The sequence below is a fragment of the Schistocerca nitens genome, chromosome 2, assembly GCF_023898315.1.
Source record: "Schistocerca nitens isolate TAMUIC-IGC-003100 chromosome 2, iqSchNite1.1, whole genome shotgun sequence".
Lineage (NCBI taxonomy): Eukaryota > Metazoa > Arthropoda > Insecta > Orthoptera > Acrididae > Schistocerca > Schistocerca nitens.
This window is the reverse complement of record NC_064615.1, coordinates 319,994,964-320,139,142: the sequence shown is the minus strand read 5'-3', so window position 1 is coordinate 320,139,142 and position 144,179 is coordinate 319,994,964. Positions and strand designations below refer to the sequence as shown.

Sequence of the window (144,179 nt, the reverse complement as noted above, 5' to 3'; positions counted from 1 at the left end):
TTTAACTAGCTGCTGAGAGAGAATTCAAGCAAGGGTAGCAGAATAACGAGGCCACATGCGGTCATCGCTAGTGCTCCGCACGTCACAGAACTACGGAGAGCTCTTTAAATACCGGAGCCCTAGCTGGATGATTGACTGATCTGGCCTTGTAACACTAACCAAAACTGCCTTGCCGTGCTGGTACTGCGAACGGCTGAAAGCAAGGGGAAACTACGGCCGTAATTTTTCCCGAGGGCGTGCAGCTTTACTGTATGGTTAAATGATGGTGGCGTCCTCTTGGGTAAAACATTCCGGAGGTAAAATAGTCCCCCATTCGGATCTCCGGGCGGGGAAACTCAAGACGACGTCGTTATCAGGAGAAAGAAAACTGGCGTTCTACGGATCCGAGAGTGGAATGTCAGATCCCTTAATCGGGCAGGTTGGTTAGAAAATTTAAAAAGGGAAATGGATAGGTTGAAGTTAGATATAGTGGGAATTAGTGAAGTTCGGTGGCAGGAGGAACAAGACTTCTGGTCAGGTGACTACAGGGTTATAAACACAAAATCAAATAGGGGTAATGCAGGAGTAGGTTTAATAATGAACAGGAAAATAGGAATGCGGGTAAGCTACTACAAACAGCATAGTGAACGCATTATTGTGGCCAAGATAGACACGAAGCCCACGCCTAACACAGTAGTACAAGTTTATATGCCTACTAGCTCAGCAGATGACGAAGAAATTGAAGAAATGTATGATGAAATAAAAGAAATTATTCAGATAGTGAAGGGAGACGAAAATTTAATAGTCATGGGTGACTGGAATTCGTCACTAGGAAAAGGGAGAGAAGGAAACGTATTAGGTGAATATGGATTGGGGGTAAGAAACGAAAGAGGAAGCCGCCTGGTAGAATTTTGCACAGAGAACAACCTAATCACAGCTAACACTTGGTTCAAGAAACATAAAACAAGATTGTATACATGGAAGAACCCTGGAGATACTAAAAAGTTTCAGTTAGATTATATAATGGTAAGACAGAGACTCAGGAACCAGATTTTAAATTGCAAGACATTTCCAGGGGCATATGTGGACTCTGACCACAATCTATTGGTTACGTACTGTAGATTAAAACTGAAGAAACTGCAAAAAAGGTGAGAATTTAAGGAGATGGGACCTGGATAAATTGACTACACCAGAGGTTGTACAGAGTTTCAGGGAGAGCATAAGGGAACAATTGACAGGAATGGGGGAAAGAAATACAGTAGAAGAAGAATGGGTAGCTTTGAGGGATGAAGTAGTGAAGGCAGCAGAGGATAAAGTAGGTAAAAAGACGAGGGCTAGTAGAAATCCTTGGGTAACGGAAGAAATATAGAACTTAATTGATCAAAGGAGAAAATATAAAAATGCAGTAAATGAAGCAGGCAAAAAGGAATACAAACGTCTCAAAAACGACATCGACAGGAAGGGCAAAATGGCTAAGCAGGGATGGCTAGAGGACAAATGTAAGGATGTAGAGGCTTGTCTCACTAAGGGTAAGATACAGTAGATACTGCCTACAGGAAAATTAAAGAGACCTTTGGAGAAAAGAGAACCACTTGTATGAATATCAAGAGCTCAGATGAAAACCCAGTTCTAAGCAAAGAAGGGAAAGCAGAAAGGTGGAAGGAGTATATAGAGGATCTATACAAGGGCGATGTACTTGAGGACAATATTATGGAAATGGAAGAGGATGTAGATGAAGATGAAATGGGAGATATGATACTGTGTGAAGAGTTTGACAGAGCACTGAGAGACCTGAGTCGAAACAAGGCCACGGGAGTAGACAACATCCCATTAGAACTACTGACAGTCTTGGGAGAGCCAGTCCTGACAAAACTCAGCTCTACCATTTGGTGAGCAAGATATATGAGACAGGCGAAATACCCTCAGACTTCAAGAAGAATATAATAATTCCAATCCCAAAGAAAGCAGGCGTTGACAGATGTGAAATTACCGAACTTTCAGTTTAATAAGTCACGGCTGCAAAATACTTACGCGAATTCTTTACAGACGAAGTAGAAGCCGACCTCGGGGAAGATCAGTTTGGATTCCGTAGAAATATCGGAACACGTGAGGCAATACTGACCTTACGACTTATCTTAGAAGCTAGATTAAGGAAAGGCAAACCTACGTTCCTAGCATTTGTAGACTTAGAGAAAGCTTTTGACAACGTTAACTGGAATACTCTCTTTCAAATTCTGAAGGTGGCAGGGTTAAAATACAGGGAGCGAAAAGGTATTTACAATTTGTACAGAAACCAGATGGCAGTTATAAGACTCGAGGGACATGAAAGGAAGCAGTGGTTGGGAAGGGAGTGAGACAGGGTTGTAGCCTCTCCCCCATGTTATTCAATCTGTATATTGAGCAAGCAGCGAAGGAAACAAAAGAAAAATTTGGAGTAGGTATTAAAATTCATGGAGAAGAAATAAAAACTTTGAGGTTTGCCGATGACATTGTAATTCTGTCAGAGACAGCAAAGGACTTGGAAGGGCAGTTGAACGGAATGGACAGTGTCTTGAAAGGAGGGTATAAGATGAACATCAACAAAAGCAAAAGAAGGATAATGGAATGTAGTCGAATTAAATCGGATGATGCTGACGGAATTAGATTAGGAAATGAGACACTTAAAGTAGTAAAGGAGTTTTGCTATTTGGGGAGCAAAATAACTGACGATGGGCGAAGTAGAGAGGATATAAAATGTAGACTGGCAATGGCAAGGAAAGCGTTTCTAAAGAAGAGAAATTTGTTAACATCGAGTATAGATTTAAGTGTCAGGAAGTCAGTTCTGAAAGTATTTACATGGAGTGTAGCCATGTATGGAAGTGAAACATGGACGATAAATAGTTTGGACAAGAACAGAATAGAAGCTTTCGAAATGTGATGCTACAGAAGAATGCTGAAGATAAGATGGGTAGATCACACAACTAATGAGGAAGTATTGAATAGGATTGGGGAGAAGAGAAGTTTATGGCACAACTTAACTAGAAGAAGGGATCGGTTGGCAGGACATGTTCTGAGGCATCAAGGGATCACCAGTTTAGTATTGGAGGGCAGGGTGGAGGGTAAAAATCGTAGAGGGAAACCAAGAGATGAATACACTAAGCAGATTCAGAAGGATGTAGGTTTCAGTAGGTACTTGGAGATGAAGAAGCTTGCACAAGATAGAGTAGCATGGAGAGCTGCATCAAACCAGTCTCAGGACTGAAGACCACAACAACAACAAGCTCCAGGTAGAAGAGAAGGTTCAGGACACTGGGAACGATGGAGTACGTGTTGACGACATTCCGTTCCACGAGCATATTGTTTCAGTAAGTCTTTTCTCAGATCAACAAGCGCAGTACCAGCTAGCCATGGAGTGCCGCAGAGCTGAGCTCCACTGACGAACTTGATGCTGTGTCACACCAACCACTACTGATGGGAGAGCTGATGAACTACCAGCAGCAGTACAGTACCAGTACCAGGTGCTGTACTCTCTGAGTGCGGGACGGAAGACGACGAACAGGGTTCCTGGTGGATACCGTCCGGTACGCCTAAGCGCATCAGGGTGCGGGGCCTAGCAGGCGGGCAGCACTGGGTTCAACGCCTGCCGCCTACACCACACCGCCGATGGGGTGCTCCTGGGAAGAAGAGCCACGGAGTGGGATCGAGTACACTCCTTCAGTCGGTAGCAGCTCTCCATGCCGTACCAGGTTGGGCTAAGCATCCGTATCGGCGCAAGAGGAACGACGTTTCGCTAGGACACAGGCGCAGGGACTGGCGCAGCGTCCGACACCTAGAGTCTTTCCGTGACCAGGGCAGGAGGCAATTACGGCCAACAGTGCACCACGCTTCGTTAAGTTGTCACAATAAACGATTCACTGAATAATCATGTTTTCTTAGCGCCACGAGCGCTTGCAGACGATTCCTGACATCGTGCACAGACGTCATCCGCTCGGCCCCTCTGTAGTGCATTTTGCATTAGGTCAGCGGCAGCTGAGTGGCCTGTGTTTCCGTGCGATATCGTGCACTCATATGTGGTTTCAGTCTGCCGTGGAACGGTGTTTGGCAGCGGGAAATGGATGAGCAAGGGCCCACGTATAATGCTACGCTGGTCGGTGTGCGGTGTGCGCAAAGGGTGAAAATAATTCACGAAAGTTGCACTTGATGCTCTGGATAAAGATGAGTGTGTCACAGGCATATTTTTGGATCTTTCTCAGGCGTTTGATACAGTTGACCATAAGATTCTATTAAATAAATTAGAAGCATTAGGAATAAGAGGGGTAACTAATGAGTGGTTTCGATCATACCTAACAGGTAGGGTACAAAGAGTAGAGATAACAAATACTTCAAATAGATTGAAACATTTAGTAAAACACTTATCAGAACCAAAATACATTAATATAGGGGTTCCGCAAGGTAGCATATTAGGACCAATGCTGTTCCTGATATACATCAATGACTTTCCGAGTAGTGTGAAAAAATCCTCTTCACTGATAACAGCAATATTATAGTCACTGAGAAAACAAGAGAACTCCATGCCGAGAAAGTCAATTAAACTCTCAAGGAAGTTTATGATTGTCAATTAGTAATAAAGTGACATTGGACTTAAAGAAAACTAATGCCATGAATTTCAGTTTGAAGAGAAAAAATGACGATGTTAAATTAAATGTAGATGGCACCTCTATAGGCTGTGTAACAAATGCAAAATTTCTAGGAATGAATATTGATTCTCAGTTAAAGTGGTGTGAACACACAAAGGTACTTGCAAACAGAGTGTCATCAGCATGTTATGCTCTTAGAATCCTATCATCAGTGTGTAACATGCAGTGTCTTTTAGTTACATATTCTTCATATGTACACTCAGTTTTCAGCTATGGCATTTTTTGGGGGGGGGGGGGGGGGGGAACAAATGCACAATAATATGAACACAATTTTCTAACTCCAGAAAAGAGCCATAAGAATAATAACCAAAAATACTAGTCGAGCACATTGTAAAGATCTGTTCAGAACACTGGGGATTTTAACTGCTCCATGTGAATACATTTACCAGTCAGTTGTACACATCAAAAATAACATTGGTAATTACTGCACAAACAGCTCTGTCCATGACCATGCAACAAGAGATAGACTCAACTTACATTTACGAAGAAAAAATAAACATAAAACTCAAAATAGCATTTTCTACCAAGGAATAAAACTGTACAATAAATTACCAAAAGATATTAAAGAAATTGCAAAAATACATTTATTTAAAAAGGCAGCTAAAAAGTACCTGTCATGCAATACATTTTATACATTGAAGAATTACTTAGCTAAAACAGAGTAGGGGTTTGGTAAAAAATGTTATACAAATAAATAAATAATAATAATAATAATGATTATAAAATATCCAACATTCCACATAACACCTGCAATTTATGTTTTTTCCTTCTTTTATTCCTTTCTAGAAATTCTTACCCCCAAGCTGTGCATAACACAACACTCACACCTCTTCCTCTTTCTGAGCTCGACATCTCACTCATTATGCTGACTCAGCTTTTCAGGATAGCAAATGGGAAGTTACGATTCAGAAAATGGCCCAGAGATCACCAGTGTGTGTGTGTGTGTGTGTGTGTGTGTGTGTGTGTGTGTGTGTGTGTGTCTGTGTGTGTGTAGTGAGTGAAGTATTATGAAACAATGTGTGTATAGTGTGTGCAATGATTGATAGTGAGATATGAGTGAACAATGTGGCATTACATTATTCAATAAGTTATTTGTAAAAAAAAGTATTGTATACCAGGAGTAAATCTAATGATTATCCCTAACTAGAACTCTATAAATATATGTGTATACGAATTAGCTTATTTTAAATTAATCTAAATTTGTAAATACTTTGACATTGTCATATATCCTTGTAAAAAGAGATCTACGGATGAATAAAGCTACTACTACTACTACTACTATTACTACTACTACTACTACTACATTCCAAAACGGTCTAAAATTATCGTATAGAACGTACAGAATTTTTTTACTTATGTGGCCAACAGTAAAGAAACCAGGAATAAGTATACATTTTGCACACGTTCATAAAATGACAACAAAACCTTGTGGCATTTCCGAATCGACTGCATTCCGTGTGAACAGTGTAGTAGCATCACAGAATCTCTAAATATGAGTATGTGTTTAGATTATCCAAGGAAGGAATAGAAATAAAACGGAAATTATGGAATTTGGCGATTTTGACAAAAAGTTTGTGCGTAGAACAGTACTTCGATCTACGTCAGAGGAGAGTATCCGACGACTAAAAAAATATAGAGTGATTAACGAGAAAAAATTAATTATTCTGTCTCAGAGACCTCCGTTCTTTGTCTTCTCCGCTGACTTGGTTTTTCATTCAGAAAGTATGATGATGGACAAAACTTTTTAATGGAATGCAGACACATCGCAGCAGCAAGAAGGAAGTTTTGTGTAAAATGCACTTACTGCGTGATGAGGACAATAGTCTTGAGTATACTTCGTTAAAAGTTGGTTTTCATAAAACCGCAATCAAAAATATGTTTTACTCGACTTGAACGCAAATATTGGCCTGAAAGTACCAACAGATACTTTTGTATAGCGTACATTAACTAACTGGGTGATGGGTGCAGTGACGAAGGGTCAGTAAAAGCTGCAAATAAATTTTCGGGAGGTAGGGAACATTCTCAGTCCTACCAAGGTGAGCTGTCGGAACTAAAATCCTGGCGGCGTCACATAAGAACTCGCGCGTTGTCGGGCACGGAGTCTCTCATAAATAAAATGCATTCTCACAGGACTCGAAACGATGATGATGTCCCAGATGTAACCAAAATTAATTTCATAGCTTTCTTAACAACTTTCTCGCTGCAAGTTTCTGCGGTGTCCAACTGAACGCATATTCATCAGCGTAGTAGTTTCACACTTCTTAACGGTATTTTTTTTTATCTCGGGATACTTTTTGTGTTTTCATGATAAAATACGTATGACGTGCATCTAAGAACTTCGAGACTGTTCATACATTATTTTCAGTCCAAGTATGTTTGTGGTTCTGTTTTTTCCACAGACAGAAGAAAAAAATACTTTTCTTCAAAATTTCTGGTAATGTTAGTTTTTTTCCTTAGCAGCTGGCAAGAATTTTCTTTTGGAAAGTACTCCCTCATATTCTAGACTAAAAAAAAAGAGATGTATAATATTTTTTTCGGAATTTACACTAACATTTGAAACTATCAGTAACTGGCAGTGCTGTAGGACGGTGGTATGACCTTCACGTGCCTATTTTAGTGACGGTCACAATAGTAATAGCCGCTTGGTGCGCCAAGCTGAAAGGAGCGCCAAATGCAGGATTGCAGGATTTGTATACAGTGCGTACCACAGCTAGTAGCGAAATGTGACACGGGTGAAAGTGCACGAGGGAAATGCGAGGGTCGAGGAGGGGGGGGGGGGGGGGGGTGAGGCCAGGGGGCGTAAAATGAAATGTTGCTTGTGTAGAAAAATTTTGTCGAACCTGCCCTAATTATTACATTCTTCTTAAAGTCTGACGGTGTGTCTCATGTATCCTGCACCCTAAGCGGAATAGTAATGTCATCGCTGGCTCTCCGAATAATCTCAGTTCTTATGAAGGAACGTCGTCTACACAAGAGCCCATTTTTCCACTTATGTGTTTCAGTGCTTTGTCTAACTGTTCTCCTAGTATCGTATCTCCCATTTCATCTTCAGCTACTGCCTCTATTCATCCTACAATACTGTCTGTAAGATTGTTTCCCTTAGATTGACTGTGTACATATTCATTCCACCTCTCATTCGTCCGATGTCTTCTTTACTTAGAACTGCCTTATAGCTGCAGTCTGGTTTCTGTACAAGCTGTAGATATTTTTTCGCTCCATGTATTTTTCTCCCGGAGAGTTTCAGACTTTCAAAGAAAATAACTCAGTTAATATATTTAACCAATTTTCTAAGATAGGTCGTATAGCCAGAATATCTTCGAGTGATTCTACATTTTTCCGTGACCCAACTGATCTTCCCCGGGATAGGCTTCTGCTAAGATTAAGCTGTCCATTTTTCTGTAAATAACTGGTGTCAGCGTTTTGCAACGATTACCGATGGTTCGATGATATTTACATCAATCACCAACTGTCTTGTTTGGAACAGGAATTATTATACTCTTCTTGAAGTCGAAACATACTTCGCCTCTCTTGTGTATCTTGTCAGGTGGAATAGTTTTGTTATGCCTCGCTCTCCCAAATATCGCAGTAATTACGAAGGATTGGCATCTACTCCAAGGAACTTGTTTCGATCTGCGTCTGTCACCACTCTGTCAAATTTTTCTCTCAGTAGTGTCTCCCATCGCATCGTCGTCTGCTACATGTTGTATTCGTTTCGCTCGTATAGCCCTTCTTTATATTCCTTCCACTTTCAGCGTTCCCTCCTATGTTTGAAAGTGGCTTGACGTCTGAGTTCTTAATATTCATACAGTTGCTTCTTTTTTCCCGAAAGATCTCTTTAATTTCGCTGTAGGTAGCATCTATCTTTTCCTTAGTCATACTTGCTCCCTCACTCTTACGTTTCTTGTCCAGCTATTTCTGCTTTGTCATTTTACTCTTTCTGTCAATCTCATTTTCTAGACGCCTGTATTCCCTTTTGCCTGCTCCGTTTTCTGCATTTTTATATTTTCTCCGATCGTCAATTACGATTCAGTATGTCGTGTGTTATAGAAGAATTTTTCCTGGGCTCAGCCTTTTTAACTATATGCTTCTACGCTGTCTTCACTATTTCATCTATCTAAGCTACCTACTCATATATTATTGCATTCCTTTCCCCTGTTTCTGTCAACCGTTACTAGTGCTACCTTTGAAACTCCAAACAGCCTTTGGTTCTTTCAATTTATCAAAGTCACGTCTGCATAATTTCCTAGCTTTCTGCAGTTTCTTTCCTTTTAATCTACAAATCATAACCAACAAATTGTGGTCAGAGGCCATGACTGCTTCTGGAAATGTTTTGCAATTTAATATCTGATTTTGAAATTTTGTCTTATAATTATGTAATCCATCCGAAAACGTCCGATGTCTCCAGGTCTCATCCCCGTATACAGCCTTCTTTCATGTTTCTTAAACCAGCAATGATTAAAGTACGCTCTGCTCAGAATTCTATCAGATGGTTTCGCCTCTCATTCTTTTCAAACAGTCCACATTCCATTATTTTTCCTATTTGTTTGTTACTTTTCCTTCTACGGAATTCCAGTCGCGAATCAAAATTAAATTCTCGTCTCCCTTTCAATGGTTTGATCATCTGCGGAGCAAAGGTGCCATAGGAGACTTTAGTGGCAACTGTAGACTCTTTTAAGGTGTCATAATTATCTTTTGCAGAGGACGACAGTGCGTGGCGTCATTAAGCTAAGCGTTGTTTAAACCATTGCGGAACCTGTTAAAGACACTAAAGAGAATTTCGATATCAAATGAAGTTTCGACGTAGAAAGCTGACGAGAAAGACCGAGAACGAGGATAAAACGATCTGGCAGAGGCAGCTGACTGCCAGGCGGAGTTTTTAGTTGGCATTTCGTTCACTTTCGCCTGTTCCGGTCTGGTGACTACAGGCGGGCAGTTTCCCTTCCCAGTATCGGCCACTGCTGTGTCGCCGTGGTTTATTAGACGTCGGGATTTCTAATTCCTTTGCTTCGCAGCGCAGCATACATGGCTCATACAACCGCAGAAAATTCTGGTTCTACGTAAAATCACCAAGCGGCTCGAATGCCTCTATTCAGTCACTCGTCGATCAGTCTGTTGCGGCTATATAAGACAGCAAAAGGAAAGCTGAAGTTTTAAATTTCCCGTTTAAAAAATCATTCACGCAGGAGGATCGTACAATCACGAAGTGCTGAATTGTCCTTCGGAGCCGGCCGGTGTGGCCGTGCGGTTCTAGGCGCTGGAGTCTGGAACCGCGAGACCGCTACGGTCGCAGGTTCGAATCCTGCCTCGGGCATGGATGTGTGTGATGTCCTTAGGTTAGTTAGGTTTAAGTAGTTCTAAGTTCTAGGGGACTGATGACCTCAGAAGTTGAGTCCCATAGTGCTCAGAGCCATTTGTCCTTCGGAAGCACACATAAGCGCGACATCGTGCGACGCACGATGTTTCGAAGCGGACGCGATCAGTTGGTTTGACACTATCGTGCAAAGTGGACGCGGATTGCGGTTTGTGTCTGAAATTTTGATCATCGCTGTTCAAAAACATTTTGTACATCTCCATCTACGCTGTGAAGCGCATGGCAGAGAGTACGTCCCATTGTACCAGTTCCACTCATGTATTTTGTGCAGGGGAGCTTTCTCTGCTGACTCCAAGTACACTACTGACCATTAAAATTGCTACACCACGAAGATGACGTGCTACAGACGCGAAATTTAACCGACAGGAAGAACATGCTGTGATATGCAAATGATTAGCTTTTCAGAGCATTCACACAAGGTTGGCGCCGGTGGCCACACCTACAACGTGCTGACATGAGGAAAGTTTCCAACCGATTTCTCATAGACAAACAGCAGTTGACCGGCGTTGCCTGGTGAAACGTTGTTGTGATGCCTCGTGTAAGGAGGAGAAATGCGTATCATCACTTTGATAAAGGTCGGATTGTAGCCTATCGCGATTGCGGTTTATCGTATCGCGATATTGCTGCTCGCGTTGGTCGACATCCAATGACTGATAGCAGAATATGGAACCGGTGGGTTCCGGAGGGTAATGCGGATTGCCGTGCTGGATCCCAACGGCCTCGTATCACTAGCAGTCGAGATGACAGGCATCTTATCCGCATGACTGTAACGAATCGTGCAGCCACGTCTCGAACCCTGAGTAAACAGATGGGGACGTTTGCAAGACAACAACCATCTGCACGAACAGTTCGACGACGTTTGCAGCATCATGGACTATCAGCTCGGAGACCATGGCTGCAGTTACCCTTGACGCTGCATCACAGACAGGAGCGCCTGCGATGGTGTACTCAACGACGAATCTGGGTGCACGAATGGCAAAACGTTATTTTTTCGGATGAATCCAGGTTCTGTTTACAGCATCATGATGGTTGCATCCGTGTTTGGCGACATCGCGGTGAACGCACATTGGAAGCGTGTATTCGTCATCGCCATACTGTCGTATCACCCGGCATGATGGTATGGGGAGCCATTGGTTACACGTCTCGGTCACTTCTTGTTCGCATTGACGGCACTTTGAATAGTGGACGTTACATTTCAGATGTATTACGACCCGCGGCTCGATCCTTCATTCGATCTTTGAGAAACCCTACATTTCAGCAGGATAATGCACTACTGCATGTTGCAGGTCCTGTGTGGGCCTTTCTGGACACACAAAATGTTCGACTGCTGCCCTGGCCAACACATTCTCCAGATCTCTCATCAACTGAAAACGTCTGGTCAATGGTGGCCGAGCAACTGGCTCGTCACAATACGCCAGTCACTACTCTTGATGAACTGTGGTATCGTGTTGAAGCTGCATGGGCAGCTGTACCTGTACACGCCATCCAAGCTCTGTTTGACTCAATGCCCAGGCGTATCAACACCGTTATTACGGTCAGAGGTGATGTTCTGGGTACTGATTTCTCAGGATCTATGCACCCAAATTGCGTGAAAATGTAATCACATGTAAGTTCTAGTATAATATATCTGTCCAATGAATACCCATTCATCATCTGCATTTCTTCTTGATGTAGCAATTTTAGTGGTCAGTAGTGTATCATTCAACCATACACAGGCACTAATTTCATATGAAACTTTTTTTAGTTCAAAAATGGTTCAAATGGCTCTGAGCACTATGGGACTTAACATATATGGTCATCAGTCCCCTAGAACTTAGAAGTACTTAAACCTAACTAACCTAAGGACATCACACACATCCATGCCCGAGGCAGGATTCGAACCTGCGACCGTAGCAGTCGCGCGGTTCCGGACTGAGCGCCTTAACCGCGAGACCACCGCGGCCGGCCTTTTTTTAATTACTATGTCTTCGGTAGGCAAGTTAATCTTTGCATATTCAGTACTTTGGCAATCAAGTAGCGGATCTAGCGTCATTATCATTGCACCTGATGAAGACACGGTAACGATAATTATGGCCCAGTACAACTACTAATTCAGTCTTTGATCAGTGGGAACGCTCGTGTAGTACGCTTCAGGACGTGTGAACTCTGGAGATAACAGGCAATTTTACCTGGTACTGGCATCACTGGATGAAAGACGCGAATGTAGAGTATCAGATGCCTCTGTATACAGACCATTTCAATAGCTATAAAGCATTCTAAATGTTGTAAAGAAACTAAAGGTCACGATGGAAAGTAAAACATTTCAGACATGTAATTTCTTAGTCACTACATTGTGACATAACAACAAACAAGTTTCGTTTAGCCCACACAGAATGTCGTGAATATTAACGTGTGCAACTAAACAGTATTCTTCATTGAGGAGGTTCTATCGAAAAAAACTGTAGTTATTTCCATACCTTGATAGATAAAAAAAATTCCAAGTATTAATGGTACAGAAAAACACACACCTCTTTGTGTGCTATCACCTGCAAAAACCTCGTTTCGTATCTTGAACCGATTATGAAGTGGGCGGGTATTTATGACCACATGATTTACAATACTTTGTGCCTGGAGAGAAGAGGGCACACAAGAACAGAGATAGATATCGTTCTGTTCTCAACTTTATTTACAATTTCAGTATGTTGGCTACATTTTGTACACAATAATGTATGACCTAAGGTGAACTGTTCGCATTGTCTGCGGAATGCATTTTTATCTCTGCAAACTGTTAAAATTTCGTGCATTGATTACTTGATGACTATGATGAACAATAAAAAGAAATTTAGTAATTTATTGAGCCAAGTTTTCGGGCATAAGACACAAAAGAATAAAAATTTCTCACTAAATATCTTACTTGAAATCGGGTGATAAGTATTTGATAGCAGCTGGCATATTCGTTCAAGTCGAAAATTCGTGTTAAGCAGCTGCGCTGCTTTGCACTACTTAGCGATGGATTGCTCGAATATTTGTATGGTCTCGTGATGCACCACGTCGCATCAGATTGCTCACGTAGTATGAGGTGTCAGAGACAAACGTATGGCTGGAGTGCCCCACAGGAGTGGGACAGGACGGCTCTTGTTCTGAATATACAAAAAGGATCGGATGGATAAGATGAGCAGCAATCTGCGACCGTTTGCTGGACGCCGTCGTGTACTAAAACAGTGTCATCGTTGAGTGACCATAGAAGGACAGAATTTCCAGTTGGTGTGACGAATGGCAATTTGCTCCAAATGTGGAAAAACAGGAAGTTAATGTAGACAAGAAGGAAAAACAATCCTGTAATGGTCTTATACTAGAAAGACGAATGGTCGACGTCTGTTTATTCGAAGAATGCTGGGAAAGTGTAGCTCATTTATAAAGGAAACAGCATTTAAAACGCTAACAAGATCCATTCTTGAGTGCTGTTCGAGTGATTGGTATTCCCACTTGGTTGTATTAAAGGAAGACATCCAAACAATTCTGAAGCGTGCTGTTAGATTTATTACTGATAGGCTCGATCAACACGAGTATTACGCAAATGCTCCTTGGACTCAAATGACAATTCCTGGAGGAAAGAAGTAGTTAGTCGTTGTAAGGTGGCAGAATAAATGAAGGTCAGATACGCACCTTACATGAGAGCTTTACATGGGAACGTGAATATGGCACCTAACTTAATTCAGTGGTAATGAGCAAATTTGCCTAGAAGTATGTAATGCAAAAAGGGATGACATTCAATCGATGGTAATTAACACACCGTTCCTATAATGCATGTTTGAGTGGAAGGTGAAACAAGCAGGGAGAGGCGTTTTAGTTTGGAATTCAGAAGGAAGATGCAGAGGCAAGGCCGTGTTACAGGGGGTACCACGGAAACCACTTAAGGGGCTCCGGAAAGGCTCAAAATCATGAAAAGTTAAATTTTTACTTTTTTGCGTTTTCTGAATCTGCAGACTATTACCTTTTAATAGATATATAATTTATTCAATTCCGAAGACTACAACTATTTTTAAATTTTTTTTGAAATGTGTTCTACATGGGCGTGACCCACTGTGGCGCTGTTAAACTGCTGTCAAATGCTGTTATTATTAACGTCCGTGTTCATCAGGTACATTTTAGTGATGTGAGATAAAGTATGTGTTGTGGCTAACCTGTGATGGTTCAATATATATCGCTGGTGTGATTGTCGATTGTTTCATGTTTATTTACTCTGTCGTTATCTCGAAAATATTCGTAATTAATTCTGTTTCTTGAGTCTCTGTTTTGTTGAAGTATAATAATGAGTAAAAGTAAAGTTATTAGAAATCCTCTGAAGGCTTTTAAGAAAAGGATAAATGTTGGAAAGCCAAAGGTATTTAGAAATATGGGAATGAAGATAGGTTCTAACATGGTACGAGCGATGCTTGCTTTAGACAAGGAACGCCTTCGGGCTGCAGACAGGGCTGTAAAGAGTCTAGAAATACAAGCATGAGTAAACAGGAGGAGGAACAAGAGGAAGCTGGAGGAGGAGTTTGCAGAGGATGAAGATAATCCATCCTATGGACCTGCAATGCACTAAAAAGTTAATCCAATCTTTGTCGCTCGATTGCCAAAACTTTTATTTTCTCATACTAATTACATGTTTTCTAAGGATCTTCCAAACATATTTGTTTCAAACTTTCAGTAAATGTTACACAGTACCTTCTTCATAATTTAACACAGCCTTTTTCCAAAAAACTGTATATTTTTGAATATATAAATAAAAAATTGCAAAAAAATGTTGTGAATTTTCATTACAATTGAAAAAAAAAATCGTCTTTAATAACTGAACTAAAATTTTGTAAAATCCCTGTGTTAAGTTGTAGCCCATATTCCAATAAATAATCTGTAATAAGTTCAACTTCCTACCTCAAATACTTTGTGAGGAAAGATGTAATTTATAAGCGTTATTTTAACATTGCAAGTATAGAGCGTTCCGGAGCCCCTTAAAAGGGTTTCCCAGGCGGAAAGTCAACGACCGACCAGGTGACTCAGACAGGTAGAGCGAGTATAACGGCCCATCTGAGGGAGGACAGGAAAGAAAGCTTTTAGAAAATTGTGTTTCGGAATTCCAAATGGATACGGAACAAGACCATTGACGCATTTTCGATCACATTTCCAGTGAGTGGTACACACGTAATAGAGTGAATGTACACATTTAGGCGTCTGGAATGGGCACAAAACGTCCGATTGGCGGAAACGCGCTAGGAAGAAGAAAAGAGCCAAAGTTTCGACGAAATATAATGGCAGGGATCTTGCGATATGTAGAGAGAGTTTCTACAAAATAAGAGGAATGCTCCTATTGGTCGAAAAAAGCCGTGATGTGAAGAACGAAAGAACCCAGGTGGGGAGACAATTCGACTACGAGTAAGACAAGACGGAAATTTTCGGGGACTCTGCTCTGAACTGGCGTCAAGTGCAAAATGGAGTACATAACGCTCTGTACGACGCAATGTGTGAACACTGCGTTCACAGCGGCTGATATCCAGCTGGAAATTAGCTGTAGCATCTTTTAGCTCCGACTGTGGAGAAACGAACCACCCAATTAGTTAATTGTTCTTGCAAGAACTGCTCCAACCGTGTTCGTGTATATCGACACATTCTAAGACTAAGGATGGGTACATGTTCTCCCGCATAACAAGAAACATTGGGCAAGTTTCTGCTGGAAATTCAACAAAGGTGTAATTAGTTTATAGGAATTTCAGCGGAAGAGAGCGGCCTAGCAGATGACAGCTCATCACAGCTTAAGGTAAATTCCGCGAGCAGAGGCGTAAACTTGTTGGTTCACCAGCTTCAGTCCACTGTAAACTCGAGCGACCTTGGGTAATCTTTTGCTCAATTTGTCACATAGCTAACCATCTACCGAAGACTTGATTGTCATCCTAAAAATAGTACCGATCTTTGAACCGGAATCAGATGATTTTCGTAGTACTGACCAACATCGTAATGTAAGTGTAGGAACAATTTTGTAAAGAAACTTCTAGTTAAACTTTAATATTGTCGTGTTTAGGAAAATTTAACCTTCTGAGAGTTAATATTTAATATTGTGTTTAGGATTATTTCACTTTTTGATGTTGACGAGATGCGTTATCCTGTCAACTGTTTTTTGTTGTCACATTGAAAACTGTGTAAAAGCGTGTATTTTTGTGCTAATATTGCGACATTAAACATGTCATTTCAACTTACACAGTTTTCTTCAATCCTAGAATAAGTAAAACCAAAAATATTGCCCCTTGCGTCGTTTTTCCCTTGGTCCGTTTGCTGGTGGAGCACGAAAGGGAACCACTGCAAATGGCAGAAAGTACCCTCCGCCAGGCATCATATGATGGCTTGCGGAGTGTCTGTGTAGATACTAAACGTGTTTTTAGAAAACTGATTGACTGAGGAAGACCGCACAGTAATTCCTCCTTTAAATCGTCGAACAGATGTCAAAATGTGACTGTGGAATAGAAAAACAACTGAAGTTGCTCAACAGAGAAAACGTGGTACCAATATGATCCTGCACAGAGTGTGCGAAATAACTTGCTCCTCTTCTGGAAGTAGTGTACTTAGGTCGCTGGATGAGAGAAGCGTTCCTGGTAATTGCAAAAAAGTTCAGATTATTCCCCTTTTCAAGAAATGTCGTCGAACAAACGAAGAAAACTATAGGCTGATATCTCTGACGTTGGTTTTTTGTAGAATTTTGGAACATGTTTTATGACCGCGTATTATGACATTCCTGAAGACCGAAAATCTCCTCTGTAGGATTTAGCAATGGTTCCGAAAACAATGATGCTATGAAGGCTGCTCTGTTCGTCCACGAGACCCAGAAAGCGGCCAGGTTAATGTCCTGTTCCTTTACTTCTGGAAAGCGTTCGACACAGTTTCACATTGCCTCCTAATGAACAACATACGGGCATAAGGAGTATCAGACCAGCTATGTGACTGGATTGAGGAGTTTTTAGTAAACAGAACACTGCACGTCATTCTCAACAGAGGTCTTCAGACGTAAAAGTATCTTCATGTGTGACCCAAGGGAGTGTTAGAGGACCATGACTTTTCAGAATGTATCTAACTGACCTATAGTGTGTTCAAAATTAGTTGCGACTTGTGACAGTTCAGTACGGCGCGAGTAGAGGGAAGCGCAGCTGGCAGTACGTGCTGAACTCGTCTGCGGCTGACGACATGCCAGGCCCACTCCGCGCGGAACCTGGCAGGCTCGCTTGCCTGCGTGAACTGCAAGCCTCACAAGCCGGCCAGTGTTCTATCTTTGTATTTCAAACAATTTTAAAGAAACTACTTGATCATAAACTCTGATTCTCGCACATCATCCTGTCTGCTCCCCATGTACTGTGGCTAAGACATTTCGAAATACTTAAAGCCTTAAGTGACCGTCGTTTCAGGTCTTTAAGATGAGGTAACCACGTAAGCTTCGAATCAAAAATGAGCCCCAGAAATCTCACTGTGTCTTTAAAACCGAGGATAGTGTCCCTTATCCTCAACTCAGGAAAGGTTAAAATGGAACGAGAACGGCGAAAAAGAACACACACGGACTTCTCGGTGGAAAACTTAAAACCACTCTTCTGCGTCCAGTCATCCAAACGTCTAAGAATAAGTTGCAACTGACGCATTGTCGTTGCAAGGCTTGAAGAAGAGCAAAACAAAGAGAAATCATCCACAAACAAGGAACACTGGACAGGACTTTTCACTATGGAGGTAATGCTATTAATAGCAATGGCAAAGACAGTCACACTTAAAACGCTACCCTGAGGGGCACCGTTATCCTGCTCAAAGCGGTCAGGCACGAATTCACCAATTTGGTATCTAAAATATCGTGGCGAGAGGCAAGACTGAATAAAAAGAGGAAGACAACCACGAAAACACCATTCGTGAAGCTGCTCCAGGATGAGACGCCTCCAAGTGGTATCGTAGGCCTTCTCGATGTCAAAAAATACACGTAGAAGGTGATGACGGCGTAGGAAAGCTTGTTGTATGGCCGCCTCCAGGAGGGCAAGGTTATCGAAGGTGGAGCGAAACCCATTGAACTCACACTGAAAGCGACTAAGGGGTTGCCGGGATTCTAACATCCAGACAAGGCGGCGGTTGACCATCCGCTCCAAGGTCTTTCCCATGCAACTAGTGAGGGCAACACTACGGTAGCTACTCGGGCTTGTGCGGTCTTTGCCAGGTTTTAAAAAAGGAATTAAAATTGCCTCACGCCACGAGTCAGGAAAGTGACCTGACGCCCAAATGGCATTAAAAAGTGCGAGGAGGATTTCTTTGTTGGGCCTTGTGAGGTGCCGTAGCATACTGTAATGGATCCTGTCGTGACTAGGGGATGTGTCACGAGCTGCAGACAATGCAGAATCCAGCTCCCACATAGAAAATGGGCATTTGTAAACTTCATGAGAGGTGGACTGGAAGTCCGGACTACACCTCTCAACAACCGCTCTATGGCGCTGGAAACCCGGATCCTGACTGGTTGTTGCAGTAACGATGGCAAAATACGCTGCCATAGTCTGGGCAATGTCTCGCGGATCTGTGTGGAGAGTGCCGTTAACCATTACAGAAGCCATGGGGCACCTCCCTCCTCTCCCAGAAATTCTCCTGATGGTCTCCCACACAATGGAACTTTTGGTGGAACGATTAATGGTGTTCAGGAACTGTTGCCACGACCTATTCTTGCTCTCTCAAATAATGCGGTGACATTTCGCCCTCGCCACCCTAAAGGCTGCAAGATTCTCAGCAGTCAGCTGACACTGGAACTGACGCAGAGCCGTACGCCTGGTCCTGATGGCAGAGTGGCATTCGGCACTCCACCAAGGGACAGGTTGCTTCTTCCGATGGCCTGTGGACTGTGGAATGGAAGCTTCAGCGGCGTGGTGGACCGTTTTGGTAATATGATCCACCCATGCCTCAACATTCGCACAGTGTTCAAACTGGGCCAACTGGCTATAAAGTGTCCAGTCGGCCCCACTGGTGAATCCAGATTGGGAAGTGATCACTGCCATGCAAGTCAGCGACCACTTCCCATTGAGCACTGGCGGCAATGGTTGGAGAGCAAAGTGAGAGATCAATGGCAGAGAACGACCCAGTCGCTGTGCAGAAGTGAGTGCTCTGTCCTTCATTGAGTAAGTAGGCACAGGATGACAGGAGAAGCCTCTCAATTGCTCTACTCCTGGGACAGGTAACTGCAGAGCCCCAAACCACATTGAGGGCATTAAAATCACCGCAAATAATGAACGGCTGGGGGAGCTGTGTAAGAAGATTGGTGAGGGTCGCTTCATCAAGTGCGTCATGTGGGGGCAAGTAAAGTGAACATACAGTCAATGGATGACGGACGTGCACAGACACAGCGACGGTCTGTAAAGTCGTCATAAGCGAGAGAGGCCAGGAGTTGTAGTCCGTCCTGACGAAAATACCTACGCCTCCTCTAGCTCTCTCTCCACACAGGTAGTGCTTTTTGTGGAGTGTATAGCCTCGTAGCTCAGGGGAGTATGATGGATGGAAATAAGTCTCCTGGAGACACAGACACAATAGTCTACCCTGAGAGAGTAGACGAAGTTCCTCCACATGCGTCCTGAACCCCTGCAAGTTCCACTGAAGTATGGCAGCCATCTATGATGGGGGTAGCACCTTAATCCTGTCTCTCCGACTGGGTGGGGAGACTGCAGCAGGTGGAGGGGCAGGCGTGGGGCTAGATGATTGCCCCACACATACGTCGTATTCCATCAGCTCTGGGGAAGAGTCAGATGAAGCCTCACATAAAACGACATCTGCGTGGTCAGACAGTTTACCACGTGATTTTATCCGCTGTTGCTGCTGTATAGAAGCTTTCTGCGGTTTGGTAGGCTTTGGGGAAGCTGACGTGGGAGGGGTAATGGCCGTACTGGGCTTCGGAACAGCCTCAGCTGTTGGAGGCGCCAGGGGCTGGCCCAGGTTCGCCACTGTACCTTTGTCTGCCGTTCGAGTAGTGGCTACAGGCTCTGAAACACTGGCTGCATTGCAAGTGCACTGAATCTGCAGGTGTTAGTGTAAACACTCACCACCTCTGTCTGCGTAGAGGCATTGGCTTTTGAAGTAGGCTTCTGAACCATGGATGCAAAAGACGCAGCAAATGTGGGAGGGTGCATCGACTTGTAGATCTTTTTGGCCTCACCATAGGGGATACGCTTGGTTGTTTTTATTTCCTGGACTTTGCGTTCCTCCAAAAATATTCTGCAATCCCTACTCCATACAGGATGGTTCCCAGAGCAATTGATACATTTGGCTGGAGACGAGCAACCAACTCCTTCATGAGCAGCCTTACCGCAGTTGCCACAAGTCGCTTCGCCTTTACACCCTAAGGTGGTATGTCCAAAACTCTGGCATTTAAAGCAGCGCATTGGGATCGGGAAATAAGGCCTCACACTAAGGTGAAGGAAGCCAACTTTAACATGTTCAGGAAGCTTCGTGCTACTGAAGGTCAGAATAAAGGAGTCAGATTTGACAAGATTGCCATCAACCCTCTTCATGATATGTTGTACATCAACGATACCTTCCTGCGCCCACTCACGTTTCAGTTCTTCCCTGGGAATGTCGACTAGATCCCGGCATGTCACAACGCCTTTGCTATAATTCAAGGTGCTGTGCATTTCAGTGTCTATGGCATACTCCCCAAGGCATTTAGCAGACTGGAGGTTAGTTGCTTGCTGGGAAGTAGAAGTTTCCACTAGCAAGGTCCCATTACGCGAGCACTTCACTGATTTTAAGGAGCCACAGATTCCCTCCAAACCCTTTTGTATAAAGAAGGTCGAAACCTTCTCGAAACTACCCTCCTTCTGTTTCACAATGAGAAACACGTTCTGCTTACGAGAATGCATTCTGTTACCAAAGACTCTACTTGTCAAAGAAGTGCCAGAGTCAGTGGGACTGACTGCACGAGCCCTCTTGAGAGACAGAACCTTCCAGTGGCCCACCCTTTCCGCTGGGAGGAAGAAAAGAGATTTTCGAAGGATCCATCTCGGTCCCACGAGCAGCTAGGGAACTAGAAGTCCACCTAGACAGAGCCCCGCGTGCCTAGGTAAGCCTTATACAACTGAGGTGCGGCAGGTACCCCAGAGGTTGCCCGCTAACGACTGTTCCACCTCAACAGCCATGCATCTCATCAGCGCGCAGCACACCTTGAGATTGAGGGGTTGTTTATAGAAGTTTATTCCATCCTCGCCATCCGGGCGGTCATGCCAAGATCCCCATTCCCTGAGACACACAACGTTCAACCGCCGCGCCGCACGGTGGTCGCTGAAATATGCCCACGGGTTACGGTGACAGGGGACTGGCTGCGCTTACCAGTCCCCAGCTCAGGAACCCCGGGGTGGCCAAGCCTGTACCCGGCACCTGAATGCCGAGCCCCTGGGGGCAATAGTCAGCAAGGCATGTGTGGGGAGACCAGTAGTGGGGGGGGGGGGGGTTAATAGGCATGCAGTGTAGGGGAAATGCCGAGCACTGGAGGGGAAGTGCCGCTCTAAACTGAAGCCTAAGCTCACATTTTTTGTAAATATTAAATAGAGACCCTCCACGCCCACATTTGCATGGTGACCATTCAGAGACATCTGTCACCTCTGCTTTCATTAGTAACTAAAAAGAATGCCAAAGAAAATGCAGCGATTTATTTTCGCTTGGTCTGTTAACCACTTGTAGCCTCCAATGAAGCGTCATGAGTGACGAATTTTGAGCAAAACCTATACATTTAACTTGTTGCCTTGTTAAAATTTGCTTGTTTTTTCAAAACACAGCGGTATTTACACAGTGTCATCTCTCTAACAGATTGTGCAGACTAAGTTGCGAGAGAATTCTGAAACAATGTTTTATTAAGTTTGTTAAGTGAGGAGGCCCCCCCATGAACCATGGACCTTGCCATTGGTGGGGAGGCTTGCGTGCCTCAGCGATACAGATAGCCGTACCGTAGGTGCAACCACAACGGAGAAGTATCTGTTGAGAGGCCATACAAATGTGTGGTTCCTGAAGAGGGGCAGCAGCCTTTTCAGTAGTTGAAGGGGCAACAGTCTGGATGATTGACTGGTCTGGCCTTGTAACACTAACCAAAACGGCCTTGCTGTGCTGGTACTGCGAACTGCTGAAAGCAAGGGGAAACTACAGCCGTAATTTTTCCCGAGGGTATGCACCTTTACTGTATGGTTAAATGATGTTGGCGTCCTCTTGCGTAAAATATTCCGGAGGTAAAATAGTCCCCCATTCGGATCTCCGGGCAGGGACTACTCAAGAGGACGTCGTTATCAGGAGAAAGAAAACTGGCGTTCTACGGATCGGAGCGTGGAATGTCAGATCCCTTAATCGGGCAGGTAGGTTAGAAAATTTAAAAAGGGAAATGGATAGGTTGAAGTTAGATATAGTGGGAATTAGTGAAGTTCGGTGGCAGGAGGAACAAGACTTTTGGTCAGGTGAATACAGGGTTATAAATACAAAATCAAATAGGGGTAATGCAGGAGTAGGTTTAATAATGAATAAAAAAATAGGAGTGCGGATAAGCTCCTACAAACAGCATAGTGAACGCATTATTGTGGCCAAGATAGACACGAAGCCCACGCCTACTACAGTAGTACAAGTTTATATGCCAACTAGCTCTGCGGATGACGAAGAAATTGAAGAAATGTATGATGAAATAAAAGAAATTATTCAGATAGTGAAGGAAGACGAAAATTAAATAGTCATGGGTGACCGGATTCGGTAGCAGGAAAGGGAAGAGAAGGAAACGTATTAGGTGAATATGGATTGGGGGGAGAGAAATGAAAGAGGAAGCCGTCTGGTAGAATTTTGCACAGAGCATAATATCATAGCTAACACTTGGTTCAAGAATCATAAAATAGATTGTGTACATGGAAGAACCCTGGAGATACTAAACGGTATCAGATAGATTATATAATGGTAAGACAGAGATTTAGGAACCAGGTTTTAAATTGTAAGACATTTCCAGGGGCAGATGTGGACTCTGATCACAATCTATTGGTTATGAACTGTAGATTAAAACTGAAGAAACTGCAAAAAGGTGGGAATTTAAGGAGATGGGACCTGGATAAACTGACTAAACCAGAGGTTGTACAGAGTTTCAGGGAGAGCATAAGGGAACAATTGACAGGAATGGGGGAAAGAAATACAGTAGAAGAAGAATGTGTAGCTCTGAGGGATGAAGTAGTGAAGGCAGCAGAGGATAAAGTAGGTAAAAAGACGAGGGCTAGTAGAAATCCTTGGGTAACAGAAGAAATATTGAATTTAATTGATGAAGGGAGAATATATAAAAATGCAGTAAAAGAAGCAGGCAAAAAGGAATACAAACGTCTCAAAAATGTGATCGACAGGAAGGGCAAAATGGCTAAGCAGGGATGGCTAGAGGACAAATGTAAGGATGTAGACGCTTATCTCACTAGGGGTAAGATAGATACTGCCTACAGGAAAATTAAAGAGACCTTTGGAGAAAAGAGAGCCACTTGTATGAATATCAAGAGCTCAGATGGAAACCCAGTTCTAAGCAAAGAAGGGAAAGCAGAAAGGTGGAAGGAGTATATAGAGGGTCTATATAAGGGCGATGTACTTGAGAACAATATTATGAAAATGGAAGAGGTTGTAGATGAAGATGAAATGGGAGATAAGATACTACGTGAAGAGTTTGACAGGGTACTGAAAGACGTGAGTCGAAACAAGGCCCCAGGAGTAGACAACATTCCATTAGAACCACTGACGGCCTTGGGAGAGCCAGTCCTGACAAAACTCAACTCTACCATCTGGTGAGCAAGATGTATGAGACAGGCTAAATACCCTCAGACTTCAAGAAGAATATAATAATTCCAATCCCAAAGAAAGCAGGCGTTGACAGATGTGAAATTACCGAACTTTCAGTTTAATAAGTCACGGCTGCAAAATACTTACGCGAATTCTTTACAGACGAAGTAGAAGCCGACCTCGGGGAAGATCAGTTTGGATTCCGTAGAAATATCGGAACACCTGAGGCAATACTGACCCTACGACTTATCCTAGAAGCTAGATTAAGGAACGGCAAACCTACGTTCCTAGCATTTTTAGACTTAGAGAAAGCTTTTGGCAATGTTGACTGGAATACTCTCTTTCAAATTCTGAAGGTGGCAGGGGTAAAATACAGGGAGCGAAAGGCTATTTACAACTTGTACAGAAACCAGATGGCAGTCGTAAGAGTCGAGGGACATGAAAGGGAAGCAGTGATTCGGAAGGGAGTGAGACAGGGTTGTAGCCTGTCCCCGATGTTATTCAATCTGTATATTGAGCAAGCAGGGAAGGAAACAAAAGAAAAATTCGGAGTAGGTATTAAAATCCATGGAGAAGAAATAAAAACTTTGAGGTTTGCCGATGACATTGTAATTCTGTCAGAGACAGCAAAGGACTTGGAAGAGCAGTTGAACGGAATGGATAGTATCTTGAAAGGAGGATATAAGATGAACATTAACAAAAGTAAAACGAGGATAATGGAATGTAGTCGAATTAAGTAGGGTGATGCTGAGGGAATTAGATTAGGAAATTAGACACTTAAAGTAGTAAAAGAGTTTTGCTATTTGGGGAGCAAAATAACTGATGATGGTCGAAGTAGAGAGGATATAAAATGTAGACTGGCAATGGCAAGGAAAGCGTTTCTGAAGAAGAGAAATTTGTTAATATCGTGTATAGATTTAAATATCAGGAAGTCGTTTCTGAAAGTATTTGTATGGAGTGTAGCCATGTATGGAAGTGAAACATGGACGATAAATAGTTTGGACAAGAAGAGAATAGAAGCTTTTGAAATGTGGTGCTACAGAAGAATGCTGAAGATTAGATGGGTAGATTACATAACTAACGGGGACGGCAAAGACTATAACTTCAAAACAAGATCCTGTGTGCCGTGCTTCGTCAGCAAGAGCGTCGCTAATCGCCGCGCTGGAAGCCACCGCCGCCTCCCCCCACCACCACCGTAGCGGCTTCCCCAGCACCAATGGCGTAAATGGACTGCCCTTCCTCAGGCTAGTGGGTTTCCGCAACATCTCCTCCACCTCCTCCGCTGTCACGTCCTCGCCAATATCGGATGGAACAGCACTTACTGCTCAGCATATCACTGCAAGCAACTTCATCGACTAGTTGTAGTTATAGTATTAGTAATAGCAACGATCTTGTGGCCAGTGGCAGTTCCCTCTCCCATCCTTTTAGTGAAGGACATCAGGTCAGTGACACCATACCACATTTAGAATACACGGAGACTGCAGACGCGTTTGAGGAGCGAATATCCTTCACGAGTATAGAGAATCCTACAGAAGAGTACGTGTTCATTTTTTAAGAGTGTGCCTTCCTGTCGGGGAAAAGGGGTCCTCAAGGTAGTCGACGATCTGCGGTATCCCGCCATTAAATGCAGTGCGTTGATCTGCATCAAACTGTCGCACCCCGCCCCCCCTCTCCCCAAGTTGATTCTGTGGTTGAAGTCTTCATTATATTTGGGGGGAAAATACTATGATAACGCGGAGCACGTCAATCGCCGAGTGGTTTCGTAAATCCACCTTGAGTGCTATTCTGGCCCGAGATGGAAGTGAGAGGGTTAGCTAAAGCACTCAGCTGAATACTACAGCTGGACGTCCATATACATGTCAATGTTCCGGTAAATGGAGGGTCTAGCTATATCAAGCTACCTAAAAATATAGCCGATAAGCATCCGTGTATTAATGTCCAAAATAAAATCGATGAGGCTTGTTTTTCATGGTCAGTCCTGGCTTCCAAGAGAAAATACGCAAAAGATCCGCAGCGCACATATAGATATGGTAGATACCTTGACATTCATAAGTGTTATAACTTTGGTGGTATCGAGTTCCCTCTGAAGATCCTGGACATACCTAAATTTGTAGCGCAAAATACCGGAATATCGGTTCATATTTATGGCCTGGAGAAGAAAAGCAAGTCAGATGAGCAGGAAAAACAAATTGTCGTCGGCCCCCTCCATTTCTCAAAATTTGCCGGTGAGCGTAAGATGCTTGTAAACAAGCTCTTATTCTCCACTGAGAAAAATCAGGAGAAAGGCAATTATCATTGCGTTTGGAACAAAGACGTGTCCAGACTCCTTTCCTCCGAACTATCATATTATTGTCATGTACAGCATATTTGTTGAAGATGCCTGAATTATTTTTCGTCAGACAAGTTATTAGCGGCGCAACTAGAAGATCTCGCCTCCAAGGACCCGGTACGTGTTATTACGCCTACTGAGGAAAATACGTGCATTCAGTTTAAAAATGCTCACCACCAGAAGCGACGCCCATTTGTGGCATACACCGACTTTGAATGCCTCCAGATTCCTGTGACCTGTTAAGATGATCCTATAGCCTCACAACTATCTTTACAGAAAAACACTTACCATATGGGGTTGTTGTTGTTGCTGTTGTCTTCAGTCCTGAGACTGGTTTGATGCAGCTCTCCATGCTACTCTATGCTGTCCAAGCTTCTTCATCTCCCAGTACTTACTGCAACCTACATTCTTCTGAATCTGCTTAGTGTATTCATCTCTTGGTCTCCCTCTACGATTTTTACCCTCCACGCTACCCTCCAATACTAAATTTGTGATCCCTTGATGCCTCAGAACAAGTCCTACCAACCGGTCCCTTCTTCTTGTCAAGTTGTGCCACAAACTCCTCTTCTCCCCAATTCTATTCAATACCTCCTCATTAGTTACGTGATCTACCCATCTAATCTTCAGCATTATTCTGTAGCAACACATTTTGAAAGCTTCGATTCTCTTCTTGTCCAAACTATTAATCGTCCATGTTTCATTTCCATACAAATACTTTCAGAACTGACTTCCTGACACTTAAATCTATACTCGATGTTAACAAATTTCTCTTCTTTAGAAACGCTTTCCTTGCCATTGCCAGTCTACATTTTATATCCTCTCTACTTCGACCATCGTCAGTTATTTTGCTCCCCAAATAGCAAAACTCCTTTACTACTTTAAGTGTCTCATTTCCTAATCTAATTCCCTCAGCATCACCCTACTTAATTCGACTACATTCCATTATCCTCGTTTTGCTTTTGTTGATGTTCATCTTATATCCTCCTTTCAAGACACTGTCCATTCCGTTCAACAGCTCTTCCAAGTCCTTTGCTGTCTGACAGAATTACAATGTCGTCGGCGAACCTCAAAGTTTTTATTTCTTCTCCGTGGACTTTAATACCTACTTCGAATTTTTCTTTTGTTTCCTTTACTGCTTGCTCAATATACAGATTGAATAACATCGGGGACAGGCTACAACCCTGTCTCACTCCCTTCCCAACCGCTGCTTCCCTTTCATGCCCCTCGACTCTTATAACTGCCATCTGGTTTCTGTACAAATTGTAAATAGCCTTTCGCTCCCTGTATTTTACCCCTACCACCTTTAGAATTTGAAAGAGAGTATTCCAGTCAACATTGTCAAAAGCTTTCTCTAAGTCTACAAATGCTAGAAATGTAGGTTTGCCTTTCCTTAATCTATATTCTAAGATAAGTCGTAGGGTCAGTATTGTCTCATGTGTTCCGATATTTCTACGGAATCCAAACTGATCTTCGCCGAGGTCGGCTTCTACCAGTTTTTCCATTCGTCTGTAAAGAATTCGCGTTAGTATTTTGCAGCTGTCACTTATTAAACTGATAGTTCGGTAATTTTCACATCTGTCAACACCTGCTTTCTTTGGGATTGGAATTATTATATTCTTCTTGAAGTCTGAGGGTATTTCGCCTGTCTCATATATCTTGCTCACCAGATGGTAGAGTTGAGTTTTGTCAGGACTGGCTCTCCCAAGACTGTCAGTAGTTCTAATGGGATGTTGTCTACTCCCGGGGCCTTGTTTCGACTCAGGTCTCTCAGTGCTCTGTCAAACTCTTCACGCAGTATCATATCTCCCATTTCATCTTCATCTACATCCTCTTCCATTTCCATAATATTGTTCTCAAGTACATCGCCCTTATATAGACCCTCTATATACTCCTTCCACCTTTCTGCTTTTCCTTCTTTGCTTAGAACTGGGTTTCCATCTGAGCTCTTGATATTCATACAAGTGGCTCTCTTTTCTCCAAAGGTCTCTTTAATTTCCCTGTAGGCAGTATCTATCTTACCCCTAGTGAGACAAGCCTCTACATCCTTACATGTGTCCTCTAGCCATCCCTGCTTAGCCATTTTGCCCTTCCTGTCGATCTCATTTTTGAGACGTTTGTATTCCTTTTTGCCTGCTTCATTTACTGCATTTTTATATTTTCTCCTTTCATCAATTAAATTCAATATTTCTTCTGTTACCCAAGGATTTCTACTAGCCCTCGTCTTTTTACCTGCTTGATCCTCTGCTGCATTCACTACTTCATCCCTCAGAGCTACACATTCTTCTTCTACTGTATTTCTTTCCCCCATTCCTGTCAATTGTTCCCTTATGCTCTCCCTGAAACTCTGTACAACCTCTGGTTTAGTCAGTTTATCCAGGTCCCATCTCCTTAAATTCCCACCTTTTTGCAGTTTCTACAGTTTTAATCTACAGTTCATAACCAATAGATTGTGGTCAGAGTCCACATCTGCCCCTTGAAATGTCTTACAATTTAAAACCTGGTTCCTAAATCTCTGTCTTACCATTATATAATCTATCTGATACCTTCTAGTATCTCCAGGATTCTTCCATGCATACAACCTTCTTTTATGATTCTTGAACCAAGTGTTAGCTATGATATTATGCTCTGTGCAAAATTCTACCAGACGGCTTCCTCTTTCATTTCTCTCCCCCAATCCATATTCACTCACTATGTTTCCTTCTCTCCCTTTTCCCACTCGCGAATTCCAGTCACCCATGACTATTAAATTTTCGTCTCCCTTCACTACCTGAATAATTTCTTTTATCTCGTCATACATTTCATCAATTTCTTCATCATCTGCAGAGCTAGTTGGCATATAAACTTGTACTACTGTAGTAGGCATGGGCTTCGTGTCTATCTTGGCCACAATAATGCGTTCACTATGCTGTTGGTAGTAGCTTACCCGCACTCCTATTTTTTTATTCATTATTAAACCTACTCCTGCATTACCCCTATTTGATTTTGTATTTATAACCCTGTATTCACCTGACCAAAAGTCTTGTTCCTCCTGCCACCGAACTTCACTAATTCCCACTATATCTAACTTCAACCTATCCATTTCCCTTTTTAAATTTTCTAACCTACCTGCCCAATTAAGGGATCTGACATTCCACTCTCCGATCCGTAGAACGCCAGTTTTCTTTCTCCTGATAACGACGTCCTCTTGAGTAGTCCCCGCCTGGACATCCGTATGGGGGACTATTTTACTTCCGGAATATTTTACCCATGAGGACGCCATCATCATTTAACCATACAGTAAAGGTGCATGCCCTCGGGAAAAATTACGGCTGTAGTTTCCCCTTGCTTTCAGCCGTTCGCAGTACCAGCACAGCATGTCCGTTTTGGTTAGTGTTGCAAGGCCAGATCAGTCAATCATCCAGACTGTTGCCCCTGCAACTACTGAAAAGGCTGCTGCCCCTCTTCAGGAACCACACGTTTGTCTGGCCTCTCAATAGATACCCCCCCGTTGTGGTTGCACCTACGGTACGACCATCTGTATCGCTGAGGCACGCAAGCCTCCCCACCAACGGTAAGGTCCATGGTTCATGGGAGGGGGACCATATGGGGTAGCGTACCAAATTGTACCGTCTTAGGATTCGAGTCTTAATCACTACAAATCTTATGTCGGGTATAATCCTGTGGTTTGGCTGCTCACTGAGCTCGAAAACTTTCATGGGATGTTGATAAGCTTTACAGCGACAAAGTTCCCATGACCAAGTTGAAGGAGAATGAAGAGATCTATAATAACGCGGTTGCCATCATATTTGTGGGCTGCTGTTAGATAGAAAAGCGGAAACTCCTCTTAGGGACCACTGTCATCTTACGGAGACGTTCTGTGGTGAAGCTCGCAATACCTGCAATTTGATATACCAGCTACCAAGGCCCATACCCGTTTTCTTCCATAATTTAAATGGGTATGACACTCATTTTCTAGCATAGCACATGGCTGATTTCGGTTGGGAGAAAAATCAGGTCAGTGTCCTATCTGAGAGTGTCGAGAAATACATTTCATTCTCCAAATGAATGACTCCAAGAATTAGCTCTGCTTCCTTGATACGCATCATTTTATGCATGCCACTCCAGAAACTTGTTGAAACTCTACCTCAGGAGAACATGCATATAACTCGAGCTGCATATCCTGACGAGGAAATATTTCAACTTGTGACTAGGAATGGGTTTTTCCCATATGAGTATGTGGATTGTATGGCGAAACTTAATGAAACCAGACTACCCGACATAACTGCATTCTCGAGCATAATGGATGTAGAGTATGAGCATGCCATGAATGTCCGGTGGAAATTCAACATATCCACTTTAGGAGAGTATGCACGGCTTTACATGGACACAGACATGTGCTTGCCTGTGGACATTTTCGAGAAATTCCGGAGTCTATGCATGACCACATATTCTATGAATCCCTCCTTTTATTACACGGCACCTAGGTTGTCTTGGGACGTAATTCTCAAGAAAACTAAGTGCAGCATTGAATTATTGACCGATGTTGATGCGCTTCTTTTCTTTGGGCGAGCGATCCATGGGGTACTTTGCCAATGTATCCACAGGCACAAAAAGGCAAATAACCAACAGATGGGTGACAGGTTCAACGCATCCCTTGATTCAAGTTACATAATTAATGTGGAGGTAAATAACGTATACAGATACGCCATGCAGCAATCACTGCCGATTGGTGAGTTTCAATGGGTGACCGGAAGACGAATGCAAGAGATTAGGTGGAAAAATCTTAGGGGATATGGCGGCAGATTCTGATGTAGGGTATATGGTAGAGGTGGAACGCACATTCCCTATTAGTTTTCATGATGCGCATGCTGATTTGGCGCTATGTCCAGAGCAACTAATTCCGCGAGGAGGCTTCATTCCAAAACTGACGACAACGATGGAAAATAAGCAGAGATACGTTATTCATTATCGTAATCTCCAGTAGTATCTTAGCTTGGGGATGGAGCTGATCAGAATTACCCGGGCTATCTCCTCCGAGCAGTCCCCCTAGTTGAAGGAGTTTATTGATTTGAATATGAGACAGAGAGCTTCAGCGACGTGTGAATTTGAGATTTTTAGAAATTAATGAACAATTCAATTTTCTGAAAAACAATGGAGAATTTGAGGGAACAACGTGAAATTTTGATTAAAACCGAATGGGATGGGCGTTATGGCGTAAGAAAATGCATTGGCAGACCAAATCTTAAGTGGGTCACCACATTCAATAAAAACTTTGTTGCTGTGGAGATGGCGGAGACTGCAGTAGAGTTTACGAAACCTATTTATGTGGGAATGTGCATACTAGACCTATTCAAATTCCACATGTACTGGTTTCGTTATGAGTTTGAGAAAACTCATTTTCAGATCCTAAATTACTTTATATGGATACAGATAGCTTCATCTATTGCGTAAAGAACTATGATCCATATGAAATAATGAGGTACCATGGTAATGATTTCGACACATCCTCATACACGGCCGTTAATTCTTACTGTATTGTTCCACAGAACAAGAAGGTTATCGGTCTTATGAAGGACGAGGCGAATCGATTGCCGATTGTGGAGTTTGTAGGTCTGCGATCAAAAATGTTGCGTATCACACATTGTAAGGTGCCACCTAGAGGCAGGTTAAGGCTGTGCAGCGTATGGTATCGAGAGCCCTCTCTGTCGTAGAATATTTGCGGTGCCTGTTCAGCGATGTTCACGGTGCTCCACTGCAGCCGCACTTGTATTTGATCGAGGGGAGACAAGGCGTACATTGTGCTGCAGTCTAAAATCGGCCTGTCACATCATGACGATAAAAGGGTCATTTGCGATGATGGGATTAAAACTCTCCTGTATTCACGCTATTCACTTGTAGTGAGAGAAGAGAGAGTATTGACGACCAGTGTTACTGTTGTAGCCTGTAAGTTAAAAGTATCTATGCGCTGGAATAGCAGAGTCAAATTGTACCTCAGGAATGCTATATTGTAATCTCAAGAACTGAATTGTAATCTCAAGAACTGAACTGTAATCTCAAGAACTGACTTGTATTTGTGTGAACTGAATAACCGAAAAAATTCCTTACCATATGTCTTTGTTGTTATTATTTACAAAAAGAAACCTATCCCTTATTGGATTATATGACATTAGTTTTTCTGAAGATGAGTTCTGTTAAGGAGGTGAAGTTTAAAATAGAAGATAACAAAATATATAGAATGGCTGCATGGAATTACGCCTATCGCGCAGAATGAATTGGGTTATAGGAGCAGGAGGCACATGACCACGTCTGCTTACAAAGACATATAGGAAACATATCTAAAACTATATCTCCTGTGCTTGAAGAAAACCACAGACGTAGCAGCTGGGTAAAACTGTACACTGTCAAAGCAGGAACTGGGTGAAGAGAAATCATACACATATTATGCGGTAAAAATTCCTTTATTTCTCATTCAACTTAAAAGTAATTTTATATTTTCATAAGCAGACACAGCAGCACTGTTCTCACACCTCTTGTTCTTCCTGAGTCGTTGCAGAGCAGGACACACGTAGAATTCCAGCTCTTGAATAGCAGCGAACTTCAAGATTAGATGCATCCACAATAGCTTCTCCTTCCCCTTCATGTAGATGATAGTATCCGTGTGGTCGAATAATCAAAGCGACGCCATTATATCTGTATAGGATACGTCAGGATGATTCTATTAAATTCCATGGTAGAAATATGTTAACCACTTTGCACTCTTCCGTGCATTAGCGCACTTCACATCCCTGAAAGATCTAGCTGATGCAATGTTTGCTGAAAATTTCTTTATTATTCCAGCAACTTCTGTATATGCTACAAATGCAACATCTTTAAATATGAACTGCCTACACTCATCATCGAAGAAACCCTGAGCATCTGCAATGATCTTCATATCTTGAGATGATGGCCGGCCGGAGTGGCCGAGCGGTTAAAGGCGCTACAGTCTGGAACCGCACGACCGCTACGGTCGCAGGTTCGAATCCTGCCTCGGGCATGGATGTGTGTGATGTCCCTAGGTTAGTTAGGTTTAAGTAGTTCTAAGTTCTAGGGGACTTATGACCACAGCAGTTGAGTCCCATAGTGCTCAGAGCCATATCTTGAGATGCCATCGTGGAATACTCTCGGTATGGCACAGCACCTATTCATTTATACAGCTCGTTGCTATATAAGCAACGAGCCCATTCCTGTATGGTTTCCAGAGTAGTCCTTTTCCGATGGGTTGCTTTTCCATCATGCGGTTATGTCTTTTTGCCTCTTCTAACTACACTTGGGAGTTTTGTGCGTTCTTGACTGTTAGAGCAATAGCCGCAGCACCACCAGCTAGTGAACCAAAGGCTGAGAGAGCGGAGAGGGCTGGGATGAGGAACAGAAGAAAACCACCTGATGCCTTGGATATTGGTAGAACTCGAGGTGCTTTAACCTATCCTCTTCTTCTTCTTCCCGCGCCTTTCTGCTTCAGAGCACTTTTAGATGCGTACATCGCTATCAAGATACAGTTTTTTAAACAACACTTCTTCTTCTTCATCATTGTCTTCTTCTTCTTCTTCAGTGCATGACGTGTAGCATTCATAAATCGCTTGAAATTCATCGCTCCTAAACCCAACTAAATTTTCCCACGCGTGGTTTTATCAGCTACAAATGCTGCATTGTGTTGACCTATACCAATATCCTTTCTTCTGCATATCGCCTTAGCCTTATCAGCTAAAATCCTGTCTGCATTGTGACGACTTGGGGAGATATTTATTGACACCGTATGCCATGTCGTTCCATACAAGCTTCGTTGAACAAATTAACCCCCTTGTCACCTCGTACCAAGCGTTTCTGAAACTTTGTTCCAGGTCCACAGTAGTTATATCCCGGAATGCGTAATTCCATTGGGAGTTTGTCTAGAATACCACCACCTCCTCCAATGCGCCTCCTAGCACCCATGTTACGCTACTGTGCCGGTTGTGCACTATGCATCCCATTATATAGCAAATCATCAGCGTCAATCCGGCTGTTTTGTGCTGTAGAAAACCAAGCCATTTAACTACGTCTTATGACTCTCTCCAAGAGAAACACATCTGGTTCACAGCTCTTCTGCATTTCCTCAGTGTAGAAGCAACCTGTAATTTCTTCACCTTTACCATCCCTCAAGATGTTAAGTTCTAGGATTTGTTCTTTGCACTTTGAAAGCTGTAAATATCTCCGTTGACCAGTTCGGTAGGTATGATTTCTCAAATGCCGTCTTTTGTTTTGAGATACGTACCAAATCACCTACATTAAATTTCTGTTTACGTGGATCGAGCATTTTAATGCGATAGTATGCCGAATCCATGAGTCCATTATCACGAACATCGATTAGCCTCATGTTTATTGTGCTATGTTTGGGTTCGATTATACTGAGAATTATTTCTGGGAGGGTATCTGTTCATTTGCGTGAGCCGTGAAGATTAAAACGCATCCACATTTGACATTGTATTGTTCTGTTCAGATGTTCCACGACACTCGCCTTCAGGTGGGTGAATATTGAGTAGTAAAGTATTCCATACCGCAGCATCACGGTCTTGAAATACCTATTGTAAAACTCTCCACCGTGATCGGTTTGGAGGTTGTCCAGCCATCGATTCATTCCTGCCTGCGGCAAACGCTCAAACACATCCGCGAGATTTCTTCCCGTTTTGGTTTTAACAGGTAATGCCCAGACAAATTTCGAGTATATATCAATAACCATTAAAAATTATTTGAATCCATTACTCTCATGTGAATATTCCCTCATATCTACAAGATCAGCCTGCCACAAGTCATCCAAACCTTTAACCATAAAAAGCTTACGAGGGTATGTTTTGTGTGCTGGTTTGTGAAATTCTCGAATCACTGTCTCCATACTTATTTGATGATACCTCTCTCTCTAAGCTCAGAGATTAATAAACAACCTCACTCGAATGAGCTGTATCACCCGCAGCAGTTGATGCCATGAGCAGACATAGTCGATCTCTTAGCTCGTTTGGGTCGTCATATACACTGCGGAATTCGATTGTTCACTGCTTTATACTCAATGTCAATACCATAGCCACTGCTGCTGCTGCTGTTGTTGTTTTCACCATCAAGTATTGGTTTTATGATGGTTTTATATTTCTTGTTGCTCGGGCTTTTTGCGATCTTATGTACATCAGTATTTCACCGTTCATTTCCCGATTATTAACTGAATAATTTATGGGTTTTGTCGTGGCTCTTGGAAAAATAAGACGCATTAAGCCAGGTGTTCTCTCAAACCGCTTATCCCCAACCTGTATTGTGTCATCAGTTACATTTATAGGCTACGTATCCATCATGTACAGCCTTCCTCTGCTGACGCCGAATGTCCTGTCTATCTGGCCTGGGACGTGACACTGTACACTAATCAGGCGTCCCTGCAGCGTGAGGCTTTATATATCCGCTCGTCCTCCTTCTCAACAACAAGTGCCTCTGCTTCTATTTTCCCCGCGATAGTCTCGACCTTTTCAGTTAAGTTGGATACTTTCTTACCGATTTCATTAAGTAACTCATTGATCATTCTGAGAAGAGGCCGGTATACGTCTATAGCTCCCTGTGCATACCCCAGCTTTATACACGATAGCCTGAATTTTCGCATCCATGTACAAGCGAATGTTCTGTCTATGTACACCCATTCTCTTGGGTTGAAAACTAGACATGAGCGCGAATTTGATGTACTCACCTCTCTTACCGCACTATAAACACAGAAACTCCTGAAAGTTTCGCCTGTACCTACCATCATTCAGTTCTCTTGTTTTATCAGTAACGAGAAACCCGTACTATGAATGATTCCAGCAATCGGTATATATCTTTACAAAATCATTGAACGACATGTCAATTCCTACATGTGCTTGGTAAATGTGTTTCAAATTCAGATTGTCTTGTTTGAAGGCTATAATGAGGTTTGCATTATCCCTAACCAACTGTTTCGCTATTCTAGAATATGTTTGGCTTAGATAAAATACATCAACACCCATATAACGACCGAAACAGAAATATTTTCCACAGCAACATCGTCAAACATAAACACAGTCTTTGGTTTTACTTTTTCAGGTGGGGGGATATCACCGATTTCACTGAATGTCGTGTATGTAACGCCTTTTACACTGTGCAATATCTCCTGTAATAGCTTATTTTTGGTCTGAAACATTGTTTTTGACAATACACATACATGTTCAAATCGGACTCCATCTACGTGTGTTAGCAGCGTCATGAGGACATTAGTCTTACCACAATTGAACGGACCTACAATAATTGCTCATATATTACCAGGAAGAAGTATTCCATTCTTCTTCTTCTTCAGGTCTTGGTTTTCGTCTTCACATGACCAGTCATTGATAACGAAGTCATGATGCTTCACCCACTCAGCCATGATACTGACTACGTCAGGTTTTGACGTGCAATGGGCTTTTATAGAAAAATGAACGCTTGTAATAATAATAATAATAATGTAGCCGCTATAGCGTAATCATCTTACAGAGTGAGCTACAGTGGCTACATCTTGCATTATATAATGACAGGGTAGTTAAATAAGAAAAACAACAATGATTTGCGATTACATCTATTTTATTTACATTTCAGCAATGATACACAGGCTGCATATCATCAGCAACAACATCAAAAACAACTGATTCATTTTTTACGGTATTTCCCGAATAACTGTTTCTTGTATGCAATAAATTCAGCATGTATTTCTCTCAAGCTGATGGGAGTTTCTTTAGCTTCTTCTTTTGACACCGCATTGATGTACTGTTCTATATCATCTGCATGCACACTATATGTATGGAGATAGTTCATAATGCCTTTATACACAGTTTGAACACAAGACAGTCCACAGTTCAGTCTTTTCAGCGCAAGGGATAGCACCACCTGTAGACCAAACAAGTTTGTAACGATGGAGTGCTGCAGATAAATGGATCGATCTCCAGATCTCACCATGACTATCACGCCGTCGTACAATGATGTTATATAAAGTGACAGACCCACACAGTAAGTATCCAGCGATGGAGAATACTCAGAGGTCATCTGTTCGTTGATGTATTGTTCTGCACGACACAGTTCGTCCCATTCCCGCTCCGTAATCTGCACTTTAACACTTCTCGCCGCATTTTCAATCTCTAACACAACATGCCAGTCAATGTCCGCTGATGCTTCTATAATAATACTGTATTTAGGGGCTTTGAACCACTAGTTGTTAAATTACAAATTGAAGTAAAAAGCAGAAGAGCATGGATGGAATCGGCAGCTTCTCATCCACCACATCAACACACTGGCCTTGCAGTAGCACCGGAATGTTCTGGGATGGTGCATACGTCGGAGACTAGTACTAATCTGCATCGTGTGGTGTAGGGCGCCCCACACAGTTCTTCTGAGAGTTGGGGAATTGATGGGTATCTAAATCAATGAGCAGGACAGACAATACCAGCTCGTTGTCTTGCTCCAGCAGGTGGGCTATGTGTGCTACAGGATACCACAGTGCTGCTACCACTGGTGATCCTGACAGACCACAGTTTGCTGCAAGTCACGACGAGGCGATGGTGGTTGCTGGTGGCCCAGGTACCCCAGATGTTGCTGAACAAAGAAGAAGAAGAAACAAGAAGAATCCACGGACAATGACATAGGGTTTAACAAAGAAAGGTGCGATGGAGAGGCAGAAGACGATCTCGACTGCTGAAATAGCATCTAACCTTCGTCTTGCACAGTAAATCCTCTCTTTTATCATGGAGAAGATAAATTAATGGAGTTTCTACATCACCTCAACTCCATTCATAGCAACATCCGGTTCTGCATGGAAATAGAGAAAGATGGTTGTTTGCCTTTCTTGGATGTCCTGGTACGAAGGAAGAATGATGGTTCTCTAGGGCATTCAGTTTACCGGAAGCCCACTCATACAAATTTGTACCTGCAAGCATCGAGTTGCCATCACCCATCGCAAACCATGAGTTTACTTAAAACACTTGTTCATAGAGTTCATACTGTCTCAGATCTAGATAGCTTACCTCAAGAAGTCCCCCATCTAAAGACAGTATTCAGCGAAAATGGGCATTCCATCCGGCAGATTAACAGGGCACTAACAGTTAAAACTAAGAAGCAGGAAGTGAATAAAGAGGAGAACATGCCGGAACAATCTTTAGCTCTTCTTCCTTTCGTTGGCATCACTTCGTTTAAAATAGCAAGAATCCTCCGAAAATTTCAGGTAAAAGTGGTTTTACGCCCACCATCGAAGATTGCGGACCTTGTGGGATCAGTTTAGGACAATCTGTTACTACGAAAGACCGGAATTTACAAGATACCGTGCCAATGTGGTATGGCTTACATAGGTCAAACCACACGCACTGTGAAATAACGCTGCACTGTACATCAACGTTACACCCGCCTTTTGCAGCCAAGCAAGTCCGCTTCTGCTGAACTTAGTACTTCTACTGGACGTTCAATGGAGTAGAGAAAACAATGATTTTGTCCACAGCAACGTCTTTCTGGGACTCCATTATTAAGGAATCCGTAGAAATACGACTGGCGGAAAATCTGTTAACCGTGACAGCGGCTACCAGCTGAAAAGTGCATGGAATCCCGTCATCTCCACGATTTGCTCTAATCGAAGACGACAGAGTGCGTCGACGGCCGCGGCAAACAGCAACGCAGAGGGCGACTGAGTTCTGCTATTCCACCAGCGAGGGCGCTGCCAGCGAGCAGTGTGGTTCATCTATCAAGTTTTCGACGCATGCGCAGAATAATTACAGTACGCTATATATTGCGGAACAGAGGACGTTTTCTCAATCACATCTCTGGCGGTACCTCGCTACGACTACCGCCCTTCGATTTGTGTTTTCGTGCACCAATCGAAGCGTTAGGGTTGCATGTGCCAGCCAGCCAGCCAGCCAGCCAACAGCGGTCCAGCCGAGCAGCAGGTGTCCAGCCGAGCAGCAGCAGCAGCAGCAGCGGTCCAGCCAGCCAGCCAGCCAACCAGCCAACCATCAGCGGTCCAGCCGAGCAGCAGCAGCAGCGGTCCAGCCAGCCAGCCAGCCAGCCAGCAGCGGTCCAGCCGAGCAGCAGCAGCAGCGGTCCAGCCAGCCAGCCAGCCAGGCAGCCAGCCAGCAGCGGTCCAGCCAAGCAGCAGCAGCAGCGGTCCAGCCAGCCAGCCAGCCAGCCAGCCAGCCAGCAGCGGTCCAGCCGAGCAGCAGCAGTCCAGCCGAGCAGCAGCAGCAGCAGCGGTCCAGCCAGCCAGCCAGCCAGACAGACAGACAGCCAGCCAGCAGCTGTCCAGCCGAGCAGCAGTGGTCCAGCCAAGCAGCAGCAGCAGCAGCAGTGGTCCAGCCAGCCAGCAGCGGTCCAGCCGAGCAGCAGCAGCAGCAGCAGCGGTCCAGCCAGCCAGCCAGCCAGCCAGCCAGCAGCGGTCCAGCCGAGCAGCAGCGGTCCAGGTGAACAGCAGCAGCAGCAGCAGCAGCAGCGGTCCAGCCAGCCTGCCAGCCAGCCAGCCAGCAGCTGTGCAGCTGAACAGCAGCGGTCCAGCCGAGCAGCAGCAGCAGCGGTCCAGCCAGCCAACCAGCAGCGGTCCAGTCGAGCAGCAGCAGTCCAGCTGAGCAGCTGCAGCAGCAGCAGCAGCGGTCCAGCCAGCCAGCCAGCAGCGGTCCAGCCGAGCAGCAGCAGTAGCAGCGGTCCAGCCAGCCAGCCAGCCAGCAGCGGTCCAGCCGAGCAGCAGCAGCAGTAGTGGCCCCGGCCGCGTCCGCAGCAGCAGCAGTTGTGGCGTTCCTGCCAGCCGTCGCCAGCGCCAGCAGCATGGGACTCTGGTCCTTGTCTTCGTCCGTCTTCATCTGTCCCCGGTTTTTTCCTCTCTTTTTCGTCCTGTACTGTTTTAGTTCTTCCCTCTCGTCATGTCAGCCCCCACCACCACTGCCACTACTACCACCACTGCCATAGTGTATACTTCGCCCTCTGCCGCCACCACCACCATTACATGGTGTGCCCAGTCGCCCCCCCCCCTCTTTCCATCCCTCCTCTTCTAACTCTCCCTTCTCCCTCGCTCTTTGTCGCCCCCTCCCCAGCTTCTTCCTCCCGCTCCTCTACCTTTGCCCCCACTCCCCCAGCCTGTCACTGCCGCTCCAGCTAGGGTGGTGGCCCGACGGGCCATTGCCCATGCCCAGCTCTCCCCATCTCCTTCGCCATCACCATCATCGCTGTCGCCGTCACCTTCACCATCGCTGTCTCTGGCACCGACTACTGCGTCCACACCGGGACCTGCCACTTCCTGCCATCTCCCTGTAGCTCCCTTCCCTCATGTCACCACTCACCCTTCCGCCACCCTTAAATGCTCTAGTGGCACCACCACCTCCTCCGCTCCCAAAAAGGCCCCGCCCCGTCCTCCTTCCCCCCCCCCAGGATGCCATGGATATCTCCCCATCTGGCCCTGCTGCCTCCGCCTCCTCCTCCTCTTCCTCCTCCTCCTCCTCCTCCCCTCCCTCTTCCTACAAATACCTCCTCTCTCGTCCCGATCCTTCCCAACCTCTCCCTCCTTCTCTGCCAACACTTTCCTGTAGCCCCCATCTCCCTCCTCACTCCCAGAAGAGATTCAGTTCTCATCTCCTCCCCCAGCCCCACCCTCCATACTGACATCCTCTCCCGCATCCCCATCATCCAGTTTGGCCCCAACACCTCACTCACGCCAGCTCCTTCCCCGTCTCCTTCCCGCCAACCCCAACCCCCGTGTCACCTGCCGACCCTCACCGCCGTGATCACTCGGCTTACTCCGACGATCAAGGAGGAGGAGGTGTTGGCGGAGCTCAAGGCGCATCCCTCGCTGTCGGTGCAGGCGGTCCGCCACATTTTCAACTACACCGGCCCCACCCGCCTTATGCGGGTTTTCTCAGAGGATGCCCGTTCCATTGACCGCCTCCTGAAGGAGGGTGCCCTCCTCTTCAACCAGCACTACAAGGTCGACCCCTCCTATTCCCCTCCTCAATCCCTCTGCTGCCAGAGGTGTCTGCACTACAACGAACACACAACAGCTGAGTGCTGAGAGGCCCCCACCTGCCCGCATTGTAAGCAAGCGCACTTCCTCTGGCAGTGCCCTAACCTTCAGTCCCCTCCCTCCTGTTATACCTGCAATCTCCCGCATCCCACCTACTCCCAAAAATTTAAAGCCCGACCCTCTCCAACCACTCCTAAACTCACCGTCCCTGTCCGCCCTCTGGACGCCCCCAACCCTCCTGGCAATTCCCTTCGTCCCCTCCCCCCCCCCCCGCTGAGCACATCATCAGGTTCTTCACCATTTTTCTGCAAAACGTCCACCATTTCCAGCGCCCTCACACCATCCAACAGATCTCCCTTGCCGCCCATTCCGTCTTCCACCTAAAAATGTATGCCACCTACTCCCACAACCAGGCCCATTTCACCTTCTCCCGTCTCGACACCCTCGTCTAAATCCCTGTCATGGCGCAACAGCACCATATCCTGTTCAACAACATCCGTTCCCTTCACACCAACAAGAACCTCTTCATGCACACCCTCGCCACCCACCGCATGGATGCCTTCCTCCTTAATGAAACCTTTCTTCAGCCCCACCACACCGTTCACACGTCGACCTACCTCCTTCGCCGCTCCGACAATCCCTTCCCGATAGCGCGTGGTGGAGTTGCCATTGGTCACCACCGCCAAACCCCAGTTCGCCTCCAACCACTACTCCCCGACCCCACCGAACACCTGATCCTTAGTCTCTTCTTCCCTGGCCTTACCACCACCTGCGCCACCATCTATGTCCGCCCTAACACCCCTATTCCTTTTGACTTCCTCTCCCACACTGACCATACGTACTCCTCCTACGTGATCATTGCCGACCTCAATATCCATAGTCGTTCTGCCACCCAGTTATGGCGGTGGCATCGGTTCCTCTCCTCTCTCCAAGGCGACCTCGTCCACATTCCCCAGCACACCCGCCCTGAATCCAACTCCACTCCTGATGTCGTCCTCTCCTCCCCTAACCTCCTTGGCCGCATAACAGTGGATGTCCTGGACCCCATTGGTAGTGACCATTTCCCTGTCCTCCTCACAATTTCAGACGGTCGTCGCCCCCACCCCGACCCCAGTCATGACCCTCCTCCAAAGTATGTCCATGATTATTCCCGTACCGACTGGAATGCCTACCGCGATACCCTCTCCACCCACGTCGATGGCCACCCCTTTACCTACCACCACCCTGATGATATTATCCGTCCCGCCTCCTTTCTCCAGCAGACCTTATCTGAGGCTGTGGCGGCCCACATCCCTTCTGTCGCCATCCACCCCCACTGTCCTACCTTACCCACACAGGCCTTCCTCCTCCTCCGTGAATCCCACCGTCTCTACCGTGCCTTCCTTCGCACACGTGACCCGGATACACTACGACGACACCGGCAACTCCAGAGACACATCCGTAACTTGCTCGCGGCTAAGAAATGCCGGGACTGGCGACAGGCATGCACCCGCTTAAATGCTACCCTTCCTATCAACTCGTCCAAGTACTGATCAGCCTTCCGCCGCCTTACCGGATCTAAACTCCCCCCCCCCCCTACTATCCTCTCCTTCATGACAACCAACCCTTCCCTGACGCCATTAGTAAGGCCAATCACTTTGCCTCCTACCTCTCCGATGTCTTTACCATCCCCAGTTCAATTACTCCCTCTTCCCAGGTGTCTGTGATCGAACTGACACCTCTGTCCCCCCCCCCCCTTGCACCTGATTTCCAGTATTTTGACAACATTGCACACACAGAACTCAATGCCCCTATCACTACACAGGATCTCATTGCTACACTCCGCACAAAATGCAACACCTCTCCTGGTCACGATCTTGTCACCTATCGCCACCTCCGCGAAGCTCCTGCCTCTTTCCTCTCCACCCTGGCCAGGCTCCACAATGTAGTCCTGTCCACCGGCTACTACCCAGACCTGTGGAAAACCTCCCGTATCCTGATGTTCCTCAAACCCGGTAAAACTCCATCCGCTGTCTCCTCCTACCATCCCATCAGCCTTACCTCGGTCTTCAGCAAGGTCCTGGAATCCATCCTCACCCGACACATCCACCAGCATCTCCGCCAGCACCGCCTCCTTCCCGTTACCCAGTGTAGCTTTCGGCCGTCCTTCTCTTCCGATGACCTTCTCCTTCACCTCAATCATCTCCTCTCCGAACAGCTTAATTCCCGTCGTTCCACTACTTCCTCTCCCTTGACCTTGAACGAGCCTATGACCGCGTGTGGCACTCCGGTCTCCTCTTCAAGCTCCAAACCTTCGCCCTTCCTATCAACTACATCCGTCTGATCGGCTCCTTTCTTTCCCAACGTCCTTCCTACGTCACCATCCACAACACGGATTCCTACACCTTTTTCCCCTCCGCCAGTGTGCCCCAGGGTTCCGTCCTCTCCCCTCTTCTGTACCTCTTGTATACAGCAGACATCCCGCCGCCTTCACCCCCCATCCACCTCCTCTAGTACGCCGATGACACCGCCTTCCTTGCCCTTGCCCCCACCCTGCAGCGCTCCCAACACCTTCTCCAATCCCATATTGACTGGTTCACCGCTTGGTGCAACCAGTGGTTGCTTAAGGTCAATCCTTCCAAATCCAAGGCGATCATTGTAGGCAAAACCACCCCTTCCTTCCGTCTCCTCGATTTCTACATCACCATCTATGGCCGTCCTATCACCCTCACCTCCACCCTTACGTACCTTGGTGTCACCCTCGACTGCCGCCTCTCCTGGGCCCCCCACCTCCGGACGATCCAAGCCAAGGCACACTTCTGACTCCGGCCGTACTTGGGGTCTGGACCCCTCCACCATCCTCCATACCTATAAATCCCTCATTCGCCCTATCCTGTGCTATGCCCACCCTGCCTGGATCTCTGCTCCCCCTACCTTTTACAAATCCCTTCAGATCCTGGAACGCCATGCTCTTCGCCTCGCCTATCGCATCCGTCTCCCCTCCCCCACACAGATCCTGTACGACTTAATTCCCTTCCCCCACCTCCTCCTCTTCCTCGAACGGATATGGATCTTCTACATCTCCTGCAAACTCGATCCTCCTCACCCGCTGGTCTCTCCCATCCTCTCCCGCCCTCGTCCGCTGCCGCCCTGTACTTCCATGTCCCACCTGCTCTCCATCTCTCCACTCTCCACACCCTATCCCAAGGTGGCTTCCGCCAGCTCCCCCTCCCTGATGATGCCCTCCTCCCCTCCATCTACCCCTCCTACCAACTTTGATCCTCCCTCCCTCTTCCTGTGTTTGTTCCTTTGGGCACCCTCTCTCCCTTCTCTCCCCCTTCCCTCCCTCCTCCCTTTCTCCCCACTCCTCCCCCGGGCTTCCCCTACCCCCATCCCTCTACTCCTCCTCCCATCTCCTCTGCCATTGGCGTCTTTGCTCTCCCCTCTCCCTCCCCCTCACCCCTGTTCCCATATTGGCAGGTCCCAGGACTCGCACACATTACATGGACATTCGCGAGCCGGAGATCATCACCATCAGTTTCTCGTGTGTGTGCCGTCGTGTGCGTTCACCGTCACACTCCTACGTTCACTTGTGCCGTCGAATCATCAGTGTTTGTGCGCCGTTCCAACGTGTTTTAGTGTAATTTTCGTCGAGCGTGAACGGCTCCGTGTTTTGTATTTTTGTGTGTCTACTGTTTTTTACCCGTCACTCTATCTATTATGTATCTTCTTAATGTTTTTTCTCATTGGAAAATCGAAGGCTGAAGAGGAGCGTACGATGCTGCTGCCAGCCTACCTATGTATCTGTACAGGTATGAAAATTACAATAAAGGAAAAAAAAGACGTTTTCTCCAGTCTATGACGGCTCACCTGAAGATGACTGGCAGGTGCCCAGTTGAAATAACGTGCGAAGTTTCGAACGACGCCCGGCTACAAGCCCGACATTTGTCTGAACAGTCAATTCGCCGCGAAAATTTTTAAATTCACATTATTCAACATGGTGGCGTTGTTGTCAGGGTTCCTCCGAGCCATAAACCGTAGGTAGCGGTCGTCAAGTGCAGTAGTAGCCCTTGGGCGGCCTGAGCGAGGCATGTCATCGACAGTTCCTGCCTCTCTGTATCTCCTCCTTCGCTCCGAGACGCCTGGGCACTTCCCTTGTTGAGAGCCCTTCCTGGCACAAAGTAACAATGAGAACGTGATCGAAGACCGTCTAGGCATGGTTGAACTACAGACAACACGAGCCGTGTACCTCCTTCCTGGCGGAATGATTGGAACTGCTTGGCTGTCGGACCCCGTCCGTCTAATAGGCGCTTCTTTTGCATGGTTGTTTACATCTTTGGGCGGGTTTAGTGGCATCTCTGAACAGTCAAAGGGACTGTGTCTGTGATACAATATCCACAGTCAACGTCTATCTTCAGGAGTTCTGGGAACCGGGATGATGCAAAACTTTTTTTTAGGTGTAAAATGGTTCAAATGGCTCTGAGCACTATGGGACTTAACATCTGTGGTCATCAGTCCCCTAGAACTTAGAACTACCTAAACCTAACTAACCTAAGGACATCACACACATCCATGCCCGAGGCAGGATTCGAACCTGCGACCGTAGCAGTCCCGCGGTTCCGGACTGAGCGCCTAGAACCGCTAGACCACCGCGGCCGGCTTTTAGCTGTAAAGAATCTCAAAGTTCGGCGAGCGGATGCTGAATCAAATAAGGTATGGATTAACTAATGTTTTTCCATACATCGAAATAACTTTGGGGAAATCTATGTCAATACCAGTGAAGGCAGCGTCTCGTGAAAGCAGTTTCACAAAATTAAAGATGATAAAAAAACCCACTTAAGGTATCGATGAAATTTGAACTTGTATCTTGTCGATAAAATTCAGTACAGCTACTTAACTTGACTTTAATGACATAATCAATTAGTTTGCTTCACTCGCAGAGTGGAAATACAAAGTAAAATCATAATGGAAATGCACTTCCTGAAAAGAATATTTTCTCAGTTCCTAACTATAGCCCTTTTCATTTATTTCTGCTAAATAATTGATATACTACTAATAATTTATGAAGAGCAAATACAAATTTGATGTTTATTATACATCTACTAATACCAATGTACAGCAGATGGCATACAGAATAAGATACATATTTTGCTTTACTTTCGATTTTTGAGGATGTTTATCTTTATACAACTGGCAATTTATCTGTTACAATAATACATTTAATTTACTGTTTGCAATATTTTCATCATCAGTGTAGTTCATCTGAGTTAAATTGTTCAATAATGCTTGATTGTTATTAAACATGTTTACAAAATATACTAAATATGCGTAGGTAACTTTGCAGAAGATATTTCTTCGGCAGACCATGAAAATGCGGTTGAGAGAAGGGGGAGTAACTTGGGTAGTTCTGCCAGGGGTGCAGGGTCACTCAGTACCCTTTCCTAATGGGGTAGTGTAGCTTGCACTGACCTGCAGCTTCACTCTAAATGTGTCACCACCGTTCAGACGACGAAATGCTGAGTACGCAATTGTATAATTAAATGCAACATTTGCCATATATCAAATGGAACAAAACCTTATACTATATTTTCATAGTCGAGAGCTGACAGCAGTGTAAGTTACTGTGTAATATTACACTACTGGCCATTAAAATTGCTACACCAAGAAGAAATGCAGATGATAAACGGGTATTCATTGGACAAATATATTATACTAGAACTGACATGTGATTACATTTTCACGCAATTTGGGTGCATAGGTCCTGAGAAATCAGTACCCAGAACAACCACCTCTGGCCGTAATAACGGCCTTGATACGCCTGGACATTCAGACAAACAGAGCTTGGATGGCGGGTACAGGTACAGCTGCCCATGCAGCTTCAACACGATACCACAGTTCATCAAGAGTAGTGACTGGCGTATTGTGACGAGCCAGTTGCTCGGCCACCGTTGACCAGACGTTTTCAATTGGCGAGAGATCTGGAGAATGTGCTGGCCAGGGCAGCAGTCGAAAATTTTCTGTATCCAGAAAGGCCCGTACACGACCTGCAACAGGTGGTCGTGCATTATCCTGCTGAAATGTAGGGTTTCGCATGGATCGAATGAAGGGTAGAGCCACGGGTCGTAACACATCTGAAATGTAACGTCCACTGTTCAAAGTGCCGTCAATGCGAACAAGAGGTGACCGAGACGTGTAACCAATGGTACTCCATACCATCACGCCGGGTGATAGACCAGTATGGCGATGACGAATACATGCTTCCAATGTGCGTTCACAGCGATGTCACCAAACACGGATGCGACCATCATGATGCTGTAAACAGAAGCTGGATTCATCCGAAAAAAGACGTTTTGCCATTCGTGCACCCAGGTTCGTCGTTGAGTACACTATCGCAGGCGCTCCTGTCTGTGATGCAGCGTCAAAGGTAACCGCAGCCATGGTCTCCGAGCTGATAGTCCGTGCTGCTGCAAACGTCGTCGAACTGTTCGGGCAGATGATTGTTGTCTTGCAAACGTCCCCATCTGTTGACTCAGGGATCGAGACGTGGCTGCACGATCCGTTACAGCCATGTGGATAAGATGCCTGTCATCTCGACTGCTAGTGATACCAGGCCGTTGGGATCCAGCACGGCGTTCCGTATTACCCTCCTGAACCCACCGATTGCATATTCTGCTAACAGTCATTGGATCTCGATCAACGCGAGCAGCAATGTCGCGATACGATGAACCGCAATCGCGATAGGCTACAATCCGACTTTTATCATAGTCGGAAACGTGATGGTACGCATTTCTCCTCCTTACACGAGGCATCACAACAACGTTTCACCAGGCAAAGCCGGTCAACTGCTGTTTGTGTATGAGGAGTCGGTTGGAAACTTTCCTCATGTCAGCACGTTGTAGGTGTCGCCAACGGCGCCAACCTCGTGCGAATGCTCTGAAAAGCTAATCATTTGCATATCACAGCATCTCCTTCCTGTCGGTTAAATTTGGCGTCTGTAGCACGTCATCTTCGTGGTGTAGCAATTTTAATGGCCAGTAGTGTAGTCATACTATTAGAGATACGAAAAACAACTAAACAGCAGAATTTAAAGCTTAAATATACTGTAGGACTACGTGTATTAGATATATATTTGGTGCGTAGACGTCTACATGTATGTACAGCACATACCTCGCAAGCCACCGTGCGTTGCGTGGCGGAGGGTACTTGTACCACTACAAGTCATTCCCTTTTCTGTTCAACTCGCTAATAGAGCGAAGGGAAATGACTCTCTATAGCCCTCCGTACGAGCCCTAATTTCTCTAATATTATCTTTGTGGTCCTTGTACAAAATGTGCGTTGGCGGCAGTAGAATCATTCTGCAGTCAGCTTCAAATTCCGGTTCTGCGATTCTCTACACTTTCTTAACAGTGTTGGGCGAAAAGAACTTCGTCTTCTCTCCAAGTATTCCCACTAGAGTTTTCGAAGTATCGCAGTAATACTCGCTCATTGATCGAACATACCGGTAACAAATCTAGGAGCCTGCCTTTGAAATGCTTCGATGTCTTCCTGTAGTCCGACCTGGTAGGTATCCTACACATTCGAACAGTACTCAGTAATGGGCCGTACTAGTGTTCTGTAAATAGTATCTAGATGTGTAATTCACATGACATTGTCAAGCATGCTGTATTCGAACTTTACAGGATTGTTTGTCCACTCATCTGCATTTGTTTCCATTTTGAATAAGCTGCCGTTCATCACACCAACTACAGCTTCCCTAGCCGACCAGCATTGATCATTTTTTAAGGGAAGATGTGTGCTGCATGAGAAGATCAGCGCAAGGTGAGTGAACATTCTCGTGTAGGCAACAGACCGAGCCGCTACAATGCGATGCGGTAAGGAAAGAACGAGTACGAGGACAGTTCGGAAAGTAAGGTTCGATCGGTCGCGAAATGGAAACCAAAAATGTCTTATTTGAAACAGTTAGTAAGATGTTCCATCTACTTCTCTACATAGTCGCCTCTCAGACCTTTGTCGTAACGTTGTACCAAGTTTCCAATGCCCTCGTCGTAGAAGGCAGCCGCCTGTGCTTTCCGCCAAATCTCTACACTGGTCTACAGCTCGTTGTCTGTGCCAAAATGTCTTCATAGCCAGCAGAAACGAAACTCAGTGGGAGCCAGTTACTGGCTGTATTGTTGATAATCAAACACTTCCCATCGAAACCGATGCAGGATCATCGTCATTACCCCTACAAAGTGCGGGCGAGAATTGTCATGGAGAAGGAAATGCATGACAGTCATGTTATGTGGGCTGAATAGCTTCAAGCGAGATCTCTCACTAGACCCTCACACGTGGTGGGAGACACTTTTTTCTAGGCCCTCAAAACTGAAAATAGCGATGTGAAGCAATCGACGGGCATACTAGAGACACTGTCCAACACATCTGTGCGAAGTTTCATCGGATTTTCACTGGCGTTTCGATTTCGCGATCGATCGGACCTTACTTTCCGAATGGCCCTCGCATATAAGCGAAACACAGGCGAAAGGAGAATCATTTGAATGACGAAACAGGGCGCAAAATGGGAGAGTCCACAAACATAAGCGACTTTGACAAAGGGCTGTTTGTTATGGCCTGACACATAGGAACGAGCATCTCTGAAACGGCAGAACTCGTCCACTGCTGGCGTGCTAATGTCGCGAGAATCTGTGAAGAATAGTTGAACGACGGTAAATCGACGAGTAATCGACAATGTTTTGGACGTCCATACCTCATCACAGAACATGGAGGTCGGAGATCTGTGGAAAACCTGATGACAGACTGCAGTGATGGTGTAACCACAGGTGGCGATAACATATTAGACCTTCTGATGACAAACAGACCCGAAGTATTTGAAACAGTTAACGCAGAACAGGGAATCAGCGATCATAAAGCGGTTACTGCATCGATGACTTCAGCCGTAAATATAAATATTAAAAAAGGTAGAAAGATATTTCTGTTTAGCAAAAGTGACAAAAAGCAGATTTCAGAGTACCTGACGGCTCAACACAAAATTTTTGTCTCAAGTACAGAGAGTGTTGAGGATCAGTGGACAAAGTTCAAAACCATCGTACAATATGCATTAGATGAGTATGTGCCAAGCAAGATCGTAAGAGATGGAAAAGAGCCACCGTGGTACAACAACCGAGCTAGAAAACTGCTATGGAAGCAAAGGGAACTTCACAGCAAACATAAACATAGCCAAAGCCTTGCAGACAAACAAAAATTACACGAAGCGAAATGTAGTGTGAGGAGGGCTATGCGAGAGGCGTTCAATGAATTCGAAAGTAAAGTTCTATGTACTGACTTGGCAGAAAATTCTAAGAAATTTTGGTCTTATGTCAAAGCGGTAGGTGGATCAAAACAAAATGTCCAGACACTCTGTGACCAAAATGGTACTTAAACAGAGGATGACAGACTAAAGGCCGAAATACTAAATGTCTTTTTCCAAAGCTGTTTCACAGAGGAAGACTGCACTGTAGTTCCTTCTCTAGATTGTCGCACAGATGACAAAATGGTAGATATCTAAACAGATGACAGAGGAATAGAAAAACAATTAAAATCGCTCAAAAGAGGAAAGGTCGCTGCACCTGATGGGATACCAGTTCGATTTTACACCGAGTACGCGAAGGAACTTGCCCCCCTTCTTGCAGCGGTGTACCGTAGGTCTCTAGAAGAGCGTAGCGTTCCAAAAGATTGGAAAAGGGCACAAGTCATCCTCGTTTTCAAGAAGGGACGTCGAACAGATGTGCAGAACTGTAGACCTATATCTCTGATGTCGATCAGTTGTAGAATTTTGGAACACGTATTATGTTCGAGTGTAATGACTTTTCTGGAGACTAGAAATCTACTCTGTAGGAATCAGCATGGGTTTCGAAAAAGACGATCGTGTGAAACGCAGCTCGTGCTATTCGTCCACGAGACTCAGAGGGCCAGAGACACGGATTCCCAGGTAGATGCCGTGTTTCTTGACTTCCGCAAGGCGTTTGATAGAGTTCCCCACAGTTTGATGAACAAAGTAAGAGCATATGGACTATCAGACCAATTGTGTGATTGGATTGAAGAGTTCCTAGATAACAGAACGCAGCATGTCAGCCGGCCGGAGTGGCCGAGCGGTTCTAGGCGCTACAGTCTGGAACCGCGCAACCGCTACATCGCAGCTTCGAATCCTGCCTCGGGCATGGATGTGTGTGATATCGTTAGGTTAGTTAGGTTTAAGTAGTTCTAAGTTCTAGGGGACTGATTACCTCAGAAGTTAAGTCCCATAGTGCTCAGAGCCATTTGCAGCATGTCATTCTCAATGAAGCGAAGTCTTCCGAAGTAAGAGTGATTTCAGGTGTGCCGCAGGGGAGTGTCCTAGGACCGTTGCTATTCACAATATATATGAATGACCTTGGGAATAACATCGGAAGTTCACTGAGGCTTTTTGCGGATGATGCTGTAGTGTATCGAGAGGTTGTAACAAAGGAAAATTGTACTGAAATGCAGGAGGATCTGCAACGAATTGACGCTTGGTGCAGGGAATGGCAATTGAATCTCAATGTAGACAAGTGTAATGTGCTGCGAATACATAGAAAGAAATATCCTTTATCATTTAGCTACAATATAGCAGGTCAGTAACTGGAAGCAGTTAATTCCATAAATTATCTGGGAGTAGGCATTAGGAGTGATTTAAAATGGAATGACCATATAAAATTAATCGTCGGTAAAGCAAATGCCAGATTGAGATTCATTGGAAGAATCCTAAGGAAATGCAATCCGAAAACAGAGGAAGTAGGTTACAGTACACTTGTTCGTCCATTGCTTGAATACTGCTCACTGGTGTGAGATCCGTACCAGATAGGGTTGATAGAAGAAGAGATAGAGAAGATCCAACGGAGAGCAGCGCGCTTCGTTACAGGATCATTCAGTAATCGAGAAAGCGTTACGGAGATGATAAACTCCAGTGGCAGACTCTGCAAGAGAGACGCTCAGTAGCTCGGTACGGGCTTTTGTTGAAGTTTCGAGAACATACCTCCACCGAGGAGTCAAGCAGTATATTGCTCTCTCCTACGTATATCTCGCGAAGAGACCATGAGGATAAAATCAGAGAGATCAGAGCCCACACAGAGGCATACCGAAAATCTTTCTTTCCACGAACAATACGAGACTGGAATAGAAGGGAGAACCAATAGAGGTACTGAAAGTACCCTCCGCCACACACCGTCAGGTGGCTTGCGGAGTATGGATGTAGATGTAGATGTAGATGTGTTTCGGAGAACACTATTCAGTGCACTTCGTTGAACATGGGCTCTGCACCAGACAAATTCTGTGTATTCTCATGTTGAACCTAGTACATGTTCAATTATGGTACGATTGCAGACGTCGAGATAGGACCATGAATTAATGGAAATGTGTCGGCTGCGCAGATGAATCGCGTTTCTTGTTACACCAGACGGATGACTGTGTCCAGATGCGTCATTAACCAGACTAACAGCTGCTCAGAATGTGCACCGCACTACAAATTCAGGCCAGGAATTATTATGCTGTGGGGGACATTCACCTGAGCTTTCGTGGGATCTGTGGTAGTAACTGAAGTCGCCATGACAGATGTGGACTGCTTGAACATTATTGTGGACCACCTGCATCCCTTCATACTTGGTGCCTTCCCCAATTGCAGTGGTATCATCCAGCAAGATAACTCTACACGTCACAAAGCCAGAACCGTATTACATCGGTTTGAGGAACAAGACAGTGAACTTGGCCACGAAATTCCTGCCACCGTATTACGTGCAACGAGGACGTACCCCGGATTTTGTCAAAAAGGGGAGGGGGCCTGATTTGTTAAAGAGGACGTTAAAAGGACCCATTTTTTTATTTATTCTGAAAACTCGTTAATTTATTTTTTACATTTTATATGCATAATTTGCTTTCGGGAGGCCTTCATACAAAGAGTACTTGGCCCATAAAATTAAGCAACAAAAGCTTTTCTTTAAAAAAGTATAACATATACTGTCAAAAGAACATAAGAATTCCCCAATTGCACAATTTAATATTTCTTTGTTTGACAATATGATACCTTTACTGCCAAAGAAATTATAATTATAATATAATGTACTGCCTCTTTGCATTCACAGCTTAGTATCTTCTAATATTAATGTTCACTATCACCTCTCAGAATACCAGAAGCGACGTGCTAACGGATGCGGATATCCACGCGGGTCAAATAAAACTACAGTCATTTTAAACAAATCATTACCATTTTTGTTATATCATTGCAAGAGGCAGTCTCAGGATTTTCCAACGCGTATTTGCATAATTTTTCATTTTTATGCTTAATGTGACATATTTTACACTTTAATCCTACTTATTAATCACCTCTTCCAGACGTTAGTGCATAATATTAGACTATCGTGCGTAATAGTGCTTTTTCTCTGTTATGGTCCATAAAATACACAATTTCCAGGAAGAACGATAAACCATTTTCTTCGACAATGATCTCAGAGTTTTCAGCAAGCAGAGATACACTGAAGCGCCAAAGAAACTGATATAGGAATGCGTATTCAAATACAGAGATATGTAAACAGACAGAATTTGGCGCTGCAGTCGACATCGGCCATATACAACAAGTGTCTGGCGCAGTTGTTAGATCGGTTATTGCTGCTACAATGGCAGGTTATCAAGCAAGATATAAGTGAGTTTGAACTTAAATGTTGTAGTCGGCGCACGAGCGATGAGACACAGCATCTCCGAGGTGCCGATGATATGGGGATTTTCCCATACGATCATTTCACGAGTGTACCGTGAATATCAGGAATCCGGTAAAACATCAAATTTCCGTCATCGCTGCGGCTGGAAAACGATTCTGCAAGAACGGGACCAACGACGACTGAAGAGAATCATTCAGTATGGCAGAAGTGCAAACCTTCCGCAAAAAGCTGCAGATTTCAGTGTTGGGCCATCAACAAGTGTCAGCGTATGAACCATTCAACGAAACATCATCGATATGGGCTTTCGGAGCCGAAGGCCCATTCGTGTACCCTTGATGACTGCACGACACAAAGCCTTACGCCTCATCTGGACCCGTCAACACCGACATTGGACTGTTGATGACGGGAAACATGTTGCCTGGTCGGACGAATCTCGTTTCAAATTGTATCGAGCGGATGCACGTGCACGGATATGGAGACAATCTCATGAATCCATAGACCCTGCATGTCAGCAGGGGACTGTTCAAGCTAGTGGAGGCTCTGTAATGGTGTGAGGCGTGTGCAGTTGGAGTGATACGGGACCCTTGATATGTCTAGATACGACTCTGACAGGTGACACATACATAAGCATCCTGTCTGATCACCTGCATCCATTCGTTCCATTATGTATCCAACGGACTTGGGCAATTCCAGTAGAACAATGCGACTACCCACCCGTCCAGAATTGCTACGGAGTGACTCCAGGAACACTCTTCTGAGTTTAAACACTTCCACTGACCACCAAACTCCACAGACATTAGCATATCTGGGATGCCTTGCAACGTGCTGTTCAGAAGTGATCTCCACCCCCTTGTACTCTTATGGATTTATGGACAGCGCTGCAGGGTTTATGGTGTCAGTTCCCTCCAGCACTACTTCAGACATTGGCCGAATCCATGCCACGCCGTACTGCGGCGCTTGTGCGTGCTCGCGGGGGCCTTACACAATATCAGGCAGGTGTACAGTTTCTTTGGCTCCTCAGTGTATAATCTCGTGCCTTACGAGTGCTGTATTCTGGTAAACAGCTGAGAAGCCGTTCTGCTCTAATCTTCCTTCACCGTAAATGGTTATTTTACACTCTTCTTATTTCAACCTCGATTTGAGTTAAGTAAGTGATTAGGAATCAACGAACGTGATTTTTTTCGAACAACATGGTTACTACCGACAGGGTTGTTGGAATAAACGAATCTGATATTGTTATGTTACACGGAGAAGTTATAACAATTCCCGGTGGCGAAAATGGAATGGATCTGGAATTATTAAACATTACACTTTTCCATATTTACTCATTTAAGTATTCATACGTATTGTAATAGAGAAAAATCATTTCTGCTGATAAACGCATCAGCCTACATGAGGAGAATTTTGATTATGTTTTTACCAAGGAAAAATCTTCTTATCGGAACACAAAAAAGTGAATATGTTCCTGTTTAAAAGAGTCTGATTGGAAAGTGGAGTATCAGCTGCCATCATTCTACCTCTCTCAGCACCTTTAACAATTTTCCCAAACATTTTGGTACGCGAACATATTCGCGCTCTTTTTAAGATGCAATCCACCTCTCACTTTCACAGACTTTCCTAACTGTAACTCGCTCACACCCACTAGCCCATCAGTCAACGTCGCTTATACCCAGCCACTCCCAATTCCCATTCTCAATGACTTATTCAGCCCAACTCATTGTCATTATTTCTTTGTGTCTCATTGTCACTGTCTCCCATCTCACAGCCACAGTCACTTTCGTTCTATGCTATTATTATTGTCTCCTCTCATTGTCCCTCTTGTTCTCTCTTACCGCTACCATCTCATTTACTCGTTCCCACTGCTGCTGTCTCCTTGTCATTATCTCTCTCATCCTCCCTGTCATTGCCATAGACTCTGTCTCTCATTACCATTGTCTCTCACCCACATCCACTTTCTGCGTTTCTTTATTCCTTTCCACCTGGCAGTGTCTCCTTCACTCGTTTTAGCACTGTCCTATGTGTCAGCCATATTGCTCTGTCACTGTGTCACTTTCTCTCACACGCCATCGTCTCCTTCTCTCTTTTCTATACCACAACGACTGTCTACTATCGTCCAATATTTATCACTTTTCCGTTTCTCTGCCACTGCCCCTGTCTCCTTCCCTCTCGGCATAAAACAGCGCGAATATGTTCGCATACCAAACTTCTGGTAAAAATTTTGAAGGTAGCGTGAGGCAACTGGTACCCTAAATTTTCAGTTGAGTTTTTTCGGCATGAGCATATTCACCTTTCCTCTGTTAATCTTTTGTTCCCTGGTACAGCAGGACATGTCACTCATATGGGAAGAACTGTATGGATCAGTAAAATTTGATCGTTTACGTATGTGAAATTGAAATAACGCAAAATTCATTTTACATCTCATACCGGATTTTACGCGCACAAAAAATTTTCGTGTCCTTAATTACTACAACATGGAGTTCCCAGAACCATTCTGATGATAACGGAGATAGTCAATTTATAAAGTACATTTTCGCCTCACACCAGATTTTACGTGCGTATTCTATGTCTACAAGTACGGTTACTTCAAAATTTTGTATCTCAAAAATCGATAAAGTTACCAAGAAAATTTGCAAATGAGTTTGAGACCGGTATCTTAGGAGTATATAGTAAAAACTACACCTATTTTCTGTCCATAAACCTCTTGGATTTTGCGGCTCTCTTTTGGTACCGAAAAAACATGGTTTTGGGGTATTTCTCCTTAATGCATAAAGATTTATGAAAACGGGAAGATGGCACTTCTAGATAAATGCCTAGAGAATATAAAGTTAAAATCTGGCAATTTGCTGCAGTTATTTATCATCTAGATTTCGCCTCATACCGGATTTCAGTGCATATTTTTCGTGAACATGTAAGGTAATTTTGAACCTCTGTATCTTGCAAACTGATAAAGATATCAACAAAATTTTCAAGATAGTTCGACATCGGAAGCTTAGGAATATATCGTAAGAATTTCAGCCATTTCCCCTGCATAGCCGTCTTCGAATCCGCGTCTCGGTTTTGGTACGAAAAAATTGTAAAAAGCCCTTTCGTGGGGATATCTAAGGAGCTGCGTATGAACTAATCTACATCTATACTCTATACTACATGGGTACACTGCAAATTACACATAAATGACTGGCAGAGGAGTCATCGAACCACCTTCACAATATTTCTCTATTATTCCACTCTCAACAGCGCGCGGAAAAAAGGAACACCTATATCTTTCCGTGCAAGCTCTGATTTCCCTTATTTTAATATGATGATCGTCCCTCCCTATGTAGTTCTGCACCAACAAAATATTTTCGCTTTCAGCTACCATAAACCACAACAAAAACAAAAAGAGCCACCCGATGTGTTCTATTTGCCTAAGCAAAAGTAAGTGTGTAATATTCATATTTTGAACATGTATTGTAGGGTAGTGACATTAAGACGATCTTTCTGTTGGGTATATAAATGGTCCATAGCTCAAGGGCTCTACAAAGTATTTGACCCTACCATTCTATCACCAACAGAATCCGAGGTATGAGCCACGGAAGAATCCCGTTTTCATGCGCGGAGTTTTGGAACATATTAGGTAGCCCATGCTGTTGCAAGCGTACCGATGTGTGGATTTTTGTGCTGAGAGTATGCGAAGTGATATTCTGTTCGCCTTTGATGCAGCTCTTTTCGTTTAAGCAGTAAGGCTACATCTTTAAGAGACATGAAGTCCGCCAGGAAAGACTGGAATTCGAAAGGTATTGGCTGTGGCCTGTAGTAAGAAGCGAACACCGGCATTCGCCTAAATTGAAAATGAGAAACCAGAGAAATCCATTTTCAAGGTTGCCGGCGGTTGGATTCGAACCACCTCGCCTACCGAATCCCCAGATGGCGAGCTCAGTGCCTCAATGCGCATAGTTTCCCCCGTCGGTTGAGAATTTGGAAAAAAAACTAGTTGTTACACATTGTTTTCAAATAAAATAAAATGTACCACAACAAAAGATGGAATTCTGATATTGCAGGTTTGCCTTTAATTGTGCATGTCTAGCCATTTGATAGTGCACGAATGCATGCATATTTTAAGATTTAATGTAATAGTATTTCTAGCTTCCATTATTACAGCATTACAAGAGCACAAATACATTTTGACGAAATGGGTGGGGGGAGGTGCAGGGCGCAGTAGGCTCAGACGAAACGAAACAGCCCGCAAAAAAAAAAAAAAAAAAAAAAAAAAAAGTCTTAGAAACAAACGAACTATAGAATGCGCTATCATATGCTCTCCACAAAGCCCTCCCTATCGTTCCGTAAGGGAACAAGTTGGAACAGATTGGGCGATATTTTGCCGTTTGAGTTATTAATGACAAAATTTTGAGCAAGTTTTTTAAAGAAATGCAACCATCGATGTTTGATCGATATTGTTTTGATCAGCGCGATATTTGGGCGACTCGGGCAAATCCAAGTGTATTTTTATGCACTGATTTTAATATAATGTTATTTGTAACATCATTTACTGCTCCGCTGTCTGCTGGAATACTGAATTAATGTATCCCTAAAGTTCTACCAGTCTCCAAATAACTACTCCAGCGCTAATATAAAACTGCTGTAGATAGGTAATTAGGTTATTATAGTAGTTTGTACATATTTCTTTTATTTTTTATTTATTTATTTGGTCTTTGGAATATTTATTTATTTTGATCCAACATCAACTGATTACAAAAAAAGGTTTTTTTGTTGCAGTCTTCTGGATAAGTCAGAGCCTTACTTACTAGAGTTACATTTGCCTGGCACTTTTATCTACACAACTTTTTCTAAATTTTGTTGAGAGAACAATGTTACATATATGGACTATACAAAAAACAATTTGTTATTGCAATACTTAGATTAAGGAACCTACAGTTTGTGACACAGTATTCATATCTGAGATTCAAATATTTACACTTATTGTGATGTAAGTGGACGATTCAAAAACTGTTTTGCTCTTCTTTCTTATTACAAACTTATCCAAAATTAGAAACTGTCATAACAGCGCGCAGCACAAAAACTATAAACGGCAGCACTTACATTTAATTCAATTACAACTAAGAAATGAAATAATTAACAAAACAACCACTGAGCTGAAGTAAGGCAAATGTATTGTCCAAAATTTGTTAGTTAATTTCAGGTTGGGATGACGGGTGGGGAGTGTAACAGTGTAACTGATAATTAAGGAAAAGTGTGGATTTGGTAGGGATGGTTAAAATAGAAATTATGGGTTTATATCTGTTTTTTTCGTGATGTGTTTCTTGTGTATGTGGGATTGTGACTTTCCTTGTCGTCTTTCAAGGAGAGCCTTTTTTTATTTATTTATTTTTTGCGTATGGTAAGTTTAGTTTTTTATTTTCATGTTGTACAGAATTTGTCTATTTTGATGTATTTCTTTGTCGTATTACATAGTTCTGCTTAAGTATGGGTTCGTCAGCTGCAGTATGGAATACAAATTTTGCAGTCGTTGCGCTTTTTCCCTTACCTAGCACTACGATTTTTTCGGTTCTATGTAAGGGCTATTTATGTAACATTGATGTCATTTACCTACATAGGTCAACTAAAGAACAGGATACAAATGTTAGGTATGTAGCTACTTTTCGCCTTCGCTAGCACTAGTATCCTATTCTTCAATTGACGTATATAGGTCAACTGACGTACAGGATACACATGTTATAAATGTTATTTCCCATTCGCTAGTACTACTAACCTATTCTTCAGTTGACTTATATAGCTAAACTGTAGAATGGGATACAAATGTTATTGTTGTCGGATTTTTTGTCGTCGCTAGCAAGACCTATATAGGTCAACTGAAGTATGGGATACAAATATTTTGTGTGGAGGTCTTTTTGCCTTCGCTAGTAATACTATCTACGTAAGAACAGAATGTTAGTAGCAGCGGACGCGAAAGAAACAACACCTGCAAAATTTACCTCCCGTACTTCAGTTGACCTATATAGGTGAACTGAAGAATAGGATGCTAACGCTAACGAAAACGAAAAAGTCTATGTACGTTAAATTTGTATCCCGTACTGCAGCTAAGCTGTACAGATCGACATAAGTTAGAGATACAACTCATGTAATTGTCAACTAAGATATTCCTTGCTACCGTTACATATATCCCTTTTTTCTTCACTTTTTACATAAGTACTAGAACTCAAACAAGCGATATTCTTAACATTATGTTCGAAATATTTCTGGACGTGATATATGTCTACCATCTGCTTTCTCTTCTGCATGCCTTTGTTTATGAACACTCGTCTTTGCTGTTAAATCTGTCTAATAAATCATCTCTGACAAATTCCGACGTCATTGGTCACAGCCAACAGGTTGCATCCCGCTCTTCAGTAGTGCCGTTTTTCCTAAGCTGTGGAGTAATTAACTTTTTGTGGCTTCTTTAAGGACTGCTGATTACCGGGATTTTAAAGAATTTTTTAAGTAGATTTGAAAGCTCTGAGTTATTTTAAGATGGCCTTGTTAGAAATGACAGAAACCTGTGCATGAAGGACGAATAAAGCTGTCCTGATCTTATTAGGGCCATTGTGGCCTTATTGGGCTCTCAGGCCTGTTTTCCCTTCCCATGTTTTATTAGTTAAATTTTTATTTATTTTCGTCTTTTCTATGATTATTGTAGGCATTTTTGCCTGATGAAGCCGATCTAGCCTATGGAGTGAAAGTCAGCTCAACCAATCTGACAAAATCAGTGTGGAGCACTTCCAGAAATGGAACAGTCAGCAGCACTTTCATCATCTAGGGGGAGGTTCTTCAGCGACATCTTAAGGAAGAAGAACGGCATCCAGAGGAGAAATGGTTTAAATTATGTGGGAATCAGAGTAACTCAAAGTTTATTTTTTTGAAGGTCAACATGAGAACAAAAACTTTGGGAAAAACCTCTCAAGCACACCCCAGGATCTCGAAACTGGATACATCTACTACTTGGTATTGTTTCACCTGGACTGTGAACTTGGTCGAAGATATGAGTTGTTGCTCCTCCTGTGGACCATATGTTCATGAGCCTTGTGCCAGGATTGACAAGAGAGACACAATTTAGAACTGTTATTTTGTGGACCTACAATGAAATCTTATGACACAATCTCATTCTTAAAATTTGAATTTTTCTTGTTGCTTTTCTTTTAATATGTAATAAACTTTTTTGACAGTTTATTCAGCATTTCACTGTCTTCAACCCATCCTTTCATAGACATGGCCTCATTGGGGTACATGGAGTGGTGTTATTGGGCACACTGCATACCAGAAAAAGACCATTTACTGCATTTTTTAAATTCTAGTTTAGGACGTACTTGAACTATATTCAATGACCAGAATTTATTTTTCTTAGTAGCTCAAGAGCTATTCTAATGGTATGCAAAGTTTCAAGTTAATCAACTGAGTACATGGCAATGAAAAATCGGCATACATTCAGGTGGCCTTATTTGGCACATGTACCTTATCACTACAAAAAATTCTAAGTAATCCACATTCCTGCAGCATTGCTTTCTTATGACTCATTGTTGACTATGGAAAAATCGATAGATAACTTCATTCACTGCAGAGAACATTCTTGTGCCGTACCAAGCACCTGAGTTTCATGACAGTGCATAGATGCTTAACAGAGACATTAATGCTCAGACATGGTTCTTGAGGGCCACCCAATGTTAGAGCACATAGGTTGGCAGTAGTTTCAATTATGAACACTTCCTCCTTCTTCTGACAAGTGCCATTTGTTGGTAACATGGTGCAAAGAAATACCACATTATATAACAAATGCTACTTTAAATTAGCTCCAAATAGTTGTCAACCATTGTTTGAGTTTTGAAGGAATAAGCTTTTGCTAAATGTGTTTGAGGTTTATCAAGATATGTCCACCTAGTGACTCGGGAACTGCAAGGGTGAATTTTTTGTTCTATAGGGTATTTCTGAGATGGAACTCCCAAACATGGAGATCCTTCTTCATAAGACCATTTACGCATCTGTAGCACTGTTAGCTTGTAAGGTTGCGTGGGAATGTGAGGGCATGCATAGCCATAATCTGGATTCCAGTTGACCATCACAACTGAGGACTGAAATATTGTGCATGTTGTACTTTGTAACCCCTTGCCATCTGAAAATAACATTCGGTGTCATCCAGCACCATTATGTTGAAGACTAGCAACCGCCAGACTAAGGAATTACAGTCCCTTGTGTAGGCTGCCACAACACAAATGGCTGCACCCAGAGTGGAGCCATAACTGGCAAGCACGGACTGCTGATGAATGGTGTCACTTCGTTCTCAGCAATGTGTCACGGTTCTGCACTTTCCCGGATGACCATCATTGGCAACTACGGCAGTGACCTGGGGAGAGGTCTCATTGTTCCATATGTTTTGGAGAGGCACAACAGCATTACTCCTGGCATCGTGGTGTGATGAGTCACTGAGTAGGAGTTCAGATCGTGGTCGATAGTGACTGAGGGAACTGCGCGATGACACAACGGTACATCACAGACATCCTCATATGTTAACCTCTCATGTGACAACATTGTGGTGTCATTTCCAACAGGACAATGCTCATTCACAAAAGGGACATGTTCTGTGCGCTGTCTGCACGATGCTGAGTTATTAACAAGGTCAGCAAGATACCCAGACCTGTGCTCGATAGAATACGTGTGGGTCTAGCTTGTATGTCAACTCTGTCCCTGTGCCAGTATCCCGGATATCAAGGTACAATTACAACAGTTGTGACACACTTTGCCCCACTTTATGACTCCCTTCCCAACTGAATCAGTGCATGCATCCAGGCCTACAAGAGGTAGCAGGAAATGGACTCAAACCACATTATGATGTTTGTTACAAAGCTGCCTGAAGCTGAAGCCATACTGCTTACAACTATGTTAAACCTTACAGGTAATGACAAAAATCTATGTTACTTATTATTGCACTACAAGAATGTATTGAAGTAGTAGTTTTTCGTAAAGAACTAGTTTTCAGCAATGAAACAACCTTTCTTGTGATGTAAAGGTGATTAACCGAAAACATTCACATGAGGGGACCAGAAAAACTCCATTGTTATGTGGATCATGCATATGAATGACACCCCGAGGTCAATGTGTTCTGTGTTGTAGTGAAGACAAAGGTCTATAGCTGCTTATTCTTCACTGTACAGAGCCAGTATCAGGACTGGCATACATGCAGATGTTTATAGAATTGGTAACAGATTCATCTGCAGTAGGATCACGCATCACTCATTTTCACAGAGGTCAGAGACTTTTATATCAACAACCAGCACAACTTTGCCCTTTGTGGGATGCTCTCACACTGGCCTCCACATTCACTAAATCTGCCACCATTTGATCCTTTGAGTGGAAGTACCTTACATATCAAGTCTTTGTTCCTCATTTATTGTCCTATATGTTAGAAATGAAGTAGCACATCTGAGTTGCCCCCCTAAACATTGTCTTCAACATGTTGGGGCTTGTGTGGAAGATACAAACTCTTAATGAGTTGCACTACATAGCAAAATGAGATTCGTAATCCTACTTTAATTGCACTATGACTTATGATTTTTAAAAATCACTATGACAATCATTTAGAAGAACCCTGTCTATTACCAGAATGAGATTTTCACTCTGCAGCGGAGTGTGCGCTGATATGAAACTTCCTGGCAGATTAAAACTGTGTGCCGGACCGAGACTCGAACTCAGGACCTTTGCCTTTCGCGGGCAAGCGCTCTACCAACTGAGCTACCCAAGCACGACTCACGCCCCATCCTCACAGCTTTACTTCCGCCAGTACCTCATCTCCTACCTTCCAAACTTTACAGAAGCTCTCTTCGCAGGAGAGCTTCTGTACAGTTTGGAAGGTAGGAGATGAGGTACTGGCGGAAGTAAAGCTGTGAGGATGGGGCGTGACTCGTGCTTGGGTAGCTCAGTTGGTAGAGCGCTTGCCCGCGAAAGGCAAAGGTCCTGAGTTCGAGTCTCGGTCCGGCACACAGTTTTAATCTGCCAGGAAGTTTCAACCCTGTCTATTATCTGTCACTTATATCTTTGCTCAACAATGGTCATCAGAATACTGCAGTTTGTTTATGTATGTGCTAACCAGTTGTCCATTTGAGGCAATCCACATTTTTCTCGAGAAATAAAATTGCTCATTTTGATCTGACGAGTTCAGAAGAAAATTGTAGCTGAGCCATACACACTCAAATTTGTTGTTGTAGTGCTAACATGTCTTCCATCTCGAGGATCATATTTTGTAAGAACTATACTCAGCCAAACTGATGACATATGTGGGGGCTCTTTTCGATGATTTCACCTAAATGTCATCTGTGGTAACAAAATAAGTGCAAACAAACAAAATACCAGTGGAAAAATTTAAAACCTGCTTAATGCACATGTAAATATCTTTATTGCAGAAACTGCAATAATGCACAAAATAAAAATATATAATGAGTGTATACAATGCACCAGCAGAAACATAAGTCTTGTTCAAACAAATGGTCCCAATAACAGCTTCAATACAATAACTGAATACTACATAGATTATAAATACACAAATATCACAATAAAAAATACAGACAATGAGAACAAAAACAGATTTTTTTAGAATTTTCCAACCTTTGTGTGTAAATACGACTAAAGGAAACGGGGGAAAAAAATAGACACAATTTTGTATTCATCAATCTACATGACTTCATGGGACAGCCAAAATTACTTTCATGCATTTTTTTGCTTGTTCATTCTAGAATAGTACAATGAAATAATCTTCTTTCAATAAAAATCACATGTAATATTTCTGTAGTGTAAGTAAAATATTTTATATTATGTTTACATGGTATATTTGAATACTGATATGCACATTTACATACAATCAGACACACTGAGTGTAAGACAAAACAGAAACAAAAAATAAGTAACATGCCTCATCTAATATTCAAGCTTGATGTAATCTGTATTATGTACAACCTTTTGTGACAGTCAGAATATATTATTAGAGTGTCACAATTGACTTAAAAGAATACATAATAATACATACAGTACATAAAATATGAAACAAGGAAAGTGGACTGTGTGTCATAAATTCAGTCATTTATGTGAAACACTGAAGAAAAAGACATTAATATCAAAAGCATATTGACAGCAGACACACAAAAAAGCATAAATGTTATGTATACAACAAGATGGAAAAAAGGAAAGAAAAACATCAGATGAGAAGCAACAACTGGTATCTGAAGATCGAAAGTTGTCTAAGCAGAGCTGAAGATAAGTTACTTTTTAAATCTAGGCAATGGTTGTTTGGTTGAATGATTTAGGGGAGGGGACCAAACAGTGCGGTCATCGGTCCCATTGGATGAGGGAAGGATGGGGAAGGGAATCGGCCGTGACCTTTCCAATGGACCATCCCAGCATTTTCTTGAATCGATTTACAGAAATCATGGGAAATCTAAATCAGGATGGCTGGAAGAGGGTTTGAACCACCATCCTTTCGAATGCGAGTCCAGTATGCTAAACACTGTGCCATCTCGCTTGGTCACTTGTATGAAAAGTAAAACACTACTAGATGAATATACTTTACAAAAGTACATTCTTTTAACACATGAATTATCAGTTAAAGCAGTATTTCAGAAAAAAAATCAGTCATGTATGCTTTATGAAGTTGGATTTCGATACAATAATTAAAGATTATATTACCTCATATTCTTAAATAAAAACAATTTGTTTATTGAGTTTATTGAACTGAAACCTGAAACTATTTACAAGCTCTTTTCTTACAAGCAGTATATCTGTTTGTATAATACTCAAGTTTAACTACACTAACACAAATGACACTCTGAACTGCCACTTACACAAAACTATGTATCTTTATTCACTAATACTCAAAATAATATTCTCACTGAACAAATGTTGTTTTACAGTACGGGTAACAGTAAGAAATACACTGAAGCATCGAAAACATATTCATCTTTTACAAATTTCAGAAACATTCTGGAAGATGAATTCAGTTGTGTGTAGTTTATGGACTGCCCCACAACCGCCATTTAACTAACATTATCTGCAATCCTACATAGTTTTATATTTGGAATAACATCATTATATTACATTTAAACAGTACACAGAAACAGTAAATAACACTGATAAACATATATCTGACTATAGATAATACTAATATTACTTCTGGTTTCCATTTTACATGACTGATAGAAGATATGCTTATAGTTGATTATGATTTTTTTCGTTTGTGTATACAGAACATGTGCTCAAAGTACATTATGAAGCATACATCTTTTTGCTAAAAGTGTTTGAGTATTATAAAAAATCTCAAGATAGGACATTAAGCATATGTTCCAACATTCATAGATATTCAAACTTATATAAAATATCATAAGCTTTTCAGACTTGAGAATAAGTTTCTTGTGCCTATAAAGCAAATGGATTCAGAAATAAGTTATACTGGTCATTTGGAAGTTTAAAGTTATTTCTGGAACACAATTACTATTAATGGTATGTGCACATTTTATGCACACAATCTTAATCAAACAAAGTTTAGTTACAGTTTTCTTATCTACTTAAATTTTGTATGTAGTCAAATACAGAAAGACAAACCTCATAAAATAGGGGGAAGAAGCCACATGAATGTTTTCATGGTCCCTCTTCATGATGACAATACACTCTTTAAATCTGGTTTAACAGAAAAATACCACTATGAAAGCTAACTGGTAAGCATAAAAAATACTGGGAAGCTTTCTGGTCAAAATGACTGATAAAACCATCTTAGGCTGCCAGCTGGGTGAAAACTCAAAAGTTTGAGCTGCAACACATTTTTTTGAGCTGATATCTAAAGACAGTCTAAATAACAAATAAAAACTCATGCAATAGATCACACATGTCAATACTATTCTTGCTGGAACATGAGTAATTACATAGATACTTTCTTATTTATGTTTTGACTATCTGACTGGTATTTTATTGTCAACCGAAAAGAAACTGATGAATAAAAGTAATGGAGATTAAGTAGTTATTTGAACAGCTTAAGTAAAGTACCTATCCATGTTGGTACAGCATATCTCTGAAAGTAATTCTACATAGTATATATCAATACTTCACGGTTTATTTTACAGAAATATCACAGAACAAAAGGAATCATATCTCCTTAAAAATTAACACATGATCTGGTGTATAACAAATAAAAAAATATACCATGAATGAGAAGTACAGGAAAAACAGAGACACATGTTACTATGATAAGTCACATTTTTTCTTTAAAACAAATTTAATATATGAATCATGCAAAAGCTGAAAAGTCTGAAAAAATATTTGAATTACAGAGGCAAGAGATTGCCTGTTGCCTTAGAAATACAGGGACTGAACCACCCATATGTGATGGAAGAAAATTTTGGTACCTGAAGTCTGGAGAATTTTTGTAGTAATGAAGATGCCAACAGGAAGGAGCTTCCAAAATTACTGCTACAAGAAACAATCTCCTTTATCAAAGTTCTTCCATATTTATTGGCACCTACTTAGATTCACTAACTAGTCTGCTACATTACACACATTAAATATATATAACATTTTTATATTGACTGCTAATGTGTATGTGGCAAGAATGATGTAAAGCTCAAAATTAATGGCTGATGAATGATGACAGACACTGCATACACTTTAGTAACAATTACCACAAGATAATCAGATATCATATTGTGGATATTATAGAAGTGTGGATGCATTGTTTGTGAGATCTTACAGCAAAACCAGTAACTTTACACATATGGACAGACACAGCTACACAAATACACACATGTGAATGGTGAGTGCACGCACACACACACACACACACACACACACACACACACACACACACACACACACACTCTTCAAATATAAAGCTGATCAAAGAAATTCTTTTGGTAAAACAGCACCAAGGGATGTACTGGAAGAAACAAGAATATCCAGAAAATGTGTTGCTAATAACTGATGATACTAACAAAAGGATGTTTATGATATTGACATTTTGAACAGACGGTCTGGGGAAGCCCTTTGAGACCTGCAGCACTATTACTCTGCAAACTGCTGCTCTGCTTTGGTAGAAATTCTTATACCTGAGTTCATTTTTGTCACCTATACCACACTACTGTATAGCATTCTACATTTTACTTTTCTTTTATCTGATAATTGCATTCTTTGAAAATTTTGACTGTGAGATACTCTTCCCTTTTTGGAAACCTATGTCATATGAAAATAAGTTTCCTGTGTGCTACGGCACAAGTGGTTTGTTTTTAACATCACTGTATTATGTTTGTCTTTTCATTTGTCCTCATGTAAATGTGCAAAATGCTCTGATAGTACTTTTACAGTGCTGCGCTATATCAACGATCTACAGCAAAACATTTCAGTTTTGTCTGTCCTGACATTTGTGTCGAAAGTGAACACTTGACACACATATACAAACTCAAAATGCATGCTACAGGGAAGATCAGAAATTCATTCCCACCAGCTGCCTTCCACTGTTTGTGTTGTAGGTATTGCTTTTATGTTTATTCCTTAGCTGAATGTTCTGAAAGGCGTTATTCTTCAATTTTTTTTTTTTTCCCCCTTGTAACTTTTCACCCTTTGCTTCATGATGCTTCCTGTTGCCCTTCTCTTTTTAGATGAAACATAACAGTTTGTGATTCTAAAATATTTCCATTGTTATCATCACATTGACTTTCAACTGCCACAGGCTGACATGTAGACCTTTTCTCTGTTTTTTTTTTTTTAATACATTTGACAATAACAGTAAATTTTTATGTGTCAATATTCAACAAACGCAACATGAAACATATGACTTTAAATGCAGTGCTATTTATATACATTCTTGCAGCTATTTCTGATATTGTTTGGTATGCCAATGTCCATACACATAAGTCACAGCAGGTGTAAGAATGATGTGGAGGAGTGGACAACATTATGATTATTTATCATACATATTAGCATCATATGCCTCCGAATGATCCCATGTAATAATGTGTTGTTTCTTTACATCAACTTAAATATACCAAAGCTAAAATTACGTTTTGTCTGTATTTGCTAAAGTTCGCTGCTTATCTCAGTATTTAAAGTGAATGTTCATGAATGTCACAAGACTAAACAGAAGCTCTAGATATAGGTAGCAATACTGAGCATGTTGGGGGAAAGTATTACTTTCTGTTTCGAGAGACATGATTAATATGCTTAACAGTTAGTAGTGAAGAGTGATTAACAATAATCAACAGAAAAGCAGAAATAATAATCGTTGATAGACAGAACACAATGAAAACTTATAGCACTGATGTCAACTTATTTACAATTATTGCAAAAAAATGCAGATGCATGTCGTGCAGAACCAAATTAAATGGTTGTAATAACAAATACTGCTCTGACAAGAATGACCAGAACACAAAAGAACTATGACAACATCGATATGTTTGATTAAGCACCTTGCACTGTTCTTATTCCTGCATATTTCAAAATGTTTTCAAAAAGACTAACGACAAGCATGCTAAACAATGGCAAATAAGTTACTGGTGGCAGATGTTGGCAATACTACCAATCAAAAGTATATCGGTCAACAACAACAATAACAGTACACCAATAAAATGAGGAACACTTCCTTACTTTCCAAGCAACACTCAGTCTGTAGCAAGTCTTCCCACTGGACACCATTTTGGAGATTTAAATATCTAACATGTCAGATAAAGCTGTATAATAACAGTGACAGTGATGTGTGGATGTTAAGTGTATTGTTGTAGTTGTTAATAGTGAGAGGGAGGATGGAAGTGTAAAATTCTGGGTGTGCATATAAGGGCTAGTATGCTTGCGTAGCCCCAAGGGAGACATTTGAGCTTAACAATCCCATCCAACGAACGGATCACTATCAATACTACCACATACCCTGACTTCGTGAGAGACTGCAATTTGGTATTTAAGCAAGGACAGTGCTGCAAAGTCTAGAAATCAGGAACTTAATGCCAAATTCTCTTCTCTTCTTCCTGGCCAACTACTAGTGACAAAAATTTCTGTCAACGCCAGGACTTGAATCAGCTTAACATGAAGTGAGAGTGCCACACCACATATGAAATGTTTTATTCACTTCACATTATATGAAATCCTAGAACACTCAGTTAAGGAAGTACCTAATGAAATGGAAAAGCCACATGAAATAAGCATTGTTAATTCAATTATAAATATAAATGATTTCAACAAACTACAATAATGGCAACCTCATGATTTTACAATGGGAAATAATTTGTCTTTCTACGACATTGCCATAGTGATAATGATACACAAAGCAAAAGCAGTGGTACACAGGATGTATAATGTAAGAGATTCAGTACTGAGATCAAGAGAATGAAATTAATGAAAGAAGTGTACAGAGAGCAACATTTAATCATTCCTCAGCCCACTTGTTATTCTGTGTTATTTGTTCACACAGCTCTTTCCAATCGAATTTTCACTTTTTGTTTCCTCTCATTCCACATGCTGCAGCCAACTGCCCTCATATCTCAATAATTGCTACAAAATTGCTACAACTTCATACTCTCATTTAATTTTTGCTTTCGCTTGATCCATATCCATAACCCCACACACAGTGGCCTATCACTTTGATCAATAACGCAGAGATGAAAATGGCAGATATAGGATGTGAAACACTGAGTTCAAATTTTTATATTCCGTCGGAGAGGTGGCAACTACATAAGAGGTACTTGTTTGTGACATTTTTGTAAACAAGTGAAGCAACTGAAGAATTATAAACCAACAAGAAACTACAGATGAACAACAAAGAAATGGACATCAATACTATAGAAATAATGAAATTATAATCTTCTACAAAGTATTTGTAGACAGTGATACAAAATTTACTGCCTATTTTAATATTCTTGAAATCATAAAAATCAATTTTTGTACAGGAGACTTGACTGATAAATATTTTACACCATTCTCTAGAATAGGTTGACAACACAGTATCAGATACAATAAGCAGGGTGTTAGATCCATCCAGACAGAAATAGCTTCCAGGGTGACTTATTCTGTTTCATAACAGAGAACCTGATCCTTCTAAAATTTTTAAAGCTTCCTGGGGCTCAGTGCTCCTCGCAGTTCATTTCCAAATATAAAGCACAAATGAAGATCTCTCTACCTTCCTTTTAGTGTCCCTGGTTTAGTATTAAGAAGCTCTACTCCAGTGATTATTCTCATTTTAGTTAAAATATTATAAAAGACCCTTGAAAAATGTACAAACACATCTATTCAGTCTCAACAGGTTGCACTATTTATGAGAGTAAAAATTAATCTCTCAGTCTTTTGTGTCATTATTCTGTTCAGTGAATTATTGGTTTTACACTTGTTCTATATATCTATTACTTATTATGACATTAGAAATCCCAGTATGGTAACAACAAACAAAAATGATGATAGCAACCACTCATAATTAATTCTAGATGAGAAAAGAAAAACAGCAACATAGTTAGAACATTCTTTGATACACAGATGGAAGAGTGCCTAACCAAAAAATCGACAGCTGTACTCCACAAGCTATTATGTTCAGTCTCATCTCCTCACTCCCCAATAATTCCAATTATGGGTGCTACATGGGATGCACATGATAAAGAAACTTCTAGCATGGAAACAGACAGAAATGTCCACATTTTATAGTTTACTACTATTCTATATCTAAGAACTAAGGGAATAAATGAAGATTTTTCACAGGGCAATAACTACATCACATTTAATTATCTACCACTTTGAGTGAATGTATGTATTCTTTTATGATGTCCTTTTTCTATTATGCTCAAGACTGCTTTTCATTATTAATAAGAATAGCAAGTGCAATGGGCAGATAGAAAACAAAATACAAAATAACACAGGGGAGGAGGAGGAGGAGGAGAAGAAGAAAAGAAGAAGAAGAAGAAGAAAATATGGGTCACTGAATTATTTGGCCACCAGCAGCAGCGTTAATGATAGGATCTCATTAGAAGCAGTTACAAATGATGGCATAACTTCTGCAAACTTGTAAAGATCAATAAATGAATGTAGTATAAGAAGAGGGGAGTACACACAAAAACCTAAATTGACAACTGTGAGGCACTAAATTGAAATTTACATTGACCTCCTGCAGTTTGAGTTTGTTATTTATATTTATCCTTACATCTTCCTGTCTCTTCCATTTTTCTTGTTCAGTATCTTCTTTCTCTTGTTTGTCTTTGCCGAAGCACTGCTTTGGTCTATAAGTAAAGGGTTGCAAAAATCTATCGACTATATTGATTTCAAATATTAAAAACAAGATATTATTCAGGGTGTCAGTAAACAGTGACTGGGAGACTATGTTCCCTAATTATGAGACTTTCAAAATAATTAAGCAGCTGACTCGAAGTCTAATTATAATTAAAATCGCCTCTTTTTATCTCAGTCTGTCATACATAAGACAACATTATTTCTTTTTTCATAGTATTCTTCTTGAAATACTACCAAAAATAAGTTCATTGTGCAAAATAAACACCAGCAATCCTCACCAAAATGAATAAGGTAAGTTGTTGTGGAAAGTGTTTCACTACAATTGTTATGGGTTCATGACTGTGTCTGAGAAGGGCATTATACGACTCATCTCATGCCAGGTTGATGAGTGTGGAGAGGAAGGAGTTGGACCTGTTTTATTGATGGTAATTATTTGCTTTTAGTGGCCAATACTGGCACATCCTAGTAGACCAGTAGCCCACAACTGCCAATAAATGACACTGGCATTAACATTTGTATTGAAACTAACAAACGCCACTGAAGTGAATACTTCTCACTTCTTATACTATTTTTTTAACATTCTTACAATGAAACAATCATACACATTTCTGAATTAAAAGTGCGCATAAACTAAATTAAAATAACTTGTGGGGTAAAAGAAACCATTGTGGACTTTCTCTCATTTGTACTACCATAGGATATCTTATTACCAAGAACAATCTGACAATATGCATTTTAAGGCCACTCACAAATGCTAACAATTACCTACACTGGAGGGATAGAATAGGTATTTTACACATAACTGCCACAACCCTAACAGGGCAAAGCATTTTCTCCAAAAGTAAGGGTGACACAATATTCACTGTCAGATGATGTTTCGAGTGCCAAACACGTTTCATCCTCACTGCCCACTGACGCAAATGTAAATATTCACTGTCAGATGATGTTTCGAGTGCCAAACACGTTTCATCCTCACTGCCCACTGATGCAAATGTATGAGGCTGGGTCAAAATTTTTAAAATCTAGAAGGAAGGTTAGCTTCCAGTAAAAAAAAAACTTATGTTTGCAGTGTCCAGTCAATGGCATGGAAAGCCTAACAGCTTAAAAATTCCCTAGAAATTTGCTACTGCACCACATTTAAACATCACACCATTCTGACAGAATACACAGCCACACATTTAAATATGGAGTAATGAAAAGATAATTGAAATGGCGCTATCACAAAGTACCTAAATAAACTACAGCTATGCTTGCATTATGTAATAATCACAATCTCTAGTCACAAAAGTAAGAGAGAAAAAAAGAGGTATAAACTTACATTATGAAATATAAAGAGAAATATCACAAAATATACGAGAAACTGCCTCCAAATAAAACGTGGAAGCAAAATCCATGTTCTTCCTCCAAAAGAGAGGACAGATGTATAGTGTTCCAGACAAACAAATTAATGCAAATTAATGTCATGTCTTTCAATTGTAATTTTTACATGATATTTTAAGCAGAACTGCAAAAAAACTGTCAGCTTACAATATGTGAAATCACAACAGATCTTCAAGCAGTCTAATAATTACCTGTGCTTGGACATGTAAAACATATACATTGCAAGACTAAAGAAATACTATTTTACATGTGAAACTTAGTATTTAAAATTATGACACAAGTGGTTTAGACCACTCAAAACATTGGAACAATAGTTTATATAAATACAATATCTGTAATTTGGCTCAATTGGTGTTAACGTTGACATTTTGGCACTTTGTTGCTTCTGTTTTAATTTTATAAGACTTAACGTGCTAATCACTTATCCAAGCTTGAAAAAAAAAGCCACATGCAGTGCATCAAAATTCTCAGCTGAGATAAGAAAGACACATTACCAACTACAGTAAATTAATATTCATACTACTGCCTCATCCGACACTAAGGTCTTCACTTCTGAGCAAAATTATTACATGAAAAATGTCACATGTGCTACATGTTTACTAGCTGACAACAATCAAATATTTAGTTTTCAAACAATAACCAACGGCTGAAGAAGAAAATGTGCAAATGACCAGAATACATATTCTCTGTTTTGACAAATACAACAGGCAGAAAGACTCAGCACTATGTTATTGTAGTTACAGCAACAAATGGGAAACCCTCTTTAACAATTTACAAATGTGCCCACTTCACTTTTGACGTCTTCAAGCAATGGAAATACATAAAGTATGCATTTATTTTACTAACAATTGCAGTGCGTAAAATTTTGCATATAGACAGAAATATCTGCAGCGTCAAGCTAGCCATAATGTTGTGATTCATAATATTTAACATGGAATGTCATGACATTTACCACAAATTACGGTACTCAGGCACCAGATATCATGAACAGGAATTTAAGAATCATGAACTGATTTGTGAAATGAATCAACAATGTCTATTTCGTTCTTTCTTTCAAAAAATAATACCATCGGTACACTAGTATTCAAAACAAGTTCATACAGCATTCGTAACTAATATAAGATGTCAAGCCGTTGCAAGTCTAGAGTAAGCAGTTTTCTGTATATATACAAATGTGTGCTGGTTGTGTGCAGTGTAAAGTGAGTGTGTGTGTGTGTGTGTGTGTGTGTGTGTGTGTGTGTGTTCACTTCTTCTATCATGCCAAACAAAAAATCAACAAAAATAGCTTCTTCAACAATAAGTAAATTGATACATTACTCTTTGTTTAGATACTCCAAGCCATTACAACTTTCTTGAAGGGTACAAATACTGCTTTGTCAGGATCACTGGAAATAGGACGTCAAAAATTAATAATGTAAAAGCATAATAAATATCCTAAATACATTAGAAGTAATTTTTAAAAATGACTGTTTTATTTAAATCTATATACACTGATGGGAAAAAAATTGCAACAGCAAGGAGGAGTTTTGCAAGAGAAACAAAAGATGGTAGGCATGTTTCTACATCTGAAAGATGATATCGATTCAAATTTTTTGCCACTAGAACAAGAGTGGCGCTAATAGCACCACTATGAGGATGTAGATCAGGTTTGTTTTAAATACACACTGTAATGGTCATGAGCATTAGTTACCTTTGAGATTGGGCATGGTGAGCTGACATTAGTCAAGAATGCCTTTAAGGCAATGAAGACACCATTATCAACAACTCACTGAATTTGAATGAGGTCATGAACAGAGCTACGAGAAGCTGGATGTTCCTTCTGCAATACTGCAGAAAGACATGGTCAGAATGTAGCCACTGTACATGATTACTGGCAGCACCGGTCACAAGAATGTATAGTCACAAGAAGATCGGGCTCAGAATGGCCACGTAGCGCTACCAAGAGGGAATACGAAGACAGTTACTTGTTCTCGAAAGAACAGTTACTGTTGATGACCGTGCAGCTTTTCCCTGGAATAAATGATGACTAACTGAAAACCTCAGCTGCCGACAGGTGTTGTTGATATACCTCGATGTGGACAGCTGAAAATGTGTGCCCCGACTGGGACTCGAACCCGGGATCTCCTGCTTACATGGCAGACGCTCTGTCCATCTGAGCCACCGAGGACACAGAGGGGACAGAGGTAGTTGTTGGTGATCCACCATTTTTTTAATAAACGCTTTATTACAAAAGTCTGATGTTCACCTGATCAAGCCATGGTGTCCACTGAAAATGGCATATATGTGGCTATTCAAGGACACACAGCAAGCAGCCGCAGAGTAGAGCAGTGGCGGGGGCAGAAGGGGGGGGGGCGGAGGCACTCATTTGGTCTGGTAATGGTACACACAAAAATAGTCCAGAAGTTGCAGCCTCACATTTCAGTAATTTTTTTTCTCACTACAGCTGAAAAAATCAGGGGACCATAATGAACGATCTCTCACAGAAGCCATACAGCTACTTAATCACGTGCAAATCACACCAAATGTAGCATTTCATTTCAAAATCAGAACTCCTAATGAAATTGGATATGATGTTGTATCAAGTGGGATCAATCACATATTGTGCTATTTATGCAACCAGTCAATGGAAACTGGTGTATTTCCAGATAGACTAAAACATGTGATATTGAAGCCAATCCACAAAACTGAAGTGTGAAGTGAGGAATGTAATATCCAACTATCAGCCCATCTCTCTGCTGCCAGTGTTCTGAAAGGTATTTGAGAGGGTAGAGCATGATAGGGTTTATAACCACACTATACAAAATGTCTGAGAGACACCTAAATGGTTTGGCTCTCATAAGGGATTCTCCGCAGAGAAAGGGCTATATTTAGCAGATGAAATCATAAGAGAACTAAATTTCAGAAGGTATCCAATGGGTACCTTTCGTGATCTTTCTAATGCATTCACCTGTGCAGATTATATCACACTGCTCAAAAAGCTTCCACACATTATGGCATCAAAACAAACCTTTGACCCGGTTAGAATCTTACTTACACAACAGAAAACAAAGAGGGCCTAATGGAGGCACGTATAAAAATAAATTCAGACTGGGGAAATATAAAATTCAGAGCCCCCAGGGTTCGGTACTTGGGCCACTGATTTGTACTAATGGGCACCAATTACAATTAATGACAGATCAAAAAAGTCGTGTTTACTGATGATACAAGTATCCGAAAGGGCCCAACTCCACAATGAAAAATATAGCCCTCATGATCACTAACCAAGTACACAAATGGTTCAATTTGACCTCAGCGACAGGAAGGTAATTGGCGGCATCACTCCAAATGCTAATGATGGGTGCCAAAATATCAGGAAGCAAGCACTGGCCGAGATGTCACCAGAACATGTGCTTCACTTAAGCACAAAATGTCGTAATACTTTTTTCCATGTACAAGCAGAGCTCACAATTTGTTTTGTTTTATTGAAATTCAGTTCCTGACTTGGAATTTAATTAAACATATAATACACAGCAGCTCAAAATGTGCTCTTTTAGGTTATCACTTTCTTCTGAATACCCCTTCAATTCATCCCACTGCATTATCTTATGAAATGGCAAGGAATAATTAAGTCATTGAATATTCAATTAACTCAGTGGTAACTAGTTATTTTACGACTTATGTTAGCACATTGTAATTTTAACCTTAATATTTATCTATTGACACAATAACTATTTACGTAATTGTGGCACATAAATAAAGAAAACTGTAAATAAATATGCTGGTAATGAGAGTAACAACACACAACACGCAATTGAGAAGTCGGAAATCATATTTTACTTACAAATTCACTTTATATTATTTTTGCAATTACAAAAAAAATTCCCTTGCATTTGTTCACCTTCTGTGGCATCACTCACTATCAGTCTTTCTTGGAGTAGAGAAAGAGTGACTGACTGTGCTTCACTTGCTTCTGGTTTTGCAAGAGGAATCCAATGTTACACTTTCTTCTTTTTGGTGGAAAACATTCTTCTTTGTGGAATAATGTTTTCTTTGGGGACACATTTTTTACTTGGAAGGTTGGCGCGTGCTCGCTCACTTTCATTGTGCACTGCAGCCAATGTTGCCATTAATACACTGTGTGCTTCTTGATGATATTAAGCTCCTCTGTTGTAGTTATGCCGTTAATGAACTGAAGTAACTGAGCAGCAATTATGTGATAACAATAAGGAGCTGTTGGATGTTCCCAATGCACTTACTTGGGCTAATATTGCATGACGCTCATTTGTAGTGCGGATGTCCTTACTGTGTACAATCAGATCATCTTTGTCAGGAGAGTCTGCAACAGGTTGCTCATGTAGTTGAAGTTTACATACACAGTGAATATGTTTGCACAGGTTTCAGTTGATGTTGGAGTCCAAACGTGTGCAGGAATACCTGTGTATGCATGTATTGCATTTATTACATATCAGTTTATATTGACACTGAACATCACTTTCTTGTACAAAATATACTCTACTCTTATTTGATGTGAATGCTACCTTCCATCCATGTTCTTCCTTTTAAAATCATCATTTCCTTCTTCGCGGCTGAACAATGAATTTCCTTTATCTTGCTTGTCAGTTGTCATTTTGTAAGTGCAATGAGCCTGTCATAAAGATTTTCCTTAATGAATGACAGAGTGATTATTGCTTTACCCAGATGTTTCTCATGCTTTACAAGGAGATATATGTATTTGACAGTGTGGTGCATCCTCTCTATATGCATGTTTGTATTTATTCCTGCATGCAGTTTGTGGCAGCAAGCCCAACATTCTACATTATTAACATAGTTCTCCTGGAAGTAAATTGCAAACTCCGACATTTCTTTGTCACTCTTTATCCTGTTGAGGGCAGCAGAAAGCATCTCATTAAATGCAGCAGTATCTCTCCCTTCCAACAAAGTTCTGATAGTCTTGTAAACATCTGTTTTTCCTTGGCCTGTGACACTATTGTTCATGTTCTTTCTCCATGCTCTGTCCATGTACCATGTGCAGTACAGCCTCATTTTTGGAATGTCCATTGTAGATTTCTAGGCATTATAGAAGGACTCTGCTATGTCTGCCATAAAGACTTCAGGGGAAATCTTCCCAGTCTCCAATTTTATATAGTGAAAAAATATGGACAACACTTGAGTGTCGCTCCTGTTAGAAACGAGAAAGGCGCATGGGAATTCTTGTCTCAAGTCATCTAATACTAGTAATGTATGAGCTCAAAACCCTAGTTGATAAGCCTATGCATTCATTTGATACATACACAATCATATCTACACTTCAAAACTTCACTTTGAGCAGTGTTCATTACGCAACATCTCAACTTTGTAACTGTGGGTGCAGTTCTCTTATGGTGTATTGTGGTTTGTAAAACAGGAACAAGGACTATCACTTGAGTTTACTTCTTGTACTCATGCCTCAACACTGGTTCCATCATTCTGGTGTCTGATGGAGGCAGAGCACAGATTATAACACTGTTTAATGTTGTACAGATCTTGCTTTGTTAACATGTGTATTCTTTCTAATTTTGAATCAGTCACTGAATCTTGAATTTTGTCCAGAATAACTTGAAATGAAATTTTATTTGCTATACCTGTTCCTATACTGTCCTCCTCTTTCTCTGATAAATTTAAATGATTAAGATCATTTTCATGTAAAACGTGGGTCTACATAAATTTCACTGTGCACATACCATCTTCAGCTTTTTGCACTTTCATCCTAGCGGCACACACTCCTAAGACTTTATTGCTGCCTTGCAGCTTTAAATGCCTGGTGCCTTTACCTTTCATGGTAAAACAGCCTGAATGATGGCATAAATAGTAGTGTCTTATGGAACTGCCAGCAGCTAGTTTACATTCACTGTTCTTGACATAAAATGAAGTGTCAACATCTCTGTTTCATGCTTCCACTTCTGAAAGTCATCAAAGCATACAGAACTTGGTTCTTCACACTTAAGCTGTATTTCGTGCACCACTGCTAAATGTTTGGACATATACTTTTCTGTGAGTACTTTGTGATTACAAATACAGCACATCAGCAATCTGTTTGCACCAACATCCTTTCCATGATCACTTCGCTGATGATGTCTCAGGTTCTTCTCAAAACTAAAATTTTTTTTGCAGAGATGACACTGAAATGCATAAGTGTTTGGCTTCTTAGAACAGGTGCCACAAGGTTCAGCTTTCATGGATGCACCTTAGAGAAATGTTGTCTGAAATTTCTGTTGTAGGCATACACCTTTCTGCACTCTGCTCACTTAAACTTCTTTGTTTCACTTGTGGTGCAAGATGTAAGTCACTTAAGAACAAAGCTATGAATATGACCCTACCACAATACAGTACCACAAAGTGTGCGAAGTCAGTCCTCCAGCCACCAAGCTTGGCTGCATAACATTTCAACCACCAAAAGTAGCATTCAGAGTGAAGCCTACAATTACCTTCCTGTCACTAAAGTCAAGTATGGTTCACAGTGAAAAGCTCGACTTAAAATGTTTCAAAAAATAATATACATTTTCAGGCAACAAATAAAAATCTTCAAATTCCTTAACTGGATACTAATAAACAGAAGATTTATGAACCCACACATACAAAATTCCTACACATCCAGATACTCAGCCAGCTAAGATGGAAAGACCAAATTGATCATCTGGTCAAGAAAATTAACTACGCATGCTTCACACTATGAGCCATTTCTCACTTTGTTGACAGAGAAATTATGCTGCTGTCACATTTTGCAGATTTCCATTCTACACTCTCCTATAGAATAATCTTCTGGGAGATATACAGGAGTTGAAAAAAATCTTCAAACTTATTTAAAAGAGCAGTGAGATTAATATATGGGGGTCTCTAACAGGAGATCCTGTAGAGATTTGTTCAAGTCTCTCAGGATATTTACTACTGCACATCCATATATACATTCACTGGTGTTGTCTGTGGCAAGCAATGGGGAATTATTTCACAAAAATTGTACATTCACAACCACAACACACGGCAGGTGAAGAATTTCCACCAAGGCTCTGCAACTCTCATGAAAGTACCCAAAGGAGTTGCCGAGTCAGATATAACAAAACACAATATGCTTCCCATCAATATAAAAAGTACAGGTATTCAAAAGGAAATTAAAAAACATTCTTTACAGAACAAACTTCTTGTAAACTGAATGATTTCTTAGAGTAATGAGGCACCCTGTAGTGAAGCGGTAGAAAAACCCATTTAGCTAAAAACATAGTCTTAAAACAAATAATGTGATACTTATGTCATGAAGAAAAAATTTTGTATTTTAAGTCAAATTATGATGAAATGTAGATCTGTTTATGCCACTAGGATAAAAATATGTATCCTCAGAAGATTTCATTTCTTTTAGCTTTGTTTATTTATTTTCGAGTTCCACAGATTCTTGAAGCGAATGTATCACTAGGATGTAGAAGATGTGAAATTAATACAGTAATAACCATATTTAAATGGTCATGCGGCTTACAATCTAAATTATATGTGACCAGATAGAAGAGGTTCAAGTGTTCATATAACAACACAGATTACAGTAGTAATGATGGTTACACAAACAAATTATAAGGCTTACATTCTAATTCACATGAAAAGCAGTCTGTCAGCGATTGATGTACCAGTGGTACACAGTCATTTCTGACAGGAATGCTTAAAATTAAACACAATTCACTAAGTACTACACACTGTCAAAAAATTACTGTAAAGAATAGAAAGCACTACGCAAAAGATTAATATTTAGTTGATTTTTTAATTAAGTCATATCCCCAATGACTGATTTAACATGAACTGGAATTTTATTGTATACTTTTATGCTTGATTAGTGTGCTCCATTCTGCACTATGCTGACACTTTTTATATCTTTGTGAAGATCATGTTTACTTCTTGTATCATGTTCATGATATTCACTGTTTGTTCTGCAAACAGTGTAATTATTGTTCACAAAGCACATTAGTTAAAAAAATTATTGACATAGCACGGCGAGGCTCCCAAATTGTCTGAATAAATTTCTGCAAGAGCAAATAGGATGCACTCAACTCATAATTCTGATGACTCTTTTCTGTGCAATAAAGATTTTATTTGCTTGTTATGATGATGATGATTGGTTTTGGGGGTGGGTCATCAAAACCTGTACAAAGTCCCAATTTTTACACAGTCCCATTTTTCCATAGTCCAATGTTGTCACTCTCATGAATGATGAAGATGATGATGATGATGAAATGGTGAGGATAACACAAACACCCAGTCTCCGGGCACAGAAAATTCCCAACCTGGCAGGGAATCGAACCCGGGACCCCGTGATTCAGAGGCAGCAATGCTGGCCACTAGACCATGAGCTGCAGACGTTATTTGCGTGTGACTGGTTTCCCCAGGACATGATGTCATGATTGAAAGGAAATATCCAAAGTATGCAGCTTTGATTGTTTGCAAGTCACAAACAGATGAAATTGAGTTAATGGCAAATGCTGCTGAATTCAGTCTTTTACACAGGTCGATGACCAGTTAAGAGAGTTGTTAGTGTATAATTCAAGGAATCTGGAAGACTCAGATCTCAATATTTCTTTGTCCCTATATTTTATTTCAACATTTTCCAGTTTTTTGTTTACTGTTTTAAACTGAATAAAATGAGTCTTGTTAACATTGTGGGGCATACTATTTGATGTAAACAAATCTAGAGCTGCTTTGACTAAGGTGGTCACAGAGTTCTCTAGACTGCAGTTTGGTACTTTCTCTATTATAACGATTGTGTCATCTGGAAATAGGGTGAAGTGTGCTTTTTGTGTCATACACCATGGAAGATCATTGATGAAGATTAGGAAAAGTAAGGAATAAAATCAAGTAATGAACAGGAATGTGAAAAATAAAACCCTAGGTGTTAAAAGGCCTGCTGTTAGTTAAACATAATTTCTGGTTTTAAGAGTCATACATGAAACTCAAATAGGAATTTGTAAATGAAGATTGCCTCTTTTTGTTTACTTGTGGCACATGTGTTAATGGTGAACATGCAGAGTTGACAGTTTCAGTGAACTCCAAACAAAACATTATTAAGCTGCTGAATAGTGACACTGAAGCTCTTAAAAGCAAAACAGCTAGCTTAGAAGAAGAAAATACAGTATTATTGAGCAGAAAAAATTCTTGCTCGAAATACAACCAGACTGAGGAAACGTGACTACAAAAACTATTTGTGCATAGAATATCACAAACTTCACAAACATGATGCAGCAAGTTGGGATCTCTGGCATGGCAAAGACAAAAATAATAGGACTGATTATGGAAAGGAAAGACTGCTACTTGCCATAAAGATGACATACTGAGTTGAGACAGGCACAATGAAAAGACTGTTATACATTAAGCTTCTGGCCAAGGCCTTAAGCAAAAAAGAAAAACATACACAGGCCAAGCAGCCAGATGTAGCAGTCATGCGTGTTTGAGCTGTGCTTGTTTGTGGGAATGCATGTGTGTTTTTCTTTTTTGATAAGGGCTTTGGCTGAAAGCTTAATGAATCAACGTGCTGTCCTCATGGTGAGTAGCAATCTATCCTTTCCATAATTGTTGATACTTCAACCTGTATTTTCCATCATAAAAATAATACGAAACATCTAGATCAAAAGGATAAATATAAATGAACCAGTTTACAGTATAGAAAATCTGTATATAATCCTAAACAAAGAATCAAATGTGATTTTCTGATAATCATTAAATGAATACTGTAAAAGTCGATAAATACTTATCAGCTAATTTAAATGTTTGAAATTTTCTGGTAAATTAAAGTTTTTTGCTAAACTGGGACTCAATCCTGGAACTTTCATCTTTCACCTGGACAAGTGCTCTACCAACTGAGCTATCTAGGCATCACTCAAGACCTGCCCTCATAGCTTTACTACCACCAGTACTTCTCTCCCACATTCCAAACTTCACACAAGCACTCCTTCATACCTTGTGGGCCTAGCACTCCTGGCTGAAAGGGTATTGTACAGAAATGGCTTAGCCACAGCGTAGGAGATTGTTTCCAGAAAGAATTATGACTCTGCAGATGAGAGTGTGATGATTTGAAACTTCCTCACAGATTAAACCTGTGTTCTGGTCATGGATTCAAATACGGAAACCTTGCCTTTTGTGGTCAAATGCTCTATTGACTGAACTACCAGGGAACAACTAACTACCCACCCTCAAAGCTTTACTTCCAACAGGAAATTAAAATTGATGCATACTTGGCTGCAAACTGAAAATTACATCTGGAAACAATCCACTAGACTGTGGCTAAGCCATTTCTCTGCAATACCATTTCTTCCCAGAGTTCTAGTTCTGATATGTATGCAGGATAACTCCTGTGCAGTTTGGGATGTAGTGCTGCGACCCAGTCTTTGATCAGAAAATTATTAGCCTTTATCAAAAGTATGAAAAAGTAGCATGGAAGTGCCATGAAGCATTGCTTTAATAGCCACACACTGGTGTGGCAACATGTGGATTACAATGACAGTTTTCATCTGCAAGGAAGTTTCAGAACAGTGCACCCTATACTGCAGATTGAAAATTCAAGCTGGACTCATCAGGTAGATTAGATTTTGGACTTATCAGCTAGATTAGCATTTCCAATATGCTACCAAACAAATCTAAATAGAAGCTGAAAATTCTAAAGCAAACTATAAAGATATTTTTGTTCATGTGGGGACAAAACACTTTGAAGTTACAGTAAAGAGGAGGCTATCAGTGACACAAAAACAACATTTTTCGTATGTACTTACAGCATGAAAATTAGTACAAGTTGTCATCCTTTACAGAAGGTCAACTGGCCTCAAAGAAGAGGCTAGGAACGATATTTGTAGATCACAATAAAGTTATAACTACACATCACTTGGCACAAGATGCTTAACAAATTAGGTTCTCTAATGTTAACCAAGATGTTTGTCTTTTTAAAATTATAAGCAATAAATATACTAATTAAGTCAGGGGTTGAAAGAGAAATAGTGATAAGCTGCAAAAAAAAGGTAAAAAGTGTAAAAATAATTGTAAGAATGGATATACTTAAAAATGTGGCAAGTAAAAGCAAGAGCACATTTTTGAGGCATTTGATAATAAATGTTTTGAGAGACCTTTGCTTGAATGAACACTGGCTTAGAAAAGAATGTACCAAAATTGTGTATTTTCTAGAAACTATTACATCAATCACCCATGGAAGTATATTATTATGCAATATATAGAAATAAGTACCTTACAAATCCCTATTCAAATCCTGGAGTCTCTTACAATACTTAAAAAGACTCAAAAACAATAATCATTATAATAAACCAATCCAGTGTGCTAGCAACGACAAGATAATTTTGCTTAAATTTAGAAATTTTGGATAATGTGGTCGTATTTCTTGAACTGATCAAAATAAATGAACCACCTATTAGGGAGACACATATCTAAAAACACTTCAGTACAGTAAATATGAACTGGTTCTGCTGCAGATTAAAAGATGTAAGGTAGCCAGTGAACTGTTACCATATTTATGCGCATCTCATGTGCCATCGAATGTAACGGACATCCCAATTTTAAAAATTAAAATCATAAAACAACAGAGTATGTTGGTGCATCACTGATAGGCTAAATTTATTTTACACAACAATAGGTGTACACACGAACTATCAAAACAACAACAATTTTTAAGTAACAAAGTCATTATTAAGAAAGAATGCCTAACTTGATTACCTACATGGCATGCAAACAAACATACAGTAAATTAAAAGCATTACTCATCATTATTCAACAATGTCATCATTCCTGATATCCTTGGAGAAGACTGCATCAGGAACAGATTCATTTCCTCTTTCCCCACCGTCCTTGTTGTTGATCCAAAGCAAATAATCTTTGCTGTCATCCAGAGTATTTAAAATACAGTGTTCCTTTGACAATTTTACAATCATTAGTGCTGTGATGCTTTTCCAGGCAGAAACCAAGTAGGCAATGCTTATTTTTTACTGTTGGAGTCTGGTTCACAAAACCATTTTTTGTACTGTTCCTGAACACAGTGAAAGGTTTATTTATACTAACATCCAGGGGTTATAACATAGAAGTCTTTCCTCAAGGAATAATAACATGATTACTGGCTAGACTGTGGAACTTACTTTTTACATGATGTGTGATGGCCACAAAATGCATAAAGATAAAGCATTGATGGTAGTTTCAAAAGCCCACTAGGATGAAGTTCCCACAAGTTTCAGAGCCAACCAAGCATTAAAGTTTCAGTTCAACAATCTCTTCTCTTGGTTTTGAATGATGATGTCATTAAGGAACAGCTTTTGATTTTTAAGTGTCTTGGGGGCTTCTTTTCTGCTTGAACTTTAAGAAAGGGGGAAGTTTGCACCCATCTACTATGACTGCCAGCATCAGAGTTATGCAGTGTTTTTCACACCCTGATGATCTGATTTTAACTTCTTTTGTCCACTTTTCATCAATCATATAATTACACGGCATATCAAACCAAACTTGCATCTTATTAGCGTTGCCTAATTGGCCCATCAAAAAATTCTTCCGCTTCCAAACTTTGATGACATACTGCTGAAACTCTTGAAGTTTTTCTCAAAATCCTGTGGAAGCTTTTGGTATTCTGTTGTATGGTGTCGTAGAGAACAACCTGTCCACAATTAGCCCTAATCTCTTACCTCTGTATAGTAAGAACTGCAGCCACCTCCTTTGCTTTGTTCTTTATGGTGTCACTAAATGCAGGTTGCTTACGCTTCCTCCATCCATGGGTGAATTCCAAAACTTTTACTTCAACATCAGGCTGTCTTCCTTTGTGAGGGAAGCTGAATTCTTTCTAGTAGTGGTAATCGTAAATAATGCCATTTACTGTTTCTGTCATAAGAGAATGTTACTCTCAGCTACATTGAACTCTCATCCCACCCTCCTGTTACCATATTTTTCAGCATAAAGAATTACTTTAGGCTTAAAAGTAGCATCACACACAGTTCTTCTATGCTTGCTTTCCATTTCATCACTAACTAATGCAAACACACTTCACAGTTATAGATCAACAAGAATAACATAATAAAGTTGAAAATTGCAACAAGATTACAATAACGTTGTCAGTGAACAATGGATTCAAGATTGTACTCCAATGCAATGTGCCATCGAATCTTACATGCATTCCAGTTTTGAATACTGCATATGATAAAAAAGTGCACACTAGATTCGCATACATATGGTATATTGAAGGTTGTGAAAACGTTGACTGATTCCTGGAAATTTCTGTGCCTACAGCAGGAACTGGGTTATTGGATCATTATTTCTGCCTGTGAACTATTTTTTAAATTATACACAAAAGTCAGAAGTTTATAAAGCGGATTTCATAAAAATCCTAGCAATACTTCTGTGAAAAAGTCTATCGAGATCTTAAACAATTTACCTATTGAAGGTTGATTATGTGTAATGGACATCAATTATATTACTTATAAGTAAGAAGTATTCTAGTTTGAAAAGTTTAACACAGTTTATGGTTCATGGTGCATGGTTTCACTTGAAGGTTGCCTAGCTAACAGCTTCCAGGGGCAAGAGAAATTTTAGTTTCCAATTTCTTTATATATAAAAATTCAGCCTGCATATGTTTGTGCTTGCGAAACTTGAAAAGTAATTGGTCTATTGACTTGAAATTATGACAGAATGTTGCATTCAAATACATGTATGTTTTTATATAACCTATTTTTTAATATATTAATAAATACGTAATATACAGGGTGTTACAAAAAGGTATGGCCAAACTTTCAGGAAACATTCCTCACACACAAAGAAAGAAAATATGTTGTGTGGACATGTGTCCGGAAACGCTTACTTTCCATGTTAGAGCTCATTTTATTACTTCTCTTCAAATCACATTAATCATGGAATGGAAACACACAGCAACAGAACGTGCCAGTGTGACTTCAAACACTTTGTTACAGGAAATGTTCAAAAATTCCTCCGTTAGCGAGGATACATGCATCCACCCTCCGTTGCACGGAATCCCTGATGCGCTGATGCAGCCCTGGAGAATGGCGTATTGTATCACAGCAGTCCACAATACGAGCACGAAGAGTCTCTACATTTGGTACCGGGGTTGCGTAGACAAGAGCTTTCAAATGCCCCCATAAATGAAAGTCAAGAGGGTTGAGGTCAGGAGAGCATGGAGGCCACGGAATTGGTCCGCCTCTACCAATCCATCGGTCACCGAATCTGTTGTTGAGAAGCGTACGAACACTTCGACTAAAATGTGCAGGAGCTCCATCGTGCATGAACCACATGTTGTGTCGTACTTGTAAAGGCACATGTTCTAGCAGCACAGGTAGAGTATCCCGTATGAAATCATGATAATGTGCTCCATTGAGCGTAGGTGACTGATGAAACTAAAATGAGCTCTAACATGGAAATTAAGCATTTCCGGACACATATCCACATAACATCTTTTCTTTATTTGTGTGTGAGGAATGTTTCCTGAAAGTTTGGCTGTACCTTTTTGTAACACCCTGAATAAAGGTGTATCTCAAAAAGTTCGTGACCAATTTACTTCAAATTTTTCATATTATACTCTAATGAACATTCAGACAGAGACAGGTTGTATATTTTATAATATTGTTGGCAAAAAATCTCGGAAAGTTCATGAGTTATTTACTTCAAATTTTAAACAATACTCTATTCAGATAGTACAGATTATATACTTTTTAAACAAAAATGTACAGGTTTTCTGTTAAAACTGACTGCGAGAAAAAATCCTCTACTCTAAAAATGTGTGGTGAAAACAGGAAAGTTGTATTTCTGGCTTACTGGCTTATGACTGGAATACTATTACAGAATCTGGATTTTCAGTAACAATAACTAAGGCACAAGGTCAGAGGGGGAGGGGGAGGGAGAGGGGCAGTGAGGAGGAGATGGACAGAGGGTGGGAGGAAATGGACATAGAGAACAGAAAGGAAAATATAGACAGAGAGAGGGATAGGAGGAAATGGAAGAAGAAGATGGACAGACAGAGGGGGCAGAGGAGGTGATGACAAAGAGAGGTGGAAGGATGAGGAAGTGGACAAAGAGAGGGGGAGGAGAAAATGGGTGGGGACAGGGGAGGGGGAGAGAAGGATATTAGGATGTATATCTAATTCCCATACATATTAGAAATGTGTGCTTTCTTTCTCTTTTCTTTCTTTCCCATTTAACCAGAATGAGCCTCTGCAACACTTACCGGGGTACAGGTAGTTTCATATAATCAATATAAGAAAAAGGATATGTTGCTAGTCACTGTTGTAAAGATGAAACAGTGAATTGCAGACTGGCATGATGAAAAGCCTTACACATTCAGCTTTCAGCCAAATTTTCCTTCGGAAAAGAAAACAGACACACACACACACACACACACACACACACACACACACACACACACACACACACACAGAGCTAGCTTAGAAGAAGAAAATACAATGTTATTAACCAGAAAAAATTATTGCTGAAAATAAAACCACAATGATGAAACATTATTACAAAAATAATGATACACAGAATATTGGCAACCTCACAAAAATAAGGCAAGTTGGAATCTCAGAAGAAGCTAAAAATGGTGACCCACCACAGCAGCAATGGAGCCTATACATCTGCAACAGCTGAGGCGAAGAAGACATCATGAGCTAAGCTCTCAAGTTATTTTCCAACTGCTGGGCATTCTTGTTACACTTCAGAACAGAATGGCTGCTAGGCTTAAGGACCCAACAGATTCCACTTCACAGAGTGAAGTAAAGGGTATTATTGAATTGGACAGAATTAAGCAAGAACCGAGCAGTACAAAAGTTTTTATCTGGATATGTGCTTGGCACGAGTACAGTATGGAGATGAATCGAGGGTAGAACTTCTTAGCCTTGTTTCAGTAGAACACGTGAAAATTAAACCCGTTTTACTTGAGCTGAGCGATTCAGTTCCTTCTGGTCCTATGGTACTCGCAACTGTATCCAGATGTTAAGCCTGAAGAGAAAAATGTTTTCATATTGTCACTGATAGAGACACTGATTAACATAAAGTCCAAATTATAAAAGAATAATACCAATCAAAATTCTAGTGTAAAGACTGTAATTGCTAAAGTAAATTGCAAACTAGACAATGTCTGAACTCACGTGTTGAACGAAATTACAAAGTTGAAATTAGAAGTACTGCAAGACACTGACACGCAGTTTGCTCAGTATTAAGTACAATTGACAAACTTGTTAATGTATAGTTGAAAAATGTTGTTTCAAAGGTAGACTCAGAACACAGTATTGTACACAAAAGCTGTGAAACACCTGCAAAAGACACTGAGCTACGGATCATAAAACAGTTGGAAGCCATCAAAGTCGTCTATTGCACTTTCAGGAAGCAAGTAGAGCTAAGACAAGTTGCACATGAGGCTGCTGTGGGTAAATAACTGAGTAATGTAATTCACACTACCATGTACAATTAGTACATAATTTTAGCAAGCACAGAAAAAAGATGAACTGTACACTGGACACTGAGTGAAAAGTGCATTAGTCATTTCAGAAGGAGGTGCTTGCACATGATCAAGATGTTGACAAGAAATTTCTCATAACTGATCAAGAAATTTTGAAGTTGTGTAGAAATGTTGTACAGCATTCACCTGTTACCTCAGCAGAAGCAACCTTTATTTTGTGTTTCAAATTTAATTATTTGGTCCTGAACGTAATGTGCAGTCACAATTTTTATTACAGGAATTTACAGACATGCTGTCCATATCTTGGTTGGCAAAGGAACAACTCTCTTTCATAGTAGGCCACTTGAAAGGATACACAGTTCACTGGACAAATGATACCACAAAAACAAGTGAAAACTTTGAAAGAGTTGTTAAGGAATATTGATCTTCAGAAATTCAATGGAAGCTGTTGGTAGATTTCTGAACTATGAAAGATTTCTGCGAATACTGGTGGAAGAAGATGATGTATATTGATGCAGGGATGGCTGGAGCGCATGTAGAGCATATGTTACTGTTCTATATACAAAGGGAGTTGACTGCAATGCCACATGGCAATTACAAGAATTACATTAGATTCTTGGCAAGGGCAGAAAGGTTACAAGGGCAGGAGGTTGGTAACAAGAACATGCAGTCATGACAAGATGGCAGAAGGCAGGTGCATCTTCTGCATAGTGGCAACAGAAGGCAAAAATCATGCAGTGTGCAACTGAATGACAGCCACTGTGAGAGGGCAGAATATGGCAATCAGTATATTCCACATGACGCATGAAACTAAACAGTGTCTTGGCATAGCGTTGGTCAGAGACAATGAGGTCTGAGGCTCCATAATTTAGAGAAAATTTGGCAGTGAATATCACTGATTTTGAGAACATGAAGTGCAGAATGGGATCACCACAGCCGACCTTGAGTGCACAAGACAGGCGCACCCGAGAATAGCTTGTCTGCTGGCTGGTCAGGTAACGCAGCTAATAGGAAGTTCTAGTGACCTGGTCAGGGAGGGGAGACAGTTGTCCTTGAATAGAGGGATTGGGGCACACAAGTGGCTCAGAACTTGAGAGTCTTGTGACATGATCTCAAGTGTTGCAGTTCACTAGACCCTAACATTTTTGACAAGCTTGGAGAGGATGATATGTTCAGCATTGGAAGGTGATTTAATGAACAGGAACCTAATCCAGTACGAACAGCGGGTAGTAATGAATCATTTAACAGCTGGTATGGGAATTATGGGCTTTAAAACAGAACTAGGAAGGTTGGAAATGCTTCTGAAGTGCAAGCTTGGAAACTCAAATAAGCAAAACAATTAGAAAGCACAGAAGTGCCTGTAGGGAAAAGCAACATTATCTACAAATTTATATTCAATGGGAATTATGAACATGCACTGCCCTTCAGGCTGGAAATGAGAATGACTGTTTTACAACTCACAGTCCGAGTGGTGCAAAGCACAGCACTTGTGTGAATTATAACTTCATAAGTTTCAGCATACACCTTTAGGAAGAATAAAATATGAAAATTCCCTGGTAAAACCAGATTTTCACAAAAGTGGTTGTTAAAGAACTTATGTGAAGAGCACCAGTACCAAGTATCAATGGTATTAACCCTATTGTAATGGTGGTAGTAGGGGGATTAGAGTATGAGGTTCTCACAGATAGCAATTGAGATTTTGGCGATTTCTCAAGAGTATTATCAAGCCTTGCCATGCTAAACAAGCGTCTTAGATATGCCAGAATCAAATGTTAAGATCTTCGAAACAACGGGGAAGTGGTCGAAGCCATCAGCCAAGAAGTCATGTTGTCTGTATAATTTAAGGATGTCATGCTAGAATGCAGCTGAGTGTCAGTATGGTTACAGGTGTCGATTTTTTTAATATTTATTGTTGCAACATGAATTCCGAGATGTGTCACTTGCAACTGCATGAATGTAAAAGCCTCTGGTTCCTTTATAAAACAAAGTGACAAAGGTATGCCAGCCTCTGAAGTTCACTATGCAGGAGAATTGCCTGGTGAGAATAGCATACAAAGGATTAATTTGTATTGGCCGAAAAGTGAAAAAGAACCAGAGTAGTGATAAGCCATCCTCTGGAGAAGGAACTGTGAAAACACAGGTTCGAGCTAGCAGAAAGGATTTCAGTTCAGAAAGATGGATTTGAGTAATAGATTAAGTGTGGGGGTTTCCTGGTCTTTACAAAACTTCACAGTTGAGCAATTGTGTGCTCTTGCACAGTTTAGAACAATTCTTCTTTTCCTAATTGTATTCTTTTTCTTCTTCTATTTCTATTGTGTATTAGTGTTTGGTTAATGTGGAGTGTTACTTGAAGTTTTTTTTTTTTAAGTGTGGATACATAGATGGCAAGAGAATGTGCTATTTAAACAGAACTATGGCATCAAGTGCTTTGCCTATAAGAGGTAGAAAATAAAATGGCCTAAGCGACTGTAAGGGTTTGTAACAAGTAAGGGGATACCACAAACTAAAGGTGAATGGGTGATATAAAATGACAATAGCAACAACAAAGCACTTTTTTATATGAGTAGTTTTGGAAAAGTTTAAGTTAGAAAGTTGGGTTATAATATTCTCAAGTAAGAAAACATCACTAACAGACAACTGAACAAGTATTAAATAGTGCTAAATAAGCTTGGAAAACAAAGACAGTATGCATCGTTGAGTGCTAGGAAGAACTATAATAGTGTTTAAGCTTAAAGATATAATCAGAAGAGACTATGCAGCCACTAGCATTACAAATAGAGGTGTCCGGGTTTTAATCTTAGATATGTAGGGTGAATTTTAAGGATAAAAACAGAACATAACAAGTAAATGTGGTAAATGGATCTATGTACATATACATAGAGATGAAGAGAATGAATAAGTAAAACAAAGGCTGAAATTTTTTATTACAAAGATATGAATGAATAAAGTTTATAGAATTTATATTTATATTTATGCTCATTTTATAAGAAAACTTGGTAAGCGTTGGTTAAAAGATTCCAAAGTTTTCACGATTTCAACAAGTAGGATTGCAACACCCAGGCAAAGCAGTCACAGCAAATACAACAACCCACGTGCCATGCAGATAGACAATTGGTGGCATTAAGGCACTGCAGAAAGGCCAAGTTCTGAGGCTTATGGGTAACAGCAGACTTTGTCAGTAATGAGACAGGAGCCAATGTCATTGCACCTATTCTTCTAGCAATATAACCCTCCAATGTCCCATATCTTTCAGCAGACCTGACTACTGGAGGAAGTAGCCCAGATGGGGAACCAAAAGACCCTCCCCAACTGTCTCTAAATGCTGTAACCACAGATACAAGCGTGAAAAGCTGTGTTGTTAAGAAGTGTTGTGTCGTGTGTTTTAGATACTATGAAAATAGTGAGTAAACAGGTTAAAGATGGGAATCTTATTGCAAAGTAGTAATTACTAATCATTTCTGTGTTTGTGTTAAGCATTTAAGATGTAAAATTATTTATTGAGAATTTTTTGCTGTATTGTAATCCAATTATATGAGTTGGAAACTGTTCACAAAAAGAGTTGCTAATAAAAGACAAGCTAGAACCAGCCAAAATATAAATCTATTATATGTAGAGAATTTGTAGTTAATAGTGAATAGATAATGGGAATAAAAGTCTGAAGTTGCATCAGAAAACAATGTTCCAGGTATTGATTTACAAAACTTCTGGGGTTTTAAAACCAATGTAGTTGATGTACAATGTGGCTGCTATTTCATTGAGCACGCTCTTTTCCAATTTCTTAATTTTTGTAATCATGATGGTCAATTAAGGTAAGAAAGAATGGTAGATCATAACTCATACATATGCTTTCTTTCATTTAGAATTGGTTGATATAAACCACTCCCTGGTCCAATCTTTGGACCATGAGATATTTAAATTTTAATGAAGTACTGGAATCAGAATTTGCTATAGCACACACTGGCTGAATATGACCATTGTTGCTCAGTACACTGTTGAGTGCCTGGTAACATGAAAGTTATCATGGCGGGGTTCAGAATGTTGTGTCAGTAAGTTTCTGGAACCTTGGCACAAGGGTACAACAGGAAAGAACTAAAAGTTGGCTGCCTATCCCATAGGCTATCTGTCCTATCCTCTTAAAGCATGTTATGTATGTTGTGTGTTATTTTTGGCCTACTAATTGGCAGTGTATTACACTCACAAACCCTACATCATTGTTAGACAGATGAATAAAGATAAATAAATAAATGAAATAGTTTTTCGGAGCAGACACCCCTTTAACAACACCCAAGTGGACCTACCCCGGACCCTGCGAGTCAGGGAAAAGAAAATTAGACCACTAAAAAACTTTTAAGAAGTTTGCATGACTATAAATTTATTTCAAGAAGTGTCTCAAAAGAGTCTCCATGCTGGAGGAACCAGAGTAAGACAAAATATTATCAACAATGTACATATTAATACAGTTACTTGTCTGACAGCACAGTAGGCCATAAAGTTATAAATATAATGTATTAATTATGCTGGCTGCTGTACCTGAGAAGAGGCACCACACATGTCTGGATTATGTCTCTCTCTCTTCAGTTCCAATGCCTATTTTATTCATGATGGCTTCATACTTTATGAGACTAATTTTGTGCAGGAACATAGAGGGCTTACTTATTTACTCTTAAAGAGATTTTAAAGACATTATATACTGAAAGGTCAACTGTTTGTTACCTGAAGATGTGACTATACTGTCATGAAACTAGCCATGATTAATAAATGATTTTGGTGCAGCTGTTGAGGTTTTCATCATTTGAAACAAATAGGAGTGACAGACAATTATGCATGGGAGAACGTGTCAGGTGTTGGCCGAGGTAGGACCTGGATCAAATGGCAGTTCCAACTCAGTTGTGCAACACACTTTGCAACTGTTCATTTTACCTTTTCTGAGGCTGGAAGGAGTATATAGAGGGTCTATACAGGGGCGATGTACTTGAGGACAATGTTATTGAAATGGAAGAGGATGTAGATGAAGATGAAATGGGAGATACGATACTGCGTGAAGAGTTTGACAGAGCACTGAAAGACCTGAGTCAAAACAAGGCCCCGGGAGTAGACAACATTCCATTAGAACCACTGACGACCTTGGGAGAGCCAGTCCTGACAAAACTCAACTCTACCATCTGGTGAGCAAGATGTATGAGACAGGCGAAATACCCTCAGACTTCAAGAAGAATATAATAATTCCAATCCCAAAGAAAGCAGGTGTTGACAGATGTGAAAATTACCAAACTATCAGTTTTATAAGTCACGGCTGCATAATAGTAACACGAATTCTTTACAGACGAATGGAAAAACTAGTAGAAGCCGACCTCGGGAAAGATCAGTTTGGATTCCGTAGAAATATAGGAACACATGAGGCAATACTGACCCTACGACTTATCTTAAAATATAGATTAAGGAAAGGCAAACCTACATTTCTAGCATTTGTAGACTTAGAGAAAGCTTTTGACAATGTTGATTGGAATACTCTCTTTCAAATTCTGAAGGTGGCAGGGGTAAAATACAGGGAGCGAAAGGCTATTTACAATTTGTACAGAAACCAGATGGCAGTTATAAGAGTCGAGGGGCATGAAAGGGAAGCAGTGGTTGGGAAGGGAGTGAGACAGGGTTGTAGCCTGTCCCCGATGTTATTCAATCTGTATATTGAGCAAGCAGTAAAGGAAACAAAAGAAAAATTCGAAGTAGGTATTAAAGTCCACGGAGAAGAAATAAAAACGTTGAGGTTTGCCGATGACATTGTAATTCTGTGCGAGACAGCAAAGGACTTGGAAGAGCTGTTGAACGGAATGGATAGTGTCTTGAAAGGAGGATATAAGATGAACATCAACAAAAGCAAAACGAGGATCATGGAATGTAGTCGAATTAAGTCGGGTGATGCTGAGGGAATTAGATTAGGAAATGAGACACTTAAAGTAGTAAAGGAGTTTTGCTATTTGGGGAGCAAAATAACTGATGATGGTCAAAGTAGAGAGGATATAAAATGTAGACTGGCAATGGCAAGGAAAGCGTTTCTGAAGAAGAGAAACTTGTTAACATCAAGTATAGATTTAAGTGTCAGGAAGTCGTTTCTGAAAGTATTTGTATGGAGTGTAGCCATGTATGGAAGCGAAACATGGACGATAAATAGTTTGGACAAGAAGAGAATCGAAGCTTTCGAAATGTGGTGCTACAGAAGAATGCTGAAGATTAGATGGATAGATCACGAACTAATGAGGAGGTATTGAATAGAATAGGGGAGAAGAGGAGTTTGTGGCACAACTCGACACGAAGGAGGGACCGGTTGGTAGGGCATGTTCTGAGGCATCAAGGGATCACAAATTTAGTATTGGAGGGCAGCGTGGAGGGTAAAAATCATAGAGGGAGACCAAGAGATGAATACACTAAGCAGATTCAGAAGGATGTGGGTTGCAGTAAGTACTGGGAAATGAAGAAGCTTGCACAGGATAGAGTAGCATGGAGAGCTGCATCAAACTAGTCTCAGGACTGAAGACCACAACAACAACAACAAGGCTGAATATGTAGAGTTATGTAGTCAATGCTTTTAACTGGTATTTTGAAGTTATATTTCTATGGTGACCATATCAACAGGCTTAGATGTTAGTAGCATAATTGAACAAAGCATATGTTGCCTCATTGCATGTCACTGTCTGTGAGGTGGATGGTGCTTATTAAATAGTTGTGCAATTTCTCAGTGTTGTAATTAGATTACTCATGAAGACCTTCTGGTGGTGACTGCAGGGGTCAAATATTTTTTGCCTCGGAGAATATACTGCAACTTACTGCTAAACAGATTCAGAAATATTAAGGCATTTCCTTTTTGAGTCCTGAGTGGCAGCAGCATTGTTATTGTAATTTTCTACTGGAGTGCTATTTAGTTAAAGGTAGAAGTGTACTGTCAGTTCGAATTTTCCTCTGTTATGTAGGATCTGCCCTCACTAGTGTCAGTTTTAGCTTTGCATATATGTTGTAATAAATGTACAGAAAATAAACTGGAGGACACAGGACCTCTACAATGTACATGTACACTACTGGCCATTAAAATTGCTACACCACAAAGATGATGTGCTACACATGTGAAATTTAACCAACAGGAAGAAGATGCTGTGATATGCAAATGATTAGCTTTTCATAGCATTCACACAAGGTTGGCGACAGTGGCGACACTACAACGTGCTGACATGAGGAAAGTTTCCAACCGATTTCTCATACACAAACAGCGGCTGATCGGTGTTGCCTGGTGAAATGTTGTGATGCCTTGTGTAAGGAGGAGAAATGCATACCATCAGGTTTCCGACTTTGATAAAGGTCGGATTGTAGCCTATCGCGATTGCGGTTTATCGTATCGCAACATTGCTGTTCACATTGGTCGAGATCCAATGACTGTTAGCAGAATATGGAATCGGTTGGTTCAGGAGGGTAATGCGGAACGCCGTGCTAGATCCCAACGGCCTTGTATCACAAGCAGTCAAGATGAAAGACATCTTATCCGCATGGCTGTAACGGACCGTGCAGCCACGTCTCGATCCCCGAGTCAACAGATGGGGACGTTTGCAAGACAACAACCATCTGCATGAACAGTTCGACAATGTTTGCAGCAGCGTGGAATATCAGCTTGGAGACCATGGCTACGGTTACCCGTGATGCTGCATCACAGACAAGAGCACCTGCAATGGTGTACTCAACAATGAACCTGGGTGCACGAATGGCAAAATGTCATTTTTTCGGATGAATCCAGGTTCTGTTTACAGCATCCTGATGGTCACATCCATGTTTGGTGACATCACAGTGAACGCATGCTGGAAGTGTGTATTCGTCATCGCCATACTGGCGTATCACCCAGCGTGATGGTATGGGTTGCCATTGGTTACACGTCTCGGTCACCTCTTGTTCGCATTGACGGCACTTTGAACAGTGGACGTTACATTTCAGATGTGTTACGACCCATGGCTCTACCCTTCATTCGATCCCTGCGAAACCCTACATTTCAGCAGGATAATGCACTACCGCATGTTGCAGGTCCTGTACAGGCCTTTCTGGATACAGAACATGTTCGACTGCAGCTCTGGCCAGCACATTCTCCAGATCTCTCACCAACTGAAAACGTCTGGTCAACGGTAGCCAAGCAACTGGCTCGTCACAATACACCAGTCATACTCTTGATGAACTGTGGTATTGTGTTGGTGCTGCATGGGCAGCTGTACCTGTACACACCATCCAAGCTCTGTTTGACTCAATGCCCAGGCGTATCAAGGCCGTTATTAGGGCCAGAGGTGGTTGTTCTGGGTACTGATTTCTCAGAATCTATGAACCCAAATTGTGTGAAAATGTAATCACATGTCAGTTCTAGTATAATATATTTGTCCAATGAATACCCGTTTATCATCTGCATTTCTTCTTGGTGTAGTAATTTTAATGGCCAGTAGTGTATGATGATTAGCTTGTTATTTATTTTAGGATGCAGAGGTTTATCAAGTCATTCAAATGGGAGCACAGCATACAAATGATTGCATAGTAGTTAAGGCTAACATGTTGAATATGTGCAGATGAACTTCGAGTACGCAGCACAAAAAGATAGGACTGTGTTAACTCTCTGCTTTACCACTCCTGTTCACGTTCCACTTACTGTGCCAGGCAGTTCATTCTATCCTACATCACAGTAGGGTTTTCTGGACGTTTTAGTTTCACTCCCTACTATGGGTTCACAGGTAACCATTATGCGAACTGCTGATTATGGCAGGTCTTATTTTGAGAATGATGTATAAATGCTAAAAAATTCACTGGGAGAATTTAAAATGTTGCAAACAATACCTCCTAAGTGTTCTCTGGAAACTAGGTTCATAAGTGATATAAACCTGAATTTATAACTAGATTCAAGGGTTTACAAAATGCAGAATGCAGCATATTATCCTTGATGTAGAGTAACAAGCATTTACAAAATTAGCTTCTCTGAATACTTAGAAATTTGCCCAGTCACATTTGTAATCATGGACCTCTCGTTGATTATGAAGCATTTATGCAAAAGATAGCTTGCTACTCACCCAAAAGATAGCACTGAACTTTGGCCAAAGCCTTCTTCAGAAAAGAAAGGAAAACATACACACATTCACTAAAGTAGGCACACCTCGTGCACACATGGCTTCTATCTCCAGCCACTCAGGGCAGTGATAGCAGAGATAGCGGTCATGGGTGCATGATGTATGCCTGTTTGAGTGAATGTGTGTGTGTGTTTTTTCCTTTCTTTTCTGGTGAGCACTTTGGGCAAAAGCTCACTGTGTAACAGTGTTTTTGATATGCTTGTCTGCAACTCAATGTGTCATCTTGTACATAGGATAATCCCAACTGCTGAGATCAATTGGAAGAAATATCAGCAACAGTTGTGTAAAACTATATTTATTGTCACAACTGATTTCAGACCCAAAGCCATTGTAAAGGGATCAGTAATTAGTTTGCCTGAATATAAAGACAAACCAGGAGCCTGGCACCAATAATACATTTCAAATGGAAAGTAGGCAGGTTATAGGCAGAGCCAACTTTCTCTTAAAATAATGAAGTCAGAAACTCAGACTAATGGCATAAATTAAAATAAACTAGGTAAAATACTATCACAAAATGTCACTGACTCACCTCATTATGTATAATTTTCAAATCATATAATTTGTTGTATAGGATATACAGGGTTTGTATAAACAGTATTGGAAAAAGATTCAGGAAAGTAGATTTGTTGAGATACTGTTACACTGCATCAAAATTATTCAATGTACAGTCCCTGAGTGTCAACACACATTTGTCAGCAGCTTTCATATGACTTGAAGTCTCCCTGATATGAGGATTCTGGAAGATCCTTAAGCGTACATGTGCAGCTTCTTTGATGGCACTGTGGGTCCCAAGGTGAGACTGCAAGGGGTTTGGGGAATGGTCAAGATGCTGTTTATCATCAAGTAATTGATGACCTTGGAGTAGGTGTGGTAGGTTCATTGTCGTGATGCAACTTCCAGTTTTCGGTGATGGTTGGCCTCACCTGGTTCACCCTTCTCTTCAGTCTTCTTAGCACTTCTCGGTAAAAAGCACCATTTCCTGCTTGTCCCTCAGATACAAATTTGTAGCGGACCACCCCCTTGGATTTGCTGCTTTGTTTCTAGATCATATTCAAATATCCAAGTTTTTTCTCCCATAATTAAATTTTCTACAAAGCCAATATCTCCCCAATGCAATGCAGAAGGTTTTTGCAGTGGACAATCGCCACTGCTTTTGGTCATCCGTCAAGTCTTTCATGATAAGTTTTGTGCAGATGTTTTGTATCGCAAAATCTTCAGTGAAAATGGTGTGCACTGTCATCTCATCAATTCTAGTTGCATCTAAGAACATGCACACACTTAACTGACAGTCTGAATTCAGCACATGTTGCTTTCTGTCATTGGTTCTTGGTGCCAACAGCACTCCAATGTGTGATTTCTCCTCTACATACTCTCGGCCACCCTTGGCCAGCCTGTGCCACTTACAAACTGCAGTTCATGACAGGTTTTCATCCTTGAATACTTGGAAAATCACAGACAGTGTCTCTGTACCAAATTTTCCCAGTCCAACACAAAATTTGATGGCATACTGCTGTTCATCCGTTCACTGCATTTTGAGCTTGTACCAAGTCACTCGACAGGGCTAGACTAAATACACAATATTGCCAGAAAAAATGCTTGCAGTGACTGGCACTTGGCATTTGCTGAAGGTCACAACACCACCGTTAAGCATACATAGTGTGAGTGTGCTGTGATGTATAGTCATGTCAGGAAAAAAATTTTCCTGAGACTTTTTATACTGAGTCTGTATGTCAAGATTTAGAATGAAAAATTAATAATACAGGAGTTTTACATTATTTTATGTACATTCCTGTGATATGGAACACAATAATCACTATAGTTTTCATAGTCTTCAGAAAAACATACAAATCCCTTGTTCAAACTGCAAAGCCTTCACCCGTGAATTCTTCAGTAAAATAGTACCACTTTTCTCCCAGGAGAATAAAGAGGAATCTTTTCAGCCAAATGAGCTCCTTGTTGAATATATTCCTATCTTTTAGTTTATTTAAATTTTTAACCTCCATACAATCTGGTGTCTGATCAGAAACTTCTGAATGCTGTGTAGGAAGTTTAAAATCCCCCCTGTGATCAGTAATGTAATTGAGCTAAAAATGGAAGTTTTAAGTGTACATTACTTTTCCTATAGAAAATCAAAAGCTCATAAATATACAGGGAAAAAATGGATAGTACTTCCAAATTTTTTAACAATGGAAAACATTATACCCTTTGGTGATACACGTATTCTTGATAATTTTCTGACAGCCTCAATATAACTGTTGAATTCCCCCAGCATAATATGTAATAATGACTAACCATCTCAATGTAACAGTGATATGCTATCTCTGTGTTAATCATGTTCATGATACCTGACAAATGCAGAGCTAAGCTATTTATTTATTTATTTATTTCCTATGTAGTCTATGTGTACCTTGCAATGTAAATTTTTGTTAAGAAGCAGGCCTAAAAACTTTACGTAGTTTGTTTCTGTGATTTACATACACAGTATTAAAACTAATACTAAATAAAATTTGTCTGAAAATCACCAATAATGTTTTATGCTTATGATACACGCAATAGAATACACAATGCAAAGGACAGCCTATAAAATGGTAGAAGTTGAAGGATAAACCTAGGCAGAGCTGGGGAGGGATCTAACACTGCAACCTAAAGGCTGTAAAACGACATCTCACATGGTTAAAAACAACACTATGTTAAATGGACAAAATGGATCCATGTTAGAGGATCATACCACATGGTGTGATTGGATAATATTGCAGATTCATAAAAAATACAACTACTGGTTGTACATATAAAAAATTACAATTATAAACTTTGGAAGATATTAAATTGTAGTTACCTTCAACTTCAGGTCACACAAACACATGAGGTAACAATGTCATGATCATAAAGGTACATTTCTAGACAAAGTTTCCAGATGCCTTTAAAATTAAATAACAAGATACTAGAAAACGATTAAATTTTTATTTATCTGTATTGGGCTTTCAGGCACTGTAGTGTAGGAAACTGAGAGAAAAGGATGTCTCTTGGGTAATCTTTCATGTGCTTTGTTCAGATTTCTAATACTATTTTCATTTTATTTTATGTTTAGTAATACAAACAATTACTTTTTTTACATGATCTGTATATTAATCAACTACAGATACCTCGTGTATTGTTACTGAGTCATTCTGAAGTTTCTCAAAAGTGCTATATGTGGCATATCTTTTCCAGAAAAACTGGTAAGTATTGGAACATTTCCTATTTCATTTTCGCAATCAGCATATGTGATTTAGTACTTTCATCTCATGGCAAGACATGAAGTTCAGATTCGTTGCACTGTGTTATAGTTCGACCAGTGTCAATATTGTTTCAAGTAATGGGACTTATTACAAAATTTGGTCCCATTTAGAGAAAACTATCATTTGTCTAGTCATAGTTGAGTATTCAACATGGAGAGCCATGGCTATCTTCTGGGTGAGGTTGCATTTCATAGAATTACAAAAGCCAAATTACGGTCATGGTTGATCCACCATAATGTCCTTCCACGATTATTAGAATGCCCCAGATGCCATGCACTGTGTAATTTTTTGCTGAATTAGGATTCATTCTGTTGCTGGCACCAACAAAAGATGTGAAAGGGCAATCACATGGTCAATGTGTAGTGCGCATTCAAGCACAGTGGCCGGAATGGCACTTGGTTCGATGATGCACGTTGCAAATGATGGTCCAAAAAACTCAGACTTCTGTGCCATGCAGGTCTCCAAGTGTTATCTGAAAACAGGGAGACTTGTCACAAATTTCGCTTTGTTTATGTGTACAAAGACTAACTGGGCTTCCTTCTGTTGTGAAGTGAGAGTCAAGTGGGCAATAAACAGTTCACAACTGTTGAGAGGGACCAGCAGTCGTCACTGAAATAGGCGAGGTGAAATTTGGTAAAAGGAGACAACAGAGGCCATAAAATCCACGGAAATTGCGCATTCAGTGGAATTATGTGATGGTTGAAAAAATGCTTCCTTTAGCTTGTTGAATTTCAGACCAAGGAAGTCTTTTTCACATTCCTCAGATAATGATCATTAGCAACTGCTTCAAATCACAAAACACTCTATGTACTGAAGGTTTATAACACCTAAGAGTGAACCATAGTCTGAAGTTTGTAGCTCTCAAAAGGTTGTGCTGAACAGTATAATCTTGATTCACAGTTTCCGAAGCTATGATGCTGTATTTGGTGGATTTCATATTTATAATCGTTTATTGTGCAAATATCCAGTGTCAATGCTACAATGCACTAAAGATCCATCCAAGAGACATTCCTTTTTCTCAGTCTGTTGTGCTACAGTGGCTGAAAGTCCAATACCAATATATAAAAATGCTACCTAGGAAAATACAGTTCTTGTGCACGAAGCATTCCTTATAAAGGATTCATATTAAATATGCTGGGATGCTGCTGAAGCAAGTCAGCATGAGTGATCACAGGTTATATGAAAGGAGTATAGCACAAGTGTATAGACAGGGAGATACTAAATGAAATACAATCGGATGTCAGAGGAGCAATACATGAAGCCTTCAATCATTACCATACAAAAATATTATCAAAAGACCCCTCACAAAACCCAAAGAAAGACTGGCCATATGTAAACGCTGTCAATGATACCAAAGTTACTGTATGGGCACTCATGAATAACACAGAAACTGAAATTAGGGTACTACAGAAAAGCACAAATGCTGAACTCTGTTTTTAAGTATTCCTTTATAAAGGACGATACAGTTTAATTTTAATTCTCACATCACTGAAAAGATGAGTAAGTAGATATTGGTGGCAGCAGTGTTGAGAAATAGCTGAAATTCTTAAAATTAAATAAGATCCATGGCCTGATGGTATCCTTATCAGATTATATACAGAATTTGTGACTATGTTAACCTCTGTTTTTACCAGAATATATCATATATTCCCTTAACAAAAAAAAAAAACTTTGCCCACTGATTGGAAGAAATCGAGCATCGCACTCATTTTATAGAACAGTAGTAGAAGTGACCCACAAAATAATAATCTAATATCATTACATCCATCTGCTGTAGAATTTCAGAACATATTCTGAGCTTGAATATTATGGAGTGTCTCAAACAGAATCACTTCCTCTATACCAACCAGTGCAGATTCCTAAAACAACAACCACAGGAAACACAACTTGTGGTTTTTCTCTCATTATGTCTTAAAAGCAATGGATCAAGGCAGTAAGGCAATAACATTTGACTCAATGCCACTTCAATGTTCATTTATAAAAGTCCAATTGTATGAGGTATCAAACAAAATTTGTGACTAGACTGAGGATTCCTTTGTCAGGACAATGCAGTTTGTTAATTTTGGATGAAGTGTCATCACCAGGCTTAATGGCATGGCAAACAATATTAATAAAATTAAAGTATTTGGTTCCAGAGACCTTTTCAAGTCTTAAGACATCTATGACGTATATACGCAGACTGAAGCAACAAATGAAAATTTGTATCAAGCGTGGGATTCGAACCTGGGTCTTTTGCTCACTAGGCAGGTGTGCTAATCACTACACCACGCTGGCACAGTGGCTTTGTGTAACTGTACTGACTACCCCAGTGTGCCTCCATCCTCAATCAAAATTCCCACTCATGCCTCAGCCCACATGGTATTCCCCCTAAACTTGCAGATACTTGCAGTACAGTTGGAGAGCCTCTGCAGTGCTGTCTCAGTTTAGGGGGAATATCAAGTGGGGTGAGGCATGAATGGAAATTTGGACTGAGGAGAGAGGCGTGCTACGGTAGTCCATGCCACTGTGCAAAGCCACTGTGCCAGGTTGGCGAAGGGGTTAGTGCATCTGCCTAGTGAGCAGGTCTGGGCTATCTGGGTTTGAATCGCAGCCTTGGTACAAATTTTCATTTGTCACTTCAATCTTCATGCATACACAACATTAATAGTTAACTCAGGCTTTCTGTAGATGACACATTTATGTAGGTACGACCTGGAAAATGCTACACAATTATTTAGGAAGGTTCTGATAAGATTTCAAAGTGGTGCAAAGGTTGGCGACTTGCTTTAAATGTTCAGAAATGTAATATTGTGTACTTCACTAAATATAAGGTCATACTACTACTATTATTACAATATCAGTGAGTCACAATTGAAACCAGTTAACTCATACAAATATCTGGCAGTAACAATTTGTGGAGATATAAAATGGAACACTCATATAGGCTCAATCAGAGGTAAAGTAGCTCATTGGTAGCATACTGGGAAAATTCAGTCAGTCTACAAATCAAATTTCTAAAAAAACACTCCTGTGACTCTTCACAAAATACTGATCAAGTGTTTGGGAGAATACCAAATGCAACTAAAAGAGGTAACAGAAGACACACAAAGAAGGGTACTAAGAATGTTCACAGGTTTGCTTCACTCAACGGACAAGCCCCAGAAATGCAGAAAACCTTGCACTGGCAGATGCTTGACGACATATGCCAACCATCCCACAAAGCCTACTAACAAATTTCCAAGAACCAGTATTAAGTAAAGAATCTTGGAACATATTACAGTTCACTACATGTCACTCCAATAGGGACAAGACAAGACAACATTAAAATATTTATAGTGCATCCAAAACCATTCAAGCAGTCATTCTTCACACGATACATAAATTAATGGAATGGGAAGAAACACTAATATGTGGTTACATGGGAAGCACCATTTGCCATGCACTTCACAATAGTTTGCAGTGTATGAATGTCGACACAGATATGCTGAAAAATATGATCTAACAAATTTTCATAGTAAGAACACTCCAATGGAGAAATCTAGGATATCCTGCTGCATTCTGCTTGTTTAAGGATTAGAAAGATTACTAACAGATCAGAGAGAAGTGTAGAAATAACCAGTCATTCTTGTCTCTCCTCATGTATGATCTGAATAAGAAGAACCCTCAATGTAATGCATGATGAAAAATACTTTCTGCCATTCATTCATTCATTCATTCATTCATTGTGTGCTGTAGATCCCACATGAAGAATGTTCAGGGCCACAGAATGAGTCAAGAGAGAAGCAGTTTTAGAAAGTAAATGTGCATTAACAGTGAACTATCACTACACTGATTTATATAGTTAGTGATTGCACAGGTTGAAATTAATGTAGTAATATTAACAATTTTTTTATGTATAGTCAGTATACACCTTACAGTGTTATGCAGTATATGTGGATGTAAATATTATCAGGATTTGTACTTATCAAGATCACAAGGCTCTGAACAAGCTGACCTACATTTGAAAATATTGAAATCTGAAGTATTAATGTACGAAAAAATGTTTTTACAACTTCAAGATACAGCACAAATACCCACTGATAACAGATTCCTCCTAACCACCAGCTTTGCTTTTCTACTGCTCTACTCTTCCACACATTTCTCTATGCTAACCTCAGGAACTGCCGTAGGTATTTTGATCCAGCTTTTATTTATATATACACATACTCCAGAGGAAGGTGTTTGTATGTAATTGATAAATATACCATGCAAATTGCTCAGTTATGATGAATTAAAATAAAGAAGTGAAAAAAATGCCACTACCACCTACCAAACAGCTGTGATAACTGGAGAGAGCAATAGTGCCTTGAAGTAGCATTACATGTGACCCAAATAACATCTGATGTAATGGTCTAGCGGATAGCGCATTTGGCTAGACACTGCAAATTTCTAGAATCGAATTCCCACTAGGTTAATCTTCTTTATTTTTTTCCCCTCTCCCTCACTCTGCCTTTTAACTTACCATTCAGCTCTCAATGATGTGGAGATTTGCCAGATATGAAATGTGGCTCTATTCCACATTAAATTGCAGCTTCCCTTTTCCCAGTTTCGTAACAGGTTAGGGTCGTGCAAGTCATCTAAGTAACACCCAACTGATTTCAGTTGCTTCACAACAACTGCATAGTGAAAAAACATGAGTGCAAAACCCATTGTTTTTATTTTTATGCATACAGTAAAATGGAGGATAGGATGCAGCTTTACTTCATTTATATAAAGCAAGTTTTGCAGCAGCGCAGCAGATGACTCAACTGTAAGTTTTCTTTTTTCCTTGAGTCAAACGTATATGTGAACATCATTCTCTGTGTGGTGGGGTGAAAGATAATATTTGTTTGGACATTTTCAAACTGTACAGAAGACTGGTAAATGAATCTCCGCTGGTGCAAAATAGATTTAGGTATTTTAAAGATCAGAAAACATGAGCATGATGTTCTTGAAAGGGATTCAGAAATTTCTTGTGGATGAATATACGAGATCTCGAAATATTTCTGCAGATGGTTGAGGTATGAATATGATGAAAATTTCAGACTGCCAGTTTCTGCCTCCTTCAGATTCCTGGTTATAATTCACACTCTTAATTCACTGCAAATTCTTCGAACAACAGACAGTGAGTTACTCAATTTTGAAGTATCATAACTAACATCACTAACAATGAAAAGATAACAACCTCAGAATCAGCTCGTTATGCGTGACTTACAATTTGAAATAATAAAATATTTTTAACCAACAGTTTCCCTGCAATCATTCGAGAACAACTTTACAGTGAAAAAACATGTGAAACAAAAAAATATGGTGTTTTATTTTTTATGCTCCAAGTAAAACATTTTCCGATAAAGTACTTCAGTAATTTTGCTTCATTTACATGCAATACATTCTTTCAGCAGTGCAGCACATGAGTGAGCTTTCGGTTTCCTGCTTTCATTGAATCAAATCTAGATGTGGACACAATTATTTGCTGGCATGGCAAAGAAGTCTGCCACAAAGAGCACACAGCAAAAAATTATGGCAATGAATCTTAACAATGGATCACAGTGCATACTAGTCTACACAAGAGGAGTGATGAAACATGAGCAAATCATGTCAATCATGTATGTTTTTCTTATTTTTTCTTTTATTTGTGCCACCTCAGCCAGCCTCCAATTTGTACGGATTCACACACACACACACACACACACACACACACACACACACACACACACACACAGAGTATTTACATTGGTTGTAAACATACTACTTACATCACAATGTGACTTGACATGTCACTCCAAGCACCAATTCTGTATAGAGCAGACAACATTCATGCCTCCAGACAACTGCCTTGGTGTGCACAGCTTTTTGCATCATGTAAGTTATATGAAAGTGGTGGTATTCACTAAATTAATGCTGCTCTTTTAAATTTTACTCGTGGCCCACAAACAAAATACACTAAGCCAGTGAAGTTGTCTGGCCATTGATACTTCATGCTTCCCAAGCAAAGCCATGCCTGGTTGCTAGTTTCCCCACATAAAAAACATTTGCCATAATTTACATATGATGAATGAAAATTAAACAAAATAACTCTCACCTATCAAAGAATCAACGTCCTTCAAATGATCCATCTGAATTTCCAGCATCCTGAGGCAATTCTACTCCAACATATGGTTCATCCTTTGTGGGCACTGAGCCAACATACCGCACCCTTCCGACCATCACTCGTCCTTCATTTGTAATCACTTTCACAAAGTAATCCAGCTTCAGATCACGGGGAATTTTTGGAAGGAAAGGATGAGCTGATTTTGGTGGTCTGAACTCTGCAAACACGGAAGTCATTTGCAAATAAGTAACATTGAGCCTCGAGAGAGAGAAAGAGAGAGAGAGAGTTAAACATCATGTTCCATACATCCCACTCAAAATGGCGAACTTCCCAGGATGTGAAACATATTAAATTGTACATCAACGCACAGAAGCAGCCACTAGAGGCTATTTCTGTAAGGTATGTTTACTAAGAACAAATTATGACCAGTGCTAATCTACTGACACTGATAATTATTGGAAGTGCTTTTAAATTATTTTATAAAGGGTGTTCCTCCTAAGAATGGCCAGGTGCAGTTCCTGTGGTGTTTTGGTAGATATTCACAATTTCTGTTTTTGCAATATTTAAATGGAGTCAGTCCAAACAAATACTGCTCATCACATCTTTAATGTGATGGCCATTGTCAACAGAAAGTGTTGGTTTGTTTCGCAGACAAACAAAATGATTTTTAAAGTGAGATTTTACATCTCTTTCGATATAACTGTCCCAGATTAGTCTACTGTGGTATTCATTCTATGAATGTTTGTTAACGGGGACAGAAAACACAAAGAATAACAAAGTATTCCAGCAGCAACTGCGCTACCTTGGCCCCTGCTGACTGCTACTGCCATTCAGATTCACTGGTGATGAGCAGTATATTTTGGGGCTGATTCCAGCAACATGTTGCAAATATTACATTGCAACTATCTGCTGAAACATATGAGAAAATACACCTAATCACTGTTAGGAGAGACATCTGGTACACTTAATCTATTTTTACTGTGTATATTAGGTAAAAAACTCTATTTTTTAAAAATCACAGCTTCAACTTTTGTACTGTTATACTTTTTTTATCCAATACTTCAAACAAAGCATTTATGTAACTTAACTCAGATCATTATCAGCTGTCTATGTATTGTCAAAGTCAAGATCTGTAACATTATTTATGTGAAATATATATCCCCACATCCAAATATTCTGAAAAATTTAGGAGTAGTAGGTATTCTTTTACTTTATTTTTGAACATCTGGGCATTTTCAATTTTATATATATATATATAACATTCCACGTAGGAAAAATATATCTAAAAACAAAGATGATGTGACTTACCAAATGAAAGTGCTGGCAGGTCGACAGACACACAAACAAACACAAACATACACACAAAATTCAAGCTTTTGCAACAAACTGTTGCCTCATCAGGAAAGAGGGAAGGAGAGGGAAAGACGAAAGGATGTGGGTTTTAAGGGAGAGGGTAAGGAGTCATTCCAATCCCGGGAGCCGAAAGACTTACCTTAGGGGGAAAAAAGGACGGGTATACACTCACACACATATCCATCCACACATATACAGACACAAGCAGACATATTTAAAGACAAAGAGTTTGGGCAGAGATGTCAGTCGAGGCGGAAGTGCAGAGGCAAAGATGTTGTAGAATGGCAGGTATGAGTGGCGGCAACTTGAAATTAGCGGAGATTGAGGCCTGGTGGGTAACGGGAAGAGAGGATATATTGAAGAGCAAGTTCCCATCTCCGGAGTTTGGATAGGTTGGTGTTGGTGGGAAGTATCCAGATAACCCGGACGGTGTAACAATGTGCCAAGATGTGCTGGCCGTGCACCAAGGCATGTTTAGCCACAGGGTGATCCTCATTACCAACAAACACTGTCTGCCTGCGTCCATTCCTGTGAATGGACAGTTTGTTGCTGGTCATTCCCACATAGAATGCATCACAGTGTAGGCAGGTCAGTTGGTAAATCACGTGGGTGCTTTCACACGTGGCTCTGCCTTTAATCGTGCACACCTTCCGGGTTACAGGACTGGAGTAGGTGGTGGTGGGAGGGTGCATGGGACAGGTTTTACACCGGGGGCGGTTACAAGGATAGGAGCCAGAGGGTAGGGAAGGTGGTTTGGGGATTTCATAGGGATGAACTAACAGGTTACGAAGGTTAGGTGGACGGCAGAAAGACACTCTTGGTGGAGTGGGGAGGATTTCATGAAGGATGGATCTCATTTCAGGGCAGGATTTGAGGAAGTTGTATCCCTGCTGGAGAGCCACATTCAGAGTCTGGTCCAGTCCCGGAAAGTATCCTGTCACAAGTGGGGCACTTTTGTGGTTCTTCTGTGGGAGGTTCTGGGTTTGAGGGGATGAGGAAGTGGCTCTGGTTATTTGCTTCTATACCAGGTCGGGAGGGTAGTTATGGGATGCGAAAGCTGTTGTCAGGTTGTTGGTGTAATGGTTCAGGGATTCCGGACTGGAGCAGATTCGTTTGCCACGAAGACCTAGGCTGTAGGGAAGGGACCGTTTGATGTGGAATGGGTGGCAGCTGTCATAATGCAGATACTGTTGCTTGTTGGTGGGTTTGATGTGGACGGACGTGTGAATCTGGCCATTGGACAGATGGAGGTCAACGTCAAGGAAAGTGGCGTGGGATTTGGAGTAGGACCAGGTGAATCTGATGGAACCAAAGGAGTTGAGGTTGGAGAGGAAATTCTGGAGTTCTTCTTCACTGTGAGTCCAGATCATGAAGATGTCATCAATAAATCTGTACCAAACTTTGGGTTGGCAGGCCTGGGTAACCAAGAAGGCTTCCTCTAGGCGACCCATGAACAGGTTGGCGTACGAGGGGGCCATCCTGGTACCCATGGCCGTTCCCTTTAATTGTTGGTATGTCTGGCCTTCAAAAGTGAAGAAGTTGTGGGTCAGGATGAAGCTGGCTAAGGTAATGAGGAAAGAGGTTTTAGGTAGGGTGGACGGTGATCGGCGTGAAATAAATATTCCGCACGTCCAGGGCCTCGCTGCGATGGAGCACTTCCTTTCACGCCGATCACCTGGCACCCTACCTATGTGGGAATGACCAGCAACAAACTGTCCATTCGCATGAATGGACACAGGCAGACAGTGTTTGTTGGTAATGAGGATCACCCTGTGGCTAAACATGCCTTGGTGCACGGCCAGCACATCTTGGCACAGTGTTACACTGTCCGGGTTATCTGGATACTTCCCACCAACACCAACCTATCCAAACTCCGGAGATGGGAACTTGCTCTTCAATATATCCTCTCTTCCCATTACCCACCAGGCCTCAATCTCCGCTAATTTCAAGTTGCCGCCACTCATACCTGTCATTCAACAACATCTTTGCCTCTGCACTTCCACCTCGACTGACATCTCTGCCCAAACTATTTGTCTTTAAATATGTCTGCTTGTGTCTGTATATGTGTGGATGGATATGTGTGTGTGTGTGTGTGTGTGTGTGTGTGTGTGTGTGTGTGTGTGTGTGTGTGTGAGTGTATACCCGTCCTTTTTTCCCCCTAAGGTAAGTCTTTCCGCTCCCGGGATTGGAATGACTCCTTACCCTCTCCTTCCCTCTTTCCTGATGAGGCAACAGTTTGTTGTGAAAGCTTGAATTTTGTGTGTATGTTTGTGTTTGTTTGTGTGTCTGTCGACCTGCCAGCACTTTCATTTGGTAATTCACATCATCTTACACTTCTGCTCTGAAAAATATTGTGAAGTGCATGGCAGAGGTTACTTCCCAACTTCCAAATGTACCACATCTAAAACTGTGGCAGTATCAACGCATTTTCCATAATGCGCATCACCAAGGGGGAGGGGGTATGTGTACTTTATGTGTAGTATCATAGCAAATCAATCCCATGCAGGGGGCAATCGTTCAAGTTAAGGGGTTGGCAGAAGTTCCACAGTCAACTGACAGTGGCAGTGACAAGCACCTGCCAACCACTAGCAGCACAAGTGCTATGCCCCCTGTGTCATGAGTATGAAATGACTGCCCGACTGCAGTACTGCCCAATTATTATGGAGTGGTAAATGAGTTCTTGCTGAGCTGTTGTGTAGCTCCAGCCTAGATCGGACTAGCACCAACACAGTGTAGCTGCAACTTTCTTTGTGAAAGTAATATTTTAGGATTGGCCTCAAGACTTACATTTATGTTTTAATTGTTGACAGATGAAGTATTTGACTTATCCTGGCTTTGTCAAGGACTTGTACTGTATATGGAATTCATCAAGGAGTCCCTGTATTCAAGTGAAGTACGAGGCTGACTCAAATGAAGACCTTCAAATGGAAGCCATTAGGAGCAAGGTCTGGTGAATTAGGAGCATGTACCAAACACTCAAATTTAATTTCCTGAATAGTCTCAACTGTCTTGTGGGCTATATGTGCTTCGGTGTTGTCACAACATAGCAATACTCTGAAATCCGAAGTCCTTGTCCTTTACTCCTGATTGCAGGGCAAAGTTGATTTTTGAGAATGTCTGTATAAGAAGCACTGATACCGTCACTCCCCTATCCACGTAATGCTCCAAAATCACTCAATCTGCATTTCAGAAGAGACAGAACATGACTTTTCCAGCAGACAGTTGAGTACAGAAGATTTTTGATTTTGTCAATGAGATGTGGGGCCATCCTTGTCTGACCTTTCACTTCTGGTTGGTGACAGTGGACCCAAGTCTCATCAGCTGTAACAATTTTTCCAAGATATGTATCACTTTTGGGGTGAAAATGATGCAAAAGCTCTTCACAGGCACCAACACAATGCTCTTTCAATTTGACTGTCAACTGACATGGCATCCATCTTGCAGACACCTTCTTGAAGGTGAACAATATTCTGCACTTAACCAATACGATTCTTCAAAATTGTGGCTGTTTTGTTCAGAGCAACACCTCTGTTCTGCTTTACAAGATCCTCCATTAACACAATGTACACAGTGAGTCTGCCCTGGTCTTGGGACATCTTTCACAGACGTTGCACTGCTTTCAAACTTCTACACCACACATACACTTGCTGCAATGACTAACATGATCACCATATTGCAGTACCATTCTGTGATGAATGCCGATTGATTTGACGCTTCCACTACAAAGAAAACACATTACAGATCACTACTCATTGCGATGCATATTGACAGCCAGGCAGCCATCTTGTTGTGGATGCTGATGCCTTCTGCTGCATTACAGCATTACTGTGCCACTTGTCAGCCACTTTCTGAACTTCAAGGAACATTACTGCCACCTACCAACTCCAATACACAACTTTTCAAAATATTATGGACCTTCTAAGGTTTTCATCTGAATCACCCATGTACATTATATCAAATTCTCAAAGCTCGTGTTCTCTCATTCCTTTTATTATGTCCCAGAACCCATGCACCATCCCAACACAAGTAATTTTGGCAACGAGATTACCTGATTGCTTCATTATGACCACACAAAAAAAAAATTTTTTTTAAACGAAAAAGATCATTAATTGTCATGGACTTATATAACTACAAACTTCTTTAAGTGATATTGACGTGTAAGTGGAATTCAGAACCTGAAAATACACTGAAGAGCCAAACAAACTGGTACACCTGCCTAATATCGGGCAGGGCCCTCGCAAGCACACAGAAGTGCCGCAACATAACATGGTATGGACTTGACTAATGTCTGAAGTAGTGTTGGAGGGAACTGACACCATGAATCCTGCAGTGCTGTCCATAAATCCATAAGAGTATGGGGGGTTGGAGATCTCTTCTCAACAGCACATTGCAAGGCATCCCAGATATGCTGATGTCTGGGGAGTTTGGTGGGCAGTGGAAGTGTTTAAACTCAGAAGAGTATTCCCTGCAGCCACTCTGTAGCAATTCTGGACATTTGGAGTGTCACACTGACTTGCTGGAATTGCCCAGGTATGTTGTAATGCACAATCGACATAAATGGATGCAGTTGATCAGATAGGATGCTTACGTAGGTGTCAGAGTCATATTTAGATGTATCTGGGATCCCATATCACTCCAACTGTACCCACCCCACATCATTACAGAGCATCCACCAGCTTGAACATTCCCCTGCTGACATGTAGGGTTCATGGATTCATGAGGTTGTCTCCGTACCCATACATGTCCATCCACTCAATACAATTTGAAACAAGACTCGTCTGACCAGGTAACATGTTTCCAGTCATCAACAGTCCAATGTCAGTGTTGACGGGCCCAGGTGAGGCATAAAACTTTGTGCCGTGCAGTCATCGAGGGCACACAAGTGAGCCTTCGGCTCTGAATGCCTGTTTCGATGACGTTTTGTTGAATGGTTTGTATACTGGCACTTCTTGATGGCCCAGCATTGAATCTGCAGTGGAAGGGTTGCACTTATGTCACAATGAACGATTCTCTTCAGTTGTCACTGGTCCTGTTCTTGCAGTATCTTTTTCTGGCCGCAGTGATGTCAGAGATTTGATATTTTACCAGATTCTTGATATTCATGGTACACTCATGAAATTGTCATACACGAAAATCCTGACTTCATCACTACCTCGGAGATGCTGTGTCCCTTCGCTCATATGCCGATTATATCACCATGTTCAAACTCACTTAAATCTTGATAACCTGCCATTGTAGCAGCAGTATCTGATCTAACAACTACTTGTTGTCTTATATAGGTGTTGCCTGTTTACTTTTATTTATTTATTTATTTATTTCATTTCATGTTCCGTAGATCCTGGTAGTGAATGAATCACAAGGATATGGAACATGTCAGATTCTACATAGTTCAAATATAACTTGTATAAATACAATAAAAAGATACAATGTAAATAAAAATCAACTAAACAACAGCACAATCAATTAACAGAAAATTGTGTTTCACATGTTAAGGATGAGTAATATATTTATTATATGGAATGTGTCAGATTGTACACAGTTGAAATATATCTTACACAAATAACAGATACAATGTAAATAAGATATCAGCTATACAACAGCACATTCAGTTAACAGAACTTTTTTGTTTCACATGTTAAGGATGTGTAATATATACAGGAGTCAAGATAAACTAAATATTCCAAAGGAAATACAGGAATACCAATAAATAATTGTCATATGGCTACGATAGAACTCAAAATAAAATTCATTATACTAAGTTTACACCACTTACAAATTTAGTGATTATATACTTTTCTTTCACACATTCATCAACTGTATAAAAAGAATTCTCTATCAGGTACTCCTTGAGAGTTTGTTTGAATCATTTACATACCTACCAACATTTACGTACCTACCAATCGTGTGCACATGTATGACGTTACATTAACATTTAACCATGTTTTCTGGGTACTTCACTTTCTTGTTGGGCACTATATAAAATGTGTGTACTATATCTGTGTGCTCCAGATCCATATTAAAGGATAAATTTTGGTCTGGGGACGTGATGGGGTTGCGTCGGGTGAGTAGAAGAATAAAGGAAGGCAGGTCACTGGAATGTGGTCAAACATTTTCCTCCTTTGTGCATCTGCTAAGAGCCCCCACTCGCTCTAGCCCAAAATGTCACAAGAAGCAGCTAAATGTGGTTCCATAATTACAACAACCCTTCTGCAGTATGCCTTATAAACCAGTAGTAATGCAATGTGCAGACACAGCCACGGTGAGTTTACTTCCCATAAAACCCATTAACATCACACACAATACAGATATTAGTTACTAATAATAGTAATGCAACAAGAATGTACAGACAGAACTTATGTAAATCTACACTCGGTGCTAGATGGGAAATGGATTATTAGTCATTGGGAATGGCAGCTGTAGTATTCTGCTTGGGAAATGCCGCTTTCCCCATCATGAGTGATGCTCGCTTTTCATTTCCAGACAGACTATACCTCTCCAGCAGTTCCCACCAATTCCTCTTATGTGACTAGACAAAGAAACTTCACTGTGCTCATATTTATATATATGGAGTTACTTTTGGTTCATTAAGTGAGTACTTATTTGCAGTTATTAAGTGAGTTTTTGTATAAAATACATTTGTAACAATGATGTTTGAGAAGTGTTTCATTTGTAAGTGCAATGTTGTCAGTGACTTACGTTAACAGCAGTGGGAAAGGGATTGGGATGGTAAATGTAGAAGATGCTGACTATAATTGACAGCATGTTGTAAATACTTGTACACTATAGTGAATTAATGAATGGTAGGAATGTTACTGCACAGTCAGCATTAATTTTGTTGCTAGTAGACTGCATTAATCTCTTCCACTCAGGAATTACTGGCACTTTTACAGTGAGCTGAGCTGGATGGAGCCACTGGCCACACATCCACAATTCATCTTGCTAGGTGGGTATCATTATGTCAGATGGGATGGGACTGAGCACATTCAAGTCTAGAACAGTAATCTGTTGCAAAGCATTGCTTGTTTGATGTTCAATTATTCATTCACCTTTACTTTATGAATACCACAAAACAGAATTGTGACAGAGATGGAAGTAACAGTACCACATGACAAAGTTAATAAACACTACCACAGTTAAGGGTACCTGCTCAGTAAAAAGAAGGAATATTAGGGTTTAATATCCCTCCAGTGACTAGGTCATTAAAGATAGAATACAAGATTGGTTGGGGGGGAGGGGGGGGGCGGGGGGAGGGGGAAATGGAGAAGAAAATTGGCTGTGTCCTTTTGAAATGATCCGTATAGATGTTTCCCTTCAGCAATTTTGGGAAACCCATATAAATAATTAATAAGGATGGCTAGACAAGGAACTGAACCTTGGTCCTCCCCAAGTGTAAGTCCAGTTTCAGTGTCTTAAGCACTGGACCATTTGCTCAGCAAATCCATCTGAATTGGCAGTGAAGATGAGTCGAACCTACTCAGAGTGGCATTACTGCTGCTGTTTAACACTATTTTATTAATGAAATAGACTTTTCTGAAGAAAACAAAACACATAGAACGCTTTAAAAGAAAGTAAAGTATTGATTACTGCAGTGCAAAAATGATTGCCTGGAGTTGCACTGATACTGTGCAGGCCAGACAACACATTGTGACATTGATGGTGGAGAATAATTGTGTATGAGCACTGCAATGTACACCTTGCCTTACAGTTAGAAGACACAACTCGTCAAGATTTCCTTCAAAAGAGAGGGAAGGGTGCAATGAAAATTAGAGAGTGGCTTTTTGTCTGTACCTGCTTCAGAATAACAAAATGATCAACACTTATGTGTAATTGAATATGCAATGATGCCACTATGTCTTTTAATAATTGCCTGCATATGCAGTCTGGTGGCAGCAGCAGCAGCAGCAGCAGCAGCAATAGATGCCCAGTCCCCTACTGATAACATTTACATAGTCCCTGTTGCTATGCAGAACCGAGTTCACTTTACTGGATTGTAACAGCTTTTATCACTTCTCTCCACTGCTTTACTGAGCATGTGCTGAATAAATACATCCCACAGAGAAGAACTGTACACAGAAATTAAGTTACCTGCCACAAGTGTCATCTGCAATGACTGTGGTGATCAGGAACTGAAGTATAGAGCACCTTGATAACATCTGGGAGAACAGACAGCATAAGAAATGCATTCTCTAATTAGACACTGTTATGACAGCTAGTGCATTAACATCTAGTGACTTATTAATTATTTAAATTGATCCAGCTGAAGCACTAGTTCAGCTTCCTGCCATCTCACTGGTGCCGTGCCACTGCTAGAATAACAACTCATATTATTAGTTACAGCGCTTTTGAGTGTAGGTATGTTTACAACTAATACAAAAAATATACTTTACAAAAAAGACTCTTCTGTAACACTGTAGTTTCATGGTATGTTAATAACACACCATGCAGTACAAGTGCATCTACACAATTTTAGGTGGCAGTTATCACTGTAAGACAAATGTGTGCTGTTGCCTTGCATTCCTCTAATGCATAAGTCCACTGCAACAATATATACTTTAACTAGAATGTATCTCTCGCTATCAAATTATGAAAAGTATTTCTGGATCAAGCTGATTCTCCTTCACAGGAACATTTGGAGATTTCATTATTTATAGCACTGTTGTTTACAAAGCTATGTAGTAGAAAATGTAATCACACTCTGATACACGTCAAGATACGAGTAAACAAAAATGTAATTTTTTTTTTTTTATTCAACATCTTTAATTTCCGGAAGTTCTTCACCAATTGCTTTCAAATTTTGACACAATTTTGCATTCGAATACGAACATGTTTCTATATACCTACAGGAGTGCCATGTAGTATATAAATATAATATACAAAGGGATATATTGTTATAGAAAATTTCATCTTTGTTTGTTTAAAATCTTAAATCTCTGAAAGGTCTTCAATGTTTACTTTGAAAATTTGACACAAAGTTGCTTGCAAATAGGCATATGTTTTTATGTATATATTTTTTAATTATGTAAGTATATAATATATAAAGGGGAAACATTTTTGCCAAAAGTCTGAAAAATTACGTTACTCATTTACTTCAGATTTTTATAACTATAACAAACATTTGGATTTAACCCGCTGATGAAAAAAAGTGTTAAAATAATGTTTTTGAGACATCTAAATTAAAGAATCCCCCCATCCACAACACACACAGACATGCACACATATTATATACACCTTATTAAAGTTGACATACCTCTTATTGGATCGGGCTCTGATACACGTCGGACCTGCCTGCGCTTTACAGTTCTACTCCAGTCTGTACCCGTCAACATTGAGTCAATTGATCGCCTCAAATATTCTTCTGCTTCATCAATAAGAGAATCTGTCGAGTCCCCACTCTCCAGTTCCACGTCTGCCCGTAGATCAGGCAGTGACTGGCCAGGGTGTCCTCGATGGTGCAATGGAGCATCTGTAGCCATTAAGATGTAACATGACTGTAATTAGTGTGATTGGAACTTTACCGTATGCCTTTAATAAAAATTTCAACAAATAAAATATAAGAGGCATCTCATGCTAAAAAATTTTTTGCTCCTTTTTTAATAATTTTGCACCAGCAGTTCAAAATATTGCTCTATTCTAGAACGAAACTTTGAATTTTCAGTAGAATGTCCATTTAAACTGAACATTCTTGGCTAATTCAAAAGTGTGTAGCAAATCGGGACTCAAACTCAAGATATTTCCTCGATGTTCGCAGTGTTTTTGACAAAAACAGTCATCCCACAACAAGCTCACAGCCTGACTCTGCACTAGTGTTCCAGTTTAATACAAATTTTAATTGACAGAAAACTAATTTCATTTAACTTCTTAGAGTGAAACTTGTTTTCTGAAATGTGGAGCACAGGCTGTGGCTAACTCATTATCCAAAACATCCCTTCTATAAGATGTGCTAGTTCAGAAAGGTGTCAAGGAAAGCCTCCCAGGAGCTTGGAAAAATAGACTAGAACACAGGCAATTAAAACTTTTAGTAGGTCTAATGAGCTTGGATAGTACAGGTGCTAGACCACTGTACATTAATGACAAAGATGTGGGCTTCTGTCCCTGCCTGACACACAGCTCTAATTGGCCTTGGAAGTTCATCTTTGCATTAAAAACACACATTGTTGCATTAAATTCCAAAAGCCAAAGGAGAAGCAAGGTATTAACTATGAATTCTTTGTAACTGTACGACACTAGCACATATAGGACTTAACCATTTTAGGACATTTAGAATGACACGTTTTCATATAGCATAAAAGTAATGCACAATCCTGAATTGATATTAGTTCACAAACCTGCACAGATACCTTGATACAAACTGAATACATACAGCAATACTGGACTGTAAAAGGCTCTACTCCCATGGTCAATTTTTCAATGCTACTCATTTCAAAGAGAGACAAACATAAATGACTTTTATCAAACCTGAAAGCAACTCATTTCTTCTAGCATTTGATTTTCCAGGGTGAATATAATAGTCTATAAAAATATCTATAAAAGGGATTGAAAGAAATGGATGCCTTTTATAACAGATACAAAAAATTGTAAAAGTAACTAGTTTTGAAAAAAGATATTTTGATACTACACAAATATTTTACATTATTTCTTACCAAAGAAAGTAACTCTGTTTCTCGTTCTTGCTTTTGACAATCTTGCTTGGGGCTGTTTTGCAGACCAATATGATGGAGTATACAAGTCTGCTTCAGACTGTGGAGTAGCATAGGAAGGTGCAAATGGAGTAACGTGACCCCACCGGCAACGTGTTGGTGATGAGGGAACAGAACCCCACGTCGGCTTCTGCGGCACACCTGCTTTGTGATAGGAATCTGGAGAAGGTCTCCACGAGTACCTCCTTTTGGATTCAGGATATTCGTATGATGACTGATGGGTTATGGATGTCAGTGACCCACGATAACGAGTACTCCCTGGTACACTGTCCCATCCAAGCCTGTTTTGAGAACTACCATAGCTTATTGGGCCACTCTGTGAACAGTCACAGGATGGAGACCAAGCATCCTTCCCATAATCACGAAAATGAGAATAGCTTGGAGATATCAGACTAGATCCTGTGTGCCCATCATGTCCTCCATTCACATTCTTCATATATGCATGAGCATGAGGGTAATTCCTACAGAGAGCAGGACCAACCACTCCAGTGCAACCTCCTTCAACTTCATCCTGGCAAAGATGATCTGCACTGCGTGAAAGCTCTGGTACCATACTTGTGAAGTTGATGTCAGACAATAATGTTCTTCGTGCCTCTCGAGTTTTTTCAGAGAGTCGTAGGGAATACTTGTTTGGCAGTTGTTGCACTGGGAGTGTGAATTTTGATGGTAAGGTTGTAAAGTTGTGCGCCACCTTATGTGCTAAGTAGCTTTCAGATTTCCAGTGAGATGGTAATGCAGTGATATCAGTTTGTGCTTCAGACTCTCTTTTTATGGCATTCTTTTCTGAAAGAATGGGTCTCACTGGAGACTGTTTGCATTCAGAACCACTTTTTTTACTCACCACTGGTGAAAATTTTACAGTGGCGCTCCTTGGACTGGCAGAAAACAAAACTGTGCCATGGCCTCGGCTACCGGGCAGTGGGTCACGCACTATTGGCTGGTGGATAAGGGGATTTGGTAGAGTGTTTCTTCTGGACACACGTCCCTGTTGCTCAATTTCATCAACAACTCCACACTTTGATATGTCTGTTTCCACTAGTACAGACTGTGTCCATACTTTCGTCAGGTTAGATTCTTTTGACGCATCTTTAGCATCTTCTATTGATCCCCTGTCCTCACCATCTGTCTCTTGTGCCTCTTCAGGTAGTTCATCAAAATGGTCAGCCTCAGAAAATTTCACCAAGACACTGCCCGGCTGCCAATTCTCTGCTTCAGTTATTGATACGAGGTCTTCCTGCAGCATGCCCAACTCTTTTGTTTCCTCTGTCGTAAATATGAGTTCGATGTCATCCACCTCTTCAGACTCGTTGTCAGACTCGCCGGCGTTCTTGCCACCCTGTGGGGATACCTGCTCCTGCTCACTGCATGCTGATTTGTCTCCACTGCTCTCTGACAGTGACTTGATGACTTGCACTTGTTCACCTTTCTGTGTCTTCGTCTCATCTGAATCCAGTTTAACAGCATCTCTATTGCCTTTATCAGCAACACTATTCTCAGTATTCTCTGTAATTTGATTTGCATTTTTTATAGCTGGAGAAATAGTTTGGAGATTATGTGCAGCTTGTGTAGTAGCTTCAGCACCTTTAACTGGCACAGATGAAGTAGTTACTCTTGCCTCTATATTTTCCCGCACAGCTTCCACGGAGCTTCCTGTTTTACCTTGTAGATCCTTTCCTTCGACAATCAATTCTGAACTTTCTTTCAGTTTTTTGTTTGTGGAAGACTCCATGTGTCCAGTAGCTAGCTCTACTGCAGACTGCTCCTCACGTGGGTGTAATACATTACCCACGGTTTCTGGAACATTTTTTACATCCAAAATTCGCTGCCGCAAAATGTGGTTTTCCAGTGAGAGTTTTTCAATTGTGTCTGTGTAAACAGCACTCGATCGCACTTTAAGTCGCAGTGCTTCCAATTCTGTACGTGACTTATCGAGGGCCACACGTAAGGCAACAACTGTCTGATGCAGTGCCCTCACTGTCTCCAGGTGCTGTGTGTCAGGGGCCAATGGAGCAAACATTTCCCCACATTCTGTGCTTTCCATTCAGCTTCTACTGTCATGACTATACCCTTATATCACGCAGACAGTGACTTTTTGAAGCAATAATCCTAGATTTCTCACTCCCCTCAAAAGTAATTATGAATACTGCTCAGAGTGCCACAGGAGGACTACCTTCAACAATCTGAAATAAAAAGAGCAGAGTGTAATATTATAACAATTGTCCATATTGTGGCAGGATACAAATGCTACATAATGATGAGAGAATCAAAGCAATATTCAAATGAGTATTTGATTGAAGAGCAACAATGTAGAAATCGTTTGCTGAGCTTCTGAAACATTTACTGAACTAACAGCTGAGTTTGCTAAGGTAGACTAAAGTTATCTTCGCTTGTTGTGCATTAGTAATTATTTAAATATTACCAGTTTTACAACTAAATCTTAATAAAAAGTAACTTGACACCATTGCAGAAAATATATACGCTTACAAAAATTCTAACGCAAGGAAATCACTTGGAAAGTATTAAATATTGACAGCAGTGTAAAAAAAAATAATAATAATTTTCAGGCTGTCATGTTGTTATCTGATGTGAATGTGGCTGTGATTATAATCCAAGACAGACTGATCTGTCACCATCAGTGCACATACATACATTGAATGTAATCATGAATGTAATCATGAATATAATCATGAATATAATCAGTGATCCTGCTTTCAACAATGTAGTATACTGTTTATCTGATAATTAGCCTACTATAGCTTTTTCAACAAATCAAAACTGTCACTTCCTCAGCCTCACACACAGCAGTAATTGAACAGGAAATATGGAGAAACTGAGTTAAGCGTTTTTAAATAAAACTGTCGTAGCACATGTCTAAATCGATAAGACTTTTCATAACAGAAAATATTGAACAACGGTCACTCAACAACTGCCCCAAGGCAGAGCAGTATGGAGGCAGAGGAGGGGATAATTGAAAAGCCTCCACAGTTCACCTGACAAAGAGGTTTCAGGTGCTGTCTGTGGCTGCTAAAGATCCTGAGCCATATGCAGTTGGTTGCCCCATTTCAGAGGAAGCTTCTCAGCCTGCAAGATATGATCACTCACAGATAGTGAGACTACTAGTAGCTCAGAGCTCCAATGTCAAGCACAAATGCGGCTCCTTAGGGATATTGCTACCAAGGAGAGGAAGAAGGCCAGTGTGCACTCTACAAGCATTCTGAATGGGGCAGGGGGGGGGGGGGGGGTGGAGAGTCATCCCAGATGTGGAGAGGGTGCTTCCAGATGCCATGAAAAGCACAGGGTGCAGCCAACTGCAGGTGGTGGCTCATGTTTGTAATAATGATATGTGTTGCTTGGGATTGGAAGAGGGACTCTCTGGTTTCAGACAGCTGGCCAAAGTAGCAAAGACTACCAGTCTTGCTTGCAAGATGAAGGCAGAGCTAACCATCTGTAGATCATCGACAGGATCAATTGCAGTCCTTTGGTACAGAGTCAAGTGGAAGGTCTGAAGCAGAAACTTAAACGGTTCTGTGATTGTGTATGTTGCAGATTCCTCGACTTTTGCCGTAGGATTGTGGTGCTTCAGGTTCCACTTAATAGGCAGGGGTCCATTTCACACAGAAGGCAGACAGACAGGTAGTGCAGGCTGTGTGAAGTGGACTTCGTGATTTAAGTTAAAGGTTCTTGGAAAAGTACAAAAAGGACTTCATCCTCAAAGGGTTCATGCCAAACAAAGGATAAGAATACACCTAGTAAAAATTGGTATTATAGTTTTAAGATGTTTTAGTTGTGTTGGGAAAGAACCAGAGCTCCACGCCCTTGTAGAAAGCACTGAAGCTCAAATTGTTATATGTACTAGAAGCTGACTGAAGCCAGGGATAAGTTTTGCCAAAATTTTTACGAAAGACTTAACGATGTTCTGAAAGGACAGATTAAATACATTTGGTGGTGGCTTGCTTGTTGTTGTTAGCAGGAGTTTGTCTGGTAGAGAAGTTGAATGTGGGTTAGTGTGGGTAAAAGTCATACTTGACAACTGGAATAAATTAATAATTGGTTCCTTTTACCGACTCCTTGACTCAGATGATACAGTTGCTGAACAGTCCAAAGAGAAGCTGAGTCTCATTTCAAACAGGCACCCCACTCATATAATTATAGATAGTGGTGACTTCGATCTACCCTCAATATGTTGGGTTAAGCACATTTACTGGTAAACAAAAATAATTGTCCCAAATCATACTAAATGAAAATTATGTCAAACATTTAGTTCAGGAGCCCATTCAGAGTGTAAAAGTTTGTAAAAATATACTTGAGCTCTTATCCTAAGCAAAAAGGGAGCATCATGACAGATACAGGGATTAGTGACTGCAAGATTATCATAATGAGACTCAATACCATAACATCCAAATCCACCAAAAATTAAAGCACATAAAAATTAACTTGATGCCTTCCTAAGAGACAGGCTCCACTCCTTTCAAACTATCTATATAACACAGACAAGATGTGACTTAAATTCAAAGAAATAGTATCAACAGCAATTGACAGATTTATACCAATCAAACAAATAAGAGACAGAACTTACCCCCTTGGTACACAAAACAGGTCAGAGCTCTGTTGCAGAAGCAACCAAAAAACCATGCCAAATTTGAAAAAAAGCAAAATCTCCAAGATTAGCAATGTTCTACAAAAGCTCGAAATTTAACACAGATATTTTTACTAATTTCAAAAATAGAATTCTGTCTCAAAACCTGGTAGAAAATCCAAAGAGATTCTCGTCATACATAAACTGCACCAGGGAAAAGATACAGTCAATACTTTAATTTGTGATTGCTATGGTAATGTTATTGATGACAGTGCTGCTAAAGCACAGTTACCAACACAATTTTCCGAAATTCCATCAGCAAAGAAGACACAGTAAATATTCCAAAATTTGAATCAAGAATACCTGGCAACATGAGTAAGAAGTACATATCCTTGGTGAACTGAAGCAGCTTAAATCACTTAATAAAGGCAAGCCTTTTGGTCCAGATTGTGCGCCAATTAGGTTCCTTTCAAAGTACGCTGACATAACAGCTCTATATTTAGCAATCATGTACAATTGTTCACACATCAGAGGATCTGTACCTAAAGACTGGAAAGTTGCACAGGCCATCCCAATAACCAAGAAAGGAAATAGGAGTAATCACCTCAAATTACAGACCCTGTATCACTGATGTCAATTAGCAGTAGAATTTTGGAAGATATGCTGTGTTCGAAAATCATGAATTACAATGAAGAAAGTGGTTCATTGACACACAATCAGTATGGATTCACAAAATATTGTTCTTCTGAAGCACAACCACCTCTTTATTCGCATAAAGTAATGACTGTTATCGACAGAGGATCTCAAATTGATTCCAAATTTCTAGATTTCCAGAAGCCTTTTGTCATTGTTGCTCAGAAGCAACTTATATAAGAGTATCGTCTCAGTTGTATGACTGGATTTCTGATTTCCTATCAGAGAGGTAACAGTTTATAGTAACTAACAGAAAATCATCAAGTAAAACAGAAGTGATATCCTACTTTCCCCAAGAAGATCAAAAACAATGGTAAAATGATTTAGACAAGACATCTCAACTTAAATTGGAATTATCACACAGATAATATTGTGCGGAACGTGAACCAAAGAACATTTGGCAGATGCAACAGGTCTACTAAAGACACTGCCTACATTATGCTCGTCTACCTGTCTTCTGGAGTACTTGCTGCATGGTATGGGATCCTTACCAGATAGGATTGATGGCAGAGATCAAAAATCTCCAAAGATGGGTAGCTCACTTCATATTATCACAAAAAGGAGAGAGAGTGTCATGGATATGATATGTGAGTTGGGGGTGGCAATTGTTAAAACAAAGGCATTTTTCATTGTGATGATATCCTCATGAAATTTCAGTCCCCAACTTTCTCCTCTCAATGTGAAAATATTTTGTTGACTACTCTATCTTGGAAGAAATCATCATACTAAAATAAGACAAATAGGAGATGGCACAGAAAGATTTAAGTGTTTGTCTTATATGCTGTTCACAAGTGGAATGGTCTAAAGATGTTGCTGAACACACTACCAGCCATTTAAGTGTCAGTTCCAGAATAGTCACGAAGGTGTAGATGTAGGAGTTGGTGACTGCATATCATGTAGGAGCCTCTTCTCAAGCTGGGATACTTACATTCATATGATGTTATTCATAATAAGTAACAAGGGACCGATGACCTTTGTAGTCTGGTCCCTTCAGCCCCCACAAACCAACCATAATAAGAAACAGAAATCTTTTTCAAACAAACTACAGTATCCATAAATGTGACGCAAGAAACAAACACAATTTCTGCATAGAGACAGAGATCTTTGTAAAAGGGAAAAAGATTGTGATGGATGTAATGAACACGCCCAATATCAAACAACATATCAATAATATGCATAAATATGTGTCTGAAAGATGTCACAACGTAACATTTATATTAACAGTTTTAGTTAAAAGTTGTCGCAAATGATTATCAGTTTTTATCAATTAAAGATTATCTCTAGAGCTAAAAGAAAAACAGACATTAATGAGTAATCATTTGAGCAGATAACACAGACTGAAAAAATTTAAAACTGTGCTGTTACAAATCTTGATAGCTTTTGAGTAAGATCTTTTACAAAGAAATTTGACTTTTGACAACCTGGGATTAATCAGATATAATTTTAAAACTTTTAAAATATTTTCAGTCTACGTTACCTATTCAGATACTTATTCAGGTTTACCTATGTTTATAGATCTGAAGATGATCATTAATTGATCATAACTAGTAGTCAATTGTGAAAATTTGCAATTGAGACTGTTAAAGTAAATATTTGAAAAGATTTTGAAACCACTCATTGCTGAACATGTATATTATAAACATCTCTTTCTTTCTCATCCCGTCTGGTAAGTCTACCCTGACCTGGGCTCCTGGGTGGCGTTACCAAACTCTACCCCTTTTTCTAAACCTCTCCAGTCCTTTTCCTTCACCCCTCTTCCATTCCCTTCAACCCTTCTACCAGAAGAAGGAGCCATTGGCTCCGAAAACTTGCATATGTAAAATCTCTTTTTATGTGTTGTCCTGCTGCCACTTGGTGAGTAGATTTTTTATCTATTCAACTACATTATATTATAAACTTCATGATTTTTAGATACAACTCAGAAAAATTGCACATTAAAAGTCACAAAACTTCATATGAGGATAGTGTGGGACCCATACATGAACAGGCAAATGACTGGGTCGATCTAAGTATGTGTGTTTAGGCAAATGACTGGGTCGATCTAAGAAAATTATGGAAAACCTACATCTGGACCCCATTCCTCCTGACAGGAGTCCCGTGTCCTAATAAGTGTGTCAGCCTAGTCCTCTATGAACCAGCCTACTTCAAATTTGTCTATGGCCTGTTTTCCAATATGACCAATTTTGGACAAATGTGCTGACTGATTAAACTTGTAATGTGTGAAGAAGAAGTATAACATAACCTTTAATGTTTACAAAACCTGAACAGATAGTTTCAAAACAAGACAAATGAACAAGATCTCCTAATGAAAGCTGCTAGCATGAGTTTCTTAGAAGTAGATACCTTAGGGGTTGCGAAGCAACTCAAATCACTTGATATGGGCAAGTCTTCAGGTCCAGATTGTATACCGATTAGGTTGCTTTCAGATTATGCTGATACAATAGCTCCCTACTTAGCAATCATATACAACCGCTCGCTCACCGACAGATCTGCACCTACAGATTGGAAAATTGCGCAGGTCACACCAGTGTTTAAGAAGGGTAGTAGGGGTAATCCATCGAACTACAGACCTATATCATTGACGTCGGTTTGCAGTAGGGTTTTGGAACATATACTGTATTCAAACATTATGAATCACCTCAAAGGGAATGATCTATTGATACATAATCAGCATGGTTTCAGAAAACATCGTTCTTGTGCAACGCAGCTAGCTCTTTATTCGCACGAAGTAATGGCCACTATCGACAGGGGATCTCAAGTTGATTCTGTATTTCTAGATTTACGGAAAGCTTTTGACACCGTTCCTCACAAGCGACTTCTAATCAAGCTGCGGGCCTATGGGGTATTGTCTCAGTTGTGCGACTGGATTTGTGATTTCCTGTCAGGAAGGTCGCAGTTCATAGTAATAGACGGCAAATCATCGAGTAAAACTGAAGTGATATCAGGTGTTCCCCAGGGAAGCGTCCTGGGACCTCTGCTGTTCCTGATCTATATAAATGACCTGGGTGACAATCTGAGCAGTTCTCTTAGGTTGTTCACAGATGATGCTGTAATTTACCGTCTATTAAGGTCATCCGAAGACCAGTATCAGTTGCAAAGCGATTTAGAAAAGACTGCTGTATGGTATGGCAGGTGGCAGTCGACGCTAAATAACGAAAAGTGTGAGGTGATCCACATGAGTTACACAAGAAATCTGTTGGAATTCGATTACTCGATAAATAGTACAGTTCTCAAGGCTGTCAATTCAACTAAGTACCTGGGTGTTCAAATTACGAACAACTTCAGTTGGAAAGACCACATAGATAATATTGTGGGGAAGGCAAGCCAAAGGTTGCGTTTCATTGGCAGGACACTTAGAAGATGCAACAAGTCCACTAAAGAGACAGCTTACACTACACTCGTTCGTCCTCTGTTAGAATATTGCTGCGCGGTGTGGGATCCTTACCAGGTGGGATTGACGGAGGACATCGAGAGGGTGCAAAAAAGGGCAGCTCATTTTGTATTATCATGTAATAGGGGAGAGAGTGTGGCAAATATGATACGCGAGTTGGGATGGAAGTCATTAAAGCAAAGACGTTTTTCGTCGCGACGAGATCTATTTACGAAATTTCAGTCACCAACTTTCTCTTCCAAATGCGAAAATATTTTGTTGAGCCCAACCTACATAGGTAGGAATGATCATCAAAATAAAATAAGAGAAATCAGAGTTCGAACAGAAAGGTTTAGGTGTTCGTTTTTCCCGCGCGCTGTTCGGGAGTGGAATGGTAGAGAGATAGTATGATTGTGGTTCGATGAACCCTCTGCCAAGCACTTAAATGTGAATTGTAGAGTAATCATGCAGATGTAGATGTATCCTCATTGTGTGAGCTTTTTTTAGTTATTTCACAATTTCTCTAAATGGGGTATTTGTAGTCTTACAAAATAGTATGCAATACAATCAAATGCATAACACCAGAGACCACAACCTGTGTCTCATTAACCATTCAGCTCTCTACCATTCTTATTTGGTCATAAATGCCCCCCCCCCCCCACCTCCAGATTCAAAAAGATGAAGCTGAAATGCAAATCGGGGCAGCAATGTATGAAATTATGTCCTAATCATTATGAGACATGCAGCAATAATAAGCTCATGAAGATTATGGCGGAGAAAAGTGGACAGTTTGGTCACTAACGATTTTGTTGAAACAAGAGTGCCTGGCTCTGTCACTTCTGAAACTTCTGCCCTTCAAAATCCTCCTCCGTCTTGTAAGTGTTATATTAAGATGGATGAAAATGTAATTCCATACTCAAGGAAATTTCAATATTTATGTCATCACTCTCTAATATAACATGTTCAGAAAGGGTCTGAACTCTCATGTGGCAACACTGTAGTTGAAAACTGACACAAAAATTTCACATACCCTCCACATCGTTTCACTGACGTCAGCAGAAAATGTGTGAAAATAGTAAATGCATTCACAGTATTTTTAAGCAGGTGTGAGTAAAATCTTGTGCTAGATATGTGTTCAAAATCTGTGTCTCCAACAAACATAGCAATGTCTTATCATGATGATCTTCAATCAAATGCTTGTGCAGATGTGGCAATGTCTACATTTGTTTGCTGCTCTTTCAATAATAAAAAGCAGTACATATTTGATCACAGTATTGGCAGCAGGTTTTGTTCTTCCACCTACATTATCCATATTCAGGTGGAAACAATCCCTGTTATTTGTACAATAAAAGCAAATTATTGATTTGGAGATGTCAAGAATTTTAAGTTGCAGAATAAATCAGCAAAATTTTGGAGCAGAAGTGAAACTATAGAGGCAATATTGATTAGGATAATAGAGATTACATAACATTCATTCACATGTAACAGCATGTAGACTAGTGCACACAAAATATATGCTTTGTAATATCTCTCAAGTATCAGAAAGATCCAATTACATGGCTAGTTTTTCATCTTCTTTTGTGAGACTTAGTATCAGACCATCAGAGAGGTCATTCAGAATAAAGTATCTGCTTCAATGGAGAAGAAAAAGGCCATAAAAAACAAGTCTAGAACAGGTCTGAAACAACCAAGAAAAATCACCGGAAACAAAATTCAAGATAAGTGAACATAGATTTTAGTATAATTGGTCCAATAGTGATCCATCACTGGCAGTCATTACTACACTGTCTCAAGGAGGTGAAGGGTGGGGATGATGAAATACTATGCAAAGACTGTTAGTTTGTTCCCATTCATTCCAGTGCTTCATATTCTACGCCATATCATTGCAGTAAAAACACACAGCATCAAAACTAATTACTTCCCATAAATATTCTGAATATTATTCAACAAGAAGGCTGATTGTGAGAGCTCCCCAACACTTTATTCCTCATTTCCAATATGGGAAGAGAGAAACTGAGATTTAATTAGGTAATGATTCAATATTGATACTTATATCGAACACAAAACACAATTAAGAAAAGAAATTTGGAAAATAATTATACAGAGACCAAATGGATAGCCAACACTTACCATCAGAAGATGTAATTCCTAGTATACCTGAGAAAAACTTAGTTAGGATGTCTGGTTCAATGTAAGAAAAGGCCAGCAGGCTCTAATCTCACCAGGTGAAATAAATGCATAAATAAATAAAATAAAGTACGGTATGTTTCTATCAGTAATACTATGAATTAATTGTACCATCTGGAGATAGGAACTGGCCAGGCATTTTGCCTCTGTAATTTCTCTCACATGGGATTCATGTCCAGGTATGTGTGGATCCTACTAGACATGATATCCTTATTTAAATTAATTTATGATAGTTGTATAATGCCGTATATTTACCAATATTTGAGATACTCATTTTTTACATTCTGTTGATCTGTATAGGCACTGATTTTATATTAAACAATTAATTAAAAACATGCAAAAGTAATAATCTGGTGATACCCTCCCACCACATCACCAAAAAGGCAAAAATCATACACAGGAGTGAAACAGACAATGTTAAATTAAAATCACCGGCCCCTAAATTCAATGAATTCTTTCCAACAATAAGTAAAGACGCAGGGAAAAACATCAAAAGTAGAGCCATTAGACTTATTTAGATAGATATCATCAGACAATGCGAAGTACAGGCAGATAACAACAATGCTATGCAAGCCTGTGTGAATGTGTATTTGCTACTTCAGAAGAAGGGCTTTTGACCAAAAGAGTAAACATAAAGCAGTCTTTTTGTTGTGATTCTACATCTACTCTATATGGTGAATAGCAATCTATACTTTTCATAGTATTGTTGTTAGACAGGCATTACACAGTATACCACCAGATACCAGTTTTGCCAGAACAGAACAATGGCAGATTTTTTTTGTGTCTGTATTATATTTTGGAAAGTTGTTTTTGTGACAGATTGATCTGCAGAATAGACTAAGGTACAGATTAGGCTAAAAATGGCAGTCTGATTGAGAGTTGTAAAAGCCGAAGAGTATGAATACAAAAAATAAGTTAGTGGTGAAATGACCAACATAGGGGAGTTTATTACATTGTAGTTTCAATATTTACAGAGATACATACACGAGTGCTTTTTTTTTTTTTTTTTTTTTTTTTTTTTTTTTTTTTTTTTTTTTTTAAAGCCTCTGCTGTATAGGTTGTCCTGCATGACAGGTGTGTTGTATGGGAATAGCATCAACGGCCTTATCGACCTACTATGCAGGGCAGCCTACTAGTCAGATGCAAGAAACAGTTTTCCAGCCCTCGAAGTGTAGGTTTCCCAGCACAGCAGGTGTGATTTGTTGAAGTAGCATCTGTCTGCTTTGATGGCAACTTACATGTCATTGGATAAAAACAGTTTCCAAGCCCTTGGTATATAGACTGTGCAGCATGGGAGGCATGTCGTAGGAGTAATACCAGTCTGCATTACTTGTCTCTTTTGCAGTGGATGTATGTGGAGATGAGCATGCCTGGGGGGAGGGGGGGGGGAGATGAAATGCATAGAGGAGCAGAGGAGAGAGGGGGGTCAGGAGGGGATGAATAGGGAGATAGGGGGCAGGAGGGAGGAAGGGGAAGGAGGAGATGAATAGAGATGGAAAGAAAGAGGGGAGGGAATGGACAGAGAGAGGTGGGAGGATGAGAGGGACAGATAGGGAGGCGAGGAGACAATAGGCAGAGAGAGAGGAGAGGAGGAGATAGACCAAGAGCTGTGCGCATTATATGTGACATACATGAATGCAGATGAAGCTGCAGGGTAAAGCATATATAATAATATGTGTAATAAAGAAAAGAGAAAGAGTGGATAAGTTAACAGAAATTAAGTCCATGAGACTTTCAGGATGGAAGAATGTATTGGAGAGCATATCCTCACCTCCAGCAAGTAAACAGGTGTGGGGTGGGAGAATCCAAATGTGTAGCAACAACTCAGGTCCCTTGAGTAATGCTGCACATCATGTTCAGAATTTGCCTGTTAGTAAGCTGCAGGATATCCCCCCCCCCCCCCCCCCCCCACACACACACACTGAAGGCACATCTTCACTGATTAGACTTGTGGATTACTACGTGAGAATCAGTCTCACTGGCAGCAGCTGCTGCAGAACAGAATTTCAAGCTTTGTTATTTCACAGAGACATTGAAAGAATAACTATTTCATTTTAAATGACTTGACTGTAGGTTCTTGGAGAAACACTGTAATTATTGCAAAAGAAAACATATTGTTTGCCTACCCACAAATTTTTATTTTAGACAACCTAAGTTTCAGCTTTTGTACAACACTAAAAATGGGGCTTATAAGCTGACATGTATGTAGTGTAAGATAAAATGCTGTAAAGAAAATATATGAAAGGTGTGTTTTATTGTGTAATATTATTTCAGTGCCACTACAACAATCCTCAAAAAAGTATCAAATTCAAATCTCAGCATCATTCGGGAAAATTATATGAAACACGAAATCACAAACTGCACAAAAGTCACAGGACTAATAAATAACATCTTCAGCACACTTCAAATCCAAAATCTACAAAACACTGGTCAAATCTAGCCTCTTGTCTGGCAGCAAAGCTTGGACAGTCTGTAGAGACAGCAAATGGAGACTACTGAGCACTGACATGTGGTTCAGAAAAAATCACATCTAAACACTAAGGTACAGCAAAAGATCTGATGATGTTCTTAAGGATCTCAAACTAAAATCAGTTCTCAGCACAGTAAAGAACATTTTGGAAAAGACCATGTACTACGGATAAAGACTGATGGATCACAAAAAAAAAAAAAAAAAAAAAAAAAAAAAAAAAAAAAAAAAAACCCTCAGATACTAATCTATAGGAGAGATGTAGGAGAACCAGCAAGGAGATAAGGAGATGGACTGAGACCATAACAGGCCAGTTGGCCTAATACTGGATAGGAAGTGGAAGAAGAAATTATGAACTGAAGGATCTATGAAAAAGGAAGCAACGAAAAACAACTGTGAAAAATCATTTAACAGCATCAGAAGTCAAGACAGTGTGCATATCAGGATCAAATGAGAATATCAGGGAAGAGTATTTAATATGCAACACAAAGTATCAAATTGTTTTATATTACTTATTGTTGTCAAGGTATTGTTAATATAATTTAATTAATTTTATTGCTCATTTTAATTCTGCTACATTGTACTCATGCTAGACAACTTGAGTAGTTACGTCCAATTCTTAAAACAAACTTTACCATCATTGTCTTTCTCGAGATAACCTGTACTTATTAAGTGAAATACAATATTTCAACTCCACTGAGAAGATGATAATCTCTTACTAAGATAATAGCCTCATAAGATTTTAAAATCATGATTTTTAAAACTGTCTCAAAGAGAATAATTTCCTAAATGTAACATCTAAATCTCTCTTGCTTTCTTAATATTTATCCCATTAAATGGGGGATCCCTGTTTCCACGATTTGGCAAATTTATCTATTATAACTTTATAGCTAGATGCCATCCCTATAGCCAAGTACAACTAACATGGGGGAGGGAAGTCATGTGTGCCATTTGTCCATGGATTGCGTAAAGTTTGTTCTGTGTATATCATTTGGTACTTTGCTGTTTGTGTATTGTGTTTTCTGAGACAGAAATTGAGGACTAGACCAGTACTTGCTTAAATGGGTATGAGAAGCTACCCGAACACCACACTCAGTCTGGCCAAAGTACCAGCCAACAGTCATTAATCCACCACGTGGGTTCAATCTGGGTATAGTTAGCTTTCCTTTCTCAGAGGTAATACACTGTATGTTAAGCTGTAGAAGCCGTTGTAAACGAAGCATCAAAATAAAACCAAACATTGGCCAATTGCTAGATCACAACCAGGGCAATTTTCATATTGCCATTTACAGCCAGTTTCTGCAATCAACTGATACAGCAATACATCAAACATTTGATGACATCCATACAATATATATTGTTCTATGGATGAATAAACAAATAAATAAATCAATCAAAAAATCACAAAGTTATTTGTCAGAATGTATTGGTAAGCCACAGCTAAATGGACTGAATAAATATTTGGGCTACCATATTTCTCTTCCAGTCATTATGTCAAAAACCACGGCAGACAATTTCTTTGTCTTACTACTTACTCAGAGTAATAAATAAGAGTATATAACAGTTAACACTAAATTTAAAAAAAAAAAAAAAAAAACTAAGGAGTCCTTCATCCACCAATGAAGAGGATAGGGCTGGAGAAAATTGGCTATACAAGGACTAGTTACAAAAGTCAAATATGATCTTGGATCACATAAAAGAGAACTGGGAGGAATGACAGGGAAGTCAATATACTTCCATTCCATTTCACTTCTCTCTTTTGCCAGATAGCTGAACGTCTAGTTCCAAAATATAGTGTTTGTTTCAGTTATTGTCCATTATACTAATGTGCTGCAAGTGGCTAAGTTCCCTTTCTATGTTTATACTCAATCTCTTCCATATTTTAAGGGATTCCACAGTTACACATGATGACTACATAAAAAACATGTATGCACACAAAACGATGAAACCACTTGCATTTAAATACTTAAAGTTGGATAGTAAATAAATATTATGAATTAATTTGGTTCTTTTAGTTCTATAGCACCAGTCAAAATGATGATGTGAACCCTCAGTTTAGAAAGCGGTTTTCATAATAGTTATAGGAGTCCAACCACAAATTAGGCTGAATTAAGAGGGTGTTACAGAAATTGTCAAATTACATAAACTGAACGAAATTATTTGGATAGGGAACTGATATCCTACATGCCTCAGGTAGTTTTTCTTTTCTTTCATTTCTCCATAGGATAGGAGTTACTTTGCACATTGCAACAACATTGTCTTTGTGTTTCTTTGCCTTCAGATGTCACAACAGACGTAAATGACACGAGAATACATTTTATATTCGACATATGTACTTGTTCACATGCAAGCAAATTCTTCACCCATGCGGATATATGGGGCATTTGTGTAGTAAGTAGTGTCTATACCGAACATATGACGTACAACATAACACCTTTGTTACTACACATTTATCGTTGTTGTACGACTAACGCATAATTTAAGCATGAGTCCGCCCGTTCTCTCTTCTCTTTCACCACTCAGTACATATTATTGTGTTCTTTAGTGTGTCCACAATTTCCAGTTCTTTTCGCCCTCACTAAACCAAATGATAATCCGTGGCTGTTTCACAACATTCAAATGACCGTCAGCAGTTATAAAATATCTAATAAATGCGTGTATAAGTCAAGGATTAAGGAATGTGTGTGTGTTGAGAGGTAAAATTCATTTTCTCACATTATGCTGGAATTGTTGAACTTAATTTTCAGACCATAACTTGTTTTAGGAATTGTATTGGTTCAACAATACTTTTTCATTGCTGCTTTATCGTAATGGAGATCGCCGAATCCTCACAATGTGTTTCTACCATTGTCACAAGCCTTCTTGTGCGATGTGTGTCACGGTACATTGAAATAGCACGCAGGTCTCGCACCTTTAAAAGTGGTTATAAAAGAGTGGTGACATGGTAATTACTATTACTTTTGGATATTGATTACAAGAAATCGCATTCAATTAAGAATAGCAATGGTATATACCACTAAAGTTTTAGCAGTGTGTTCTTTAATCACTGTACGTATTATTATTTCTCGCATAGCATTTACAACTTTGTTTTTGCGTTCTTCACTCACTGGTATATTGTAGCGCCTAGTGTGATACTAACCAACTTCAGTCGTACACACAGCTGGTCAGTATAATAACAAACACGGCTACTTTGACAGTTTTGACAGCTGAAGACGATCTTGACAGATGGCTTAACACATACCAGGAGACTTTAAACTATATTCACCAAAAAGGAAGTGCATCGGATTGGCTGTTAATAATGAAGTGAATTTATATTTACATTCGTAAAATAGCAATTCTACGACAATTACAACGTCGTAATAGTAACTACTTCAGAAGTAATACCACACATCAAACAAAACTATTGAAAATGTGATATAGGTCATGCAAAATCGATGTTTATAATCGATCAATACATATCGATTATAGCTAAAGTGGCTGATTTCATGCGTTCACTAATTTACGGTGCTGGAAATATCTAGATTCGAAAGAAAATATTCAAGAGTTCAACACAACGAACTCACTCAGCAATATAATTGAAGCCTAGACGTATTCAATCAGCATATCACTTAAGAATTTCGTTGCTTGCGCTGTAGATTGTGAATCAGGATAGAATTTAACTACAAAATGATACGAAGTATACCCGACAAAGCCAGGAGCGACCTTTAAACAAATTTATTGGATTAGAGAAGATGGTTTTGGAATCATAAATAGTCTGAAGGCACCCTCTTTAACATATATCTTGACTCATTTCATGGCCCTCGAGATTCTTGATGACAGAGTCTTGGAGCACGATAAATGAGAATGAATAAGTACTAATATTTACACCATCTAAAATTAATGTGTAGATCGTTCTACCGTACAAACGTCAATAAAAAGGAAACTGGAACGTAAAAAATATTGTTGAAGTGAAATATTTATATCCATATGTAGTGTAGCATGTCTGTTTTTTGCTGCTGCCCTAAAATATATCTCTCTTGTTGTAGCAACCATGTTGTGCGTGTGTGTGTGTGTTGGACCCTTTTTTCTTTAAGTTTCTGCAGCAGATTATTGGCCCAGTCCGTCAACGAAGAAAGAAACTGGGTACTGTAATTTTGTAGCACCTTAGCGTCTGTTGTAGGATACACACGGTTCGTACTGTGTGTACGTAAACAACTGCTACACATTCATGTATAGAACTTTTGCAGCTGTAAATGTGAACTGTTTTACAGGGCTGCAATTGATTACGGTGGTATTGAGCACTGTGTGGGCCTGAAAATTCGACCATATGGAAGTCTGCAGTACAAAAATTATTACAAGCCTGAGACGGCTCTTATGAAGTGTATATTAGCGACATAGAAAAATTGGTGACTTTGCCAACGGATACATCAGCACAAATAGATGTGTTTAATGCCACGCTAAAAACGTGGGACTAAACTAATCGTGTAGCGCATTATTGTCAGAACTGTTGAAGGAGAAATCATGGCATTGTTGGTTGCGTTTGAGAGTGCGTGAGATACGTGGGACATTAAGCTGCATACAGTGTTTGATCAGAAAACAAAGCAACCTGGTTATTCTGTTCTGTCAAAGGTCTTCAGTTTGTTGCCATAGGAGAATTTCTATCACTGTAATGTGTATGAGGTTGCGGGTAGGATTTACTAATTAACATTTGTATGTCTTTTTCCTTTTTGTTTTACACACACCCAGAGAGAGAAATATATATATTTCAGAATGTAAGCTTGTACAAATTATTTAGCAATGTGAATGGAAAATGACTTATTCCATACCATTCCGATCTGTTATGCAAAATAAATGATCCATGGAATACGTATCTAACTAACTTCAGATGAGTTCTGGTGATGATGACAGGGTGACACACTCGCTCGTTTTGAAAACTTCTTCAAATGCTGCAACTCAACTGTGAAACCTGATTATGCATCATTAATAGTGCGATTACTTGACACACTGTCTGACAATTATGAAAGTCTACGACAGTCATGGTGGGCAAGATTTAAAACATTTAATGGATGTATTAATATCTGATGAAAGTCGTCGCGCTTATCGGAGGGAGAAACGAGATGAGTTAGTTGCACTGTTCGCTACAAAAGCATGACAATAGAGAAACAGAATATGCAGTCACATCACTGGCAAAAATGTCGAAAAGTCGACAAACAAAAATAAGCTGAAATTTTTCGATTGTCTAAATGTCAGATACAAAAAAAAGACTGTCGTCAGCCAAAATGAACTACCTGACCAGACTTTCATTGGTGAAGTAATGAGTGCGGAATTGGAAGACGACTCGTGGATTGATAATCGTGGAGCGACGAATCACATGGCCAAGAAAGCTAAGTGGTACACATCGTTTACTAAGTTTGCAAAACCACTGCAGACATGTATGGGCAATGATTCATTTGCGAATGCACTAGGGAGAGGGACTATTTATTTTGAAGCTTTTGTCGATGGAGAATGGAAGTTATGCCATATGGATAATGTTTTGAATACTCCAAAAGGGCGAAGAAATATCTTTTCTGTATCATCTGCTAATTATAATGGCTTAGATTTTTATTCGCTGAAAGACAAGAGTAAATTCCGAAACGATGGGGTTGTAAAAGTGTGTGACATACTCTGTGACAACTTATTGAAGATATTGATTCGAGCAACAAAACAAATTCGTTCTCATAATCCTGATGTGCGAAAGGCCTTGCGCATTGGTAACATCGGTTGCCGCCAGATTACCGAGTTAAGCGCTATCGGGCTGGGATAGCATTTGGATGGGTGACCATCCAGTCTGCCGAGCACTGTTGGCAAGCAGGGTGCACTCAGCACTTGTGAGACAAACTGAGGAGCTACTTATTGAGAAGTAGCGTCGGGCTGGGCTAGCACTTGGATGGGTGACTATCCAGTCTGCCTAGCACTGTTGGCAAGCACGGTGCATTCAGCCCTTTGAGGCAAACTGAGGAGCTACTTGATTGAGAAGTAGCGCCTCCAGTCTCAGAAACTGACATACAGCCAGGAGAGCGGTGTGCTGACCACATGCCTTCTATATCTGCATCCGGTGACGCCTGTGGGCTGAGGATGACACGGCGGCCGGTCAGTGCCGTTAGGGCCTTTATGGAGTTTAGTTTTTTTTAGTAATCCTGATGTAAATCTTGCGTTAAGGGAATCTCTGTAAATTTTGCATGAATGTTTGGGTTATCTGAGCAAACGTCATGTCCAGTAATTCCTGAAACAAAGTGGTGGTAAAGTTGAATCCTTTGGGGAAGAATTTTGTGAGGCATATATTAAGGGGAAGCAGCATCGGAGCAGTTTTCAGTCATGACAGCAGTGTGCCACACAACTTGGAAAAATGGTTCATGCTGATCTGTGTGGAACTGTGCAGTGTAAATCATGGGAGGAGCAGTATACTTTCTCTGCTTTATTTGTGATTTTCCAAGATTATGCATGATATATTTTCTCAAGCAGAAATCGGAGGCTCCAGAGAAGATTGTGAAAATGGTGTGCAGTGTTACGACTTCTTGTGGCCAGCTACCAGAAGCATTTCAGTGTGATGTCGGACAGAAATTTGATAATAATCAAAGATGTGACGAAATTGAATTGTATACAACTCGTCATCATAAATCTTTACAATCCAGAGCAGAATGGAAGTGTTGAGCTTACCAACAGAACTGTGGCTGAACTGGCTCAAATCATGTTGCTAGCTCACAGTCTGCTAAGTTTTTGTTGGCAAAAGTAATAAACACAGTTGCTTATGTGTTAAATAGAACTGGTACAAGTCGTGTGAACGGCAGAACAACCTATAATGTATTCACTGGAAACACAATACAGCTGAATTAACTTCATAATTTTGGGGCAAAGAGTTTTTTCATATTCTAAAGGAAAAGCGAAATATATCGTTTACAACTGAAAACCAGGAATCTTTTTCGGTTATTCTGATGGTGTTGATGGATTTTGAGTGTGGTTTGAATCAGAAAACAGCATTATTTAGAGTAAGGATGATGTTTTGAACCTGAGAATACAGGAAGGACAATGATATTATTTCAATGTGAAACGGGCGATGAGTAGTCATCATGAGGATGATGCAGGCGTGTTTAAAAAACCTGCAGAAGCAAGTTCTAGTGAAAGAGAATTGACATGTAGGCAACAACTGAAGAAACCAGACCATATCATTGAAATGATGCTCCCCAAAATAAATGAGCCTAAGCATTATATAGAGGCTACTAATTCTGTAGAACATTAACACTGGAGAGTACTAATTGAGGAAGAAATGGCTTTGTTGGAGAAAAATGTACACTGACTTTGGAACCTCTGTCACCAGATCGTAAGCCTATTACAAACCATTGGGTTTATAGGATTAAGTGCAAGGGTGATGATAAAATTGATCACTACAAAGAACGACTAGTTGTTCATGGATTTAGTCAACAAGAAGGTATTGACTATAATGAAACATTTAATCCTCTTGCTACATACAATATAATTAGGGCAATTTTGAGTGTTGCTCCTAGTACCACAATTCGATGTAAAAGCTGCTTTTTTGAGTGGTTTCTTAAGAGAAGAGATATATATGTAGGGCGAATCATCTACAACTTGCACCACAGATATTGTGGAAATGGAACATGCTATTGATTTGCAGTTTTCACAGTATGCATTGGTAGTCACAGGCTTGTATTGTTAGCCATTATGCACATTGTAATAATACTTAGAAATTGTATTTTTTGTTAGACATACGTGTTTAAATGGAATAATTCCTATTGACATCAACAAGCTAATAGTAGGGAAAGTTAGAATGTCATTGGTGTTTGTTGCTGGATTCAACTGCAAGTCTTTTACGAGATATCGGAATTTGAAAGGCTCCCACGGTGACACTTGTTTATCTCATTCAACCTGCTAAGCTGCTTGGTACGATGTTGTTATGTTTGCTTAGAGTGTGCTTGAGTGTTTCTTGAGTGCATTGCGACTTTTTAGTCAGTTAGTGAGTGACAGTCCAAGCAGTTGCTTGTGAGTGGACAATAGAATCAACCAATGCAGAAGAAGCCATCATGTTCATGGTGTATGGAGAGTGTAGGAAGAACACAGTTCGTTCTTGTATGGTGTATGCAGCAAGATATTCCAGTAGACGTCGACCAACTTGGCAATTATTTAACAAACTCTTCTATCAGTTCTGTGAAAGTGGTAGTATAACACCCAGACAACATATTACAGAAGGAATCAGTTGACAACAGGAGAGGGGGAAATTAATGTCCTTATTGCTGTTGCAGTTGACCCACCTGTTAGCTCCTTTGCAATTGCATGAGGTAGTGACATGAGTCAGGCAAATCTCCTACACATTTTCCACAGACATAGGCTCCATCCTTATCACATCTCTGTGCATCAAGAGCTGCATGATACGATTATGAGAATATTGTTAGCTATTGTACATGGGCATTAAGACAGGATACTCTAGATGTGTAATATATCTTATTTAGTGATGAAGCCACAGTTACCACTCATGATCAGGTAAACCTTCGAAACATGCACTATTGGTCTATTGACAATCTCCATTGGCATGGTCAGGTGGAACTGCAGCATCTGTGGAGTGTAAACATGTGGTGTGGTATGTGGGATAGTGAGACATCATTTCTCATAGACAGAACACTGAAAGTCACAAGTATCACAGCCTCCTAACAGACCATCTTCCATGGCTGCTAAAAAACATTCCTCTGCAAACTAGGAGGAACCAACTGTACCAACATGATGACTGTCAAGCCCATCATGCACGAATTACTACAAAATGTCTCCATGAATTGTTTCCAAATCGCTTGATTGGACACATGGGACCTGTCCCCTCAATTTGATGCCTGTATACTTTTTTTCTGTGGGGAATGCTGAAAGACACTTCCTACAAGGATGTACCAACTACAACCACTGGCATGCGATGACATATTACTGTAGCTTGCTTGTACACCACTGCTGAAATGCTAGCATGTGTGCTGCAGTCGTTCCATACCAGGCTGGAAGCATGTATTACTGGTACTGGTGGTCATTTTGAATACAATCTGTGATGGTCAGTTTTCTTGTTACTGGTCAGAATTCACATAACTAGTTTACGCATTTGTGTTGTTCTTTAGTGTGTGCTACCAAAGGTTTTGCACAGGTGACAGTATGGGAATGTTTCAAAATATACTACCTCATAAACGACTTGCTCTGAGATCCTGCAACAAACACCAACCACATTCTAATTCACCCTATATTTAGATTGTTAATGTCACTAGGCATTGTTCCATTTAAAAAGTGTATGTTTGCACAAAAAATACGCTTTCTAAGTGTTATTACAAACTGTTGATTGTCAAACAATATGAAGCTATTACTACCAATCCATTCTGCAAAAACTGCACATCAACAGCACTTTCCATTTATGCACTATTTGTGATGCTAGGTTTAGGTGATTCACCCTGTTTATAGAGTAGCTTGGGGGATTTAATGATGAGACTGATGGTTTGCGCAAGCTTCATAAACGTTTATATGGACGAAAACAATCTTCAAGATGCTGGAACCAATGGATCAAAGACGTCCTAATGGATGTTCGGATTGTAGAAAGTAAGGGAGATTTGTGTCTGTTCTATGGAGAAGACTGCAATGACAAGTTGGTGGTAGTCCTGCACATCGATGATGGTTTAATATCTGCAAGTAAGATGAAGGCCCTTGAAGTTTTCCTAAGGAAAATTTAGGATAAGTTTAATATTACTGTTTATCCAGTAGGATATTTCTTAAATATTAATATTATATGTTATGAGAATTTATAAATAGAGATTAATCAAGAAAGTTATACTAGAGACATTCTTCAATAGTTTAATATGACAGAGACAAAACCTGTGCCAGCTCCAGTTGAGTAGTATCTACAGTCAGATGAGTTGATCAATGATAGACCATCTAATGTTCCATATAGAGAAGCATTTGGCTATCTTATGTATTTAGCTGTTGGTACAAAGACCCATACAGCATTTGTAGCGAGTTATATGTCTAAGTTTTTAGAGAACCTGCAAGAAAATCACTGGTCTTTGGTAAAAATGATTCTAAAGTATGTAAAATGTTCAGTGTCGTTGCATATAAAGTTTAATGCTAGCCATTCAAACGGAAGATTGGAGATACATGGTGTTGCTGATTATGCCAGTGATTCAGCAACTTGATGCTCAGTTAGTGGAGTGATTGCAAGGTTCTGCAGAGGAGCAGTTTCCTGGGCAACTAAGTGGAAATGGTGCATATCACTGTCAACAATTGAGTCAGAATATTTGGCTGCCAGAGAAGTGGTAAGAGAAGAAAGATGGCTATCCAAGCTCTATCAAGAAATTTCAGCCCTAGAGAGTGTTCTTATTCTTCTTTATGATAATGTAAATGCCAGTAAACTGACACAAGAGGACAATGTATATTAGTGTTTGTGTGCACTACATCTTTGAGAAAAT

General features: G+C 40.5%; 1 protein-coding gene across 2 annotated transcripts; it reads right to left on the bottom strand.

The window, feature by feature from the left end:
• Positions 1 to 74,237: 74,237 nt before the first annotated feature.
• LOC126234387 (uncharacterized) lies at positions 74,238 to 137,101 on the bottom strand. Of its 2 annotated transcripts, none has more exons than XM_049943073.1 (5): positions 136,865 to 137,101; positions 120,376 to 122,612; positions 118,983 to 119,198; positions 108,374 to 108,599; positions 74,238 to 74,835 (listed from the first exon to the last, which is right to left on the bottom strand). In XM_049943073.1, exons 2-4 carry the CDS (start codon positions 122,471 to 122,473, stop codon positions 108,385 to 108,387), a joined length of 2,529 nt encoding a protein of 842 aa, XP_049799030.1. In that variant the 5' UTR covers positions 122,474 to 122,612; positions 136,865 to 137,101; the 3' UTR covers positions 74,238 to 74,835; positions 108,374 to 108,384. The 2 variants fall into 2 exon arrangements, with proteins under 2 accessions (XP_049799030.1, XP_049799031.1); XM_049943074.1 differs by lacking the exon at positions 74,238 to 74,835 and adding an exon at positions 102,199 to 102,766.
• Between the last annotated feature and the right edge of the window lie 7,078 nt (positions 137,102 to 144,179).

What these genes read in the sequence shown, in the direction of transcription:
- LOC126234387 (XM_049943073.1), bottom strand. Translation starts at nt 122,473, where the DNA reads ATGGAAAGCACAGAATGTGGGGAAATGTTTGCTCCATTGGCCCCTGAC. An exon ending in AAACAGAGTTACTTTCTTTG is followed by an intron (nt 119,199 to 120,375) that starts GTAAGAAATAAT and finishes TAATGGCTACAG; the next exon opens with ATGCTCCATTGCACCATCGA. An exon ending in AGAGCCCGATCCAATAAGAG is followed by an intron (nt 108,600 to 118,982) that starts GTATGTCAACTT and finishes CCGTGTTTGCAG; the next exon opens with AGTTCAGACCACCAAAATCA.